This window comes from Tachyglossus aculeatus, chromosome 21 (assembly GCF_015852505.1).
Source record: "Tachyglossus aculeatus isolate mTacAcu1 chromosome 21, mTacAcu1.pri, whole genome shotgun sequence".
NCBI lineage: Eukaryota > Metazoa > Chordata > Mammalia > Monotremata > Tachyglossidae > Tachyglossus > Tachyglossus aculeatus.
Window position 1 is genome coordinate 8,135,754 of NC_052086.1, and position 112,902 is coordinate 8,248,655.

Genomic DNA, 112,902 nt, shown 5'->3' on the forward strand with positions numbered 1-112,902 from the left:
ATGGGGGAAGATTTTAAGTTTCTATAGGCACAAGAACCTTCTCCTCCTACTACTTGTCATCTTTCTCCTCCTCCTCTTCCTCATCCTCCTCCCCCGGCCCTCCGCCTGCTCCTTCTCCTCCTCCTCCTGGTCCTCCTCCTGGCCCTCCTCCACCTCCTCGTCATCCTCCTCCTTGTCCTCCTCCTCCTCTCCATCCTCCTCCCCCTTCTCCACCTCCTCCTCTTTCCCCTGCTGCTTCGTCTCCATGGTTGCGGCTGCTACTGTATCTCTCGCCGCTGTCACTGCCACGGTAGAGCTTCCTCCGCTCTCGAAAACCCAATAAATTCCCCCTTCCCCACAATGTAAGGGCAATGACAGCAGCTCTACCCAACGAAGCCTTGCAATGGAGGATGATTTATTCCAGCTCAGACAGCTGCCGTAAGTAGCACAGGCGAGACCCCGATATGCCTGGGATTTTTTTTTGTTTTTTTGAGCCATAACTGGGGGAAGGGGCTTGGGGGAAGAGGAGGGCCTTCTGTGTTTAGTATATTTCACAGAAACTCCTCCGGGAATTTGGAGTAGGCCCCAGGGAAGCAGGGCCTTTTCTTCCACTCGCAGTCCATGGCTTGTGATTCCGACCTGGGCAATTCCCAGCTTTGTCCGGATCTGATGCGGAGAGCTCCCGGTAATGATCTTTCCCCTACCGCGCTTAATCCGAGTGGGATTACTAGGTGCCCATGGCCGCGAAGGTTCTCTTTTAAGGAAGCGTTAGCTGGGTATCAATAATGTGGGTTCCCCCTAGGTCGTCCTTCATCTTAGCAATAAAATCCTCTGTGGTCTCAAACTTCAGGGCTGGGAATTTTACTAAGGTGGGCAAAGAGTGTATTTTTTCCCAAAAGGTTAGGGCGAAGAAAAGGCTTGTGAAAGCCATCCTTGTTTATGGATGGTAGGAACTCTGTGCAGAGAGCAGATTAGGGCTAGACTGTCAGCTCATTATGGGCAGGGAACGTGTCTGCTCATTCTGTTGTATTGGACTCTCCCAAGAGCTTAATACAGTGTGCTGCATGTAGTAAACAAGCAATAAATACCATTGATTGATTGATGGACTGGGTATATCAGTATTTGTGAATGAAAACTGCTTCCAAAAGAAATAGCCAAAGCCTATTGCTTGGGAGAGGGAGCGTTGTTCGGGTTTGTTCTGAGAGCCTTAACAGCTATAACCATTTGGAGGTTTCTTCTGTAAGCTCGTTGTGGGCACGGAATGGGTCTGTTTATTGTTGTATTGTCCTCCCCCATGCGATTAATACAGTGCTCTGCACACTGTAAGCGCTTGATAAATACGACTGAATGAATAAATACGATTAAATGAAAACAAATGTCTCCTTAGAAAACAGGATCCAAGAGGGATAGAATGCAACACCTAGGGACATTTAGGAAGGGAAAATATTTTTAGCAGTGTTTATTGGAATTTTTTAGGACAAGAATTGTTCCTTGGGGTATGCAAAAATACCTTACATTTAGGTTTGGTGAAAATGGTTGATTTCTGTACCTTCTTCTGAAAGGAATTATCAGTCTTTTCTTTTTTTCCCCAGCCCAGCAGCCTTTCGAAAATTGTTTTTGGAGGCACTAACAAATTCTCCAACGTGATTTCTGATGTAGGTGTGACTGGCTCACAGGCATATCTTGCATACAAAACCAGCTCCTTAAGGCTGAGCATTGGAGAATTTGTGGAACAATTCCATGGGAGCACCGTTGTCATTTTTATTTTTTTCCTAGGTTATTTAGTTCCTTTGCCTAGGGAAGGCGATGGGTTTTTTCTTTGGATGACAATGGGTTATTAATATATAAGGATGAACATATTTTGGTCAGAAGCCCAGAATTACTTTAAAAACAAGTCACATCGTGTGTTTCACAAAGCACAGCACTTGAGATCTTTAAAGGTTATTTGGGTAATTGAAAAGCTGACTCTCACTGTGGCCAAGAGGGTTCCCTGGCTTCATGAAAAGAGAAACAGCAGAGAGAACGGGGCACCCAATTAGGGATTTGTTCGGATTGAAAATAAAAGCAGCATGGCCTTGTGGATAGTGTCTGAGCTTGGAAGTCAGAAGATCCTGGGTTCTAATTCTGCCTCCCTCACTTGTCAGTTTTGGGACCTTAAGCAATTCACTTCTTTGGGCCTCGATTCCCTCATCTGTAATAATAACAATAATAATAATATTGGTATTTGTTAAGCATTTAATCAATGTCAAACACTGTGCTAAATGCTGAGGTAGATAGAAGCTAATCAGGTTGGACACAGTCCCTGTCCCGCATGGGGCTCACTTCTTTATCCCCATTTTACAGGTGAGGTAAATGAAGTACAGAGAAATTAGTGCAAAATGGGGATTAAGACTGTGAGCCCTACGTGGAGTATGGATGGTGTCCTTCCTGATTAGCTTGTATCTATTCCAGGGCTTACTACAGTGCCTGGCCCTTAGTAACTGCTTAACAAACACTATTAAAAAGCAAACAGAAGTGAACAAACACTATATCTCACATCCTCAGCTCTTCTCAAGCCAATCTACTCACTATGTCTCATTCTCAACATCCTCACTGTCAACAGTCCTCTAGACTGTAAGCTCCTTGTGGGCAGGGAACGTTTTTGTTATACTGTACTCTCCCAAGGGTTTTGTACAGTGCTCTGCACACAGTAAGTGCTCAATAAATACGAGTGATTGATTCTTGCTCACACGCTCGCTCTTAGCTGTGTCTCCCTCCCATTAATATTCAGTAGATCACTGCTCTCTCAAATCTCTTCTGAAATCAGATCTTCTCCCCAGAGGCCTTTCCTATACAATCTCTCATCTCCCTGCCATATTATCTCCGCTACTGCCACCTCGGCCCTTCAGCCCGGACTTGGGAGTCAGAAGGAGCTGGGTTCAAATCCCAACTCCAATACATGTCTGCTGCATGACCTTGGGCAAGTCACATCACGTCTCTGGGCCTCAGTTTCCTCATCTGTGAAATGAGGATTAAGATTGTGAGCCCTGTGTGAGATAAGGACTGTGCCACCCTGGTTAGCTTGGATCTACTCCAGTGCTTAGTACAGTGCCTGGCACATAGTGAGTACCTAACAAGTACCATAAAAAACATCACTTTTTGCCCCAGTGTAGCAGTTAGGTATATATCCTTGCACTTTGTTGCTTCTCTTTCAACCTGTAGTTAACTTAATGTCCGTTTCCCACTCTAGATTATAAACATCTTGAAGGTAGGGCACGTGATCATTACTTCTATTTTACTCTCTTACTCTGCGCAGAGTAAGTGTCCAATAAATGCTCTTGATTACTTGATTGATTGGTAGAACACAGTCAATTGATCAAAAGGTCCTTGATGGCAGGAAACTTGACAGGACCTTGGACAAATCACTAGCCTTTCTGTCTCAAAGAGCAGAGTTGAACAATAACCAGTCTCCCAGGGACTCAGGAGAGGATTAAGTAGATTTAAATTGCGATGAAGTCCCCAGAGAGGGAAATCCAGGGCACTTGCATGTTAAACATGTAATAATAACTAATTATCTTTCCCCAAATTTAGTTATTTCAATCCTGAAACGATTTTTTCCACGTTAGATTTTTGGAATGAATTATTCCTTCACCAGTTTATCGATCATTTAAATTTAATTAACAAGCTGAAAGGGGCAAAGGAGTCCACAGCAGAGGAGTTCACAAAGGGGTTGTTAGGAAATAGTCTTCTCTGGGGGTCTTCAGGGTGGTTTATTTTTCTTGGGGGTGTTTGGAGACAGGGCTAGCCTTAGGCAGAGGAATTGGCTGAAAGGTTTTGTGTAACCCTAAGACTCTTTTGGACTGTCATCAAAGTGTCAGTTGAGCAAAGTGGTTACACAGTCTGATCAATCAATCAGTCATATCAATTGAGCACTTACTGCATGCAGAGCACTGTTCTAAGCATTTGAGAGAGTACAAAATAACAGAGTTGGTAGACACGTTCCCTGCCCACAGTGAACTTACAGTCTACTGTGGAAGACAGAGATGACTATAAATAAATAAATTACAGATAGGGACGTAAGTGCCTTGCGGCTTGTCTGGTCTTATGCCGTTGAGTCGTCTCCGACCCATAGCGACACTGTGGGTCTCTCTCCGTGGGAGCCTGTATGCCAACTCTGTTGTATTGAACTCTCCCAAACACTTAATATACTGCTCCTCACATAGTAAGTTAAGCAGAGAAAAAGCATGGCCTAGTGGATAGAGCACGGGGCTGGGAGTCAGAAGGTCATGGGTTCTAATCCCAGCGCTACCACTTGTCCGCTGTGTGACCTTGGACAAGTCACTTCACTTCTCTGGGTCTCAGTTACCTCACCTTGTAAAATGGGGATTGAGAATGTGAGCCCCGGGTGGGACAGGGAACATGTCCAACCCGATTGGCTTGTACCCACCCCAGGGCTCAGTATAGTGCCTGGCACATCATAAATGCTTAAAAATACCACTATTATTATTATTATTATTATTAATAATAAAGCAAACAAAGGAGGTGCCTAGCTGAGGTGAATGTCACTTATGTGTTCCACAGAGTAGTCAAGTTCTGCCGTACAGGGGAGAGCTCCAGGTCTGAGGATGATACCCTCTCGGGGGAGCATGAGATCCAGATTGAAGGGGTTCGCCCAGCCCTAGAAGCGGTGGAACTGGAAGATGGGACAGCTGTCCCGAAGGACTTTGCCAAACCCACCGATGGTGAGTAAAGAGCCAGGAGGTTGCCACCGGCTCTGGATCTGGAGCCAACTGGAAGCTAATAATACTGATGATGACGGTACTCCTTCTTTCTCTCTTTTCCAGATACTTTCATGGTGGAAGATGCGGTGGAAGCCATTGGGTTTGGAAAGTTTCAGTGGAAGCTCTCCATCCTCACTGGATTAGCCTGGGCAAGTGTTTGTTCATTCAGTCACATTTATTGAGCACTTACTGTATGGAGAGCACTGTACTGAGCACTTGGGAGAGTACAGTTCAACAATAAACAGACACATTCCCTCCCCACACCGAGCTTACAGCCCATCTATCTATCTAACTGTGAATATTCAGAGAGAGTTACATCTGTGTAGTTGCCTTTTGTGTTAGAAAAACTACCGCTGAAGGTGAAATTCACCCATGTGTGTGCGTGTGAATGAGAAGGCCACAGTTCTGGTCACATGAGGCACACAAAATGGTTGACCCTTGTTATGTTGTTGTGGTTACTCTTTGCAGTGTCTGGAGCTGCTTTAGTTTTTCCCTCCTTATCTCTTGTCCCTTACCAAGTTTTTGCCTGGAGGAGGATAGCAGTGAGCCTTGTTTGTCTACCCTAGACAATTGACTGCCAGTTTTCATCGGGGAAGCAGCATTGTCTAGACTTTATTTTACTATGTCCTTAAAACAATTTTGCTGCCATCCTGGCTTTTGATGTCCCACTTTCAGCTCTCCAATCTGCAGTCGTTAAAGTATCCTGTTGCCGCTCATTCTTTTTACGTGTTCCCACCCAGGGTAGCAGTGTTGAGGGGAGCCTAGCTTAGAAACCATGTGATTTTGTACCTTTTGTGTTGCTCATAAGGAATCCTGTACCATTCCAGAATATCTCCATGTTCCAGGGAGGAGGAAGCAGCGAGGCCTAAAAGACAGAGCATAGACCTGGGAGTCAGAGGACCTGGATTCTAATCCTGACTCTGCCACTTGTTTGCTGTGTGACCGTGGGCTAGCCAGCGAACTCTGTACTTCAGTTTCATCAGCTGAAAAGTGGAGATTCAATCCCTGTTCTCCCTCCTGCTTTAGACTGTGGGCCTCTTGTGGGATGGGGACCGAGTCTGACCTGATTAACTTTATCAATTAATCAATCAATAGTATTTATTGAGCACGTACTAAAAACAATTTTAAAATAATAAGGAAATGTCTCCCTCGTACCATGAGCAGAGTCTGAGTTTTGCCTCTCTCTGGTGGCTTCACCTATGATACTAGCAGATCAGGGTCAATTTTCGTTTTTTAATCATATTAAGTGCTTACTATGTGCCAGGCACTGTACTACACACTGGAGTAGATACACGTTAATACAAGGTTGGATATAGTCCCTTTCCCACATAGGGCTCACATTCTTAATATCCATTTTACAGATGAGGTAACTAAGGCACAGAGAAGTGAAGTGACTTGCCCAGCATCACACAGCAGACAGGTGGCAGAGCCAGGATTAGATCCCAGGTCCCCTGACTTCCAGGCCCGTGGTTTATCCACTAGACCACAATGTTTCTACCTCAGGGGATCCTTTTGGGCAGGGAACATGTCTACCAAATCTGTTATATTGTCTACCAAATCTGTTATATTGTACTCTCCCAAGCCGTCTGATCACAGTAAGCACTCAGTAAATACCATTGACTTACTGATTAGGGGGACCAGAGATGTCTGTGTCTGGTCACAGACACGCTGAGAAGCAGCATGGCTCAGTGGGAAGAGCACGGGCTTTGGAGTCAGAGGTCATGGGTTCAAATCCCAGCTCCGCCAGATGTCAGCTGCGTGGCTTTGGACAAGTCACTTTACTTCTCTGTACCTCAGTTACCTCATCTATAAAAATGGGGATTAAGACTGTGAGCCCCCTGTGGGACAACCTGATCACCTTGTAACCTCCCCAGCGCTTAGAACAGTGCTTTGCACATAGTAAGTGCTTAATAAATGCCATTATTATTATTGTTACCTGGACAAGGTGTGGAAGCTGTAATGGCAGGTAATGGACGTGAAGTTTCATCCATCCTTCTCTTAGCGGGTGGACTCAGTCTTGAACCTATTTCTCTCACCTGTCTCTGCCGTAGTACTGAGGGGACAGAGGGGAATTTTGAGGCAGCCTAGGGGAAACCAGTGTCGAGCGGGTTGGTGGTTTGTTGACCACCCTCTGATTTTCTGTTTCTCTCCTTTGCAGATGGCGGATGCGATGGAAATGATGATTCTAAGTATACTAGCTCCCCAGCTCCACTGTGAGTGGAGACTCCCCAGCTGGCAGGTCGCCTTGCTCACCTCGGTAGGAAGCTTCGCTCCATCTCGTCTACCTTGCCACCGACCCCTCGCCCACGTCCTCCCCCTGGCCTGAAACCCCCTCCCTCTCCAAATACAACAGGCAGCCACTCTCCCCACCGTCCAAAACAGCAGGGCGTGGTGGCTAGAGCCCAGGCCTGGGAGTCAGAAGGACCTGAGTTCAAATCCTGGCTCCGCCACTTGTCTGCTAGGTGACCTTAGGCAAATCACTTCACTTCTCTGGGCCTCAGTTACCTCATCTGTAAAATGGGATTAAGGCTGTGAGCCCCATGCGACACAGGGACTGTGTCCAACCTGTTTAGCTTGTATTTACCCCAGCACATATGCCTGGCACATAGTAAGTACTTAAGAAATACTGTACTTAGTACACTGTACTTAGTACAGTGCTAAGCGCTTAGTACAGTGCTAAGCACTTAGTACAGTGCTCTGCACACAGTAAGCTCTCAATAAATACGATTGATGATGATGAAATACCATTCGTTAATCACAGCTGTTTACTGTATGCTCTGCACACGGTAAGTGCTCAATAAGTGATTGAGCCTTCCCCAATTAAGCCTCTCCTTTCTGCAGTCATCCATTCATATTTATTGAGCGCTTACAGTGTGCAGAGCACTGTATTAAGTGCTTGGAAAGTACAATCTGGCAACAAATAGAGACAATCCCTACCCAACAATGGGCTCACAATTTAGATTCTGCATTGTCTGTGCACTTGAACCTGTCCCCTTGAAGCAACTGGTATTCACCCCACCCTCAGCCCCTTAGCACTTAGGTATAGATCTGTAATTTATTTAATGTTTGTCTCCCCTCTAAACTGTAAACTCCTTGTGGGCACGGAATATGTCTACCATCTCTGTTAAACAGTTCTCCCCCAAGCACTTAGCCCAGTAGTGACTCTGACTGAAAACACATGCTTATCAAGAGGCATCGTGTTCCCCTAATCTCTCACCGACATCTCACAGATCCAGGCAATATCATATACTAGGAAAAAAATAAACATCTCTGCAAAATTTTCAAGAGTTCCACTCTCTTCCATGCAGCTTTTAAAGCTTCCAGAGGCATAAGACAAGGGGCCTGAACATTTTGATTTCTTGAGCTCCCTTCTTTATCTCCTTCAGAGAAATATTTTTTTCTCATCCTCCTAACGGATCTTCTCCTCCGTCCCTTCTGTCTTTCAGGTGGTGTTTGTGGGAATGATGTCAAGTTCGACTCTTTGGGGAAACATTTCTGACCAGTATGGGAGAAAAACAGTAAGGCAGCCCTCTTTCCTCTTCTCCCACTCCCTTCTGTGTCACCCTGACACCTGGATTTGCTCCTTTTATTCATCGCCCCTGCCCCCTGCCACAGGCCCCACAGCACTTATGTCAATATCTGTAATTTGTTTATTTCTATTAATGTCTTTTATCCCGTCTAGACTGTAAGCTCACTGTGGGCAGGGAACGTGTCTGTTTTTTGTTGTATTGTACTCTCCCAAGTGCTTAGTATACAGAAAGTGCTCAATAAATATGATTTGACCGACTGACATTAACTAAGCCTATAGATTCAGTATCATGTGCTCTCTACCAGCGGGAGTCTATCAGTGGTATTTACTGAGTACTTACCGTTGTGCAGAGAACAGTGTTCTGCACATAGTAAGCACTTAATAAATGCTATTATTGCTACTGTCCACCTATGATGATGATAATAACAAAGATGTGGATGGCAAGTGCTTACCATGTTGCCAAGCACTTGGGTAGAATCAAGATCATCGGGTTGGACATGATTCCTGTCCCACATGGGGCTCACAGTTAAAAAGGAGGAGCAGATACCTTATCCCCATTTTACAGTTGCGGAAACAGCCACACTGACTTGCTCAAAGTCTCACAGCAGCAGAAAGAACACGGGCCTGGGTGTCCGAGGACCTGGGTTCTAACCCCAGCTCTGCCAGTTATCTGCTCTGTGACCTTTTGCGAGTCACTTCACTTCTCTGTGTCACAGTTTCCTCATCTGTAAAATGGGGATTAGATGCTACTCCCGCCTACCTAGTCCGTGAACCCCTATGTGGGACAGGGACTGTGTCCAACCAGATTATCTTGTATCTACTCCACTGCTTAGTGGTGTCTGGCACATAGTGAGGGCTTAACAACTACCGTATTTCTAATTTATACATCTGGGCTGTGATATCAGCAACAGTTTCAGTGATATCGGTTACCTTTTTTTTAATGGTATCTGTTAAGAAGCAGCATGGCCTAGTGGATCGAACACAAGCCTGAGGGTCAGAAGGACCTGGGTTCCAATCTGACTGCCAATTTTCAAGTGTGTGACCGTAGGCAAATAACTTCACTCCTCTGTGCCTCAGTTTCCTTATCTGTAAAATGGGGATGAAGACTGTGAGCCCGATGTAGGACAGGGACTGTGTCCAACCTGATTTGGTTGTATTCTCCTCAGCACTTATTGCAGTGCCTGACACAGAGTAAGTGCTTAATAAAGTTCTCTGTCTCCCCCTTCTAGACTATGAGCCCACTGTTGGGTAGGTACTGTCTCTATATATTGCCAACTTGTACTTCCCAAGTGCTTAGTACAGTGCTCTGCACACAGTAAGCGCTCAATAAATACGATTGAATGAATGAATGAAAAATACCATTAGGAAGCACAGTTTTGCTTGGCATAATAGTCTGTCCTCTCTTCTTGCTCTGTTTCTTGACACTAAAGGGGTTAAAGATCAGCGTGTTCTGGACTCTATATTATGGGATTCTCAGTGCCTTCGCCCCAGTGTATAGCTGGATCCTGGTGCTCAGAGGCCTGGTGGGATTTGGGATCGGAGGAGTCCCTCAGTCGTAAGTAGAGAATCCCATTAAAAATTATCCTTTGCGGGTGAAGGATGTGTTAATGGGGTCATTGGCATTGGCCCAGTCTTTGTTTCCCCGAAGACGCTGGACGGAGAGATTTGAGAGCTGTAAAAGATTTCTGAAGAGGCTGTGATTTCTGTGGCGTGGATTTGTGTGAACCAAACTCTAAGTGGCTAGTCACTTCAGCATAACCTAGGGGAAAGATTAAAGGATGTGGTAAAAACAAGGCTTCAGACAGTGCTGCCTCTCAGCTGAAAACTGGGAGTCAGTGGCAGGTGACAGACCAGCATGGCGCACTCACGTCGGGAAGGGAGCCGCTTCCTTTGACCAAAAGCTTCAGAAGGACTTGGGTTCTAATTCCGCCTCGGCTACTTGTCTGCTGTGTGACCTTGGGTGAGTCATTTCACTTCTCTGGGCATCAGGTACCTCTTCTGTAAAAATGGGGATTGAGACTGTGAGCCCCACAAGGGACAGGGACTTTGTCCAACCGCATTTGCTTGTATTCACCCCAGTGCTTGTACAGTGCCTGGCTCAAAGTAAGTGCTTAACAAATACCGCAGTTATTATTATTATTATTATCATTAATACATAGAATGGAAAGAGTACAGGAAATGGGGGTCAGGAAACCCAGCTTCCAGCAGTGTGGCTCAGTGGAAAGATCCCGGGCTTGGGAGTCAGAGGTCATGGGTTCTAATTCTGAGTCCGCCACTTGTCAGCTGTGTGACTTTGGGCAAGTCACTTCACTTCTCTGTGCCTCAGTTACCTCATCTGTAAAATGGGGGTTAAGACTGTGAGCTCCATGTGGGACAACCTAATTACATTGTATTCCCCCCAGCGCTTAGCTTTGCATATAGTAAGCGCAACAAATGCCATCATTTTTTTTTCTCACCCACCTTCAAAGGCTTGTTAATACCCCATCCTCAAGAACCTCTAGTGTGTTGGCCTATCCTCCTCCACGTCAGACAGATTTTCCTTCCCGTTGTCTTTAAGGCACTCTGTCGACTGTCCCCACCCTACTCTACCTCACTGATTTCCTAATAATAATTGTGGTACTTGTTAAGCGCTTATTATGTGCCAGGGGTGTACTAAGTGCAGGGGTAGATACAAGATAATGGGGTTGGACAAAGTACCTGTCCCACATAGGACTAACAGTCTTAATCCCCATGAGGAAACAGAGGCACAGAGAAGTGAAGTGACTTGCCCAAGGTCCCACAGCAAGCAGGTGGAAGAGCTGGAATTAGAACCCAGGTCCTCCAACTCCCAGGCCCATGCTCTATCCACTATGCTATGGTGCGTCTCAGGTTCCTATTCTATGTTTCCGTTCTGGCAAAGCAGTGATGAGGTCACATGCCCTTTTCTGGAAGCACCGCTGGCTGGAAAACAAATCTCTGAGAGCGAATCATTGCAATATGACTGTTAAACAAATTTATGTTCAGATGAAGTCCGCCAAATGCTTATTGGGGCTTCAGATTTCATTGCTCATTCATCTGGCTCTTAATATGATTGTAATAATCATGGTATTTGGTACCGGATTCCTGCTAGTTGACCTCCTGGCTTCTTTCTTCTTCTCTCTCTTCTCTCCACTCTCTCTTTGCTCTCTCTTCTCTCTCTCTGTCTCTGTCTCTCCCTCTATCTCTGTCTCTCGTAACAACAATCATTTTTTCCTCAGGGATCTTTGGTTCAAGACATTCTCCTCCCTAGATGGAGACACTGGTTCTCATTTACCCAGTGCATCAAATTAAAACATCCGAAACCCTCTACTTTATCTAATTGTTCTAAATGCAGTGTCGCCTAGTGAGAAGCAGCATGGCCTAGTGGATGGAGCCCGGGCCTGGGAGTCAGAAGGACCTGGGTTCTAATGCTGGCTCTGTCATTTGTCTCCTGTGTGACCTTGGGCAAGTCACTTCACTTCTCTGGGCCTCAGTGACCTCATCTGGAAAATGGATATTAAGACTGTGAAGCCCCATGTGGAACATGGACTATTTCCAACCTGATTACCTTGTATTTATCCCAGCTTGGCACATAGTAAGCACTTAACAAATAACATAAACACTATGATCTTTTTTCCCAGCTTCTGTCTGGATTTTGTCTTTACAGACAAAAATCCCCTCCCTTGTGGTGTTGTCATGTTTAACGTTTGCAGCTGCTAGTGCTGTTTTCTCTTTTGCCTCCTCATCTCTCATTCCTTCCCAAGGCTTCTGCTCCAAAAGAGCCGCTCCTACCTTGATGTGGCATGCTATGCTGGTCTATTCTTGGCAATTTTCAGCTGGGATATGCAACACAGTCTGCGCCTTTTGTTTCCCGAGGCTTTAAAACACTCAGTCTCCTCGCCATATTTCAGCTTCCCCATTTCAGCTCTCCGTAGGGCAGTTGTTCGGGTCGCCTACCTTCTTTCGATCTCTTCTGGCATATCTGGGTTCAGCTAAGCGTAGTAACTACTGTTTAGAGGGCTGACAGGAATACCGTTCTCAACAGCCACAAACCCCAACTAAATGTCTTGCAAAGCATGTCATTGGCAAGAGATTGTGGTTGGTTCAGTGTGAATCTTCACCGTTAATCATCATCATCATCATCATCAATCGTATTTATTGAGCGCTTACTATGTGCAGAGCACTGTACTAAGTGCTTGGGAAGTACAAATTGGCAACATATAGAGACAGTCCCTACCCAACAGTGGGCTCACGGTCTAAAAGGGGGAGACAGAGAACAAAACCAAACATACTAACAAAATAAAATAAATAGAATAGATATGTACAAATAAAATAAATAAATAAATAGAGTAATAAATATGTACAAACATATATACATATATACAGGTGCTGTGGGGAAGGGAAGGAGGTAAGATGGAGGGGATGGAGAAGGGGACGAGGGGAAGAGGAAGGAAGGGGCTCAGTCTGGGAAGGCCTCCTGGAGGAGGTGAGCTCTCAGCAGGGCCTTGAAGGGAGGAAGAGAGCTAGCTTGGCGGATGGGCAGAGGGAGGGCATTCCAGGCCCGGGGGATGACGTGAGCCGGGGGTTGATGGCGGGACAGGCGAGAGCGAGGTACGGTGAGGAGATCAGCGGTGGAGGAGCGGAGGGTGCGGACTGGGCAGTAGAAGGAGAGAAGGGAGGTGAGGTAGGAGGGGGCGAGGTGATGGACAGCCTTGAAGCCCAGGGTGAGGAGTTTCTGCCTGATGCGCAGATTGATTGGTAGCCACTGGAGATTTTTGAGGAGGGGAGTGATATGCCCAGAGCGTTTCTGGACAAAGATAATCTGGGCAGCAGCATGAAGTATGGATTGAAGTGGAGAGAGACACGAGAATGGGAGATCAGAGAGAAGGCTGGTGCAGTAGTCCAGAGGGGATAGGATGAGAGCTTGAATGAGCAGGGTAGCGGTTGGGATGGAGAGGAAAGGGTGGATCTTGGCAATGTTGCGGAGCTGAGACCGGCAGGTTTGGGTGACGGCTTGGATGTGAGGGGTGAATGAGAGAGCGGAGTCGAGGATGACACCAAGGTTGCAGGCTTGTGAGACGGGAAGGATGGTAGTGCCGTCAACAGAGATGAGAAAGTCAGGGAGAGGGCAAGGTTTGGGAGGGAAGACAAGGAGTTCAGTCTTCGACATGTTGAGCTTTAGGTGGCGGGCAGACATCCAAATGGAGATGTCCTGAAGGCAGGAGGAGATGCGAGCCTGGAGAGAGGGGGAGAGAGCAGGGGCAGAGATGTAGATCTGGGTGTCATCAGTGTAGAGATGATAGTTGAAGCCGTGGGAGCGAATGAGGTCACCAAGGGAGTGCGTGTAGATCGAGGGAGTGCGTGTAGATCGAAGGGAGTGCGTGTAGATGAAAAACAAGTCAACGGACAGATGCTTCTGACAGCCCGATGCCTCACAGCTGCTCCGCTTTTAGTGGGTGCTGAGAAAATATCGATCATGAGGACGTTCGTCTTCAGTGGAACAGACATGCATATAAGCATGGGGGTTGCAAGCTGTTTGGCTCATCTTGGGACCAAGAGCCAAAGCCCCTTCCCATTTGGGATCCGGGTCAGCCTTCCCCTCCCAGGGAATCAGTCACTGGGGAGAAACAAGTAGTCCTAAGGGGCTGTTGACCTTACATAGGACCATAATGATTTTACCTTCGTTTTCCGAGGCTCCAACTCTACCAACTCCAAGAGAAGCAGCGTGGCTTAGTGGATAGGGCACTGGCCTGGGAGTGGGTTCTAATCCCGGCTCCTCCACCTATCTGCTGTGTGACCTTGGGAAAGTCACTTCCTTCTCTTTGCCTCAGTTACCTCATCTGTAAAGTGGGTATTTAGACTGTGAGACCCACGTGGGACAGGGACCCTGTCCAACCCGATTAGCTTGTATTCACCCCAAAGCTTAGTACATTGCCTGGCACACAGTAAGTGCTTAACGAATACCATTATTATTATTGTTATTATTCACTCTACAGCATTATACTCTCACAGGTGCCTAGTTCTGGGCTGTATATACAGTAAGCACTCCATAAATCCCACTGATTGACTGAGCTGTCTGAGGAATGGATGAGACTAAGAGGAAAGAGACAACTGAGAAAAAGAACGCTCTTTTCTTTAAATCGAACCTGTGTCTGCTGTAATGCCAACTTTATCACTGTACCTCGATCTTCTCTATCTTCCTGCCAACCTCTCGCTCACAACCTGCCTCTGGCCTGGAATGCCCTCCCTCGTCATATCCGGCTGTCCATCACTCTCCCCATCGTTAAGGCCTTACCGAAGACACATCTCCTTTCAGAGAGCTTCCCTGACTAATTTCCTCTTCTCCCACTCCCTTATGCATCAGCCTTGCTCTAGGATTTGCTCTGTTTACCCACCCCTCCCTCAGTCTCACAGCCCTTTGTGTCCACATCTGTAATTGATTTTTTTCTATTAATGTCGGTCTCCCCCTCTAAACAGTTATCTCGTTGTGGGCAGGAAATATGTCTGTTTATTGTTATATTGTCCTCTCCCAAGCGCCTAGTCCAGTGCTCTGCACACAGTAAGCACTCGATAAATATGATCTATTGATTGATTGATTGATGCTGTGGGGTTTCAGGCCCTGGGGGCTTTCTGTGTCTCTGCCTTCAAAGAGTACTGCTTCCTCTAACCATTTGGAAGCAGAGAGGAGGTACATGATTCCCATTTACTTTAACATAGGAAATAAAGTGAATATCCAGAATGTCCGATACCTCTGATTTTCTCGGAATGCTAATCCCCACCACTTTTTTGTCTGTATCTGTTTTCCAAAGGGTCACCTTGTATGCTGAGTTCCTCCCAATGAAAGCCAGAGGCAAGTGCATTTTGCTGATAGAGGTAAGAACTTGTTCTGAAACCCTGGGGCTAATACTAGTGATTCATCACTGACCTAGCCCCTTCATTGCCAGCTGACAGGTGATTTGGGCAAATAAGTGACAGATGATGATGAGGGAAAATCCCCGCTTCTCAGACAGGCAACTTCGCCCAGTTGAAAGAGCTCGGGGCTATTTTCTTCCCTCTCCATCCAAACTGCTTCCTCGCTGATCCAAGCACTCATTAAATCCCGTCTCAACCTCTGCATCAACCTGCTCACTGCCTTCCTGCCACTCCGGACTTCCATCCACACTTCATTCTGCTGCCAGTTCATTTTTCTGAAAAATAATTCACGCCTTCGAAACCTCCAGTGTTTGCCCATCCACTTCCTCATCAAACCAACTCCTTACCATACACTTTTAAAGCACTCAGTCAGCTCTCTCCCTCCTACTTTACTTCGCTGATTTCATACTGCAGTCCAGCCTGAACACTTTGCTCCTCTAATGCCAGCCTCCTCACTGGCTGTGCCTCAGTCTCACCTATCTCACTGCTGACCCCTTGCCCACATCCTCTCTCTGGTCTGGGATGCCCTCCCTCTTCATATGTGACAGTGGACCCTCTCCCTACCTTCAAAGCCTTGTAAACATCACACTCCTCCAAGAGGCCTTCCCAGACCAAGCCCTCATCTCCCCTATTCCCTCCCCGTTCTGCCTCACCGATGCACTTGGATTTGTATCATTTAAGCACTTGTTAGTCACCCCACCCTCACTTTTATGTACATATCCACCCTTTATATTCATGTCTGTCTCTCCCTCTAGACTGCAGGCTCCTTGTGGGCAGGGGTCATGTCTACCAACCCTGTAGTATTGTACATTCCCAAGTGCTTAGTACAGTGCCCTGAGTACAGTAAGTGCTCAATAAATACCACTGATTGATTGGTATTAGCCAGGAGTCCTGGGTTCTCATCACAGCTCTGTCCCTGGCCAGCTGGGTGGCTGTAGCCTTTTGGAGCCTCAGTTTCCTCATCTACAAAATGGGGATAAGATCTGCGTTCTCCCTCCCTCTTGGATCATGAGCCCCTTGAGGGACAGGGTCTGATCTGATTTAATCGTAGCCACGCCAAGGGTTGGGGGTAAGAGCTTAGTAGAGAAGCCTCAGAGCTTCAGAGCTTAGTAATGGAGAAACAGTGTGGTTTAGTGGATAAGAGCATGGGCCTGAAAGTCAGAAAGACCTGGGTTCCAATCCCGGCTCTGCCATATGTCTGCTGTGTGACCTTGGGCAAATCACTTCACTTCTCTGGGCCTCAGTTACCTCATCTGTAAAATGGGGATAAGAATGTGAGCCCCATGTGGGACAGGGACTGTGTCTGAGCTGATTAACTTGTATCTACCCTCGTACTTGTAACAGGGCTTGGCACATAGTAAGCATTTAACAAGTACCATAATTAATAATGATGGCATTTGTTAAGCGCTTACTATCTGCGAAGCACTGTTCTAAGCACGGATTAGTAGTAATAGTAGTAGTAGTCGTAAACCTCATGATCAGTCTCATGAAGCAAAGAGGGATTGGCTTAGGCATCTCACCCGCTATTTCCCAGAGTTTTACAGCAGCCCCCCAGAGTCCACCCAAATACCACCCAGAGGCCTCCCAGAGTCCCCCCGGAGACCACCCAGAGGCCCCTTCTGCTTTGGAATGTGTCTATGGCATGACGGAGGTCCGCGAGCCGGCAGCTTTCTCCCCCCGTTTCTGACGCATGCTTTTCTGCGGCAGGTTTTCTGGGCGATCGGCACAGTGTTTGAAGTCCTCCTGGCATTGTTCGTGATGCCCAGCCTGGGATGGCGTTGGCTGCTCCTTCTGTCCGCTGCCCCGCTGCTCTTGTTCGCCATCCTCTGTTTCGTAGGTATCCTGGGGAGCAGGTGGAACCGAGCCATTCGTATTGGTGGTTGGGCAGGGGGAGAGGCAAACGGGGGACCCTACATCACCCCAAGAGCGGAGACGAGGGCCGACACCTCCTCATCATCATCATCATCAATCGTATTTATTGAGCGCTTACTATGTGCAGAGCACTGTACTAAGCGCTTGGGAAGTACAAATTGGCAACATATAGAGACAGTCCCTACCCAACAGTGGGCTCACAGTCTAAAAGGGGGAGACAGAGAACAAACCAAACATACTAACAAAATAAAATAAATAGAATAGATATGTACAAGTAAAATAAATAAATAAATGGAGTAATAAATATGTACAAACATATATACATATATACAGGTGCTGTGGGGAAGGGAAGGAGGTAAGGTGGGGGGGATGGAGAGGGGGACGAGGGGGAGAGGAAGGAAGGGGCTCAGTCTGGGAAGGCCTCCTGGAGGAGGTGAAACCTCCGGGGAGGTTGGAGTTTCCTTCTCAGAGAGAGCCCGGACTGGGGAGTCGGAGGATCTGGGTTCTAATCCCGGCTCTGCCGCTTGTCTGCTGGGTGACCTTGGGCAAGTCACTTCACTTCTGAGCCTCAGTTCCCTCATCTGCAAAATGAGGATTCAATTCCTGTTCTCCCTCCCTCCCAGGTCCCATGTGGGACTTGATCATCTTGTACTTACCCCAGCACTTAGTACACTGCTTGGCCCATAATAAGCACTTAATAAATATTATTATTATCATTAGTATTATTATTATTAGCTCTTGACTGGCAACCTCCAAGGAGAGCGACCCATCCACTACACCATGTGGCTTCTGACTTAGGTGACTTGCCTAAAGTCACACAGCGGAAGTTCATCAGCCATCATTACTTTTTAAGAAAATGGTTGTAACTGGATATAGAACCCTAAGAGAAGCAATGTGGCCTAGTCAAAAGAGCCCAGGCCTGGGAGCCAGGCGGCCTGGGTTCTAATCCCGGCTCTGACATGTCCTTGGCTTGTGACCCTGGGCAAGGCACTGACCTCATCAGGCCTCATTTAATCTGTAAAACAGGGAATAAACCTCTTTCCTCCCTCCCCGTTAGAGAGTGGTGTCCTACCTGATTATCTTCTCCCAAGGTGCTTGGTAAACACAGATCCCTGATTGATTGATTGATTGAACTGATGGTGGGTGGCGGTTTAATGGACTCTTTTGACAGTGGCTGCCGGAGAGCGCGAGATACGATGTCCTGTCTGGAAATCAAGAGAAGGCCCTTGCCACCCTCCAGAGAATCGCGACGGAGAACGGCGCGCCGATGCCTCTGGGAAAGTTGGTCACTTCCAGGCAGGTCAGTCGCCTCAGGGGCTTGTGGAGTTGGGCCCGACAGAATTTGTTGTTTTCATTGCTACCTCTTGGAAGATTGAGTGTGACTTAATAATAACAATGATGATGTTGGCATTTGTTAAATGCTTACTATGTGCAAAGCACTGTTCTAAGCGCTGGTGGGGGGATACATGGTGATCAGATTGTCCCACATGGGGCTCACAGTCTTAATCCCCATTTTACAGATGAGGTAGCTGAGGCCCAGAGAAGTTAAGTGACTTGCCCAAGGTCACACAGCAGACATGTGGCAGAGCTGGGATTCGATCTCATGATCTCTGACTCCAAAGCCCGTGCTCTTTCCACTGAGCCACATGGACTTCAGTCCACAGTAAGGGGAAGGTCTCATTTTAGGGCCTGACAATACACCCTCTTCTATTGGAGGGAGGCCTCTGAGCCTTGGGTCTTGAAGGAGGTGGCTGAGGGATGGATCAATTCAGGAAACATGAGAAAAAGCTCACTTGGCTGCCCTGGAATTTTAGGAGGTGAAAGGGATCCTTTTTCATACTCTGAGTCATCCAAGGGTGACTGAAGGAGTTTTGTTCTAGTAGTAGTAGTACCAGGTGGTGCCTTATATTGCTATAGCATACTCTCCTAAGCGCTTAGTATAGCGCTCTGCACACAGTAAGCAGTCAATGAATACCACTGATTGCCTGACTACCTTATTAAGTGTGTATTTTATGCAAAGCACCATGCTGAAGACTGTCAAAACATGAACAGATTAGATACAATAACTGTGCCATGTCATGCCCTTGATAACTCAAGGTAATGGAATAATAATAATAATAATAATACTGTAAGCTCTTTGTGTGCAGGGAATGTCTCTTTACTGTCACTTCACTTCTCTGGGCCTCAGTTACCTTATCTGTAAAATGCAGATTAAGAGTGTGAGCCCTATGTGGGACAGGGACTGAATCCAACCTGCCTGCCTTGTATCTACCCCAGCGCTTAGAACAGTTCTCGGCACATAGTAAGCTCTTAACAAGTACCATAATTATCATTATATTGTCCTCTCCCAAGCTCTTAGTACAGTGCTCTGCACACAGTAAGCGCTCAATAAGTACGATTGAATGAATGAATGAAGTGCCTACTATGTTCCGAGACAGTGCTAAATGCTAGTTTTTTTTACAGTATTTATTAAGTGCATACTTTGTGCCAAGCACTGTACTAAGTGCTGGGGTAGATACAAGCTAACCAGGCTGGACACAGTCCATGTTCCACATAGGGCTCACAGTCTTCATCCCCATTTTACAGGTGAGGTAACTGAGGCACAGAGAAGTGAAGTGACTTGCCCAAGGTCCTATGGGAAACAAGTGGCAGAGCTGGGATTAGAACTGAAGTCCTTCTGGCTGTCAGGCCCAGGCTGTATTCACTAGGCTATGCTGCGTCTCTATTGTACATAACAATAATAATTCTCTAGTGTAGATAACAACTAACCAGATCAGACATGGGGCTCACATTCTATGAAGGGGAGAGCACAGGGATCTTATCCCCATTTTACAGGTGATGAAACTGAGTCGCAAGGAAATTAAATGACTTGCCCAAGGCCACGCTGGCAGGCAAGTGTCAGAACTGGGACTAGAACCCAGGCCGCCTGACTCCCGTCCCTGTGCTCTTTCCTGTAGGCCCCATTGCTTGTGGAGCCTAAAAAACGTCAGGTAGGCATGGGGACAAACCCATTCACCTGTTTCTCCTTATGAGCGCCATTCTTTCAACAAGTAAGCAACTTCCCCGTTGTCTCCTCTACCGTTCTATTGATCTTGCTTTGTTTTTTTTTAACAGGAAGACCGAGGCAAAATCAGGGACCTATTCACACCCCAGTTTAGATGGACAACTCTGTTGCTGTGGTTTATATGGTGAGAGATACCTCAACTATTTTTCCCCATTGTCTTTCATTGTTAAAAAATATAATTCCGATTTCAATTATTTTTAAAAGTAAAGAACCCTTAAGCCCCAGCTTTTTTGGACCCCTTTCCTTCCATGGAAGAATGGGGGCTTCTGGGAAACAACAGTGGCGGACAGACCGTCCCGTGCATAGCCAACGGGAGCAAGGTGGTTCTTTTTAAAGGACGATTCTGACAGACTGAAAGTCAAGGATGCAGAATCAAACCCATATCCACCAGGGCCTATTCTTATATGGTTCTCACCAGCTCGGAGGGCAGATGAACAACTACAGCCACGCAAGAATAGTCCCAAGAGTGTACAACGGAAATGATACCGGTGGTTGGCAGCTACCTAAGCCCCCCACCTAAGCACCCAAATGTCAATCGCTGCCATCAGTAGGACTTACGTGGAGTTTCCAGCCACGATTATTGCTCAAGTCTTCTTTGGTGTTACAAAGTAGAGTCTGTTGTGGGCTATTTCTCCCGATGTCTCACTGTGTTGTATCCAGAGGGGAGTGCATTGTGGGAGGAATGCTCCTTAATTCCCTAATGGGGAACCTCCCCAAATTGCAGAGCGAAATCCCACACGAAGAACTGGAACTGGACTTCCAGCGCTACCTGAACAATGGGGATAAGTGGAATTCACAACTAATCCAAAAATCTCCTTCATTTAGCACCCCATTTTTTTTCCATAGCCACTGACTCGTATCAAATATATCTGACTGAAATTTCACCTCGTCACTCTTTCCTTGATCATCCTCTAGCAGAAAGGCCAATGAACAGTGAAATGGCCAAAGAATCAAATAGAGAGAAGAAGCAAAGGGCCCTGGATAATCCACAAGCTAGATAAACAACCTTGGAATAACTGAAAATTGGCTGTAATCTATCAATCCATCAATGGTATTTATTGAGCACTTCCTGTGTGCAGAGCACCTCACTAAGTGCTTGGGGGAGCACAATAGAGTAAAATTTAGACAATAAGCTCTCTTTAGCCTGCAGACTGTAGATTGTAAGTTCTCTCTCTAGACACTTCTACCAACTCTGTTATAATGTACTCTCCCAAGCGCTTAGACCAGTGCTCTGCACCTAATAAGAGCTCAAAAAATACGGTTGCTTGATTGAATAAAACAGAGTTTGTAGACCCATTCCCTGCCCACGAGGAGCTTGCAGTCCAGAGGGAGAGACAGGCATTAATATAAATAAATTACAGCTGGGTTCATAAGTGCTGTGGGACTGGGAACTGGAAAATACTCGGTGAAAGATATTGGGCTGAAATTATGTCAAGAGGATTAATTCCAGTTCATGGTTCTGATTCTAACTTCCTCTAGACGGTAATAATAATAATAACAATCATGGTATTTGTTAAGCGCTTACTATGTGCTAAGCACTGTTCTGAGCACTGAGCACTGTTCTAAGTGCTTCTTAACACCAGGGATTGTGCCTCTTATCTCTGTTGTCCTTTCCCAAGTGCCTTCATATGGTGCCCTGCACATAGTAAGTGCTAAATAAATACTGCCGATCGATTGATTTCTCTTTTGTCTTCAACAGGTTTTCCAATGCGTTTTCCTACTATGGGTTGGTTTTGTTAACCACAGAGCTCTTTCAAGCTGGAGATATCTGCAGCAGTGAGTATCCGCTCTTTTGTCACCAGTGCACCAAAACTCATTCAATCATTCAGTCGAATTTATCGAGAGCTTCCTGCGTGCCGAGCACTGTGCAAAGTGCGTAGGAGAGCTTCCAGTCTAGTGGGAGGAGACAGACATTAATAGAAAGAAATAAATGACAGATCTGGACATAAGTGCTGTGGGGCTAGGAGGAGGGTTGAATAAAGGGAGTGAGTCAGGGCGACGAAGAGGGGAGTGGGAGAAGAGGAAGGGGGGGCTTCAGTTCTGATTCTGTAGGCTGTTGCCCCTAGGAATCCCTTTATCCGTGAGATTTGCAGGGTTAGATTTAGAATGGATGGAACCTCCAGTCTGGGAGGGCAGGCTAGACTCAGTCCTGACACTTCAAGCCCGAGGACCAGTGCGGAGGAGTTGATGATAGAGCTAGTGGCTTGCCCAACCCCATTTGCCCTCTCTCCTCCCTGCCTCTCGTAGTCCGGCTGGGACACGGAGGGCAACGAGCAAGTAGGTGGGCAGGGTTGCAGCACGTGGCAAAGCACATTAGTCAGTAAATAATTATAATAGCATTTGTTAAGTGCTTACTATGTGCTAGGCACTGTACTAAGCGCTGGGGTGGATACAAGCAGATCGGGCTGGACGCAGTTCCTGTCCCACATGGGACTCACAGTCTCAATTCCCATTTTACAGATGAGGCACAGAGAAGTGAAGTGACTTGCCTAAGGTCACACAGCAGATAAGAGGCGGAGCTAGGATTAGAACCCAGGTCCTTCTGACTCCCAGGTCCATGCTCTATCCACTAAGCCATACTACTTAGAGGTCATGGGTTCAGATCTCGGCTCTGCCCATTGCCAGCTGTGTGACTTTGGGCAAGTCACTTCGCTTCTCTGGGCCTCAGTTACCTCATCTGTGAAATGGGGATGAAGACTGTGAGCCCCACGGGGGACAACCTGATCACCTTGTATCCTCCCCAGCGCTTAGAACAGTGCTTTGCACATAGTAAGCACTTAACAAATACCAAAATTATTATTATTATTATTACTTCCCCAAGAGAATCAGCATTTGACAGTTGTAGGTACTGCAGAGTATCCCTAAAGAATCCTAAGTAGCACTTAGCATCTAACCTATAAATTACCAAGAACGGTTCAGCCTAAAGGAGAAGCAGTGTGGCCTAGTAGAAAGATGACAGGACTGGAAATCAAGAGACCTGGGTTCTAATCCTGGCCCTGCCACTTGCCTGCTTGGTGACTGTGGGCAAGTCACTTAATTCTCTGGACTTCTGTTTCCTCATCAGGAAAATGGGGATTAAATACTTCTTCTTCTCGCTTTGATTAAGACTGTGAGCCCCATGTGGGACATGGACTGTGTCAAACCTGATTACTCTGTATCTACGCCAGCACTTAGAACAGTGCCTAGCACAGAGTAAGGACTTAACAAATACCAATAATAATTTTTAAAACCCGCTAGGGTCAACCTATAAATGATATTTTTTGTGTGACAGGGACTGTGTCTGACCTGATCACCTTGTAAGCACTTAGTAAAGTGCTCCACCCACAGTGAACGCTCAATAAATATCACTGATAGATTGACCCCAGTGGGGTTTTTTTAATGGTATTTGTTCAGCGCTTACTATGTGCCGGGCACTGTTCTAAGCGCTGGGATAGATACAAAGTAACCAGGGTGGGCACAGTCCCTGTCCCACATGGGGCTCATAGTCTTAATCCCCGTTTTACAAATGAAGTAACTGAGACACAGAGAGGTGAAGTGACTTGCCCAAGGTCACACAGCAGACACGTGGAGGAGCCGGGTCTACTTGGGGGCCATCACAGAAGCCTTTCATAAAACTAGATTAATAATAATAATGATAGCATTTATTAAGCACTTACTATGTGCAAAGCACTGTTCTAAGCTCTGGAGAGGTTACAAGGTGATCAGGTTATCCCACAGGGGCTCACAGTCTTAATCCCCATTTTGCAGATGAGGTAACTGAGGCCCAGAGAAGTTAAGTGACTTGCCCAAAGTCACACAGCTGGGAATTGGCGGAGCTGGGATTTGAACCCATGACCTCTGACTCCAAAGCCCGGGCTCTTTCCACTGAGCCACGCTGCTATGAGATCAGAGAGTACAGTGACACTGTGAGCTCCTTGTGGGCAGGGAATGTGTCTATTTATTATTTTGTACTCTCCCAAGAGCTTAGTATTATTATTAGTAGTAGTAGTAGTAGTACAGTGTTCTGCATACAATAAGCACTCAATAAATGCAACTGACTGACTGACTGAATGAATTAATGACTTTGGCTAATGTTTTACCACTGTGTTGCAGGGGGTTGAGTGGGGGAATTGAGCGAATCATTTCTGGTGAAGGGAGGGTGAAAGTTCAGGAGAGCGGATGGAGGAAGAGGACCAAAGAGACCCTCCCCTTTATTGTCCTCTGCTGTTTCCCCTCAACCCAGTTTCCAGCCGAAAGAAGGCAGAGAAGGCCAAATGCAGCTTGGCTTGTGAGTATCTAACTGAAAAGGACTACACAGACCTGCTCTGGACCACTCTATCCGAGTTTCCTGGTAAGTGGAAGTCGGAGTTTGCCTGGCCAAGCTACGGATGGTCCCGGCCCACAGTGGCGTTCGCTAGAAAACAGCAAGCGGGGTATTTTCAACTCCACCTCTGGGACGGGCACAGGGCATGGAGTCTCCACACTTGTAAGCATCCCCACAACCTACAAGTCTTGGTGGTTGGGGAAGGGGGTGAGGGAGGGGAGCAAAAATATAAATATAAATCATATAAATCCCCCCACTTTCCCACCTGTCTGTCCTCCACTAGAAGTTGCAAGGGGGGGCTCTCTATAAAGGGAAAAGACAAGCAAGGAGGCCTGTCAGCGCTTGCCTCCTGCCACCCCAAGCTGCTGCAGCTTTTCTGACGGCAATGAAAACCTCGGGGTGACCAGGTCCAATTTGTTGGGGCACCAGAGGGGAGGTAACAGGGGCACCTATGGTTTGCCGTGGCTTCTGGCATTGGCATTACCATGAGATAAATCCTGCTTCTGTGGGAACTTCCCTTTAGTTTGGTGAGGGTGTTGATCTGTCGGGTCACTGGGCTCTGAAATACGACTTCAGCATGATACCGATCTTCACTCCAGATGCCACCTCATAAATGACCCTCATGGAGGGCTCTTTTTTTATGGCATTTGTTAAGCACGTACTACGTGCCAGGCCCTGTTCTAAGCGCTGGGGTAGATACAAGGTAATCAGGTTGGTCACAGTACCTGTCCCACTTGGGGCTCACAGTCTTAATCTCCATTTGAGAGAGATGAGGTCACTGAGGCACAGAGAAGTGAAGTGACTTGCCCAAGGTCAGACAGCAGACAAGTGGCAGAGGCAGGATTAGAACCCAGGTCCTTGTGACTCCCAAGCCCGTGCTCTATCCACTAGGTTGTGCTAAAAAGTAGCTCATGCCCTAATATTAATCATAACTGTGGCATTTGTTAAAGCGCTTACTACGTGTCAAACACTGTTCTAAGCGCTAGAGTAGATACAAGTTAATCAGATCAGACACTGTCTCTGTCCCCATATGGGGCTCACAGTCTTAGTAGGAGGGAGAACAGGTATTGAGACCCCGTTTTTTACAGATGAGGAAACTGAAGTACAGAGAAGTCAAATGACTTGCCTGAGGACACACAGCAGGCAAGTGGTGGAGCTGGAATGAGAAGTCAGGGCTCTTTCCACTAGGCTTCACTGCTCTCCTAGGATGCTGTGTGGTGATTGTGCTGAACTTGCAAATGGAAGTTGCTAGAATTGGTTCTCTGATCAGCCAGAACAGAGGTCTGTCTCCATTTGCTTTCTGGTCTCCCTGCTCCTGATGGTCACATTCAGGTGTGTGACAAGCGGCACGGGGTATAATTCGTGTTTGCCACCGGAGGCTGTACGATCCGCAGGAAATTTTCAAATTAAAATGTTATTGTTCTCCTAAAATTATCTTTTCATCCGTTCAAGCCATCAATAGTATTTTCTGGACACCTGCTCTTTTCAAAGGACTACTGAACACTTAGGAGAGTACTGCAGTGGTAGAAAACAAACACTTAGTGCAGTTTTCTGCCCACACTGGGTGCCCAGTAAATACTATTCCCAGAAATCTCTGGGAATTCCCAGAGATTCCCAGAAATGGGAGAGAATTGAAGGGGAGTGGGACAAGCCTACAGAAATCCTTACCAGGTCATTCATGGTCCAGGACTTCCATTATAAGGTCTCTGATCAATCAGTGGTACTTATTGAGCGCTTACTGCGTGCAGAACACTGTGCATAGCGCTTGGGAGAGGACAATATAGCAGAGTTGGTAGACACACTCCCTGCTCATGATGAGCTTATACCAGCATTTTGTTTTCCCCCTTTAGGTGTCCTTGTGACTTTATGGATTATTGATCGACTAGGCCGCAAGAAGACAATGGCCCTTTCCTTTTTCATCTTCTCCTTTTGTAGTCTCCTGTTGTTTATCTGTGTTGGAAGGTAGGAAATCAAAGGGGCAAAAGGAGGGGGAAACCTCAACACTTAAACTCAGATGTTAAATTGAGTTGTTAAACTCAGATTTAACAATAACTCAGTAGGCTGTTTGTTAGAATGAGCAGACTGAAGAAGAGTTTGCATTTTCTTATTCTCTGGTTAGTTTTCTGTCTTCCGGACTGAATCTGGTGGTTACACTACCCAAACATTCAGGCTTCAAGAATTTTTCCTCACGCATCTTCCTTTCTGCTATGAATTCTATCACTGTGGGGTATTTTTTTTTAAATGAGGTTGAACAAAATACAACAGATTGGCCAGCAAATAAGCCAAAATTGTGACTAAGAGCTTACTTAATCAGTAATATTTATTGAATGCCCAGTGGGTACTAAGTCTCAGGAAGAGTACAATAGAAGCCACTGAAATAGTCCCTACTCTCAAGGAGTTTGCCCCCCTTAGCACTTATGGAAGCAGCATAGCCTAGTGGATAGAGGACTGGCTTGAGAGTCAGAAGGACCTGGGTTCTAATTCTGACTCTACCAGTCTGCTGTGTGATCTTGGGCAAGTCACTTAACTTCTCTGAGTCTGTTACCTCATCTGTAAAACTGGGATGATGCGTGTGAGCCCCATGTGGGGCAGGGACTGTGTCCAACTTAGTTCATTTCCACCCAACACTTACAACAGTGCTTGACGCATAGCAAGCGCTTAACAAATACCATCATTATTACTATTATGTACATATCCATAATTTGTTTATATTAATGTCTGTCTCCCCTTCTAGACTTTAAGCTCCTTGTGGGCAAGGAAGGTGTCTGCCAACTCTGTTGTATTGGACATTCCCAAGCATTTAGTACAGTGCTCTGCACACAGTAAGTGCTTAATAAATATGATTGATTGACTTAGGAGCAAATTAGGCAGACATAGTCCCACTAAATTGAAATATTTCCCTCGACTGGGGACACCTAGAGGGCAGGGATCATTTTTTTTTATTTTTTATTTTTAATGGTATTTATTAAGCGCTTACTATGTGCAAAGCACTGTTCTAAGCGCTGGGGAGGTTACAAGGTGATCAGGTTGTCCCTCGTGGGGCTCACAGATTTAATCCCCATTTTCCAGATGAGGTAACTGAGGCACAGAGAAGTTGAGTGACTTGCCCAAAGTCACACAGCTGACAATTGGCAGAGCCGGGATTTGAACCCATGACCTCTGACTCCAAAGCCCGGGCTCTTTCCTACTGAGCTACGCTGCTTCTCTGTTTGCTAACTAAATTGTACGGTGTTCTGAACAGTGAGAGCTCAATACTGAGCACAAAGAAGTGCAGTGACTTGCCCAAAGTCACAGAGCAGGGGAACAGCAGAGATGGGATTAGAACCCTGGGCCTCTGACCCTCTGTCCTAGGGTATTTCCACTAAGCTATGCTGCTTCTCTGGGCTACAAGGCTTGGGACATGGGGAATTAATCAAGGAAGACTTCCTGGAGCAGGTGGGATTTGTAGAAGACCTTAAAAGATGGGGAGAGCCATGATCTGGATGATTGGAAGAGGATGATGTCACTACTACTACTACTACTACTACTACTACTACTACTACTAATAATAATAATAATAATAATGATACTTTCTAAGCAGTTATTATGTGCCAAGCACTGTTCTAAACCCTGGAGTAGATACCAGTTAGTCAGGTTGGATACAGCCCCTGTCCCACATGGGACAGAGAAGCAGCGTGGTTTAGAGGATAGAGCAAGGGACTCTATCAGAAGGTCATGATTTCTAATCCTGGCTCCGCGACTTGTCTGCTCTGTGAACTTGGGCAAATCACTTCACTTTTCTGGGCCTCAGTTACCTCATCTGTGAAATGGGGATTGAGGCTGTGAGCCCCATCTTGGACAGGGACTGTTTCCAGCCCAATTCACTTGTGTCCACCACAGCATTTAGTACAGTACCTGGCACATAGTAAGGGCTTAACAAATACCACAATTATTATTATTAATTATTATTTATTATTATTATTATTATTATTGATTATTATTGTTATTATGAGGATCACACCCATATCCCATGTTACTGATGAGGTAACTGAGGCCCAGAGAAGTTAAGTGACTTGCCCAAGGTCACTCAGCAGACACGCGGCAGAGCCGGGACTAGAACCCAGGTCCTTCTGACTCCCAGGCCTGTGTTCTATCCATGAAGCCTAGTTGCTTCTGACCTAACTTGTTTACAAGTAGTCAGAGTCTTTTAGACTGTGAGCCCACTGTTGGGTAGGGACTGTCCCTATATGTTGCCAACTTGTACTTCCCAAGCGCTTAGTGCAGTGCTGTGCACACAGTAAGCGCTCAGTAAATAAATACGATTGATGATGAGTAAGAGAATGACAAAGGATATAACAGCTAATAACATAAATAATTGAGTACACATAAACACATAAGAGCTGAGGATGGTATAAATACATGAATAATAATAATGGTTTTTGTTAAGCACTGTCAAGTATGTCAAGCACTGTTCTAAGCAATGGGGAAAAAGTACAAGATAATCAGATTGGATAGAGTCCCTGCCCTATATGGAGCTCACAGCCTAAAGGGGGAGAAGGAGAACAGGAAACACCTATTTTACAGCTGAGGAAACTGAGCACAAAGAAGTGAAGTGACTTGCCCAAAGTCACACAGCATGGGAACCGCAGAGATGAAATTAGAACCCTGGTCCTCTGACCCTCTGGCCTAGGGTATTTCCACTAGGCTATGCTGCTTCTCAGGGCTACATGGCTTGGGACATGGGGAATTAATCAAGGAAGAATTCCTGGAGAAGATGATTTGTAGGAGACCTTTAAAGATGGGGAAAGCCATGATCTGGAGGACTGGAAGAGGGAGATGTCAGTTTAGGCCTGCAAGAAATCAGACCCTGTTCCTTTTTAAAAAATGGTTCTTGTTAAGCGCTTACTATGTGCCAGGCCCTGCATTAAGTGCTGGGATAGACAACTTAAATCGGGTTGGACCCAGTACCTGTCCCACATGGGGCTCCCAGCCTTAATCCCCATTGTACAGATGAGGTAACTGAGGCCCAGAGAGGTGAAGCGACTTGCCCAAGACCACACAGGAAACAAGTGACAGAGCCAGGATTAGAACCAAGGTCCTTCTAACTCCCAGGTCCGGGTTCACACCATTAGGCCACGCCGCTTCTCAGTTTCTGCATCTCAGTTTCTTCATCTGCAAAATGCAGATCGTAGTACCTATAACCTAACAGTAGCTGTTCTCCCAGGGATGCTGTGAGGAGAAAGGCGGGATAAAACCATTTGGTTTTTCATGAGAAATCTACATTTGGTGGGAACTCCAGCTGCCTAAAGAGGCCCCTTCGTAAGGTGACCGTGGATCTTTGTAGTGGAGCAGAGAGGATGTTTTCCACGCCCACGGTGGGCCGATCTGCTTCCCCCCATTCCTTCTCCTCTGTCTGATAGAAATGTGAAGCTGTGGCTCCCATCGGCACCTTTCTCCTCCAGCTAACAATGCCGGAGGCGCAGTGGCCACTGTCCACATAGGACTGTCCGATCTTCAGCTGGCCCACCCCACATGGAAGTGGATGTTAAACACTCAACCCAGAGTCGCTCAGCCCAGAGTCACTCCATCGCAGCTCCAGCTGCTGGGTTCTTCAGCTCTGACGGGGCTCCAGATGCCCCTGGGAACCAGGAGGGGAAGACAATTCTGGAGCATGTGGAGGAGGGTGTAACTGATTTCCCGCCCCCCCTCCAGGAGAAACGCTCTGGAATTGCCTGAACCCCACAAAACGATGTGTGTGAAGTCATCACATCCCCCAAGGTCGCATCACATGCTTGGTGGCCTTCCAAGCTAGAAGTCGGATAGATGTGCCCTAGAGCTTTGTATCTGAGGAGCTTTTGGTTTTCCAAGGGCCTTCGTATCATTCCCCTCATTTTACCTTTACGACCCCCCTGAGATAATAGGTATTTTTATCTCCATTTTACGGATCAAAAAACTGAGGCACCGGAAGATTAAACCAGACAGCCCCAGTGTAAATTGGTGTAACTCTTTCCCCAGATATGGCACTCTCTACTGACAGCTGTTGGAGCTCTTTTTGCTCGGCATTATCGGCGACAGAGAGAGGGAAGGGACATGGTTAGAAAGGGGAAGGTGTGGGGGTGGGGGGAAGCGGCCAAGGAGGGTGGAGTTGATGCACTAATCCGCTTTTTAACCCCTCAGGAATGTTCTCACTGTATTACTCTTCGTAGCCAGAGCTTTTATTTCCGGAGGATTTCAAGCCGCTTATGTCTACACCCCTGAGGTATGGGCTGCTGGGGGGAGAGGAGAGGTTTTGGGAGCAGGGAGGGATGTTATTCATTTTATATTGGTTGTCCCAGCTTTCTGCCTGCCCCTGGGGCAGGAGTGGCTAATTATTTTGGCAACTGCCTGATATCTGGACAGTAGCAAAGGGGGTCAGGTGTGGGAGAAGCCTTGAAGTGTGAAAATCCCGTTCCAGGCAATACAGATGGATCATTTCATCACTCTGGTTCTTTAACTGGGACATTTCTTTCAGGTTTTTTTTAACGGTATTTGTTAAACAATTACTATGTGCCAGGCACTGTACTAAGTGCGGGGGTGCATACAAGCTAATCAGGTTGGACCCAGGCAATATCCCACATGTCTGTTGTATTGTACTCTCCCAAGCACTTAGTGCAGTGCTAGTGCTGTCCATACAGTAAGCGCTCAATAAATATGATTGATGAATGAATGAATATCTTCAATGACTTCAAGATATGTCATTGAAGGCATGACTCTACAAAAGTTCTGGGTACGGGTCTGAATAAGTTCATACATTCTAGAGATAACTCAGTCAATCTGTGGTATTTATTGAGCGCTTACTATGGGCAGAGCACTGTACTAAGCACTTGGGAGAGTACGGTATAGAGTTGATAGACAGTTTCCCCACCCACAACAAGTTTACAGTCTAGGAGGATGAATTTATGCTGATGGGTTTATGCGATTTAGGTGGGATTTTCAGAGGGCTTTGAGCCTGGGGAGAGCTGTGGTCTGTCAGATTCGGGGGGCAGGGTGTGCAGAAAGGCCTTCTCAAGTCAGGGAGCAGTGATGTGATGGAAGAGTTGAGAGTGGGGGGCATAGAGAAAGCTAGCAAATCAATCCATCAATCAATGATATGTACTGAGCTCTTCCTGTGTGCAGAGTAGGTAGAGGAGTTGGTGGAGGAGAGGGTTGGACTGTGGGCTTAACCTCCCTGGGCCTTGGTTTCCCCATTTGTAAAATGCATCTACCCCAGTGCTTAGTACAGTGCCCTGTGCAGAGCGAGTGTTTAACACATAACATAAAAAAAGCAACTGCTGCTTTTCACATTTGGCTCCTCCTTCTCCTATCAGGTTTATCCGACAGCCACGCGGGCCTTGGGCTTAGGCACTTGCAGTGGAATGGCCAGAGTTGGGGCGCTCATCACCCCCTTTATCGCTCAGGTAGGAAAAGACCCAGAATGAGCGCGGGGGAGGGATTTGGGGAGCAGCGGTTTAGGGGGGTGGGAGGGAGGCTGAGTGGCTACTGCCTTCTGTTCTCTGTGAACCTGTCCTGTGGAGACACGTGGGTCCGGTGATTAGGTCTCCCCCATCTTGGAGGGAGGGGAGGGAGGGGGACTCCAAGGGGCATCGTCAGGATGAATTAACAAGGGTCCTTTTAAAATGCTTACCAGGTGCTTCGCACAGGGCTAAGCACTGGAATAACTCCTTACCTTTGGCTTTAAGGAACTCCATCGCCTGTGCACTTAAATCTTATAGACTGTGAGCCCACTGTTGGGTAGGGACTGTCTGTATATGTTGCCAACTTGTACTTCCCAAGCGCTTAGTACAGTGCTCTGCACACAGTAAGCGCTCAATAAATATGACTGATTGATTGATTGATTAAATCTCACCTATGTATTTCCACCTGTGACCTTTGGACACTTGCTCGTCACCCCACTCACAATCCCGCAGCACTTATGCCTTGGCTTAGTGGAAAGAGCCCGGGTTTGGGAGTCAGAGGACGTGTGTTCTAATCCCGGCTCCGCCACTTGTCTGCTGGGTGGCCTTAGGCAAGCCACTTATCTTCTCTGGGCCTGTTATCTCATCTCTAAAATGGGGTTTAAGACTGTGAGCCCCATGTGGGACAATCTGATTACCTTGTGTCTACCCCAGTGCTTAACATAGTAAGCGCTTAACAAACTCCTTAAAAAAATGGACTGATTTGGGAGACTGGGATATTTGGGTGCAATTGCTTTGAAGATGATGGTTTTAACTTTGATTTTTAGGGCTAAAAATGGCCTCAAAGTGGTCTAGGTTTGGAAGCAACCTGCGATTTCCCCTCTCTGAGTTATGCTGACCTCTTTACCTGTCCCTAACATGAACCCTCTTGATTAGGAGAAGCAGCACGGCCTAGTGGGTAGAGCATTGGCCTGGGCATCAGAAAGTCATGGGTTCTAATTCCAGCTCCTTACCTTTTCTGTTTTATGGCCTTGGGCAAGTCACTTCACTTCTCTGTGCCTCAGTGGCCTCATCTGTAAAATGGGGATTAACACTGGGAGACCTATGCAGGACAGGGACTGTGTCCAACCTGGTTTGCTCGTATATGTCTGTTAAGTGTTTACTGTGGGCCAAACATTTTACAAAGCACTAGATGCAAGAAAATCAGGTCAGGCACAATCCCTGTCCCACTCAGGGCTCACAGACGAAGCTGAAGGGAGAGCGGATATCGAATCCCCATTTTACAGAAGAGGAATCTGAGGCATAGAGAAGGGAAGCGACTTGCCCAAGGTCCCACAGCAGGCAAGCGGCAGAGTAGAGATGAGAACCCAGGTCCTTCTGACTCCCAGGCTTCTGTTCTCTCATTCAGATTCAATATTCTTGGGAGATAAATAAGGGGAAGATGAAATTGTCAGCATTTTGCAAATGGGATTTCAAGTTTTTCATAGAAAGAAAAGAATTCTGGGCCCCAGCACTAGGGGTTGGGAGAGGTTGAGGAAATCTAAAGATTAGGAAACTCCCTGTGTGAGAAATGTGAAACCTTATGGTGTCAAAATAAGTGCCGAACAGATACAGTAGGTTGCTTGAGAAGCAGCCTGGCCTTGTGGAAAGACCATGGGTCTGAGAGTCAGAGGACCTGTGCCCTAACTCCAGCTCTGCGACCTTGGGCAGATCAATTCACTCCTCCGTCCCTCGGTCACCTCATCTATACAATGAGGATTCAGACTGGAAGCCTCTTGTGGGCCAGGGACTGTGTCCAATCCGATTATCTCAGTGTGGCTCAATGGAGAGAGCACGGGCTTTGGAGTCAGAGTTCATGGGTTCAAATCCCGGCTCTGCCAATTGCCAGCTGTGTGACTTTGGGCAAGCCACTTAACTTCTCTGTGCCTCAGTTACCTCATCTGTAAAATGGGGATTAAGACTGTGAGCCCACCTGATCACTTTGTAACCTCCCCAGCGCTTAGAACAGCGCTTTGCACATAGTAAGTGCTTAATAAATGCTATCGTTATTATTATTATCTCGTATCTACCCCTGCACTTCGTACAGTGTCCGGCACATAGTGAGCACTTAAGTTCCATAAAAAAAAAAAAAAGAAACCAAGAAAAGAGCCTTCTGTGTTCTGAAGGTGCTTAGCTAGGTCTAGTGAGACCCATTTCCTGCCCAGAGTGAGCTTACACTTTAATGGAAAAGGAGTAGGAAGATGGGAGGGAAGAGCAGACTGAAAAGGACGGATCCAGTCTAATCAGTCAGTCAGTCACTGGTATTTATTGAGCGCTTACTGTGTGCAGAGCACTGTACTAAGTGTTTGGGAGAGTACGATAGAACAATAAATGGACACATGCCCTGCCCACAACGAGTTTACAGTCTAGAGGGGGGAGACAGGCAGTACTATAAATAAATAAATTACGGATATGTACCTAAGTGCTGTGGAGCTGGGAGGGGGTTTGAATAAAGGGAGCGAGTCAGTGACAGAGAAGGGAGTTGAAGAAAAAAAAAGGGCTTAGTCAGGGAAGGCTTCTTGGAGGAGATGTACCTTCAATAAGGGTTTTGAAATGGGGGAGAGTTATTGTCTGATGGATCTTGGGCCTTCACGGCTTGTGTCTTTCTCCCATAGGTGATGCTGGAATCATCCGTCTATCTGACCCTGGTGGTCTACAGCGGCTGCTGCCTGCTGGCCGCCGTGGCTTCCTGCTTCCTGCCCATCGAGACCAAAGGCCGGGGCTTACAGGAGTCCAGCCACCGGGAGTGGGGTCAGGAGATGGTCGGAAGGGGCTGCCAAAACGTAGGCCTCACCAGATCAAACTCTGGGTCGCAGGAGTAACGGACGATGCCGGGGTGGACTGTCAGGAAGCCCAGAGAGGGAGGAGCTGTGTAAAGAAACAACAACAACAAAAAACAACAACAAAAAACCCCAAACAAGCTGACCAGGCCCCACCACTGCCAAATGTCGTGTGTCAAAGTGCGGGAGCTATTGATTGGACCTAAAGGGATTCACGTCTTTCCTCTCATTTGCTCATTTTCACGTAGAGCCCCCGGGCTCGGTGCTGGGCTTACGGTTTACGATCGGCCCCGTTTGCCGACAGGGCCAGTTGCCGAGTTGCCAGTTGAGGCTGATAGCCGACTCGCTGCTGCTGCTGTTGCTCCCACTCAGGGTGGGACCAAGATGGGATGCTTAATGGCAAGAGGAAAGTTTTATGAGCCAGAGGGACGCCCTGCCCAGCACGCTCACCCGGACGCAAGAGGGTCTTCGAATGATAAAGCCTCCTCTGTGCTCTACTGAATCATCAACCACCAAAGTCCGGCTGACCGACAACAGTTGCTTCTTAATACCCCCGGGGTGGGGAGTCAGTTTTTGTGACATTCTGTCTCCTAGAAAAAGCCCAGTGTGTTATGAGTGACATAAGAACATTTGGGCAGGAAGTATCATCTAGACAACGGGAAGGGGTTACCATATAAACTAGCGCTAGAGAGATACCCTCTAAAAACTAGGGGCAAGGAGGTATCAACTTGAAACTAGGGGCAGGCAAGTACCATCTAAACTAGTGAAATGGAGTAATACCATTGCTTGACTGACTGAGATGCTAAGAGGACCCTCAATGTGGGGGAACCCACTCCCTCATCCCTTGGCTTTTCATCAGCCATGGGAGTCGAGAATCCAGACATCGAGGAGCAAAAAGAAATGTATGACCAAAACGAAAGGACCCACCTGTTACAGTCTTATGTTTTTCAGAACGCTAATACCGGACCCACCGTCCTGTGCTGCCAACAAGGAACTCTTGGCTTATTTCCAGTATCCCCCTCCTCTGGGATGTCATAGGGATGTATGGCAGTGCCAACCATGCCACGCCACATGGGGCAATAGCAGGACAACTTACTGGACTAAGTGATTCAGGGCCAGGTCCCTTGGTCTATAGAATGGATTCACTTGCGAAGGAACAGGGAGGATCCCAATCGAATGTCTCTCGGTTGAAGGAAACGGGGGGGAAAGGGAGGAGGTGGAGTGTAGCCCCGTATCAGCTCTGTGTTGCTGTAATGTGATACCCCAAGCTATCTGTTCATCCCAACGCATCTTCACCCGTTGAAGGAAGTACTATTAGAGGAGGGAGGAACCTCTCAGTTCTCACAGAAGGCCAAAGAAGCTTCTGAATTCTGCCGGGAGCTGTCTGTGCCGAGTAAATATTGCGAGAACCTTAATGTGCTTGTCCATCTGGTATTGAAACGTGTTGATAAAAGACGGTGACTGTAGATGTTTCATCCCGTCGGCCCGACCATCACGGTTATTGTGCTGGGAAGATTGTCCGTCAGTGGGACCCAAAGCGGATCTGTCTTGTTTATTTTTTTTTTCCGTTGGTGATTTTGAACTACGTCTCTGGCCCACGTGGTGCATTTCCTGTTAGTTAAAGAGCTTCCCGGGTGGGACGGAACCACTCGGCACTGTCAAAGGGACCCTGGGATGGGCAGGGGATGGCAGTCTGCCGTCATCACCTGTGGGTGGGAAGGTGAAATCTAGCCATAAATCAAGGGTGTTTATTGAGCACTTACTAGGTGCAGAATACTGTATTAGGCGCTTACCCTGAAAGTCCAGGAGCTCCCCCTGCCCCTCCGACTCAGACCCACCGGGATTCCCAGAAGCCACAGACGTGGCCCGGAATGCAGTGGAGCAAGCATAGGGAGGCTCGTGGAGCAGCCGCTGGCAATGTCGTCACCTCCCTGAGCTTCTGCCAACTTCGCTATTTCCACGGACCCAGGAACCCCCGTGCAGGTACAGAGCTTGCCATCTCTCCTCTTGAGTTGATAAAACTGTAAACACCCTGGTGAGGCGAGTGGTTGTCTCGAAACTCAGTGTTTTATGGAAATACCGTGATGCTTTACATCTGGTGGATAAGAATCGCTTTTTTTAATAATCACTTCTTCTTGACTCAGAATTCGTTTCTAGATGGGCGAGTGAAGAGTTTCTCTTAAGAAAGGGTCTTTAGGTCATCTCTCCTTCTTTGAAAATCAGCAGGTGTTGAAGAGGCCAAAGGTGTGCCTGGAAAACGCTTCAAAATTTTTAAATTTATGAGTATGTGGAGATGTTTCATTTTTGGTCAAGTGAAAATCTAGAGCTTTTGGATTCCCGGGGGTAACTGACTCCTGGTTAGTTCAGTGCTACAAGGTGTATTAAACCGCGCTAGATGCTGAAGTTTCAGCCATCATTGTGTGGGTTTGCGCTTTGTTTTTTAAAGCACCTTAGTGGTAAAATGAACATAATAGAAATGGATGTCGGCATTGTCCCGTGCCAGATGGGAAAAAAAAAACAGTTTATGGGTCTCAGAATTGGAAGTACCAATGTGTTTTACAGTGCTGAAATAAGTGGAAATCAAGTAATGGTGGAGAAAAAGATAAAGTCCCTGTTTCTGACAAGGGAAGGTAGTGAATGCAGAGAGAAATTCAAGAATCGGTGGAGTGTGGAGCAAGCTCCCAGCTCTGCTAAAATGCTAACAGAGGAGATGGGTGGCATTACCTTCCAAAGGTTTCGTCGGACCTGTCAATCAATGACAGTTATTGAGCGCTTACTGCATGCCGAGCACTGTATTAAGCACTTGGGGGACTATAATAGGATAAAATTGGATTCCTGCTCATAAGGAGCTTATAGTCTTCAGAGGAGCTTACAGTCTTCTGTTGTAAATGGTCACTCGGGAAGGAACTTGGCTAAATATGATGAGGAAGAGGTAAGGAAATACCTACCAGAGGAACAGACGAACAAACTGAGTTGTGGGATTCCCGGATTCATTCATCTGTTAATTTCAGCTCTGAATTGGAAACGATTTCAGCCACTAATTTTCAGAGTCCTCAATGCTTGCAGCAAGAATATGGAATGTGACCTTGTGTTTGAACCTACGGATTCTCAAATGGATACATTTTCATGTTTAAATCTTCCTGAATATTGAGCTTGTTGTATTACATTCTTTGGGTTCCTGTTAACAATGTGTTATCAGACAGTTTGGTCCCCACATCACTAGATGTTTTATGTTGAATAAATGAAGAGTTTTTTTTACAAAATCCAGCTGTTTCCTCAAAAGCCTCCAGTTCCTCAAAAAACTCCAGTGGTTGCCCATCCACCTCCTCATAAAACAAAAACTCCTCACCATTGGCTTTAAAGCAGTCCACCAGTTTGCCCCCTCCTACCTCACCTCGCTTCTGCAGCCCGCACGCTTCACTCCTCTAGTGCTAACCTTCTTACTGTGCCTCTGTCTCACCGCCGACCCCTCGCCCATGTCCTACCTCGGGCCTGGAACGCCCTCCCTCCTCAAATCCGCCAGATAATTACTCTCCCCTCCTTCAAAGCCTTACTGAAGGCACATCTCTTCCAAAGGCCTCCCCTGTCTAAGCTCCACTTTTTCTCATCTCCCACTCCCTTCTGCATCGGCCTGACTTTGCTCCCTTTGTTCTTCCCCCCGTCCCAGCCCCAGAGCACTTACGTACATATCTGTCCTTTTATTTATTTGCATTGATGCCTGTCTCCCCACCTTCCCCCCCGGATTGTAAGCTCGCTATGGGCAGGGAATGTAATAATAATAATAATGGCATTTATTAAGCGCTTACTATGTCCAAAGCACTATTCTAAATGCTGGGGAGGTTACAAGGTGATCAGGTTGTCCCACTGGGGGCTCACAGTCTTAATCCCCATTTTACAGATGAGGGAACTGAGGCCCAGAGAAGTTAAGTGACTTGCCCAAAGTCACACAGCTGACAATTGGTGGAGCCGGGATTTGAACCCATGACCTCTGACTCCAAAGCCTGGGCTCTTTCCAGTGAGCCACGCTGCTTCTCTAACTATTGACTATTTATGTGATTATTGTCATAGAATGTGACTGTTTATTGTTGTACTCTCCCAAGTGCTTAGTTCAGTGCTCTGCACATAGTAAGCGCTCAGTAAATCCACTTGAATGAATGAAGTGCCAAAATGTTGGCCAAAAAGGGAAGGGGACAGTTTACCCAGGAGTTCTGTGGATTATTGTCTTGGCTGAGAATGGTCCTGTTAAAGAGATCATTTAAGAGTGAGACCAGATGTTTCATCCACTGGTGGCACTGTGATGAATTGATTAATCAGTCAATCAGTAGAATTTATTGAGCACCAGCTCTGGGCAGGGCTCTGTGCCAACCGCTTGGAAGAGTACAATAGACTTGGTAGAGACAATCTTTACCCTCAAGAAGCTTACACTCTAAGGAGAGGAAGGAAGGAGTGATAGATCAATCTATCAAGCATGTTTATTGAGAGCTTACAGTGCGCAGGGCACTGTACTAAGCGCTTGAGAGAGTACAACACAATATAACAGACACATTCCCTGCCCCCCACAAACTTACAATCTAGGGGATGTGGATTGACAGGTGGTTCCGGGTGAATTTATTCTTGAACCAGATCGGAGCAGACATAACCAGGTAAGTAGAAGAGACATTGTGTAGGTCGAGACCAGCTTCCTTGTCTTTCACAAGACTCCGTTCCCTGCGAGGGCTCAGCGAAACCCATCATTCTTATTATTACTACTCCTGCTGTGTCTCACTGAAAAAAAAAAATCAATTAGTCAATCAATGGTATTTATTGAGCATGATTGAGACTCGCTGAAGAAAAATCAGTCAGTCAATCAATGGTTACAATTTAAGCCAGGAGGGTAAAGTGAATCAGACTCTGCTGATAATGCTTCTAAAAGCATCTAGGGGCCCGTTTGCTATCGTTAACTGGGGACTGAGGGACCTAAAAGAACGTTTCATTTTTATTTTTTTTAAGTTCAGACCAGAGGGAGCATTGAGGGAGTCTGTGTTCCCAATGAAACACTTCCTCCAGCGATGGGGCCTCGGAGTGCACTTCCGTCAGGGCGAGCTGATTCCAGGTTCCGGCTTCGGAAGAGCTGGCTTTTTGGGTTTCTAGTCGATGGGGGCGACGGCCCCGAATCAGCCCGAGCTGGACCCTGGCCTTGCCCATCCCAGGTCTCTGATAATTCCTGAGCGTTTCCAATCGAAGGTCACCCAGGAGACAAGTGTCAGAGCCGGGCTTAGAACCCAGGTTCTCCCAGGGACTCCCAGGGCCGTTCTCTATCCACTAGGCCACATTGGAGGGCTGCAATGAGGGAAACTGGCATGGATTATTACTTCGGGATACCCTGCTTTATATTAACGTCTGTCTCCCCCTCTAGACTGTAAGCTCATTGTGGGCAGGGAATGTGTCTGTTATATTCTGTTGCCAGTGCTTAGTACAGTGCCCTGCACCCAGTAAGCGCTCAATAAATACGACTGACTGACTCCTCACGGCAACCAGCCAAAGGGGACATTGTGGGGCAACTGGTTGGCCCCGTGTCCTGCCCTCTGCCAGAGGCAGCCCCATCAGTGGGCCTTTATCCTCAAGTCCCAGCTCCGTCCTGCGTCTTGCTTCCCAGCACCAAGAGTCACGAGGATGAAACGACTCGGGTCGGCTACTTGATTAGTTAGGATGGGTGGATTACGCTCTCCCTGGGGGTCTAGGGTCTTTCAGAGGTGGGACGGGAAGGGCCTGGTCAGCTTCTTTTCTTCGAGGATCTGCCCGAAGAGCTTGGCGGCCTCCAGAGCACAGCCCCAGTGGCTGGTCAGTCCGTAGCCCCCATGGCCGTAGTTATGGATGATCTGAAAGAGATGACAGTGCACCGTTATTCATCCGGCCGTGTTTTTTCATCATCATCATCAATCGTATTTATTGAGCGCTTACTGTGTGCAGAGCACTGTACTAAGCGCTTGGGAAGTACAAGTTGGTAACATATAGAGACAGTCCCTACCCAGCAGTGGGCTCACAGTCCAAAAGTTTTCTGAACGCTTACAGTGTGCAAAGCACTGTACTAAGCGCTTATGTAGTGTTATGGACATTTTTGCCGATGGAGAGCAGAGCGGGCAAAGGAATGAAATTCCTTAGAGGTTTAATAATAATAATAATGGCATTTATTAAACACTATGTGCAAAGCACTGTTCTAAGCGCTGGGGAGGTTACAAGGTGATCAGGTTGTCCCACGGGGGGGCTCACAGTCTTAATCCCCATTTTACAGATGAGGTAACTTGCCCAAAGTCACACAGTTGACAATTGGCGGAGCCGGGGTTTGAACCCATGACCTCTGACTCCAAAGCCTGGGCTCTTTCCGCTGAGCCACGCTGCTTCTCAGGTTTAGCAGTGTGGTCTAGTGGCTAGCGCCCGGGCCTGGGAGTCAGAAGGGCCATTCGTCTGCTGGGTGACTTTGGGCCAGTCGCTTCACTTCTCTGGGCTCCGGTGACCTTTTCTGTAAAATGGGGGTGAAGATTGTCAGCCCCAGGTGGGACAGGGACTGTGTCTAACCCGATTTGCTTTTATCCACCCCAGCATTTAGTACGGCGCTTGACACATAGTAAGCGCTTAACAAACACCACAATTATTATTATGAGCACTTCCAACTCTCTCATTGTTTTACCTCTGCCTGGAAGGGTCCATGGTCCAGCTTCTCCCTCTCCAGCCGAATTCTGGAACGTACAGGCCGGAACCCGCTCCATTCACCCACGATCTTGGCGTCCTGGAGACAGAGAACCGCTTTCAGCGAGTCATGAGTTTTTTTCTGGGGGCTGAAGCCAAGGGAGGGCAACTATCATTCATTCATTCATTCAATTGTATTTATTGAGCGCTTACTGTGTGCAAAGCACTGTACTAAGCACTTGGGAAGTACATGTTGGCAACATATAGAGACGGTCCCTACCCAACAACGGGCTCACAGTCTAGACTGGGGGAGACGGACAACAAAGCAAAACATTCATTCATTCACTCAATTGCATTTATTGAGCACTTACTGTGTGCAGAGCACTGTACAAAGCGCTTATGAAGTACATGTTGGCAACTATCAATCGCTCAATCAATGGTATTTATTGAACATGTACTGTGTGCGGAACACTTTATCTTGTATCAACCCCGGTGCTTAGAACAGTTCTTGGCACACAGTAAGCGATTAACAAATACCACAATAATTATTATTATTATTATCATCATCATTATTACTAAACGTTTGGGAGAGTATTGTTCAACAGAGCAGGAAGATATATTCCCTGCCCACAGGGAGCTTACAGTTAGGCATTGGATAAGGAAACGTCCTGATAGAAGACTTCAGGGTGGGGTGGAGAAAAGAGGCAGCACGGCCCAATGGAAGGAGCCCAGGATTGGACCTCAGGAAACAGCGGCTCTAGTCCTGACCCTTCCACTGCTTGGCTGTGTGATTTCAGGGAAGTCGCTGAACTTCTCTGGACCGCAGCTGACTCATCTGTAAAAGGGGATAAGATCCCTACTCTCCTGCATTCTTAAATTGCGATTCCCGTGTGGACAGAGACTGTGTTCTGATTGAAGGATCTTGTATCACCCCCGCATTTAACATAGTGTCTAGCATGTAGTGAGTGTTTAATAAATACTCTAATTAAAGGGTTCTCAGCTGGGCCCATCCTGTCTTTGAGAATGACGATAACGGTATTTGTTAAGCGCTTACTGTGCGCCGGTTACTGTACTGGGATCGATACAAGATAATCAGGTCGAACACCATTTCTGTCCCACATAGGGCTCGCAGTCTTCATCCCTATTTTACAGATGAGGTAACTGAGGCCCAGAGAAGTAAAGTGACCTTGATCAGATGTCTACGGTGAGGAGCTCCGCTTGCTTTCAAGGCCCTGAAGCCCATAATCCCTCTATCTAAATGTCCTCCCGAGAGAGTGACCATGGCATCCTAACTAGACAGATATTCTAGCGATAGTATTTATTTAGTGTGACGTGTCAAGTGCTGTGCTAAGCGTTCAGATAGGACACGGCCCCTGACACACCCAGACTGAGGGAGGGAGAGCAGAGGTCTTATCCCTGTTTTGCAGATGAGGCCCGGAGAGGATAAGTGACTCGCCCAAGGTCACTCAGCAGGCCAGCAGCAAAGCAGGAACTAGAACCCAGAATCCCACGCTCTATCGACTGGGCCTCGTTGCCGCCGGTCTAAAGAGACGACGGCTCTCGGTCGGGCCGATCTCCAGGAGTCCCCCTCTCCCGGGTGGCCTCCCCCAGCCCCTAGCAGCCACGGGAGAGCCTCGGCAGGCCGTACCTGCAGAGTGGGCTCCAGCTGGCAGCAGCCGTTCCAGATGGTCTGGTGGTCCTCGGGGTTGTTGACTTCGCTCCAGTTTCCCAGCTGAAAGATCCCTCCCAGGGTCACCGTCTGGCTCCTGCAACCAGGGCCGTGATGAGCGGACCCCTCGAGCGGAGCGACGGCAGAAGCCAAACCCCGGCCTCTACACGTCGGGCGGACCACAGCCCTCCCTGGCCTCAAAGCCCTCCTCGAATCACCTCTCCTCCAGGAGGCCTTCCCTGATTCATCTCTCCCCTCCCCAGCCTGCCAGCCCACCCCCTTCCCTGACCCCCGCAGTCTGGCTCCTCACCCGGGAATAATGTAGGGGGATTTATAGATCCCGGCGTCCGGATCATGCGTGATGATGAAATGTTTCAGCCAAGGGGCGAAAACCTGGAGGAACAGGAAAGGCGTTTGTCCATTGGTTGGGGGGGGGGGGCAGGGAAGAAGTCGGGGACCACCTTCTTCTGCTCCCCTTGGCCCTCCGAGTGGCTCGGCTGCAACCTAGCAGTGCTCCCTCCCCTGTCCCGCCTTTGGTGTGTGGTCCCACCGGGTTGGGCCTGGCTGTCCCTGCCCGGATCGATGGGGTGGGTTTCCATGGTGAACCTCGAGTCTGGAGCTTCCCGAGGTTGTGACTGTGAACCCTGGCCCACGATGGCCTACCCCGCCCCGCCGTGCCCACCCATGAGCCCCCTGGCCAGGCTCTCTCACTGCTCCAAGGCCCGGGGCCGGGTCTGTGTGGCTGCTGTTGGCCGCCTCCTCAGGTCACACAGGCCCTCTTATCATTGCCAAGGCAGTCACTTGGGCTTCAGCCTCAAAGACACACACATACACACACTCACACAGAGCCCCTGGGGGCAGGGGGGGGCCCACCCTGAGTGGATGGGATAGAGAAAGCATTCCACATTCCACCCTATGAGGACACACACACAATATCGAGACACAAAATGCACACAACACACAAATGCATACATGCACGGACACTGAAACACACACACACACAAGATACATGAATCAATCAGTGGTAGTTATTGAGCGCTTACCATATACAGAGCACTGTACTAAGCGCTCGGGAAAGTACAACAGAATTAGTAGATGTGTTGCATTCACAGACACAGAAATACCTCCCCCCGACATCCACACACATCCACTCAAGCCCCCAAATGCCCACAAACACACATATATACAAACACCCATAAATACACAGCCACATACACACACATACACAGACACCCAAACACATTTGAACTAATGCACACAAAATAGAGAAGCAGCGTGGCTCAGTGGAAAGAGCCCGGGCTTTGGAGTCAGAGGTCATGGGTTCAAATCCCGGCTCCGCCACCTGTCAGCTGTGTGACTTTGGGCAAGTCACTTCACTTCTCTGTGCCTCAGTTACCTCATCTGTAAAATGGGGATTAAGACTGTGAAGCCCCCCGTGGGACAACCTGATCACCTTGTAACCTCCCCGGCGCTTAGAACAGTGCTTTGCACATAGTAAGCGCTTAATAAATGCCATTTAAAAAAAAATTTAAAAAACACACGCATACACACACACACACAAACACACACCCTTCTTCCAAAGAAAGCTTAAAAGAGGAGCCCAACCAGCGAAGCATCTGGAGCGAGATTATACACTGGCCGGTTTGGTCAGCTCCTGAAGCTTTAGTGGAAATGTTTCAGGGGGCCGGCAGGCTCTGGTTCCTTTTAGGGTCCCCGCCTCAATCTCACTGACCTTGATGATCTGGCCTCGACCTGGCTGCAGTTCTCTATCAGGCTGCAACTCCCCGGCCCACACTCCCGTGCAGTTAATGATCACGTCCGCCCCAGCTCTGGCCACCTGCCAGGAACACAGCGATCAATCCATCGATAAATCAACGGTATCTCTTGAGCGCTTACTATGTGCAGAGCACTGTACCATCCAACCGAATAGCAGGCACGTCTGCCCACAGTGACCTTAGAGTCCAGAGGGGACGACGAGCAGTAATATGAAATAGGATGTGTGACCCCTGACCCCCGTCGGACAGACCCCCCTCCTCCCCGGTCCCATTTTTAGACTGTGAGCCCACTGTTGGGAAGGGACTGTCTCTATATGTTGCCAATTTGTACTTCCCAAGTGCTTAGTACAGTGCTCTGCACATAGTAAGCACTCAATAAATACGATTGATGATTATAGAGAGCCAGGAGCCACAGCCCAAGCCCGCTCCTCCTCGGATCATTTATGGATGCATTCCTGGAAAATGGTAAAGAGGAATGGACAGAAGTGGGAAACTATCAAGAGACCTCTAGGTGCATTAGCTTTACTGGATTGGAGAGTTCCAGAAGACAGCAACAGAGTACGTGGAAGAATTAAAACAGGAAGGAAAGGAAATAAAGTGAACACTCTGACACACATGATGAAAAGAAAGAATAATAAGTATAAGTATGATATTTCTAAAGAGCTCAGAATCTTGGAGCCCTTTCCCCAGGCTAGGCAAATATGTCTCCAGTTTTTGTATAGGGATTTTTTTTTTTCCACAGCTCTTTCCTGTGCATCGAATATCTCATTTACTCCTCTCAGTCTTTCAGAGGGATGGGAAGAGACGGGTATCAGATGAGTAAACTAAGCTGCAGAGGAGTTAGGTGACTTGGCCAAGGTCACACTTGATGACAAACTTCAGGCTTTTTCTATTAAGCTGTGATATTGCAACACGCCACAGGCCATCCACTCAGGGCAGACCCCAGGCCTCCGTGCCTCAGTAGACACCAGCGGGCTGGGTCAGCTTCTCCGCTGCTATCCCGGGCCTGACCCCACCCAATCCCTCACCTCTTCAAAGGACTTGATTTTCTTCAGGAAAAACTTGACTCCTCGCCGGGTTAACCTATGGGAATACAGAGTTAGTGTCGGTAGGACTGAGATTTCTGTCCTGGGGAAGTCAGTGTGGCCTAGTGGAGAGAGCATCGGCCTGGGAGCCAGAGGACCTGGGTTCTAATCCCTGCTCTTCCGATTCCTTGCTGGGAGACCTTGGGCCAGTCACTTCATTTCTACGTGTCTCAGTTTTCTCAACTGCGAAACGGGGATACCTGCGGGACATGGCCCCATGTGGGACAGGGTCTGTATCCAACATAATTAATGTGTAACTACTCTAGTTTAGAACACTGATTGACACATAGTAAGGGCTTAATAAATAGCATTGAAAAAGAGATCCCAACAGCCAGGCTTGGTCCCGGCTGGAGTTGGGTTTTGAGTTCTCTCCATCTCCGGTGGTGGTGTTAGGGGAAGGGGAGATCTCCAAGGGCTGGGTCTTGGCCAGAAGCTGAGATAATAATAATGATCATTATGGTATTTGTTAAGCCCGTACTACTGCGCTGGGCACTGTACTAAGCGTTGGGGTGGATACAAGTAGATCGGGTTGGAAACAGTCCCTGTCTACTAGCTCTATTGTTCACCTCTCTGGGCTTCAGTTATCTCATCTGAAAAATGGGGATTAAGACCGTGAGCCCCATGTGGGACATGGACTGTGCCCACCCTGCAAAGCTTATATCTACCTTAGTGCTTAGTACAGTGTCTGGCACATAGTAAATACTTAGCAAATAAGAAATAACAAGTACCATAGGTGAACACAAGACTTAATTTTCAGTGTTACCTTTCACATCCTATTTGGCAAAGAATCACCCTCATGCCAACAGACTGAAAATCTGCCACAATCTAAGTGAAACACAGGCCTTCATCTAATAATAATAATGGCATTTATTAAGCGCTTACTATGTGCAAAGCACGTTCTAAGCACTGGGGAGGTCACAAGGTGATCAGGTTGTCCCATGGGGGGCTCACAGTCTTCATCCCCATTTTACAGATGAGGTCACTGAGGCTCAGAGAAGTTAAGTGACTTGCCTAGAGTCACACAGCTGACATGTGGCGGAGCTGGGATTTGAACCCCTGACCTCTGACTCAAAAGCCCGGGCTCCTCCCACTGAGCCACACTGCTTCGCTAATGCTAAATTGAAATGGGCTAGAATTGTTCTATTCAGCTGAGCCCCAAAAGCACACTTCCAAGGAAGCAGCATGGCAAGTGGGTTAGATCTTGGGCCTGGGAATCAGAGGACCTTGAGTTCTAATCCCGGTTCCGCCACTTGTCTGCTATGTGACCTTGGGCAAATCACTTCGCTTTTTTGTGCCTCAGTTCCCGCATCTGTAAATGGGGATTAAGACTGTGAGTCCCATGTGGGACAGGGTCTGTGTCCAACCTGATTAGCTTGTACCTATTTTGGTGCTTAAAACAGTGCCTAGCACATAGTAAGTGCTTAATGAATAGTATTTTTTTTTTTTTAAAAAAAGAAGGGGCAGAAGAATGCTATAGGAGGGGATGGCAGAGCCATGGTTTCGAAACTTTGTTCTCCCTTAGAACAACTGTGACAGCACCGGGACTCAGTAGAGGGGGGAAATAGTCCAGTGGGGAAAGGCTTTGGAATGAAAATGGGCAGGCGGGATCACGCCATGGCCATTCCGCTCTCGAGAGTCTTAGGTCTCAGTCCTCGGTTGGAGCCATTAGTTTTCCCTGGGTCCCTTCCCGCCCATCTCCCCCATTCCCCCCGCCCCCGAGCTGCAAACAGTCCCAGGCTCAGACTCCCCAACAGCGTACGCCGGCCCCAAGGGGTGACAGAGAAAGAAGAGACGTGGATACTCACTGTTTGGTGAGCCAGGGCAGGTAGTTCTTCCCTTCTAGGATCAAGGCCGTGTTGAACCACCCATAGCTAGGCGAATAATAATAATTGTGGCATTTGTTAAGCGCTTACGATGTGCCGGGCACTGGACTAAGCACTGTGGTGGATACAAGCAAATCGGGTTGGACACAGTCCCTGTCTCACGTGGGGCTCGCCGTCTCAATCAATCAATCAATCGTATTTATTGAGCACTTACTGTGTGCAGACCACTGTACTAAGTGCTTGGGAAGTACAAGTTGGCAACATATAGAGACAGTCCCTACCCAACAGTGGGCTCACAGTCTAGAAGGGGGAGACAGAGAACAAAACCAAACACATTAACAAAATAAAATAAATAGAATAGATATGTACAAGTAAAATAAATAAATAGAGTAATAAATATGTACAAACATATATACATATATACAGGTGCTGTGGGGAAGGGAAGGAGGTAAGACGTGGGGGGATGGAGGGGGGGCGAGGGGGAGAGGAAGGAGGGGGCTCAGTCTGGGAAGGCCTCTGGGAAGGTGTGATGGCGGGCGGGTCAAACCCCATTTTAAAGATGAGATAACAGGCCCCAGAGAAGTGAAGTGACTTGGCCACAGTCACACAAAGGACGAGTGGCTGAGCCAGGATTAGAACCCACGACGTTCCGACTCCCAGGCCTGGCTAGAGGCCACTATCCATGCTGCTTCTCCAAGAATGGGAGAGCAGCATTAGACCGTCTGTCTGCTAGGCCCAAAACCAGGTCTCTCTGTCTGCGGTGCTTGGGGGTTGTGTACCAAGCCTGTCATTGTGTCCATTTCTTCCACTAGACGGAAAGCTTCTGGAGAGCAGGGATCATGTCTACTACTTCTGTTGTTCTCTCCCAAGGGCTCGGTACAGTGCTCTGACCTCAGTAGGCATTCAATATCAATCCATCGATCGATCGATTGTTTTTATTGAGCGCTTGCTGTGCGCAGAGCACTTGGGGGGGTATGACATAACAGACTGGTAGACACATTCCCCGCCATAACGAGCTTACAGTCTAGAGGGGGAGACAGAGATTAATATAAATAAATAAATTATGGATGGGGACATAAGTGCTTTGAGTCTGAAGGAGGGGTGAATTAAGGGAGCATGTATGGCCTTGGGCAAGTCATTTCACTTCTCTGTGCCTCTGTTATCTCATCTATAAAATGGAGTTTAAAACTGTGAGCCCTATTTGGAACAGGGACTGTGTCCAACCTGATTATTTTGTATCTACCCCAGCTCTTAGAACAGTGACAGGCACATAGTGAGCATTTAACAAATGCCATTAAAAAAATAAAATTAGGGAGCACTTTCTCCTCTGTTTTCCTTCCCGCCAGAAATTGGGAAAGATTCTTCTGACAATCTTGCTGGGGGTGTAACAACTGCACTTATCACCTCAAAAACCAGCTGTTGGGGGAGGTGGTGGGAATAATAATAAGAAGAAGAAGACTTCTGTAAACTCATTGTGGGCAGGAAACATGTCTACCGATTCTGTTGTATTTTACTCTCCCAAGTGCTTAGTACAGTGCTTAGAATACATTAAACACTTAATAAAGGCCATTGATTGGTGTTTGTTAAGTACTGACTATGTGCCTAATACTGTGGTAGATGTAAGATAGTCAGGCCAGACCTGGTCCCTGTCCCACAAGGGCTAAAGGGGAGGGAGAACAGGTTTGGGATCCCCATTTTACAATTGAGGAAACTGAGGCCCAGAGAAGTGAAATGGCTTGCCCAAGGCAAGGATAGTGACGGAGCTGGAATTAGAACCCAGGACCTCTGGCTCCCAAGATGAGCTCTTTCCAATGGGCCAGGGGTGCTCTGAAAGTTTTGCTGGGGTGGATAATTTTAGGTACAAATCCCTAAATGTAAAGTTGCAGGAGCCCAAGAAACACAGTCCAGTCCAGTCCAGTCAGTCCAGTTCAGTAGAATATTCATTCATTCATTCAATCATATTTATTAAGCACTTACTGTGTGCAGAGCACTGTACTAAGCACTTGGGAAGTACAAGTCGGCAACATACAGAGATGGTCCCTACCCAACAACAGGCTCACAGTCTAGAAGGGGGAGACAGATAACAAAACAAAACATGTAGACAGGTGTCAAAATCATCAGAACAAATAGAATTAAAGCTATATGCACATCATTAACAAAACAGAATAGTAAATATGTACTATGTATATATATGTAATGTGTAATATGTACTATATGTAAATATGTACTATGTAGTATGGTAATAGTATTGATTAAGCACTTACTGTGTGCAGAGCATTCTACTAAACTCTGGAAGAGAATACACAGATGGGAATTAGACTCAGTCCCCATCCTGTGGGGAACTTGCTGTGTGCAGGAATGTGTCTGTTGTTAGATTGTACTCTCCCAAGCGCTTATTACAGTGCTTTGCCTACAGTAAGCACTCAATAAATATGATTGAATGAATAAATGAATGAACTCACAATCTAAGATTTTTAGTGGAGTCTGGGAGTTACAGTAACATCACACTGAAGCTGACTAAAGCCCCTCAAGACTGTAAGTTTGTTGAGGGCAGGGAATGTATCTACCAACACTGCTGTATTCTCCCAAGCACTTAGTACAGTGCTCTGCACACAGTAAGTGATTGATTGATTTCCTAACTCTTAGTTTCTGTCCTGATTCTACCTGATCCAATTTATGTTAGAGCAGAACAGACTACTGTACAGGAAAGAACTTTTTTTTTTTTTAGGAATTTGTTAAGAGCTTACTATGTGCCAGGCGCTGTAGTAACTGCTGGGGTAGATACAAGCTAATTGGATTGGACACAATCCCTGTCCCACATAGGGTTTACAGTCTTAAATCCCCATTTGAAGATGAGGTAACTAAGGCACAGAGAAATGAAGTGATTTGTCCAAGGTCAAATGGCAAGCAAGTGGCAGTGCCAGGGTTTGAACCAAGGTCCTCTGACTCCCAAGCTCGTTCTCTTTCTACTAAGTCACACTGCTTCTCTTTCCCTGATTCTTCCAATGCTTCCCTCAAGCCATATGAGAGGCCTTCCCTGACTAAGCTCCCATTTCCTCTTCTCCCACTCATTTCTGCATCACCCTTTCACTTGGATTTGCTCCCTTTATTCAATCTTCCATCAGCCCCCCAGAACTTAAGCCCATATTTATAATTTATCGATATTAATGTCTCTCTCCCCCTCTAGACCCTAAGCTCGTTGTGGGCAGGGATCGTGTCTCCCAAGTCAGTTATACTGTTCACTCCCAAGGGCTAAGCACTGTGCTCTGCCCACCGTAAGTGCTCAATAAATGCTACTGGTGTAAAAAGAAGATGTGTTGTAACGGAACGGGGCTCACCTGTATCCCGGGAACAGCTCAAGTTCTTTAGGCGTCAGGTTCCGAAATCCCAGAACAGCATCCTTCCAAGAGGGATCCTACGGAGGGGGTAGGCATCGATTTGGGGCTCCTTGGTGGTCAGACCCAAGACCTTCCGTTTGGGATCGATCACTCAATCAATCGGTGGTATTTATTGAGTTCTTAGTGTGTACAGAGCGCTGTACTAAGTGCTTGGAAGAGTATAATACAGTGGAGTTAGGAGACACGTTCACTGCCCGTAATGAGAAGGGCTCCAGAAGAATAGGAGGCAGAGTTTTCCACAAAGGAGAATTCATGCCACTCTTATATTTTAGTCAGTGGAATCAGCTGCTAACAATAGAGTGATATTACCCAAAGGGATAATGATAATAATAAAATAACAATGATAATAATAATAGTGGCATTTGTTAGGCACTTACTATGTGCCAAGCACCATTCTAAAGTCGAGGATAGATACATCATCAGGTCCCACGTCGGGGTTAGGGTCTAAGAAGGAGAGAGAACAGGAATTGAATCCCATTTTGCTGAAGAGGGAACTGAGGCCCAGAGAAGTGAAGTGATTCACCCAAGGTCACTCAGCAGGTAAGTGGCAGAGCCAGGGTTAGAAACCAGGTCCTCTAACGCCCAGGCCCGGGCTGTTTCAGCTAGGCCACGCTGCTTCCCATCTATGCTTTTATCTTATTAAATCGCTCCCGTTTAGAAGGATAAACCGAGGCCCAGCTCACCAAGCAGATTGGCGTTCCACAGAGGCTGATGTGGGTCAGAGTGGAGATTGGGGATGAGGCTAGGTTGGACCAACTACCCGGCCAAGATGATCAAATCAGGTCATCTAATCACATTCTGAGAACCGGGGAGATTCCGAACCTCATCTCCATTTTACAGGTGAGAAACAGAGGCCCAGGGAGGTTAAGCGACTTGCCCAGAGTCACACAGCAGGCCAGTGGCAGAGCAGGGATTAGAACTCGGGTCTTCTGACTGCCAGGGCTGGGCTTCTTTCACTAGGCCAGGCTGCCTTTGGCCCGAAGAAGAAGAGTCCAGAATAGGAGCTGGGTAACCTGGTAAACTCCCTGTGGTCAGGGAATGAGTCTGTTATATTGTTCTATTGTACTCTCCTAAGCACTAAGTACAGTGCTCTGCATACAGTAAGTGCTCAATAATCACCATTGACAGACTGAGTGACATCAGCTCCTTGTCCTAACTGCTTTGGAAGAAGCTCATCCATGGGCAGAAAAGCTGAATTGGGAAGCAGTGTGGCCTAGGGGAAAGAGCACAGGAGACAGAGGTCAAGGGTTCCAGTTCTGCCTCCACCACTTGTCCGCTGTGTGACTTTGGGCAAGCCACTTCACTTCTTTGTGCCTCAGTTACCTCATCTGTAAAATGGGGATTAAGACTGTGAGGTCCATGTGGGACAGCCTGCTTACCTTGTAGCTACCCCAGCGCTTAGAATAGTGCTTGGCACATGGTAAGCGTTTAACAAACACCATAATAATAATTAATAATCATCATGGCTGTTATTAAGCATATACTATGTGCCAAAGTACTATGCTAAATGCTAGGGACCTCTCTCTGCCTTGGAAATACACAGTGGTACTTTTAAAATTATATTTATGGTACTTGTTAAGTGTTTCCTATGTGGCAGTTGCTGTTTTAAGGACTTGGCTAGATACAAGTAAAGCAAGTCAGACAGTCCCATCTGTAAAATGAGAATTTGATACCTGTTCACCACCTTACCTAGACTGTGAGCTTCATGTGGGACAGAGACTGTGTCCAACCTGATTATCTTGTATCTACCTCAGTGCTTAGTACAACGCTTGGCACATAGTAAGCGCTTAACAAATTCCATTTTTTATTATCAGTAATAATATAATAATAATTATTACTAATATACTGGGGGATACATTTTCCCCTATCAATCAATCAATCATCGGTATTTATTGAGTACTTTCTGTGTGCCAAGCGCAGTACTAAGTTCTTGGAAGAGTAGAGTTCAACAGAGTTGGTAGACATGTTCCCTGCCCACAAAGAACTTACAGTCTAGATGGGGAGACAGACATCAATAGAAAGAAATAAATTATTGATATGGAGATAAGTACCATGGGGTTGAGGGTGAGGGGAATATCAGGTCCTAAAAAGGTACAGATCTAAGGGTAATAAGCGATGCAGAAGGGAGAGGGAGTAGGGGAAATTAGGACAATCGGAGAAGACTCATCGTGGGCAGGGAATGTGTCTGTTTATTGTTATATTGAACTCTCCCAAGGACTTAGTACAGTGCTCTGCACATAGTAAGCACTCAATAATTTCGACTGAATGAATGAATGGAAAGCCTCTAATTCCTACTTCCCCCACTTTCTCCAACTTTCCCCCCAAATTTCTCCTTGCTCTGTAGGAAAAGGCACCTCTTCACACCATAGCCAACAATTCCAGTGGGAAGAAGCCTCCTCTCAGCGCACCCCCCAACACGACTCTCCCTATTCCTGTGGTCCCATCAGCCACTCCCTAGATTCCTCCTTTACTCACCGGGACAGGGTCCGAGAACAGATTGTAGCCGGAGAGAAGGAAGAGGCCCATTTTCTCCGCCTCCGGGGATGAGAGGTGGCTCAGAAGGTAATCGAACGTCTGTCTGTTCCAGGCCCTGCAATGCCATGATGGAAAACCTACTTTGCCACCTTTCTCTGCCTCTGCCTCGACTGGCTGCTTCCCCTTCCAGTGGGCATTGGGGAAGCTTTGTTCTCAGGCTCTCGAGATCCAGGGCGCTTTCTTTAGACTGTGAGCTCGTTGTGGGCAGGAATGTGCGTCCTTGTTATATTGTATTCTCCCAAGCTCTTAGCACGGTGTTTTGCACACAGGAAGCACTCAGTAAATACGACTGAATGAATTAATTCCCTCCTCAAATCCGACAATGACTCTCCCAACCCTTCAAAGCCTTATTGAAAGCACATCTCCTCCAAGAGGTCTTCTCTGACTAAGCCCTGCTTTCCTCTTCTCCCATTCCCTTCTGTGTCGCCCTGACTTGCTCCCTTTCTTCATTCCCCCCACCAGACCCACAGCATCTATGCCCATATCTGTAATTCATTTATTTCGATTAATTTCTTACCTCCCCCTTTAGACTGTATATTCATTGTAAGGAGGGAATTTATCTGTTGCATTGCTATATTTTACTCTCCTATGCTTTGCACACAGTAAGCTCTCAATAAATAAGATGGAATGAATTCAGCTACCTTTTAGCCCCTTGCCCCTGAGTCAGGCTTTGCAACATTCCCTGGCCCACTGCTGCCTGGACCTCCAGGGGTCTTAGCCTGACCCCCTCACCCCCGCCAGATTTTGGGGCCAAGGAGATGCTTGACTTGCCCTCAGCTCCAGCGAGAGATACGACACACATCATGAACCCCTTAAGGGCCTGGGACAGGATCCAATCGTCTTTTTCTTTCCCCGCACTTACTACGCTGCTCAGCACAAAGTAAGCGCTCAGTAGATGGGAAACAGCATGGCCTAGCGGAAACTGCCCGGGCCTGGGCGTCAGAGGACCTGGATTCTAATTCTGGCTCTGCCACTTACCTGCTGAGTGACCTTGGGTGAATCACTTCACTTCTCTGGGCCTCAGTTCCCTCACCTGCAAAATGGGATTCAATTCCTGTTCTCTCTCCTACTTAGACCGTGACCCCCAACATGGGACCTGATGATGTATCTATCCTCGTCTTTAGAATGGTGCTTGGCACATAGGAAGTGCCTAACAAATGCCACTATTATTATTATCATTATTATCCCTTTAGGTAATATCACTCTATTGTTAGCAGATGATTCCAAGGCAGAGGCCACAGAGCTGGGCTGGGAACTGTCACAAGAATGGAAATCAGCTATCAGTCAATTAATCGTGCACAAAGCATTGTAGTAATAATGATAATAACACTAATAATAGTGGTATTTGTCCAGGCACTGGACTAAGTGCTCTATGGCGGAGCCAGGAATGGAATCCGTGACCCTCTGACTCCCAAGGCCAAGTACTATCCACTATGTCCTGAGCGCTTATTGTGGACAAAGCACTGAACTAAGCTCTGCTATTCAGAGTCTGGGCCCTTGGACAGAAATAACCGAGAGGACCGTGAGTTGACTGAGCTACTTTTTTTATGGTATTTACTAAGCACCTATTACGTGCCAGGTACTGTACTAAGCGCTGGGGTAGTTTCCCCCTTCTAGACTGTGAACCCGTTGTTGGGTAGGGACCGCTTCTATATGTTGCCGACTTGTACTTCCCAAGCGCTCTGCACACAGTAAGCGCTCAATAAATACGACTGAATAAATGAATGAATGAATACAAGCTAATCAGGTTGGACACAGCCCTTGTCCGATATGGGGCTCACAGTCATAATCCCCATTTTTACAGATGAAGCAACTGGGGCTCAGAGAAGTGAAGTGACTTGCCCAAAGTCACACAGCAGATGAGTGGCGGAGCCGGGATGAGAACGCAAATCCTTCTGATTCTCAGATCCGGACTCTTTCCACTAGGCCATAGTACTTTTCCTTGTGGGCAGGGAATGTGCCCTGTGCACGTGAGTCACTATCCCAAGTGCTTAGCCCAAAGCACTGCACTCTTTAGGTGCTCAGTAAATACCATTACCGCTGCGGTGGATCTGTGTCCTGTTAGAACACCAGATCCGGGGAGCGCCCAGTGAATCATCATCATCATCAATCGTATTTATTGAGCGCTTACTATGTGCAGAGCACCGTACTAAGCGCTTGGGAAATACAAATTGGCAACACATAGAGACAGTCCCTACCCAACAGTGGGCTCACAGTCTAAAAGGTGAATACGGCTGACCGCCCAGCCCGCTGCTGTTTATGGTTCATATCGTCCTCTCCCAAGCACTCAGTACAGTGCTCTGCATACGGTAAGCGCTCAATAAATACGATTGACTGAGTGACTGAGCCTCTGTGGCTCTCAGGGGGCCCAGGGGGAGAGGGGACCCCATCCATAGCACCCCCAGGACGGACGCGGGTCGCTTCCTTACGTCTCCTGCGCGTTGCCGTGGTCGTAGGGGTAAGGCTGCCACAGGCCCGCCGCCCCGTCGCTGGTGGTCAGGGGGGTGAAGCGGTCCGCATAGACCTCGATCTGCAGAGCCGGCACGGAGGCGTGGAAGCGTTGGTGGACGGCCAGAGCGGCGGACAGCCCGATGACCCCGGCCCCGATCACGGCCACGCGCATCTCGACAGCTGCGGAGGGAGACGGGGAGATCAGTGTCTTGTGGCCTAGTGGAAAGAGCACAGGCTTGGGAACCAGAGGACATGGGTTCTTATCCCTGCTCCGCCACTTGTCTGCTGTGTGACCTTGGGCAAGCCACTTTACTTTCCCCTTTTAGACTGTGAGCCCACTGTTGGGTAGGGACTGTCTCTATATGTTGCCAATTTGTACTTCCCAAGCGCTTAGTACAGTGCTCTGCACATAGTAAGCGCTCAATAAATACGATTGATGATGATGATGAGGTCGGCGAAGGGAAGGGGAAATCCAATCAGTCAACAGCGAGGGGTTGGCGGGGGCCGCGGGTGAGATCGTCGGCTCCGGGGGCCTGGCGCCCGCCTGCTAAGGAGACGAGGGGGACGGTGACCATGGGAGGGAAGGAAAGGAAGCAGACCCTCTGAGGAAAAAGCCGTGCTGCCTAGTGGATAAAGCCTGGGAGTCAGAAGGACCTGGGTTCTAATCCTCACTCTGCCACTTTTCATTCAGTCGTATTTATTGAGCGCTTACTGTGTGCACAGCACTGTACTAAGCGCTTGGAAAGTAGAAGCTGGCAACATATAGAGAAGCAGTGTGGCTCAGTGGAAAGAGCATGGGCTTTGGAGTCAGAGGTCGTGGGTTCGAATCCCGGCTCCACCACATGTCTGCTTTGTGAACTTAGGCAAGTCACTTAACTTCTCTGAGACTCAGTTCCCACATCTGTAAAATGGTGATTAAGACTGTGAGCCCCCCGTGGGACAACCTGATCACCTTGTATCCCCCCAGCGCTTAGAACAGTGCTTTGCACACAGTAAGCGCTTAACAAATGCCATCATTATTATTATTATTATATAGAGACGGTCCCTACCCAACAACGGGCTCACAGTCTAGAAGACTGCCACTTGTCTGTTGGATATCCTTGGACAAGTCACTTCACTTCTCTGGGCCTCGGTTCCCTCATCTGTAAAATGGGGATTGAGACTGTGAGCCCCATGTGGGACAGGGACTGTGTCCAACCTAATCAGCTTGAATCTACCCCAGTGCTTAGAACAGTACCTGGCACTTAGTAAGCACTTAAATACCATTGAAAAAAAAGACAACAACAACTCTGTTGTATTATCCTCTCCCAGTTGCTTAGTAAAGTGCTCTGCACACAGTAAGCGCTCAGTAAGTACCATTGATTGATACTTAGATACTCACTTTAAGTGTCGTCTCTGCCGCTCTTTCTCCAGATGAAAGGAGAAAATGCGGACAGTTGAAACAACTGAAGCGGGAAAATCAAGTGCTCAAAAAATGCCATTGATGGTGATGATGAAGATGATGATAGTAGCAGTGGCAGCAGCAGTAGGAGTAGAGGTAGTAGTAGCAGGAGCATTTATTGAGCACCCAGCTGGTGCAGTGCACTCTATTAGGTGCTTCCAAAATACAGAATAATCAAGTGGAGTCGTTCGCCGCCCTCAGCGATGTTACATTTTAACACAGAAACAGAAATAGGGCAGGGAACTTTTCTGCCAACTGTGTGGGAGTGTACAGTCCCAAGAGGTTAGTACAGTGCTCTGCAGAAAGTTAGCACTCCATTCATTCATTCATTTATTCAATTGGATTTATTGAGTGCTTACTGTATGCAAAACACTGTATTTAACGCTTGGGAGAGTACAATATAACAATAAACAGACACATTCTCTGCCCACACAAGCTTACAGTCAATAATAATTAATAATTATTATTATGGTGTTTGTTACAGGCTTACTTTGTGCCCGGCACTGTACTAAACACTGGGGTGGATACAAGCAAAGCTGATTGGACACAGTCCCTGTCCCATGTGGGGCTCACGGTCTCAATCCCCATTTTACAGATGAGGTAACTGAGGCACAGAGAAGTGAAGTGTCTTGCCCAAGGTCACACAACAGAGAAGAGGAGTAGAACCCATGAATTTCTGACTCCTAGGCCCAAGCTCTATCCACTAGGCTTTGCTGCTTCCCACTGATTGAACACCATTAATTGATGGCAATATTTATTGAATGCCCCCTGGGTGCAGGGCAATCTACCAGGCACTTGGAAAGTACAGAATAATGATGTGAAATGTTTTCGGTCCACAAGGAGCTTCCACTCAAACTGGGGAGATAGACATTAAAATATTTACAACTAGAATGTTCCAGATAAATAAATATTTTTACATATATATGTATGTATAAACGTATGTATGTATTTTTGTATGTGTCTGCTCAATTTCTCTCTATATATGCTGAGGAGCGTGTAATGAAATTCATAAACTCCTTGTCTCGCTCTGAAGTCCCCTGTTTGTGCTGCAGGAAGACCATCCAGAAACGAAAGCTGAATTCTAACAGCGGAGCTCTCTGAGCCGGGAAATATCCAAATTCAACTTTCACTCCTCTTTTCTCCAAACTCTCCTCCCATGACCTGAAGATCCTGGCATCTTCGGGGGTGGTCCTTCTGAATGACTGTTCTATGGCAGGACATTCTCAAATTGGCCTTCAGAAAATCAAAGGGAAAAGTACTAAGCTGTTGGCCAAGAACACTGGAAACATTGGAAACATCAAAGATTTCCACGGCCAAGAGGGGACTGGAAAAAACAAATGCAGGAAGCATCTTATTGTACTTTTTTATGGTATTTGTTAAGCACTTACTCTGTGCCAGGCACTGTACTAAGTGCTGGTAGATAATACTAATTGTGGATCAGACCTTTGTCTGCCCTGTGACCTTGGGCAAGTCCCTTCACTTTTCTGTGCCTCAGGTACCTCTCTGTAAAATGGGGATTAAGACTGTGAGCTCCATGTGGGACATGGGCTGTGTCCAACTTATTAGGTTGTACTCATCCAAGTGCTCGGTACAGTCCCGGTATATTGTCAGCACTTAAAAAAAAAACACAAAAAGAAATAAAAGAACAGAGCCCTGATGTTCAGGTTAGGGGAAAGGTCTTAATCCCCATTTTACAGGTGAAAGAACTGCGGCCCAGAGAATAATAATTATGGTATTTGTTAAGCGTTGCCTATGTGCCAGGCACTGTAGTAAGCGCTGGAGTGGATACAAGCAAATCGGGTTGGACACAGTCCCCGTCCCACTTAGGGATCACAGTCTTAATCCCCATTTTACAGATGAGGTAAATGAGGCCCAGAGAAGTGAAGTGACTTGGCCAAGGTCACACAGCAGACAAGTGGCAGAGCCAGGATTAGGGTCCAGGACCTTCTGACTCCCACCAAGTGACTCGCCTAAAGTCACCTAGCAGATAAGTGGCGGAGTCAGGATTAGAACCTAGGTCCTTCTGACTCCCAGTCCTGAGCTCTTTTCACTAGGCCGCTTCTCTAAGTAGGCATGGAATCCAGAATGAAAAACCAAACCGGGCCCTGACGACCAAGAGGAAACCATCGCACACCTCAGGTTGTGAGGCGAACACTGTTGCCTGACCAGAGATCGAGACGATGCCAAGGTCCCTGGACCGGTGCACTCTGAGCTCTCTGTGAGATGTTTGACAGAATTGTCTTTCACCTTCGCGACTTTGGGGGTCGTCTTTGCTTTGGGCCCGTGAGGGCCTTGGTGGTGTGAGGACACTGGGGAAAGTCTTTATTCTGGGAGCCCTAACCGCACTGCTGTCCGATCTCCTGAAAAGTCACGCAATCTAATGGAAAGAGCACTGAACTGGGAACCAAGGAAGCTGGGTTCAAATTCCGGCTCTGCCACTTTTTTTTTATGGTACCTGTTAAGCGCTTATTATGTGCCAAGCACTATTCCAAGCCCTGGTTGATGGGGTTGGACACAGTCCCTGCCCCACATGGGGCTCAATCTTAATCCCCATCTTACAGTTGAGGTAACTGAGGCTCAGAGAAGTGAAGCGACTTTCCCAAAGCCAGAGGACCTGAGCTCTAAATCCCGCTCTGCCAAGCCCTGGTAGATGGGGTTGGACACCGTCCCTGTCCCACATGGGGCTCAATCTTAATCCCCATCTTACAGTTGAGGTAACTGAGGCCCAGAGAAGTGAAGCGACTTTCCCAAAGCCAGAGGACATGAGCTCTAAATCCCGCTCTGCCACTTGCCCGCTGTGCGACCTCGGGAAAGTCACTTCGCTTCTCCGGGCCTCCTTTATCCTCATCTGCGAAATGGGGTTGCGATACCTGCCCTCCCTCCTAGACTGCAGGCCAGGGACTGGGTCTAACCTAACTACCTGGCGTCTACCCCAGTGCTTAGGATGGCAGTTGGCACATTGCAAGCGCTTAACCGACACCACACCCGGAGAAAATTGGTCGAACCTAAGCGGAGCAAATCACCACCACTCACCTGGACTTCCCGGATAAAAACAGTTCGAGTTGTGCCCCAAAAGCCAGCTTCCTTCCAGCCCAGGTGAGTTCCAGGATTCGGGACGAGGTCGCCGCAGACTGCTTTGCTCTCCTCTCTGGGGTGCGGAGTGTGTGGACAAAGTCTCCCAGTGACCAGAGTGAACCGTCCGGTCAAAGTCAGCCTCTGAGCTCCGGGGTGGAGATTAGCTCTTTCTCCTAACTGCGTAGTGGTTTTGGAACCCAGCCCAGCCCCGGAGATCTCCCTCCCTCTCTCTCTCTCTCTCTCTCTTGCTCCCCGGAAAAGCCACATGAACTCTGGCTCAAGAGGAGCCAATTGGCAGTGACTGGCCAGCCGGCCACCCGCGATCCGCCGCCCCGGGCTCTGCCCGCCTGCCTCCGCAGGTAGGAGGGCATGGTCTCTGTGGGCTGAAGGTTTTGTGGCCAACCGGGCAGCGTGAGCTAAAGGGAAGAGCACGGGACTGGGGTCAAAAGAATGCCGCACCCCTGGCCGATGTGATCCCGGGCAAGTCGCCGAACCCCTCTAGGCCTCGGTTTCCACATCGGCAAAATGGGTACAAGTCACCCGTGCTCCCTCCCTCTTAAACTGGGAGCCCCTGAGTGGGATTACCTAGTATCCTACTGCAGAACTGAGCCTATAGTAAGATCTTAAAAACTATTATTACTATAATAATAATAACATGAGGAGCAGCATGGCCTAGTGGATAGAGCACCGGCCTGGGTGACAGAAGGATCTGTGTTAATAATCATCATCATCATCAATCGTATTTATTGAGAGCTTACTATGTGCAGAGCACTGTACTAAGCGCTTGGGAAGTACAAATTGGCAACATATAGAGACAGTCCCTACCCAGCAGTGGGCTCACAGTCTAAAAGGCTAATAATAACAATTACGGTAATCGTTGAGCGTTTACTATGTGTCGAGCGCTGTTCTAAGCGCTGATACAAGTTAATCGGGTTGGACACAGTCCCAGTTCCACACTGGGCTCACAGTCTTAAAAGGCGTTTTGCAGATGAGGTCACTGAGGTCCAGAGAAGTGAAGTGACTTGGCCAAGGTCACCAGGCAGGTAAGTGGCAGAGCCGGGATTAGAAACAAGTCCTTCCGACTCCCAGGCTTGGGCTCTATCTATCCACTAGACCACCCTGCTTCTCACTTGTTGCTGGGGTTTGTTGGACGCTGGGCATACATCAATGGCGAGGGGGAAGGAATCTAATGCAGTCAAGTGCAACTCCCGCCACGATGGCGGTGGAATTGCAATGCGTGATGCCCACAATTATTGATTCATTTTATTGAGAGAGGCAGCATGGCCTACTGGCTAGAGCTGGGGCCAGTGAGTCAGAAGGGCATGGGTTCAAATCCCGGCACCGCCACTCGTCTGCTGCGTGACCTTGGGCAAATCGCCTCATTTCTCTGGGCCTCAGTTCCCTCATCTGGGGGATTAAGACTGTGAGCTCCGTGTGGGACAGGGACTGTGTCCAACCCAATTATCTTGTATCTACCCCAATACTTAGACCAGTGCCTGACACGTAGTAAGAGCTTAACAATAACATTATTATTATTATTATTAGAGCATCTGCATATATGTGTTCATCTTGAGAGGCTGCCTTTCAGCCCACTGGTTTCTCAGAAGCCCCAAACTGTGAGGCAAGCAGATAGCCCCAGCCTAAATGGGCCACTGCCTGGACCATTTTTATCACATTATTACATTTATTATAAAGAAGCAGCATGGTCTAGTGGAAAGGGCACAGCCCTGAGAGTCAGAGGACCTGTGTTCTAATGCTGACTCCGCTACGTGTCTGCTGGGTGACCTTAGGCAAATCACTTAACTTCTTTTCTCTGCATAAGTTACCTCATCTGTCAAATGGGGATTGAGGCTATGAGCCCCACATGGGACAGGGATTGTGTCCAACCTGATTTGCTTGTATTCCCCCTAGCACATCGTACAATGCTTAGCATATAATAAGCACTTAACAAATACTACAATTATTATTATTATTGACACATAGTAAATGCTTAACAAATACCACAATTATTATTACTATTAGTAAGAGTAGTAGTATAATAGTAGTAGTAGTATGCCTGGAACTCTCCTGTCTGGACCATACTAGGCCCATGTGAACCCCACGTGAGGCAACCCGATAATCTTATATCTACTCCAGTGTTTAGAACAGTGCTTGGCACATAGTAAGTGCTCAACAAATGCCATTATTGCTATAATTATTAGATTCAAGATGCCCCCAGCTCTAAGTTTTCCTCCCTTCAAAGCCCTACTGAGAGCTCACCCTCTCCAGGAGGCCTTCCCAGACTGAGTCCCCTTTTTACTCTCCTCCTCTCCATCCCCCCCGCCCTCCCTCCTTCCCCTCCGCACAGCACCTGTATATATGTTTGTACAGATTTATTACTCTATTTATTTTACTTGTACATACTTACTATTCTATTTATTTTGTTAATGATGTGCATCTAGCTTTATTTCTATTTATTCTGATGACTTGACACCTGTCCACATGTTTTGTTTTGTTGCCTGTCTCCCCCTTCTAGACTGTGAGCCCGTTGTTGGGTAGGGATCGTCTCTATATGTTGCCGACTTGTACTTCCCAAGCGCTTAGTACAGTGCTCTGCACACAGTAAGCGCTCAATAAATACAATTGAATGAATGAATGAATGAATAAGGCCAAAATCCGATTATGCCAAACTTTCCCTGACATTGCTACTGACCACTCTAAGTCTGGAGCAAACCATCCCCCCTCAACCCCTCGAGTAGAGGTCCTCCTTCGGGGTCAAGGATTCTCCAGTCTGCTGAGCCCTCGCTGGGGAAAGAATCCACCCCGTCTTGCCACATACTGAGATGGAGTTTGGCCCCTAGTCTTGTGTCAACAACCTTCATCCAACCCTCCCCCTGCTCTCCTGACAACCGTGGAGAAGGATCTGCAGGCTTCAGAGAAGCAGCGTGGCTCAGTGGAAAGAGCCCGGGCTTGGGAGTCAGAGGTCATGGGTTCAAATCCCAGCTCCACCACCTGTCTGCTGTGTGACTTTGGGCAAGTCACTTCACTTCTCTGAGCCTCAGTTACTTCATCTGTAAAATGGGGATTAAGACTGTGAGCCCCACGTGGGACAATCTGATCACCTTGTATCCCCCCCAGTGCTTTGCACATAGTTAGCACTTAACAAATGCCATTATTATTATTATTATTCACTCCAACGGCATCACCGTTTTCCTTCAGAGGTCTCCGGGCCCTCTCTAAGTAACAGAGATGGTGGAGTGGGGCAGCCTCCTGTGAGGCCTGGCCTGCTGACTCTTAGACACCAAAGGACTCTCAGGTTCCCTGCTCTCACTGGTCTTGGGCTACTAGAAAGCACCTCTGGACCCAGTTTTAATAATAATAATGATTGAGGTATTTGTTAAGCACTTACTTCGTACCAGGCACTGGAATAGATACAAGATAATCGCTTAGTACAGTGCCAAGCGCTTAGTACAGTGCTCTGCGGCTAGTAAGCACTCAATAAATACGATTGATCGATGGATAATCGGGTCAGACACAGTCCCTATCCCACACAGGGCACATACAGTCTAAGGGGGAGGAAGAATGAGCAACGCTCACATCCGCCAAGCTGGCTCTCTTCCTCCCTTCAAAGCCCTAATGAGGTCTCACCTCCTCCAGGAGGCCTTCCCAGACTGAACCCCCGTTTTCCTCTCCTCCTCCCCTCCCTCTGTCCTACCCCCTTCCCCTCCCCACAAACCCTTGTGTCTACTTGTACCTATTTATTCCTCTATTTATTTTATTAATGATGCGTAGATAGCTGGCTCAGTGGAAAGAGCCCGGGCTTTGGAGTCAGAGGTCATGGGTTCAAATCCCAGCTCCGCCAACTATCAGCTGTGTGACTTTGGGCAAGTCACTTCGCTTCTCTGGGCCTCAGTTACCTCATCTGTAAAATGGGGACGAAGACTGTGAGCCCCACGGGGGACAACCTGATCACCTTGTAACCTCCCCAGCGCTTAGAACAGTGCTTTGCACATAGTAAGTGCTTAATAAATGCTATCATTATTATTATTATTATTAATTCTGCTGGTATTGACACCTACTTGTTTGGCTTTGTTGTCTGCCTCCCCCCCTCTAGACCGTGAGCCCGTTTTTGGGAAGGGACTGTCCCTCTCTGTTGCCTAATTGTACTTTCCCAGGCGCTCAGTACAGTGCTCTGCCCACAGTAAGCGCTCAATCAACGGGACGGAATGAATGAATGAATAAATGAATGAATGTTCTCTCCTCAGGCGGCGCGCAATAGCCGCCGCGGCCGACAGGCGGCGCCCCTCTGCGGCGCCTGCGCACAGCGCCTCGTTCACGCGCGCGCCTCGTTCACGCGCGCGCCTCGTTCACGCGCGCGCCTCGTTCACGCGCGCGCCTCGTTCACGCGCGCGCCTCCTCCAGGAGGCCTTCCCATACTGAACCCCCTTTTTCCTCTCCTCCTCCCCTCCCTCTGTCCTACCCCCTTCCCCTCCCCACAGCCCTTGTGTCTACTTGTACCTATTTATTCCTCTATTTATTTTATTAATGATGCGTAGATAGCTATAATTCTATTTATTCTGCTGGTATTGACACCTACTTGTTTGGCTTTGTTGTCTGTCTCCCCCCTACTAGACCGTGAGCACGTTGTTGGGAAGGGACCGTCTCTCTCTGTTGCCTAATTGTACTTTCCCAAGCGCTCAGTACAGTGTTCTGCCCACAGTAAGCGCTCAATCAACGCGACGGAATGAATGAATGAACAAATGAATGAATGTTCTCTCCTCAGGCGGCGCGCACTAGCCGCCGAGGCCGACAGGGGGCGCCCCTCTGCGGCGCCTGCGCACAGCGCCTCGTTCACGCGCGCGCCTCGTTCACGCGCGCGCTCCTCCCCGTGACGCGGCGCCGCGCTCACCTCCTCCAGGAGGCCTTCCCAGACTGATCCCCCTTTTTCCTCTTCCCCTCCCCACAAACCCTTGTGTCTACTTGTACCTATTTATTCCTCTATTTATTTTATTAATGATGCGTAGATAGCTATAATTCTATTTATTCTGCGGGTATTGACACCTACTTGTTTGACTTAGTTGTCTGCCTCCCCCCTTCTAGACCGTGAGCCCGTTGTTGGGTAGGGACCGTCTCTCTCTGTTGCCTAATTGTACTTTCCCAAGCGCTCAGTACAGTGCTCTGCCCACAGTAAGCGCTCAATCAACGCGACGGAATGAATGAATGAATAAATGAATGAATGTTCTCTCCTCAGGCGGCGCGCAATAGCCGCCGCGGCCGACAGGGGGCGCCCCTCTGCGGCGCCTGCGCACAGCGCCTCGTTCACGCGCGCGCCTCGTTCACGCGCTCACCTCCTCCAGGAGGCCTTCCCAGACTGATCCCCCTTTTTCCTCTTCCCCTCCCCACAAACCCCTGTGTCTACTTTTACCTATTTATTCCTCTATTTATTTTATTAATGATGCGTAGATAGCTATAATTCTATACATTCTGCTGGTATTGACACCTACTTGTTTGGCTTTGTTGTCTGCCTCCCCCCTTCTAGACCGTGAGCCCGTTGTAAGGAAGGGACCGTCTCTCGTTGCCTAATTGCACTTTCCCAGGCGCTCAGTCCAGTGCTCTGCCCACAGTAAGCGCTCAATCAACGGGACGGAATGAATGGATGAATGAATAAATGAATGAATGTTCTCTCCTCAGGCGGCGCCCCTCAGCTGCGCCTGCGCACAGCGGCCCGCCGCGCGCGCCTCCTCCCCGTGACGCGGCCCCGCCCCCGAGCACGCGCTCGCTCCCGCGGCGTGCGTGGCCCTGTGCGCGCGCGCTCCCGCCCTCCCCCGGCGCGGCCCCGCCCCCCGCGCGCGGCCCCGCCCCCGGCCTGGCGGGCTGAGGGAGTCGCGGCGCGAGCGAGTCCGGCCTCCCGCTCGGGACCCCCCTGACCCTCGACCTCTGACCCTTGACCCCCCCGCCATGGCCCTGGTGACCCTCCAGCGCTCCCCCACCCCCAGCGCCGCCTCTTCGGCCAGCACCGGCGAGGTAAGCCCGACCCCCGGCCGTCACTCACCGATTCCGGGATGCCCATGTTTTCTTTTAATAATAATAATAATAATGATGGCGTTTATTAAGCGCTTACTATGTGCAAAGCGCTGTTCCACAGTGATCAGGTGGTTTTGTCGTCCGTCCCCCCCTTCTGAACCGTGAGCCCGTTGTCGGGTCGGGGCCGTCTCTAGATGTTGCCCGACTTGGACTTCCCAAGCGCCCAGCACAGTGCTTTGCAATCAATCAATCAATCAATCGTATTTATTGAGCGCTTACTATGTGCAGAGCACTGTACTAAGCGCTTGCACACACTAAGCGTTCAATAAATGCGATTGAATGAAGGAATCCGGCTTGCTCTTTGCGCGGGCACCACTGACCCCAGGCTGCCCATTGCCCGGCCCGTTGCACCCACCCCGGCCTGGCCCCAGTCTGCGGGCACCACCCGCTCTGCACGGACCCCTGGGCACCACTGACCCCGGGCTGCCCATTGCCCCGCCCGGCCCCAGGTAACAGGGCTGTGGAGATCCGGTCTGCTCGTTGCCCGGGCACCACTGACCCCAGGCTGCCCATTGCCCGGCCTGGCCCCAGGCTGCAGGGCTGCGGGGATCCTGTCTGCTCCTTGCCCGGGCACCACTGACCCCGAGCTGCCCAGTGCCCGGCCCGATCCCAGGCTACAGGGCTGCGGGGATCCTGTCTGCTCCTTGCCCGGGCACCACTGACCCCGGGCTGCCCATTGCCCGGCCCGGCCTGGCCGCAGGCTGCAGGGCTGCGGGGATCCGGTCTGCTCGTTGCCCGGGCACCACTGACCCCGGGCTGCCCAGTGCCCGGCCCGGTCCCAGGCTGCAGGGCTGCGGGGATCCTGTCTGCTCCTTGCCCGGGCACCACTGACCCCGAGCTGCCCATTGCCCGGCCCGGCCTGGCCGCAGGCTGCAGGGCTGCGGGGATCCGGTCTGCTCGTTGCCCGGGCACCACTGACCCCGGGCTGCCCAGTGCCCGGCCTGGTCCCAGGCTACAGGGCTGCGGGGATCCTGTCTGCTCCTTGCCCGGGCACCACTGACCCCGGGCTGCCCATTGCCCGGCCCGGCCTGGCCCTAGGCTGCAGGGCTGCGGGGATCCGGTCTGCTCGTTGCCCGGGCACCACTGACCCCGGGCTGCCCAGTGCCCGGCCCGATCTGGCTCCAGGCCACAGGGCTGCGGGGATCCTGTCTGCTCCTTGCCCGGGCACCACCGACCCCGGGCTGCCCAGTGCCCGGCCCGGCCTGACCCCAGGCAGCAGGGCTGCGGGGATCCGGTCTGTTCGTTGCCCGGGCACCACTGACCCCGGGCTGCCCAGTGCCCGGCCCGGCTCAGCCTGGCCCCAGGCTATAGGGCTGCGGGGATCTGGTCTGCTCTTTGCCCGGGCACCACTGACCCTGGGCTGCCCAGTGCCCAGCCCGGCCTGGCCCCAGGCTACAGGGCTATGGGGACCCGGTCAGCTCTTTTCCCGGGCAGCACTGACCCCGGCCTGACCCAGCCTGCGGGGACCTCGGGCTGCCCATTGCCCGGACCAGACCCGCCGGTCTGCCAGGACCCAGGGGTCGGCAGTGACCCCGGTCTGCAACACTGACCCCGAGGATGCACGGACCCCCGGGGCTACCATGACCCCAGCCTGCTCCTTCCCCGGCCCGGACCCGGCCTGCAGCACTTACCCTGGCCTGACCTCAGCCTTCGGAGACTCAGGTCTGCACCGACCCCAGGGCAGCACTGACCCTGGGCTGCAGGGATCTGGTCTTTGCTGACCTCAGCCTGCAAGTACTCGGACCTTGGGCTGACCCAGGCTGAAGGGATCTGGTCTGCACGGACCCTGCATTGACCCCAGGGTGTAGGGACCCCGGGCCAATCCCAGCCCCCAAGGACTCCCGTCTGTGCCTTTCCTGGGCTGCAGGATGAACCCCCACCCCCCCAGCAGCACAGATCCAGGGCTGACCCTTGTCTGATTATTCCTGGGCCGGACCCAGGCTGCAGAAACCCCGGTCAGCACGGATCCATGGTCTAGTGGCTAGAGCTCAGGCCTGGGAGTGAGAAGGACCTGGATTCTAATCTTGGCTTTTCCACTTGTTTGCTGTATCATATCAACACTTCACTTCTCTGGGCCTCAGTGACCTCATTCATTCAATCGTATTGAGCACTTACTGTGTGCAGAGCACTGTACTAAGTGCTTGGGAAGTACAAGTCGGCAGCATGTAGAGACGGTCCCTACCCAACAACGGGCTCACAGTCTAGACCTCATCTGTCAAATGGGGGTGAAGACCGTGAGCCCCAGGCGGAACATGGACTTCTGTGTCCAGCTTGATTAGCTTGTATCTCCCCCAGCGTTTAGAGCAGTGCTAGGCACATAGCAAGCTCTTAACAAATACCATTAAAAAAAAGAGAAGGACCCCTTATGAGCAGGGGCTGAGATGGAGATCCAGTGGTGGTTGGGCAGTCCTGGGTTCCTCCCCAAAGAGTCACCTTCCTCATCCCTCTCGGGGGGGTCCTGTGGGTGCTAGTGGGTGAGAGCTTTGGGGTGGAAACGCTCCTCCTGTGCGAGACCACAGAAGCCGATCATCATCAATCGTATTTATTGAGCGCTTACTATGTGCAGAGCACTGTAAGGAAGGGAGAGGAAGGAAGCCGATGTTTGTGGAGGAAGGGGCTGGAGGGAAATGCATCTCCAGGGGGCCAGGAAATAGGCCCTACATCATCCCTTAGTGCTCAGCATTACGGGAAAAGTGGGCTTGTTCCCCGGATGGCCGTTTGAAAGATTCAGGGAAAATGTTAGAATGAAAGATCTATCTCTTTCTCAAACACACATACTCTCTCTGAACACGGCAATTTGAAAGATTCAGGGAAAACGTAAGAATGAACGATCTCACACACACTCTCTAAACATGGCAGTTTGAAAGATTCAGGGAAAATGTAAGAATGAAAGGTCACATATACACACTCTGAACATGGCAATTTGAAAGATTCAGGGAAAAATGTAAGAATGAACCATCTCACACACACTATCTAAACATGGCAGTTTGAAAGATTCAGGGAAAATGTAAGAATGAAAGGTCACACATACACACTCTGAACATGGCAATTTGAAAGATTCAGGGCAAATGTGAGAATGAAAGATCACACAAACACACTGAACACCTGTTTACATATTCTGTGCCTGCCTGTTGAAGACGATCATATGGTATTGTATCCGTGGGAATTTTAAAATTTGTATTCCTATGTAATCCTGTGTGTTCTTAGGATGTTGGTACCTGGGTTCAATATACACATAAAGAGCTGTTTAATGATTCATTTTCCTCTAGGTGTTTTGAAGTGAAAAACAAACCATAAAAACCCCTCTCAAGTTCATTTTGGTTTCACTCTATCGATTCTGGTGGAGAGATTTTCATGTGTTTCTACAAATAAGGATATACCGCAGTGGTTCTTGCCTCATCTCTGGCTAAGAGCTTTAGAGTAGGTTGTTACTCCCACCATTTTCTCCTCAGAATACATCTGGTTAAGAGGCTGGTCCCCGAGTAGTCGGACATTATTATACTTATTGTTTATTGAGTGTCTATTCAGTGGTAGGCACCGTTTGGACCACAGATTCAGACAAATGTACAGTGCCTTGGATTCCCCTTCTGAATTTAACAGGCAGAATACCATCAGAGAGTGATCCAGCTGGCCGGAGGTGGGTTAATGTTACACCAGAGTCAGAAGTGGGCAGTGCTAGATTGGACCACCCAATGCCTAAACTGGTTCAAGCTGGCGGTCCCAGAAGATGGGCATTTGGAGGAACTTCATTCAGTAGTATTTATGGAGTGCCTACAGTGTGCAAAACACCATACTAAGTGCTAGCACTGAAATGGAGGGAAAGGCCTTTATCCACTACAGTGGGACGCCATTTCAGGGACACAGACTATATTTTAGACGACTTGTCTTCCTACATAACAAACTGACGGACAATAACTTTAATTAGCAACCGTTGGATCATCCACCTCAGCGTCAAACAGAAACTCCTTTCCGTTGGTTTTAAAACACTCAATCGCCTTGCCCCCATCTGATCTCGCTAATTTCCCACTGAAGCCCAGTCTGCTCACCTCACTCCCTTAACACCAACCTACTCACTGCACCTCAGTCTCATCTATCTTGGGTCACACAGCAGGCAAGTGGTGGAGAAAGGATTAGAACCCAAACCCCTGGCGCCTCCCGACCCCCAGGTACCCCAATTCATGGGTAGTGAAATTGCTGTTGAACACAATTGTTTTGTCAGGTCTGTGTCATAGACCAGCTTCTGGAGCTCCTCCCTGCATTGGCCTTTTTATTTCTCTTTTCCCATTATTCTCTTTCACCGGCTTCTGTTACGTTTTCTGTCCGGGATCAACCTGGCTGTCTCTCCCAGCCATCACTGCTTTCCAAGTTTCCCTTCCACGCTCAGTCAGTGCTTGTGTGTAATATGCAAAACTTGCCAGGTTCCATTGGAGCTGAGTTGTTGTTTCTTTTCTGTTGTTGTTTTTGTTTCTCTCATTTTGGTTTTAAAGGTAATAGATGAAGAACCAAACCTACCGAGCATGAATGGGCATTCATTTTACGGTGAAAACCCTGACCTTTTTGCTTTTAAAAAACATCCTTTTCTGTGATTTTCTTGCATGAACCAACAGTTTAGAACATTTCATATTACATTCACATTTAATGATTTTAAGTTAAGAACAATAATAATAGTTGTGGCATTTGTTAAGTGCATACTATGTGCCAGGTACTGTACTAAGCACTGGGGTGGATACAAGCCAATTGGGTTGGGCACAGTCCCTGACCCAGTAGCTCAATGTCGATCCCCGTTTTACAGATGAGGTAACTGAGGCCCAGAGAAGTGAAGTGACTTGCCCAAGGTCATACAGCAGACTTCGAACCCATGACCGTCAGACTCCCAGGCCCACGTTCTATGCACTATAATAATAATAATGTCATTTGTTAAGTGCTTACTATATGCAAAGCACTGTTCTAAGCGCTGGGAGATATAAGGTGATCAGGTTGTCCCATGTGGGGCTCACAGTCTTAATCCCCATTTTACAGATGAGGTAACTGAGGCACAGAGAAGTGAAGTGGCTTGCCCAAGGTCTCACAGCTGACAAGTGGCAGAGCGGGGATATGCCATGCTGCAACGACAAGGTCTTAAAAACTAGTGACAGGCTGTCTACTTCTGGCGGTCCTATTCTCAAAATGTCATTCATGGAATAGTGAAGGTTATCTTTTTATTCATCAGCTTTCCTGTTTCCAAACCCATTCCTGGGGCATGGATGTGGAAACGAATCAACTTCAAACTTAATGACGAAAGGAAAGGGACAGTTGATTGAAATACGTCAGTAGCATCTCTCAGCTCCAGTAATAATACTTTTGCCACTGATACCCAATGTTGGATTTGAAGCGGCATTCAAAGAGTACACATGTCGGAACCTGAAATTCCTTCATGGAAGTTACCAGTGCTTAGAACAGTGCTCTGCACATAGTAAGCGCTTAATAAATGCCATTATTACTATTATTATTATTATTAAAAAGGACAGGAGACCAGCCAGGTGAATTTAGATCTGATCAGGAGTAAATTCTTTAGCTCATTTTGTGACGATCCTCACATTCTTTCATCACATGAGCCCCAGGCTGAAAAGTATTCTAGTGTGAAAGTGGATGCTCAGATTTATCTTGTTGGGTAAATTTTTTTTTAAATACAGGAAGCGCTATTTAAAAGCCTAGCAACATTGGTTTTCTTGAGCATAGGTGGGGGTGTACAATAATGTCATAAAACTTTGTCTTTTTCCCTAGTTGGAGGTTGGCAGTGATGAAGATCGCAAGTTAAACCTCAGGTGAGCAAAGAAACTAAATCCATGTTCAACTTCTCTTCAGATCTCAAAGTGCTTATATTTTACTGCCTAATTCAGGATTTTTGTAAATGCATTCATTTCTGCGGAAGGCGTTTGACAGATTTGAAGTACCTGTATTAAGTGAGAAGACTTTTAAAAAAATTACAGAATTATTAGCTCCAAGGTAGTTTTCAGTCTGCATAAGAAATTTACACGTGCAACACATTTTTTAAAAGAAACCCTCCCACAAAGCATAACTATCAGTGGTTAGGTTTGTTAAATAATGCCAAGGATAAGATTAGCTTTTCACCAATTAAGCTTCTTCCTGTTTTGGAGGAGTCTTACAATTAGAAGTTAAGATGCTCTCTTATGTGGTTTTGGGCGTTGAAAGAGTTTTGTCTCTTGTGAAATAATGAACAGAATTTTAGCAGTACTCAGTGAAGAGACGAAGTCTGTTTCATCATGTGAGGAAAATTAATTGGAGGAAGAAATGGGTGCTCAGAGATCTGGTTAGGGTTCTGTTGAGGAGAGCAGGAAAAATATTAGTTAGTTCTATAAAAACATTGTTTTTATAGACTTGGGTCATCATTCAATCAATCAATCTTATTTATTGAGTGCTTAATAATAATAATGGTATTTGTTAAGCATTTACTATGTACCAAATACTGTTCTAAGAGCTGGGTTACATAAAGATTATCTGGTTGGACACAGTCCCTGTCCCACATGGGGCTCACAGTCCTTATCTGCATTTTACAGATGAAATAACTGAGGCCCAGAGAAGTCAAGTGACTTGCCCTAGGTCATACAGCAGACAAGTGGTGGAGCTGGGATTAGAACCCAGTTCCTTCTGACTTCCAAGCCTGTGCTCTGTTCACTAGGCTAAGCTCGTAGAGCAGTGTACTAAGCACTTGGGAGATCACAATATAACCGAGTAGATAGGCACATTTCTTGCTCACAACAAGTTTACAGGCAAGAGGGGAAGACAGATATTAATATAAATACATTATGGATATGTACCTAAGTGTTGTGGGGCTGAGGGGGGGGTGAATAACGGATGTAAATCCAAGTGCACAGGGGTCATTCTGGGATTCAATGGTATGGAATCAGAGAGATTTGTTTCACATTTCCGGGGCCATACTGAGATGGAGGAGCCCTTTCTGGGACTCTCATGAATTGGAATTTCTTTTTTCATCAGTTTCTGGGCCTTAAAGCCTCTCGAGCCCCCAGCTGACCAAGAACTGTCAGACACGGCTGAATCCTCACAGTGGCAAGACTTCCAAGTGGGGGCAGTAAGGGACTGGGTTTCAGAATGTTGCTGGACAATTTTAGCTGTTTTCGCTTTTTCTCTCTTAATTGGTTGGAAAGAAAATTGAAAATCTGTTTATTTAGGAATTCACCGATCTTTGCGGGAAGAGCAGAGAATGGTGACTCCTCCCTGCCAGTCCCAGAGAAGCTTTGAGAACAGGTTAGACTGCCGCTCTTTAGGCACTGAGATGGAGCAGAGCCTAGAAGAAAGAGCACAGTCCTGGGAATCAGAGGAAATAATAATAATAGTAATGGTCGTTGTTAAGTGCTGACTCTATGCCAAGCACTGTATACACTCTGGGGTGTATACAAAATTATTAGGTCCCACTTGGGGCTCACAGAGTAAGTAGGGGGAAAGCAGGTGTTGAATCCCCATTTTGGTGGAACTGAGGCACAGAAAAGTGAAATGTCTTGCCTGAGATCACCCAGCAGATAAGTGTTGGAGTTTGGGATTAGAACCCAGGTCTAGACACAGTCCCTGTCCCACGTGGGGCTCACAGTCCTTATCTGCATTTTACAGATGAAGTAACTGAGGCAGAGAGAAGTCAAGTGACTTCACAGTCACTTAACTGTGCCTCTGTTTCCTCTTCTGTAAAATGGGGCTTAAATACCTGTATTCCCTCATTCATTCATCCAGTCATATTTTTTGCATGCTTACTATGTGCACAGCACTGTACTAAGCGTTTGGGAGAGTACAATACAACAATAAACAGACACATTCCCTGCCCACAACAAACTTACAGTCCTAGACTGAGAGTTTAACTTGTTTCTACCCTGGTGTGCTTGGCACACAGTAAGTAGTTAACAATTACCACAATAATAATAATAATAATAATGGTTGTAACTATTATTATTTAAAATGGTTGGGAATCCCTCAGGCCATCTTGCAGCCTTGACCCATCCCTGCCTTAGCTTGCAAAACCCAGGAGAGAGAATCATGGCACTCTGCTTTCCATGGTCTCTTGGGAAAAGCACTTGTTTTGTTTATTCTTAATTAATCCTAATTACTGATTTTTAATTATCTTAGAAGCCTAACAGTGGTGATTTCTAAATCGAACCATGAAATGTTTCTGATGGAAAAAAATCCCTCTTTCTCCCTGCTCCAGCTTAAGAGGAAGAATCTTTGCCAAGAAGCAGCAAAAATGCCAACAAGTAGCTTGGTAATTCCCAGAGATGGTGTCTTTTTCATTTTATTGTGAGTAATTGGGAAAGTTGGCTTCTTCAGTCTTATGGAGTGAATCCTGAAATGTAATCAGTTCCTTAATCACCAGCTTCCACATAGCCAATCAATCAGTTGGATCCACTGAGTATTTACACTATGCCGAGCATTTTGTTTTTGATGGTATTTAAGTGTTTACTATGTGCCAGGCACAGTACTAAGTGCTGGGGTAGATCGAAATTAATCAGGTTGGTCACAGTCCAAGTCCCACATGAGGCTCCCAGTCTTAATTCCCATTTTACAGATGAAGTTATTGAGGCACAGAGAAGTGAGGTGACATGTCCGAGGTCACATAACAGAAAAATGGCAGAGCTGGGATTAAAACCCAGGTCCTTTTGGGTCCCAGGCCCAAGCTCTATCCACTAGGCTTTTAATCTGAGGGCAGCGTGGGCTCACCAGGGCCTCTCTTGTGGACTTTAGTCTGATGGCACTGTACCGAGGCCTCTTCTGAGGATTTTAATCCGAGGGCAGTGTGTTGTGCTCCCCGAGGCCACTCCTGAAGACAAGTTTGAGGGCAATGTATTGGGCTTTCTGAAACCCATCTTGAGGACTTTAGTCTGAAGGCAGTGTGTTGGACTCTCTGAGGCCTCTTCTGAGGTCTTTACTCTGAAGTCAGTGTTGGGCTCCCTGAGACCTCCCCTGAGGACTTTAGACTGAGGGTAGTTTGAGTTCTTCAAGGCCTCTCCTGAGGACTTTAGTCTGAGGGCACTGTACTGAGGCCTCTCCTGAGGGCTTTAGTCTTTGGGCAGTGTGTTGGGCTTCCCCAAGGCCTCTCCTGAAGACTTTAGTCTGAGGGCAAGTGTGTTGGGCTCTCTGAAACCTGTCCTGAGGACTTTAATCTGAGGGCACTGTACTGAGGCCTCTCCTGAGGACTTTAGTCTGAGGACAGTGTGTTGAGCTTCCCAAGGCCTCTCCTGAGAACTTCAATCTGTCGACTGTTTGAGCTCCTGAGGACTTTAGTCCAAGAGCAGTGTGTTGAGTTCCCCATGACTTCTGAGGGTAAGGAAGAAGAGGGAGAGAGAGAGAGAGGGTGAGGAGGCTCAGTAGCAGCAGGAATATTTAGTGAGCACCCAATGGGTGACGAGTGCTGGAAGTGCTTGAGTAAACTCTACGGACACACTAGATCTGTTCCTAATCAATCGGTGTTAATTTATTGAGCTTTTACTCTGTGCAGAGAATGGTATGAAGTACTTGGGAGAGTACAGTAGCATAGGTAGACTTGAACCCAGCTCTCAAGGAGCTTACAGAATAGTGAGAAGGAGTTCAAGCTGTAATGGGGGAGCCTGGTTTAAAAAGATTTGTGAAGGGTGGGCTCGAATAAGGTAAGAGAAGAAGGATATACTCTTCTGGGAGCAAGCTAGGGAGGAGAGAGGAAGAAATGAGATGAGCAGCAAGAGGGTTGAGGGAAGAGTTACGGGAATCCAATTTTGATGATCAAAGCCCCTTTTTCAAATCCTTTTTTTATAATTGTATTTATTAAGCGCTTAATGTATGCCAGGAACTGTGCTAAGCTCTGGGATAGATATAAGGTAAGTGGGTGGAAACAGTCCCCACATGGGGCTCACTGTCTTAATCCCCATTTTCCAGAGGAGGTACCTGAGGCCCAGAGAAGTGAAATTACTTGCCCAAGATCACACAGCAGACAAGTGGCAGAGCCAGGATTAGAACCCAGATCCTTTTCAAAATATTGGGCTGCTGGACACCCTTCTCTAGATTGTAAGCCTGTTCTGGACAGGGATCATTTCTACCGACTCTGTTGTACGCTCCTAAGCATTTAGTGCAGTGCTCTGCACCCAGTTGGTGCTCAATGCATGCCATTAAGTGATTGATTCTGTCTGGCTCAGTAAGTTTATTTTCCTGACCTCAAGAATAAGAGATCTGTGCTGTCAGTGCATCCAGTGTGGAGGGACATTCTGACCTGACCCCCAAGGGCCTGGTTGAGCTTTGATATCACAATTATCACAATCCACCCTTCTTCTTGCGGAAGCAGCACGGGCCCAGGAGTCAGAAGGACCTGGTTTCTAATCCCTGCTCCACCACTTGCCTGCTGTGTGACCTTGGTCAAGTCACTTTCACTTCTCTGGGCCTCAGTTCCCTCATCTGTAAAACGAGGATTGAGACTGTGAACCCCATGAGGAACACGGACCATGTCCATCCTGATTAGCTTGTATCTGCGCCAGGGCTTAGAACAGTGCCTGGCACATAGTAAGCGTTTAACAAATGCCATAAAAATGATCATTATTATTATTATCGTTGTATTTGTTAAGTGCTTACTATGTGTCAAGCATCGTTCCAAGCGCTGCGGTAGATACAAAATCATCTAAGGTCTCCGGAGGTCTGCAGAACTCGGCTAAAGCCCATCCTTAGTTGACTTGCTTCTGCCAGAAAAACTTTCCCTCCATGGGAAAACTGTGGGAACAAGTTGCCTCCGCCTCTTTGTATGAAGCAGAGCCTGGGATTTGGGCTCTCTGATTATTTTGCAGAATCCAAAATGCTTTAGGACATTCCTGTTGTCTGAGAGCAGCCCACGCTCTGCAGCCAAACAATACATGCCAAAGTGGCCTAAACATTTCTGTGGAATCTTCTTGGTACTTCTCGCTTATGATCCCCTTCCTGCTCAGACACTGTCCACCAGGACGCAGTTCTCCTGGTCCTTGCAGTTTGGGATTTTAGGCAAATTCAGGGACAGCGGCTGTCGTCTGGGGTCACACAGCAGGCAAGTGGCCAAACTGGGATTGGAACCCAGATCTTCTGACTACCAAACCCGTGCTCTCTCCATTAGGCCACACTGCTTTTTAGGTGGGCAGTGATTCTTAGAGATTGTGGTTAGTTTTCCCTGAAATTCCCTTTCTAAATTTGGAATGCATTCTCAAGGAGAGTTTCGGGAAAGGTGTCAAGAAGCAGCATGGCCTAGTGGACAGAGCACGGGCTTGGGAGTCTGAAGGACCTGGGTTCTAATCCCAGCTCTGCCACTTGTCCGCTGTGTGATCTTGGGCAAGACACTTCACTTCCCTGTGCCTCAGTTACTCATCTGTCAAATGGGAATTGAGACTGTGAGCCCCATGTGGGACATGGACAGTGTCTAACCTGATTAGCTTGCATCCACCTCAATGCTCAGGAGAGTGCCTGGCACATAGTAAGCGCTTAACAGATATCATTTAAAAGAAGGAAAGAAAATCGGACTTTACAGATGAGGGAACGGAGGCACAGAGAAGTGAACTGACTTGCCCAAGGCCACACAGCGGACAAGTGACGGAGTTGGGTGGGATTAGAACCCAAGTCCTTCTAACTCCCGGGCCCGGGCTGTATCCACTAGGCCACGCTGCTTCTCTGAGAAGAACTTTTCTCCCTTCTAGTTGAAAGTATTCCTAGGGTTGTGGGTGGGAGAATTCTTCGGCCGGTGGCCAGCAAGAGGCAGGGGGAGATAGAGGCTGATGAAAGAATCAAGCTCTCCTCTTTTCAGTCATGACAAGTGGTCACAAGCAGGAGCCCGTGGACCTTTCTGTGTGTGGGAATTGAGTCATCGGCCTGCAGTCGGATCGCTTGTGAGAGCTCTGCTGTGGGGAATGTGGTTCAGACTGGCAAGCAGCAAACAGCGCCGAGTTTTCCCAAAAGGTCATTAGCTAATAGCATCGCTGCCACCCATGAGTCAGCCTGCTGGAGACTGAGCTGAACTAGAGGAAGTTATCTCATTTCATTCGCTAGGCTGCCCAAATCCATATGCCTGCCCAGCCCACCCCGAAGTCGAGAAGAATTTTACAATCATAAAGTTCTCTTGGAATCTCTACTATTAATTGTGGCAGCCCCCCTGTCCAAACGCAGCAAAGGGAAAAAGCAAAATCCATCCCGTGTATGATATTTACCCACTGGGACCCAAATTATTTGGGTTTTTTTTCTTTTTAAATAGGAAGACCGGATTGTTTTTTTTATTTTCTGGTATGCATTGCATTGTTTTTAGAGGCTGAAAAAAAAAAGAACGGAGGAGGAAAGTGATTAGAGGAGCCTCAGCTGCTTCACCCCCCCCCCAACTCAGTTCCCCCCACTGTCGCCCCGTTTGAATGGCCTCTTTCATCAGGAAACGCTTGAACAAGTGCCTTTACAAGCCAAGATAGAGGGGAAGACACAGTGTTCTGTAAGGCATTTGCCTCTTGGGGTAGCCTCATCAAACAAGAGACTTCTCTGCTCTCATGGAATGACAGGCAACCTTTCTTGCTTGCATTTTTCGGCTGGGGGGAAAGGAGGAAGAAGAGTGTAGAAGATAAAGGATGTGAATTTTGGGAGTTATGAATCTCCTGGATTTTACTGCCTTCTGCATCTCTCTTGAACCAGCACAATCCTTCTGTTATTCAGAGAATTCCAGTTCAAATTAGTATGTATGTGCCTCTTAATTTATCTTCTACCCCAGTACTTTTTCCCCGGGGGCTCTTGTGACTGATTGACTTCTGAGGTTGGGGGTTTTTTGAGTAGCAGCGGATGGGGCTTTTCCATTTTCTTCTTGCGATTGTCTCTGCTGAAACTTAAATCCCATGCATTTTTGGAGAGGGCGGTGAGTGGTGTAGGGGAACTTGCGTATGTTGCTTTTATGAAAGCATTCTTCAGAGGAGAAAAACTTGCCTCTCTCACCCTCTCCCCGTCCTGCTTTTTTCCCTTCTCAAGACAAGCTTAAAGTGAATTAAGAGCCTTCTCGTTTTGGGGGGTTTGGTGGATCAATCAGATTTTGTGCCACATTAACAGAGAAACAGTTACCGCTCTATCATAGGAAGCCTACTCTTCCTATAGCACACCACAGAAGTCTTGGGTTTATTTTTTGGAGGTTTTTTGACGGGGGGTGGTGGTGGTGGTGGTGGTTGGTCGGAGGCGGGGGGAGGTGTGTGTGTGTGTGTGTGTGTTTTAATGGAATTATTTTGTTAAGAAAAACTTCTGGGCGGTTCCTAAATGCATTTCTTACGGGACTTCATCAAAAGGATGCTTTGAAATGCTGATGAATTGGCTTACTGTGCTTCACCATATTGGAAGCTTCATAAAGGGAATCGGATGAAGACCCAGTAGTAAATATCAATAGGGTCACGTGTCCAGATGTCTCTGAAGAAACGGGGCCTTGATTGGGATCCGGGGCGGAATCCGGGACGGGGCGATGAAGACCATTTTCGTTCTTGCGTTCAGTGGGTTCTCTGATGGGGCCATCTGTGTTTCTTCCATGCACGTGAGCCACGGTAATCATATCATCTCGGGTGGCTTTTTGCCCTTTTTACTCCTAGACTCCCAAGATGGTTGGAGAGGTCTCCCAGGCTTTCGATAATGGGGCTTTCCAACATGCCTTTGTTAGGAAATTTAGCCCTTACAGTAAAAGAGGTCTCTCGATTGTTTGGCAGACAGGGACAGAGAGTTCGAGGATGCCGGCTAATAGAATCCCACTTACTCTGGGTGGGAAGAGAAAGAGTCTGATTCTTATCCATCTGATACTGAAACAGGGCTTGAATCAATCATGAGAGAAAGTGGTCGTATTCTTTTGCCTTTTTTTTTTTTTTGGAAGGGAAATGGAAAAGAAATCAAGGGGATCTGGGAAAAAACCTTCTAAGGCAGAGGACACTGTAAATGTTTTTTTGTTTGGTGGTCTCTGGTGTGTTACAAGCCTCTTTCAATCCCCCTGAACAAAGTACAGTAATGTTGACTCAAAGACCTTTTCCTCTGACACTTTGAGTATAAACTGATTGTTGGACCTGAGATGTCTTGTGCCTTGATTCAGAAGCAGGGTTGCCTGGTGGAAAGAGCACAGGATGGGAGCCAGGAGGCCTGAGTTCTAATCCCAGCTCTGCCACTTACCCGCTGCTGGATGACCGTGGACAAGTCATTCATTCATTCATTCATTCATTCATTCAGTCGTATTTATTGAGCGCTTACTGTGTGTAGAGCACTGTACAAAGCGCTTGGGAAGTTCAAGTCGGCAAGAGATAGAGATAGTCCCTACCCAACAGTGGGCTCACAGTCTAGAAGTGGGAGACAGACAACAAAACAAAACAAGTCACTTAACATCTGGGCCTCAGTTTCCTCATCTCTAATTTTGAATTTTGCCCCACACCTGGTTGTGATAGTATTAAATGCACTGTTCTAAGCATTAGGAAAGGGTGCCCACATGAGGATTAGACACCAACCCTGCCCTGGAGGTGCCAACAATTAGAGAAAAGGCCAAGAGTCCAGCAGTCAGGAGAAAAAGGAAGAAAAGCAAAGGGCTAAAATAATCTCAAAGTCAAAATCAAGGGTATTTATTGAGCGTTTAATGTGTGTAGAGCACTGTACTAAACACTTGTGAGAGTACAATGCAGCAGAGTTGGTTGAGACGTTCCCTGCCCATTCTGAGCTTACAGTATTCACCATCATTATTATCCAGCACTTAGAACAGTGCTTTGCACATAGTAAGCGCTTAACAAATGCCATCATTATTATTATTATTCAAAGGGTTGTCTGATATTTTTTTATTCAGTCATAAAGTAACAAGCCTTAGGATTGAGGACTGTCACTGAAAGCTAAACTGATGCCAACACTTTGCTACAGTAATAATAATTGTGGTATTTGTTAGACTTAAGCTCATTGTGGGCAAGGAATGTGCTTGTTTTAGTGTCTCCCCTAAGCGCTTAGTACAGTGCTCTGCACACAGCACTCAAGAAATATTGATGGATTAAGTACTTACTCTGTGCCAAGAGCTGGGGTCGATACAAAATAATCGGGTCAGGCACAGTCTCTGTCTAACTTGTCCCTCTAGACTGTAAGTTTGTTGTGGGTGGGAAATGTGTCTGTTCATTATTATATTGTACTTTCCCCAGCGCTTAGTACAGTGCTCTGCACTCAGTAAGCACTCAATAAATTCAATTGAATGAGTGAATATGGGACTCACAGACTAAATAGGAGGGAGAACAAATATTAATCTTCATTTTTGGATGAGGAAACTGAAGGGAAGTGATTTGCCTGAGGTCACCCAGCAGGCAGTGGGGGAGCAGGGATTAGAACCCAGGTCCTCTGACTCCCAGGCACTTGCTGTCTGTCACAGTTATCCCCGAAGCTGAGGCATGCCTTGAGATCTCCTGTGGGCAGAGTGGTATTTCTGGCCTTCATGAGCACAACCAGTTTCCTAAAATGAGGGAGATTGAGTTAATTGGTTGTATTTTTGAATGGTTACCATGTGCAGAGCAGCTGTTCTAACTGTTCTAAGTGCTTGGGAGAGCACAATCCAACAGAGGCCATAAGCCGCTTCTTCCGTCACCCTACCTCTAAAGAAGCACTCGTCAGTGACGGACATTCCCTGAAACTCCCTCAGTGTTACAGCCAAACTGTACTGTGAAGCCAAGGGTTATGGCAGAACTGTGTGAAAAGTTTGCCATTGGGGAAATATTTGGGATATCTGCCTTTCCTTTACAGGTTCTCCGTGGCAGTGGATCCTGGCGACTTTCTCCGACGTCGAGGCTAATTCTGTGTTTGGCTTTTTGTGTCTTCCAGTTTGAGTGAGAGCTTCTTCATGGTGAAAGGAGCCGCTCTCTTTTTACAGCAAGGCAACAGTCCCCAAGGTCATCGAGGCCTTCAGCATCCTCACAAACCCGCAGGTGATTGGCTGTCTTAGAGAGCAGTGTTTCTATGTTTGTCACTCTTTAATGCCTCATCTCCACCCCCACCCTGCAACATCCCCAAAATCTTCCCTCCATTTCACTTCCTGCACTGGGTGGAAGTCTCCTTCTTGTGTCCAACTCCATCCCAGCAGTAACAGAAAGGATGGTTTGATGTGGGAATAAAGGCTGCAAAAAGACCGTGTTTTGTTCCCTTAAGAGAAGCAGCATGGCCTAATGGAAAGAGCACAGGCTCGGGAGTCAGAGGACCTGGGTTCTAATTTCTAATTGTCACAGGCATACCCGAAGCTGAGGCATGCCTTTGAGATCTCTTGTGGGCAGAGTGGTATTTCTGGCCTTTATGAGCACAACCAGTTTCCTAAAATGAGGGAGGTTGAGTTAATCGGTTGTATTTTTGAATGGTTACCGTGTGCAGAGCAACTGTTCTAAGCGCTTGGGAGAGCACAATCCAATAGAGGCCAAAAGCCACTTCTTCCATCACCCTACCTCCAAAGAAGCGCTCGTCAGTGACGGACATTCCCTGGGCAAGTCACTTCTCTTCCTTTTTGCCTCAAGTACCTTAGAAGTAAAATGGGGATTAAGATTGTGAGCCCTACTTGAGACGGGGACCGTGTCTGATCTGATTATCTTGTCTCTATCCCAGCACTTAGTATACTGCCTGGCACATAGTAAACCCATAACAAACACCCAAATTATTATTATTATTAAGAGACTGTAGAAAACGCTAACTTTTTTTGCTTTGAGAAAGGCAACTTTATAGTATATAAACTGATGTCTGTGATCTTTGTTGGTAAAACTAGATGGTGCAATCACCTCTGGTATACACAAGCGTGCTTTATTCAGAGGACTGTTCTTTAAAGCTTTAGTCAGACAAAAGCAGAAATGGCAACAGGCGCTGCAAACAACAAACACGACAGCGCAACAAAAGACTTTGTGTGTCCGTATGTGTGTGTCTAAGTGTACACACACGCTTGGGCAGGTTTGGTTGGACTGTGGATCCCCTGTTGGGTTTTTCGGCCACCCCTGCACCCATGGTGAACTTTCCCATCAGTGACCTCTTCTCTCCCACATCTGAAGGACAATTCTGTATTCACTGGCATGCCACTGTAGCTCTAAATTCAGGGGAGACCTTTAAGGAAAAGTCTGCTTGGGGCGTGAATCCGGGAAGGCCTCAAGATTTTGCCAAAGCGAGGGCTGAGACGGAGCGGTCTCTCTCCTGGGGAAACGGCACTTGAAATGCGGACGAGAACAGAAGAAACCATCGGAAGGTTGGTCAGTGACTTGCTCACCCTCCGGCCTTTGAATGAAAGAATACAGGATGAGGCCGGAGCGGGAAGGGGGTTCATGCGTGGCGAGCGTGGGGGGTGCCCAGAAAGGTTCAGTCCATCGTCGGAGTTATTTTCAGCTGAGAATCATGTGGCGACAGCACAGTATAGTACCGAGTGCTGGGTTTCAGTAAACACTTGAGCGCACAAAGACAGTGTGTGAAAGCCAGACTGAGGCCTCTCGATATGTGTCTGTCAGCAAATTAATAGATCAGCAAACGCCCCAAGGCAAAGATCTGATCATCGGGACAAATGCCTCTTTTAGTATGGTGTCTGTCAGGCAGAGGTTTTTATATTTACTTTCCAATCAGTCAGCTAATCAATGGTATTTATTGAGCACTTACTTTGTGCAGAGCATTGGATTAAGGAAGGGCCTCTTGGAGGTGATGCACCTTCAATAAGACTTCGAAGCAGGGAAAGTGATTATTGGATGGGAGGAGGGAAGGTATTCCAGGACAGAGGCAGGACGTGGGGTAGGGGTCGGCGGCCAGATAGATGAGATGGAGGCAGAGAGAGGAGGTTAGCATTTTTCTTGTGGTACCCAATGAAGCGGATTAAAACATACCATGGCTCAGTGGAAAGAGCATGGGCTTTGGAATCCGAGGTCATGGGTTCAAATCCTGGCTCTGCCAATTGTCAGCTGTGTGACTTTGGGCAAGTCACTTCACTTCTCTGGGCCTCAGTTACCTCATGTGTAAAATGGGGATTAAGACTGTGAGCCCCCCCGTGGGACGACCTGATCACCTTGTAACCTCCCCAGCACTTAGAACAGTGCTTTGCACATAGTAAGCACTTAATAAATGCCATCATTATTATTATTATACACGAGTCTTCCAGGAGACTATAGTGTTCTGCAGGCAAATGCCAGGGCCCCAGCGGTAACACCACGTGCAGGGGTGAGAGAGTGTGAGTGGCCTTGGGCAAGCCACTAGCACTATTATCAGTTCCTCCGGGCAGGGGCTCGGGCCTGAAGCCTTGGTTCCTGGACCGAGCTTCATCCTTCATTTATCCATCATCCATTATTGAACGTCTCCACCTACGAACCAGGATAATAAGCGGCCCCGTGAAAGAGTCCGAGGCCGGGGCTCCGGGGGACCAAGGTTTGAGTCTCGGCTCTGCCATCGGCCGACTCTGTGACATCAGGCTTGTCACTTACCTCTCCGGGCCTCGGTTTCTTCATCTGTAAAATGGGGACGGGAGAGGTCACGTCCCCTGTGAGGATCAAGGACAAGTATCCAATCTCACATCTCTTTCACATCTGAGTGAGGCAGGGGGAAAGCGGGAATAACAGTGGTCAGCTCTTTGGAAAATAATAATAATGATGACGATGGTATGTGTTGAGCGCTTTACTGTGTGTCCACTGGGCTTGACACAAGCTAATCAGGTTGGACACAGGCCACGTCCCTCACGGGGCTTACAGTTTTAATCCCCATTTCACAGATGAGATAACTGAGGCCCAGAGAAGTGAAGTGATTTGCCCAAGGTCACACAGCAGACAAGTGGCAGAGCTGGGATTAGAATGAGGTCCTTCCGACTCCCAACCCTGTACCTTGTCCACTAGGCCACACTGCTGTGAAGTGGTTTTGTGGGCTGGTTTCTGAAATATGTAAGCATCAGCCATATTAGAGAAGCAGAACAGCCCAGTGGCAAGATCCTGGGCCTCGGCGTCAAGAGACCTGGGTTTTAATCCTGGCTCTGCCACTTGTCTGTTGTGTGAACTTGGGCGAGTCACTTGACTTCTTTGTGCCTCAGTTTTCTCATCTGTAAAATGGAGTTTTTCATTGTCCATCCTCCCTCCCGTTTAGGCCGCTCCATAGCTTCCATCCCACAGACTCACAAAGTCAGGTTGTCACAAAGACTCGGAAGACAGTTCACCTTCCTAACCGCACAGAGGGAGTGTTTTCATTTTTTTCTCTACAAAGACATTCAGTCCTTGTCTCCCCACTCCTCCAGAATCTCCAGTGGTTGCCCGTCCACCTCTGCATCAAACAGAAAACTCCTTGTCATTGGCTTTAAATCACTCAATCTCCTTGCCCCCTCCTGCCTTGCCTCCCTGATTTCCTCCTTCCTCACCTCCCTGATTTTCTACTACCACCCAGCCCACACACTTTGCTCCTCCAGTGCCAACTTCCTCACTCTACCTCCCATCTCTTCCATCTCACTGCCAACCTCTCATCCATATCCTGCCTCTGGTCTAGAATGCCCTTCCTCTTCATATCCACCAGACCACCACCGTCCCCCGCTTCAAAGCTCAGTTGAAGGCCCATCTCCTCCAAGAGGCCTTCCCTGACTAAACCCTCGCTTCCTCTTCTCCCAATCCCTTCTATGTCAACTTCACACTTGGATTTTCACCCTTTTTTCACCCCTCCCTCAGCCCCTCCGCACTTATGCCCATATCTGTCATTCATTTATTATTCTGCTGCCTGTCTTTCCCTCTAGACTTTAAGCTCGTTGCGGGCAGGGAACGTGCCTATTCAGATCTGTTAGGTTGTCCTCTCCCAAGTGCTTAGTACAGTGCTCTGCACCCAGTAAGCACTCAATAATATGATTGCTTTTTTTTTTAACTTTTTTCTTCTTGATTTCAAACAGGTGACCTGCCTCAGCATCTTCAAGTAATGATCAATCTTCTGCGCTGCGAGGACAGAATCAAACTGGTAATTCAGGCAGAATTCATTAAAGAGAGGGGCCAGTTGGACATAATTCTGCCTGTGGGCTCGGGTGCCTTATGGAGCTGAATTGTCGGTGAGCACTTTTTCAGGCAGGGGAGAGTCCCGGGACTGAAGCGGGAAACAGAAGCAGCGTGGCCTAATGGATAGAGCCTGGGCCTGGGAGTCTGAAGGACCTGGGTTCTAATCCCGGCTCCGCCACTTGTCTGCAGTGTGATCTTGGGCATGTCAGTTCACTTCTTGGGCCTCAGTGACCTCATCTGTAAAATGGGGGTTAAGCCTGTGAGCCCCACGGCGGACAGGGACTGCACTCAACCTTATTCGCTTGTATCTACCCCAGGGCTTAGTAGAATACCTGGCACATAGTAAGCGCTTAACAAATACCATAAAAAAAAAAGAACAGCTCACAGTAGCCAAGGTGGGAGCCCAGTTCATTACAGGCTAAGGCACAAATCATCATCATCAATCGTATTTATTGAGCGCTTACTATGTGCAGAGCACTGTACTAAGCGCTTGGGAAGTACAAATTGGCAACATCTATGAAATTGGCAACACAAATGAAGAGGCAGCTTACCAAGCTCCTCAACAGAATCCATCAATGACACTTAGAGTGCTTTCCTTGAGCAGTGCACTGTACTAAGCGCTTGGGAGAGTATAGAATTCCCCAGCACTGCTCCTTTGCCTTCTTTAAATGATAGTAATAATAATTATTATTAATACTACTACTACCACTAATGATAATAATTATGGTACTTAAGGGCTTAACTATAAGCCAGACCCTGTACTAAGCACTTTGGGGGGCTACAGACTTTACCAATACTGTCGCTTTGCCTTCTTTGAATGATAGTGATTCAGTACATTAATCATTTTTATTCTATTTTTGTTTCTTATGGTATCTGTTCAGCGCTTACTATGTGCCAGGCACTGTACTAAGGGCTTGGGAGAGTACAGAATTTACCAGTACTGCCGCTTCACCTTGCCTTATTTAAATGATAGTGCTCCACGCCATCAGTCAGTTTTATTCTTTTATTTTATGGGATTTATTAACCACTTACTATGTGGCAGCCACCTAGTGCTGGGGTAGATATAAACTAATCAGGTTGGATACAATCCACGTCCCACGTGGGGCTTGCCGTCGTAATCCCCATTTTACAGATGAGGTGACTGAGGCCCAGAGAAGCTTAAGTGACTTGTCCAAGGTCACAAAGCAAAGAAGTGGCAGAGCCGGGATTAGAGTCTAGGTCCTTCTGATTCCCAGGCCCGGGCTCTACCCCCTAGGCCACTCTGCTTTTCTGATGAATTCCCGGTATTTATTGAATGCCTCCTGTGAACAGAGCACTCTACCAAGTGCTGGAGCATACAGTCAAATTACGCTTCAATCTACGGGGGAAGACAGATGCTAAAATAGATGCTTTGGGTTCCATCTCTCCACTAGATAATCAGAACCGGATGGGAAGGAAACAGGGAGGGTGAAAATGAGTTCCGTTTCTGTGTTTTCCGTCTCTCCACCTCCCGAGCGTTGTTGAAGGTGGTGGATTCCCCAGGGGCCAGAGGAGGGAGAGGGTCCATCACGAGCCCGTCCGCTGAAAGCTCCCGCTTTGGCTCTGTTCCAGGCAGTGCGTTTGGAAAGCGCCTGGGCAGACCGCGTCCGCTACATGGTGGTGGTGTACAGCAGTGGACGGCAGGACACTGAAGAGAATGTCTTGCTGGGAGTGGATTTCTCCAGCAAGGAGTGGTATGTCTCCTGGAGGGATTGGATTCGTCTTCTGTTGGGGCGAGGGGGGATGTGACGAAGGAAGTTATGACAAAATAAGATCGCTCTTTGGCTCCTTTTTCGTAATGGCATTTATTCAGCGATTACTGTGTGTTGAGCGCCGTTCTAAGCACTGGGGCAGATGCAAGTTAGGTGGGTCAGAAACAGTCCCTGTCCCATGTGGGGCTCATAGCTATTCATTCATTCTGTCATTCGTATTTATTGAGCGCTTACTGGGTACAAAGCACTTTACTAGTGCTTGGGGGAGTACAGTATAACAATAAACAGACACATTCCCTGCTCACAACGAGCTAATTGCTGCTGGAGAAGCAGCATGACTTAGTAGATAGAGCACCAGCCTGGAAGTCAGAAGGACCTGGGTTCTAATCCCGGCTGCACCACGTGTCTGCCCGTGTGACCTTGGGCATGTCAGTTCACTTTTCTGGGCCTCAGTGACCTCATCTGTAAAGTGGGGATTGAGACTACGAGCCCGAAAGGGGCTCATGAATTTCATGTCATGAATTTCTTTTCCCTGGTTCCTCAGAGTGGTGACTCCTCTCTCAAAGGATCTCTAGTTGGGTGGTCTTAGGGAAGCACATTGGGGTAGTGACTAGAACTCGGGCCTGGGATTCAGAAGGTCAGGGGTTCTAAACCCACCTCTTCCACTTATCAGCTGTGTGACCTTGGGTAAGTCACTTGACTTCTGTGAGCCTCAGTTACCTCATCTGTAAAATGGGGATTAAGACTGTGAGCCCTCTTTGGGACAGGGACTATGTCCAACCCAATTTGCTTGACTCCACCCCAGCGCTTAGTAAACCCATGTTCTACTGCCTGGCCCATCACCGGCCTGTCGGGTGATCTTGCCCAAGTCACTTCACTTCTCTGGGCCTCAGCTTTTCCATCTGTAAAATGGGGATAAAACTTATACTTCCCTCTGACTGTGAGCCGTATGTGGCCCAGGGACTGTGTCCTATCCGATTATCTTGCATCTACCCCACTGCGCAGCACATAGTAAGCTCATAATAAATTGCTTATATTTATTATTATTATTATTATTATCATTTTATTACTGATTTTTTGATAGCCTAGACAGGGCCATCACCTCCTTGGGGAACCCCGTATCCAAGCGTTGTATCCAAGCATTAATAAGTTGGCATTGGGGAGGACGGGTGGCGTGTGAGCAGTTAGGTAACGCCTCTCCATCTCCTCATCTGACCATCCCCAACCCCAGGCTGGACTTTTCCTCCATCCCTGAGGGCCCAGGCAATCTTTGAGGAACACCTGGTAGCCTTTCCCTAATAGATGTCCAGAGCGAGATGGGGCTTGGAGGCACAAGTGTTCCGCGTGCGGTGGTGAAAGCAAGAGGAGAGGGTGGGCATGGGGAGAGCAGGCCGGAAGGCGACCCTGGAGACAGAGTAATTCTGGCAAGTCTGGAAGAAGCTTCTAGACTGTGAGCTCATTGTGGCAGGGAATGTGTCTGTTATATTGTTGGGTCATTCTCTCCTAAGCGCTTAGTAAAGTGCTCTGCACACAGTAAGCCGACCTCACTGCTAACCTTTTGGCCACATCCTGCGTCTGTCCTGGAATGCCTTCCCTCCTCATATCCGGCAGACAGTTACTCTCCAAGAGGCCTTCCCTGACCAGGCCCTCCTTTCCTCCTTTCCTCTTCTCTCACTCCCTTCTGCGTCACCCTGACTTGTTCCCTTTATTCATTCCCCCCACCCGCAGCACTTAATGTCTGTATCTGTAATGTATTTTTTATTTATTCATATTAATGTCCATCTCCCCCTCTAGACTGCAAGCTCACTGTGGGCAGGAAATGTGTCTTTGTATTGTTGTACTGTACTCTCCCAAGCGCTAAGTACAGTGCCATGCCCACAGTAAGTGCTCAATAAACACAATTAAATGAAGTAAGCATTCAGTAATTGTGATTGATCGATGGATTGAGCAATGGATTGAAGTCCCTTTCTCTTTCTTGACAGTAAGAGCTGTACCATCGGGATGGTGCTGCGATTGTGGAGCGACACAAAGATTCATCTTGATGGAGATGGGTGAGGAGCAGTACATGTTTTTCCTCCTCTTTTTCTTTAAATTCTCAGTCTGATTTATTATCATTATTACATTGCCACATCGTAAGTGCTTATTAAATACCATAATTATCATTATTATTATTATTATTATTATTCAGATGGGACCTAGAACCTGTCCCACATGGGGCTCACAGTCTAAGCTGGGAGGAAGAACAGGAATCGAATCCCCATTTTACAGATGACAGAACTGAGGGCTCAGAGTAGTAAAGCAACTTGCCCAGGGTCACCGAGCAGGCAAGTGGCAGAGTCAGGATTAGAACCCAGGCCCCCGATTCCCAACCCGTGTTCTTTTCACTAGGCTACACTGCCTCTATGCTATTGAGGCACTGCTTCTTTCTGCCCCCAGTGGGATTTCCAATTTAAGAATTAGTGTATTTTCTTTCTCCTTCTTAGTGGATTCAGTGTGAGCACAGCAGGAAGAATGCACATTTTCAAGCCAGTGTCTGTCCAAGCCATGTGGTAGGTAAAGCTTCATTTTGGTTTCTCCCCCCCACTCCTCCAATTTGCTAGTTGACAACAGAAATCAAAATTTCCTGTATAATGGTCTCAATCACGTGGGAGGGGGTGGTGCACGTGTGTGGGCTACACGTGCCTAATGTAGGTCTCCCATTGATAAGATTCAATCTGTAAAGTTCGAGATGAGAATATAATAGTTGTAGTGTTAGCTTACACTTACTATGTGTCAAGCACTGTACTTAGTGCTGGGGTAGGTACAAGATAATCAGATCCCACTTGGGGCTCACAGTCTGAGTAGGAGGAAGAACAGGAGAACTGAGGCACAGAGAAGTGAAGCGACTTGCCTAAGGTAACGCAGCAGATAAGTGGCAGAGCTGGGATTAGAACCCAGGTCCTCTGACTCCCAGCTTCCCCTAACTTATTTTTACATCTGTCTCCCTAGCTAGGTTATAAAATCCATGAAGGCAGGAATCGTGTCTACTAACTCCGTTGTACTCTCTCACGCTCTTAGTTCAGTGCTGCTCACACTGTGAGCACTTAATAAATACTACCGGCTTATTGACCGCTCAAATAAGTTAAGGCGTGGCACAAGGTCCACCTGGGCTGTTGCTCCACGCCGACGCTTAGAACAGTGCATGGCACATCACGTAATAAGTGCTCAATAAGTACCATTATTATTGTTATTATTATTATGTTAGATACTCTGCCTAAGATGCCATAGCAGAGACAAGAGCCATCTGTAATGTATTCATATTGATGTCTGTCTCCCCCTCTAGACTGAAAGCTTGTTGTGGGCAGGGAACGTATCTGTTTATTGTCTATTGCACTCTCCCAAGCCCTTGGTACAGTGGTGTGCACACAGTAAGCGCTCGATAAATACTGTTGATTGAACGAGTGAACAAATGAAAGTCCACGTTGTCGAGGAAAGGCTAAGGGGGCTCGGGGGAGCAGCCATCCGTCCCCCGGTGTCTCTTCTGGGGACCTGGTGTCCATCCCCAGTGTGTCCCCTCTCAGAGCTGCTTCACGGGCTTCTGGGTCACGAGGATGCGGGCCCCCGGATCGGACATCACACCTCGGAGGGCAGCGGGGGGCACTCGCAGGCTGAAGGGTTGCCGCCCCGAGCCTCCCGAGGGCAGCCAGAGCCACCCGCTGGTTCCGGAGATGCCGGGTGTCCCCACGACCTGATCCCGGCCCCTGGCACCGGGCCTCCTGGCAGGTCTGCCCTTCAGGTCCTGCACAAGGCTTGCGAGGTAGCCCGGAGGCACAACTACTTCCCCGGAGGGCTGGCGCTGATCTGGGCCACCTACTACGAGAGCTGTGTTGGCTCCGACCAGAGCTGCATCAACGAGTGGAACGCCATGCCCGACCTCGAGTCCACGCGCCCCGACTCCCCCGCCCTCTTCGTCGACAAGTAGGTGCCGAGCCTACCACCTGCTTTCCTTCCCTTCCGTCCCCTTCCCTTTCCCCTTTCCCTTCCCCTTCTCTTCCCTTGGAGCCAGATTGCATGGGGTCTCAGGGCTCTCCCTGAGCCCGGCCTGACCGGACTGCTTCCCTCTCTGACTTTCTTTTTTTTTTGCCTAACTCTAAGACCCACGGAAGGAGAGAGAACCGAACGCCTCATCAAAGCCAAACTCCGCAGCATCATGATGAGCCAGGACTTAGAGAATGTGACTTCGAAAGAGGCAAGTGTCTCATTGGATTTTTTTCTTCCTTTTCCCCTCTTGTCATCTGGGTCCTGTTGAGACCCCAAGCCTTCACCGACCAGAAACAAAGTAGTTGGGGGAGAGGGAGTTGGGTGTGTGTGTGAGAGAGAGAGAGAAAGAAAGAATGAGAGAGAGATGAAAATTCTAAGCCCCAGAGAACGTTGAGTAGAGACTTCTAGTAGCAGCCGCAGAGGCATTAAGGCTGGTGGCGGAGGGAGCGATAAAACGAGATTCGCGGCTGGGAATTCCTCACCTCAGAGTGGGCAGGGAACTTGGACGGCAGGCTTGCGCACGAGAGATTTGCTCTAACTTTGCTACTTAGTTTCATTTTGGCAGGTTTCTTCATCGGCCTTTTGGATTTCCAAAGATAGCTACAGGTTTTGTGTACTAATTAATCTGCTTTAAGTAGAAATACCTCAGGTGTGGAGATTGCACGTAGAGCTAAATCCCAAATGTCATCTGTGCCGTTAAATAGAAAGGTTCCCCAGGAATCAGGGGTATGGGGCAACCAGAATGTTAGTATTTATTGAACGCCTACTTGGGCCACTGCACTGTACTAAGTGCTGGGGGGATAGCAGAATTAAAAAGCAACACATTTCCTGCCCATAAAGAGCTTACAGTCCACTGGTGGAGACACCCATAAAAATACCTGCAAGATTAATCTTTGAGTCACGGGGGCTGGGCAGCTGTAGTCTATAAATTCAGGGCCTCAACAATCTCCAGTGGTTGCCTATCAACCTTTGTACCAAACAAAATCTCCTCACTTTTGGCTTCAAAGCTCTTCATCACCTTGCCCCTTCTTACCTTACCTCCCTTCTCTCCTTATCCATCCCAACCCGCACACTCCGCTCCTCTGGTGCCACTGACCTTCTCACTGTGTCTCGATCTCGCCTGTCCCGCCGTCGACCCCTGGCCCACGTCCTACCCCTGGCCTGGAACACACAGTCCCTCCCCAAATCCGCCAAACAAGCACTCTTCCCCTTTTCAAAGCCCTACTGAAGGTGCACCTCCTCGAAGAGGCCTTCCCAGACTAAGCCTCTTCTTCCTCAGCTCCCCCTCTCTTCTGCGACACCTCGACTGGCTTCCTTTGCTAGTCCTTCCCTCTCCCCACCCCATAACACTTATGTATAGATCTATAATTCTGTGTATATCGATGCCCGTTTAATTGTTTTGATGACTGTCCCCCCAACCTCAAGACTGTAGTCCCGTTGTGGGCAGGGATTGTCTCTCTTTAATTGCTGTACTATACTTTCCAAGTGCTTAGTGCAGTGCTCTACACGTAGTAAGCGCTCAGTAAATACGATTGAATAAATGAATGAATAAATTGTCCTCATCTTTGTCCTCCTTCAGATCCGGAATGAATTGGAGAAGCAGATGAATTGCAATTTAAAGGAATTCAAAGAATTCATAGACAATGAAATGCTGCTTATTCTGGGACAGATGGACAAGCCCTCACTTATCTTTGATCACCTTTACCTGGTAAGAGGGAGCACTTCACGTCACTTGTTCGGCTCAAGATCCATAAGCCCCAGAGGGTGGCGGGATGAGGGTGGGCAGAGCAGGCGAGGGGGACTGATGACTTGAAAGGAATGGGAATGAAGGGAATTCTTGTTGGCTCCTTCTGGCCACCGGCCGGCGAGGTTGCCCTCTAGCCAGAATGACTCAATCAGTCGTGTGTATTGGGTGCTTACCGTGGGCAGAGCACTTTACTGAGTGCTCAGGAGAGGAAAGTATAAAATATTACAGATACGTTCCTTGCCCGTAACGAGCTTACGGTCTAGAGGGACTCCTCGACTATGGAACCATCACCGCTGTGTTCTCAGACTTACAACCCTTCCTGGTCCCGGGCAGGGCCAGGACGAGGACTAGAGAAGCAGTGTGGCTTAGTGGATAGAGCAGACGCTGGGATTCAGAAGGACCTGGGTTCTAATCCTGGCTCTGCCACGTGTCTGCCGTGTGACTTCAGGCAAGTCATTTCAGTTTTCTGGGCCTGTTACCTCATCTGTTAAATGGGGATTAAGAGTGTCAGCCCTATGTGGGACAGGGACTGTGTCCAACCTAATTAACTTGTATCTACCCCAGAGCTTATAACAATGCTTGGCACATAGTAAGCAATTAAGAAGTATCATGATTATTATTAGGGCCATATTACCATCCTCCGCCAAGACTAGAGACAAGCCCGCCTCATGGGATGGACTGTCCCACATTCCCAAACAACGTGTAATCTACAGCCTGTAGCGCAAGCTGGACGTATTTGATAATAATTGTGGCAGTCGTTAAGTGCTTATTATGTACCACGCACTGTAATAAGCGTAGGGTAGGTACAAGGCGATTAGGTCCCACCTGAGTCTCACGGTCTAAGTAGGAGGGAGAACAGGGATTGAAGCCCCATTTTGCAGATGAGGGAACTGAGGCACAGAGAAGTGAAGTGACTTGCCCAAACTCTTACAGCAGGCCAGTGGAGCTGGCAGGATTAGAACGTAGGTCCTCTGATTCCCAGGCCCGGGCTCTTTCCGCTAGGCCAAGGATCTGTAACACACTTCAATCAAGGAACTGTTTTAAACCATTGATCGGCTTCTTCAAAGGTCAGCCTGTCCGGGGCTCAGAAGGACGGCAGCCTAAATAAATGCTTCGGTTTTGATCCCCTCGCTTAGAGGGTAAATCGTAGGTAATTAATTAATGAATAGAGGCTAATTAGGGGGGTGAAGAGTGAATGTAAACAGCGGGGACTCGGCAATCTCCCTCCACTGGAGGGCACTTAAAGCAAAGGGAAGTTTCCAGCCATCTCCGAGGTGGGATGGCTTTGAGGGATGGTTTGGTGTTTTGCGAAGTGTCACTTTTTCCATGAGAGATACTGAAGGAATTTTAGTGTTTGAGCCTGTTTTTCCCTCGCAAGCAAGTCAAACTTGGGTCGGTTTAGCCTCTGCTAGCTACTGCGAACCCCTTAGTGAATTCAAATGGATTAGGTCCGCCTATGTTCTAGAACCAAGAAGAGCATTAATGTATACTTTCTTTGGCATCTTCTGAGCCACAAGGTGGTTTATATTTGATGATGATAATAATTGTGGTATTTGTTAGGTGCTTATTATGTACCAAGTGAGATACGGGGTGATCAAGTCTGGCATCATCTGGCCCTAATGGGGCTCACAGTCTTGGAGAGAGAAAACGGATGTTTAATCTCCATTTTGTAAATGAGGAAACCGAGGCACAGAGAAGTTCTGTGACTTTCCCAAGGTCACACAGCAGGCAAGTGACTGAGGGAGAAGTAGAACCCCAGTCTCATGAATCCCAAACCCATGCTCTTTCCACCAGGCTCGTCCGTCAGTCAGTGGTATCTATTGAGCGCTTACTGTGTGCAGAGCACTGTGCTAAGCACTGGGGAGAGTACAATATAAAAATAAACAGACACATTCCCTTCCCACAATGAGCCATGCTGCTTTTTATGGGAACAAAGAGTCTTAGAGAATTTGATTAGTTTTCCCTGGAATTTCCTTTCTAGAGTTGGAATGCTTTCTTAGGTAGAATTTCGGGAAGGCAGATGGAAGGACCCGATAGATAGGATCCCATCCACATCCCTAGTGGATGAAGCTCGGGACTGGGAGTCAGGAGGACTTGGGTTCTAATCCTGACTCTGCCACTTGTCTGCTTTGTGACCTTGGCCAAGTCACTTAACTTCTCTGTGCCTCAGTTACCTCATCTGTAAAACGGTGATTAAGAGTGTGAGCCCCAGGTGGGATAGGGAATGTGTCCAACCTGATCAGTTTGTGTCAACCCCAATGCTTAGAACAGTGCTCCAGTGCTCTATCCACTAAGCCATGCTACTTCTCTATGTACAGATGTACTGATGAATAAATCAAAAAATCAATAAGGCAGTGACTCACTATATCAAAATATCCACCCGTGCCTAAATGTTGGAGGCAAGAAGAAAATTCACGAGCGCTCGGCGTAGCTGTTCGATTGAAACGACCAGGATATGAGGATTTAATCAGGGAGGGCTTCCTGGTGGAGGTGGGGTTTCGGGAGAGCTGCAGTCCAGTGGATTTGAAGGGAGAGGGAGGACTGGGCTGGAGGTAACTGGCTGTCCTTCCATCTGTCCGTCCGGAGTTCAGGAGTCGGTGTTGGACCTTATCGGGAGTTGTGTTTGTCATCTGTTTCCTAGGGTTCTGAGTGGAACGCTTCTAACCTGGAGGAGCTGCAAGGTTCGGGGTGAGTTTGGTCCGCGGCGTCCGTTGGCCTTGGCTTTGCTCTGCCATCGATAGCTAGGCCGAATAATCGTAGCGGTGGTATCTCGTTACACGCTTACTATGTGCCAAGCACTGTACTAATCACTGGGGAAGATAGGAGAGCATCAGGCCCCACCTGAGGATCAGTCTAAATAGTAGTAATAATAGTAATCGTGGGATCTGTAAAGCGCTTGCTATGTGCCAAGCTCTGTTCTAGACTGTGAGCCCACCGTTGGGCAGGGACCGTCTCTGTATGTTGCCGACTTGTACTTCCCAAGTGCTTAGTACAGTGCTCTGCACACAGTAAGCGCTCAATAAATACGATTGAATGAATGAATGTTCTACGCACTGAGGTAGATACAAGAGATGAGATCCCAGGTGGGGCTTGCAGTCGAAGTAATAATAGTCATAATAGTGGTATTTAAGCGTTTACTATGTGCCAAGCATTGTTCTAAGGGCTGGGGTAGTTTCATAATCATTAGTCCCACATGGAGCTCGCAGTCCAAGTAATAATAATAATTGTGGTATTAAGCGCTTACTGTGTGCCAGACATTGTTCTGAGCGCTGAAGAAAATACAAGGTCATCAAGTCCCACGAGGGGCTCACAGTGTAAATAGGATGGAGAACAGGGATTGAATCCCAATATTTCAGAGAGGGAACTGGGGCACCGAGAAGTTAAGTGACTTGTCCCCTCTAGGCTGTAAGCTGGTTGTGGGCTGGGAATGTGTCTGTTATATTGATATGTTGTATTCTCCCAAGCGCTTAGTATAGTGCTCTCCACACAATAGGCACTCCATAAATATGATTGATTTATTGGCCAAGGTCCCACAGCAGATAAGTAGTCGAGCCGGGATTAGAACCCATGTCCTCTGTCTCCCAGTCCCGTGCTCTTTCCACTAGACCACAGTGCATCTTTAATCATCAATCATCATCATCATCAATCGTATTTATTGAGCGCTTACTATGTGCAGAGCACTGTACTAAGCGCTTGGGAAGTACAAATTGGCAACATATAGAGACAGTCCCTACCCAACAGTGGGCTCACAGTCTAAAAGTAATCGTAATATAATAGTCTAATCATAATATAATAATCATAATGATAGTAGTCATGTCTATTCAGTGCTTTCTACGTGTCCAGCACAGTTCTAAGTGCTGGGTAAATGCCTAGCGATCAGATGGGACGCAGTCCCTGTCCCAAATGGGGCTCATCATCTAAGTAGGAGGGAGGACTAGTATTGAATCCCCATTTTCCAGATGAGGAAACCGAGACCGCCCCAAAGAAGTGAAGTGACTTGCCCGAGGTTCCCCCAGCAGGCAAGCAGCAGTGCCGCGATCACAGCCCCGGACCTCCGACTCCCAGGACCGGCCTTTTACCACTAGGTCATCCTCCATTCCCACCTTCTAGCTGTCTGCCTTGAATTGTATTTTTTTGCAGCACAAAGATCTCTCACTGTTGGAAGAAACAATTTGCATTAGTTTAAACAGATACGCTCCAAAATAACCTGACCTGAATAATTCATGAGGTTTACTCTCCTCGAAGGGTATTTTTGTGAGGGGGGCGGTGGGTGTGGGAGAAAATTTTGAAAACGAGCCAGAAGACCCAAAAGCCTCTCGGCACGGAGTGAAATTGCTTCATACCCTTTCCCTGCCCCTCTCCTCACGGTAGAGAAGCAGCGCAGCCTAGTTTGTATCTACCCCAGCACTTAAAACAGTGTTTGGCACACAGTAACAAGTACCATAATTAATATTATGGATTATTATTATTATTCCAAAGTCTGTGTTTGGGAACAGCGGTTTGGCCGTTTGGTACGCAAAACAGTTAGACATCTCTCCCTATTCCAGCCTCTTGTGTCAGACAGTTGACATCCGTTCACTTCGCCTTAGTGGAATGGTTTCGTGGTGCCTGGCACTAGATCTACAAGTTGGGTTTTTTTTGTGTTCTGTCATTACAGTGTTGACTACATCTTAAATGTAACTAGGGAAATAGATAACTTTTTTCCCGGCTTGTTTGCGTATCATAATATCAGAGTCTACGACGAAGAGACCACAGATCTCCTTGCCCACTGGAATGAAGCGTATCATTTCATCAATAAGGCCAAGTAAGTGATCCAGAAGCAAGGTGCATTATACAGTCAGACAGAAGCAGTGTGGGATAGGGATGATGATGGTATCTGTTAAGCGCTTTCTGTGTGCCAAGCACTTTTCTAAGCACGTGGGGAAATAGAAAGTAATCACGTTGTCCCACGTGGGGCTCATTGTCTTAATCCCCATTTTTACAGATGAGGTAACTGAGGCACAGAGAAGTGAAGTGACTTGCCGAAGGTCGTACAGCAGACAAGTGGCAGAGCCGGGACTAGAACCCAGGTCTTCTGACTCACAGGCCTGGGCTCTACCCACAAGGATACATATTTTTTTTTTTTTTTGTTTCCATTAGTTTATTTTAAATTGGGAATGGGAGACCTCGGTATAAAGAATTTGGCTTAGGTAGCTTGCAGAATTGGAGTAGGAAATTCAGCCACATCATTATCCGTAACACTATTTACTTAGCAGCTACTTTGTAGAGGCTGCTGCGATTATTCAGCCAATCAGCACTATACTAAGCGCTTGGGAGAGCCCAATGCAGTGAACTTGGTAGATGCGATCCCTGCCCTCAAGGAGTTTCCAATCCTGTGGCTTGCCCTCGGCAGGGTCCAGGTGTTTTACCGCCACCGACTTTGAGGTGGTATCTCAAATTACTAATTTTACTCAATTTTACCCAATTAATTTTACTCAATTTTACTCAATTAATTTTACTCAATCTCAATATTACTCTATTTATTTATTTATTTATTTATTTATTTGACTTGTACATATCTATCCTATTTATTTTATTTTGTTGGTATGTTTGGTTTTGTTCTCTGTCCCCCCCTTTTAGACTGTGAGCCCACTGTTGGGTAGGGACTGTCTCTATGTGTTGCCAATGTGTACTTCCCAAGCGCTTAGTACAGTGCTCTGCACATAGTAAGCGCTCAATAAATACGATTGATGATGATGATGATGATGATCTACCCACCATATCTATCAGGACCAGCCTAGCCCCCAACTTTGTTGTGTAGAGAAGCAGTGTGGTCTAGTGGATAGAGCAGGGGCCTGAGAGTCAGAAGGACCTGGGTTCTAATCCCGGTTCTGCCGCACGTCTCCCGTGTGACCTTTGGCAAGTCACTTCAGTTCTCTGGGCTTCAGTGACCTCATCTGGAAAATGGGGATTAAGACTGTAAGTCCTGTGTGGGATAGGGACTGTGTCCAACCTGATTAACTTGTATCTACCTCAGCGCTTAGGACAGTGTTTTGCACATAGTAAGCGCTTAGTAAATGCCGTCATTATCATTATTAATTAGAAGTAGTAGTATGAGTGTCAATTTTTGCAGCACTCGGAGGAGCACAATAGAAGCAAGGGATACAGTCTCAAACTCCCCATTCCTTGCTCTCCTTCTTCCCTCTCCTTCTTTTTTCTCTTCTTTTTTTTTTCCTCACCTCTCCGTATTGCAGACTCAATTCTGGCCTGAGCCGCGTCATAGCCCCACCCCGTTTTAAGATTTCAAAAAGTCCACGGAGCAGCCGTGCGCATCCGCGCGTAAACCCAACGTTTGCCGTTGGGTTGCGGCCTCCGCGGGGGGCGGAGGGAGGGGGCGGATGCGACCAAGACCCTCGAGAGAAGGAAGAGACTCTCTAATCCCGCTCGTCCCCGGTGGCAGGAAGAACCACTCCAAGTGCCTGGTGCATTGCAAGATGGGCGTCAGCCGGTCGGCGTCCACCGTGATCGCCTACGCCATGAAGGAGTTCGGCTGGCCCCTGGAGAGGGCCTACAGCCACGTCAAGGAGAAGCGCGGCATCGCCAGGCCCAACGCGGGCTTCATGCGGCAGCTTTCCGAGTACGAGGGCATCCTGGACGCCAGGTCGGTGCCTTTGGGGGCTGGGCTGGGTCTCCGGTCATCGGGTCCCCCGAGCTGGCCGGGCCGGCCTCCTGTCATCCCAACAGTGCAGAGCTCTGTACTAAGCGCTTGGGAGAACACAGTACAACAATAAACACTTAAGCCCCGCGAGTCAGCCGGACTAGGAGGGTTCACAGGGCTCAGCGGGCCGGCCTCTGGTCATCCCTTCGGTCAGTCGTATTTATTCAGCGCTGACTGTGTGCAGAGCACTGTACTAAGCGCTTGGGCAAGTAGCTTCACTTCTCTGGGCCTCAGTTACCTCATCTGTAAAATGGGGATGAAGACTGTGAGCCCCATAGGGGACAGGGACCGTGTCCAACCTGTCCCCTGTGGGGCTCACACTCTTAATCCCCATTTTTGCGAATGAGGCGGCGAGGGCCCAGAGAAGGGAAGTGACTTGCCCAAGATCACACAGCAGACAAGTGGCAGAGCTGGGATTAGAACCCAAGTCCTGCTGACTTCCTGGTGTGGGTGCTGATCTGTCTTGCTGTCCCTCTGACCCTGTCTCTCTGTCTCTCCTTTGTCCAGCAAACAGCGTCACAACAAGCTGTGGCAGCAGCAGGCCCACAGCCACCTCCCCACAGCGGGCCGGTTCCACCCCTCCGGGCCCGGCGACTTTCTGCTGGACAGCCTGGACGTTGACCTGGAGAGCTCCCTGGTGGGCTTGGGGGACCCCCAGGCCCCCAGAGGACGCCCCTTTCCCCCCTGCTTCCGCCGCCTCTCTGACCCCGGCGCCTGCAATGCGCTCTTCCATCTGGACGACCTGGAGAGAGATGCCCTCCTGGAGGAGGACGAGGAGGAGGAGGACGGGGCGGGACGGACCGCCTTGGTCTCAGAGCCCGCCGGTCCCCGGCTAGAGGACTCCGGCGAGGAGGAAGGGGAGAAGGGGGTCCCCACGGCCTTCGGAGAGGAGATGGAGAGAGACGAGGTCCCCGGGCCGCTGGGAGAGGCTAGCCGCCCCAACCTGGAGAACCTGAACAACAACAACAGCAAGAGGAGCTGCCCCGATGACTTTGAGGTGGGCGGAGCGTGGGCGGCCGGGAGGAGACCATTTTCGGAGCCGTCTCCCCCGCCCCCTGACGTGAGGGGCTCTGCCCCCGAAACCTGCACGCAGAGGCGCAGCTCGTGGGCCAGTGGGGAAGATGGTCAGCACCGAGAACGCCTCCACCCAACCCGGCCCCGTCGCCCGTCCCGATGTAATGAGAGTATTTGTTAAGTGCTGACTAGGTGTCAGGCATAGCCTAGTGGCAAGAGCCTGGGCTTGGGAGTCAGAGGACCTGGCTTCTAATCCCATCTCTGCCACCTGTCTGCCGTATGACCTTAGGCAAGTCAGTTCACTTCTCTGGGCCTCAGTCCCCTCAACTGTAAAATAGGGATGAAGACTGTGAGCCCCATGTGGGAGAGGGACTGTGTCCAACTGATTACCCTGATTATCCACCCCAGTGCTTGAAACAGTGCTTGGCACGTAATAAGCACTTAACAAATGCCATAATAATCATTATTATTATTATCATTATTTCATTCATTCATTCAATCGTATTTATTGAGCGCTTACTGCGTGCAGGGCACTGTACTAAGCGCTTGGGAAGTACAAGTTGGGAACATATGGAGACGGTCCCTACCCAGCGGTGAGCTCACAGTCTAGAAGGGGGAGACAGAGAACAAAACATATTAACAAAATAAAATAAATAGAATAAACATGTACAATTAAAATAAATAAATAAATAGAGTAATAGTAGTAGTATCAGTAGTAGTAGTAATTATTATTACTACTAAGTGCTGGGGTTTGTACAGGGTCATCAGGTCTCACGTAGGGCTCACAGTCTTCATCCCCATTTTACAGTTGAGGGGACTGAGGCCCAGAGAGAAGCAAAACGATTCACTCGAGGTCACCCAGCAGACAAGTGGCTGAGCTGGGACTAGAACCCAGGTCCTCTGACACCCAGGCCCGGGCTCTCTCCATTAGGCCACACTACTTCATCAACCCTAATCTATCCCATCCCCGTTTTATAGGTAAGGAGACGGGCCCAGAGAGAGGAAGTGGATCCCCTTGCAGGCCATTGGCAGAGCTGAAGGATGAGCTAGGTCTCCTATAATAATAATAATAGTAATAATGCAGACAACACTACTAATAACTATGGCATTGCTGGGGTAGATAGAGTGTAATCAGATTGGTCAAGTCCCTGTCCCACATGGGGCTTGCATTCTTAATCCCCATTTTAGAGATGAGGTAACTGAGGCACAGAGAAATGAAGGGATTTGCCCAAGATCACACAGCAGACAAGTGGCAGAGCTGGCATTAGAACCCACGGTCTCTGACTCCTGAGCTCGTGCTCTTGCCACTAGGCCATGCTGACTTCCATTCATTCATTCAATTGTATTTATTGAGTGCTTACTGTGTGCAGAGCACTGTACTAAGCGCTTGGGAAGTACATGTTGACTTCCTCCGTCCCCAACCCCCCTCAGTCTTGTGGCCTTTCCACTAGGCCACACTGCAAAAACACAATCCCCACGTTGTAGGAGAACTGGGTATTTTGAACCCCGGTACCCCAGGCGGGGAGTGGGGCGAGGAGGGAGGAGAGAAGGATCATAGCAAGTAAATGTCCTTCCCCTGCAAACCAGTTTCATTTGTTTCTGTCCTGCCGACCTAAGAGCGATACAAAGTGTAAAGTGCCAGGAAATCCTGCTGGAATTAGTCCATGGGTCTGGCTTGGGATTGTTTTGTTTGTTTTGTTTTTAGTGATGTTTTTTAAGCGCTTATTATGTGCCAGGAAATTGTACTAAGCCCTGGGGTAGATACAAGGTAATCAGTTGGACGCAGTCCATGTCCCACATGGAGCTCACAGTCTCAATCCCCATTTCGCAGATGAGGTAACTGAGGCCCAGAGAAGTGAAGCGACTTGCCCAAGGTCGCACAGCAGACAAGTGGTGGAATCGGGATTAGAACCCAGGTCTCCTGACTCCCAGGCCTGTGCCCGCTGAGGCTTGCAGAGGACAAAACGGGATTTGAATTTTCTGGGTTTGCTGGGAGCTCAGGCCCCCCCGCCCATAGCCCAAAGTCTACAATAATAATAATAATTATAATTATGGTATTAAGCACTTTGTACCAGGCACTGCACTAAGCAGTGGGGTGGAAACAAGTAAATGGGATTGGACCCAGTCCCTGTCCCACCTAGGGCTCATAGGCCTAATCCCCATTTTCCAGATGAGGTGACTGAGCCCCAGAGAAGTGGAGTGCTTGCCCAAGGTCACACAGAGGACAAGTGGCGAAGCCGGGTTTGAAAGAATCCTTGGTTCATCAACACTGATTTTTCTGTGGGCTGCGGGAAGGGGACAGAGGGCGATTTAGCCCTCAAACCTCTGGTTCCCGTGTCACCTGACTGCCCCTGCATCAGACCTAGGTTTTCCTGGTTTTCTTTACTGACCTGGTTGACTGTATCTGGAAGGCATCTCATAGCTGGGACAAAGGAAGGGAAAAAAGCAGCCGGGTCCGTCTTAGGAATCTCACACCCTGCTCGGAAGGTGTTCCCGACCAGCTTTACGGGCTCAGGTGGGGCAAGATGGGGCTGTGGACTTTGAGTTCAGTTCAGAAGACAAGCGGCATTGGCCCAGTGGAAGAAACACGGGCCTGGGACTCAGAGGACTTGAGTTCCAGTTCCGGCTCTGCTACTTGCCTGCCGTGTGACCTTGGTTAAGTCACTTAACTTCTCTGGGCCTCAAGTTTCTCATTGGACAGATGGGGATTGAATACTTGTTCTCCTTCCTTTTCAGACTGGGAGCCCCATGTGAGATGGGATTATATGCGACCTGATTATCTGAATCTACCCACAGTGTGCTCAGGGTACCACGCTTGGCACTTCATATGTGCTTAACAAATGCCACAGTGATAATAATAATTGGGACGAAAGAGTCCTGTCTCATTCATTTTGGCTTCCTAAAATCAAAAATCAGGATGGTTTTAATGGGAAGCAATTCAGAGTGATTCGACCCTTGGCTCCAGCCATGAAAAATGTCAAGCCTCTTTACAAGAGTTAGATCTGACAGTAGTAGTGGTAATGGTGTTTATTGAGCACCCACTGGAGACAATACACTGTACTAGATGCTTGGGAACATTTAACAGTAGTAGTAATGATATTTACTGAGCTCTTGGTGCAAATGTACGGTGTTAAGTGCTTGGGACAGTTCAATAATAGTCGTAGCAGTAATGGTATTTATTAAGCACCCTCTGGGTGCGAGGCAGTGAAGTAAGCGCTTGGGAAAGGATAACAGAAGCCCGAGACGTGTTCCCCGCCCACAAGGAGCTGACACTCATTCATTCATTCAGTCAGTCAGTCGTATTTATTGAGGGCTTACTGTGTGCAGAGCACTGTAGTAAGCGCTTGGAACGTACAAGTTGGCAACATATAGAGACGGTCCCTACCCAACAGTGGGCTCACAGTCTAGAAGGGGGAGACAGACGACAAAACAAAACATATTAACAGAATAAAATAAATAGAATAAATATGTACAAGTAAAATAGAGTAATAAATACATACAAACATATAGACATATATACAGGTGCTGTGGGGAAGGGAAGGAGGTAAGGCGGGGGGGATGGAGAGGGGGAGTAGAGGAAGAGGAAGGAAGGGGCTCAGTCTGGGAAGGCCTCCTGGAGGAGGTGAGCTCTCAGTAGGGCCTTGAAGGGAGGAAGAGAGCTAGCTTGGCGGATGTGGGGAGCGAGGGCATTCCAGGCCAGGGGGATGACGTGGGCCGGGGGTCGACGGCGGGACAGGCGAAAACGAGGCACGGTGAGATTAGCGGCAGAGGAGCGGGCTGGGCTGGAGAACGAGAGAAGGGAGGTGAGGTAGGAGGGGGCGAGGTGAGGGACAGCCTTAAAGCCGAGGGTGAGGAGTTTCTGCCTGAAACTCGGAAAGGAAAGGGGAGGCAGACATAAACTTGGTACACGGTTAGAGAGTTGACCAAGCCAGCCATCTGCTCAGAGAACCTAGCAGAAGTCAGGAGCTGCAGTCAAGTACCATCTCAGTTGGAAAGGGAAGCAGGGAATGCTTGTCTTCCTGGTCAGGTGAAAGAGATTAGGAAAAGTTTGGCCTGGGCAGTTGCCCTCCTGTTTCTGTACAGTTTAGCTCAAGCCCCAATGATCATGGGAAACTTGGCCTTGCTGTTAGGTGTGGCTTACAGAAGCGCCCTTCTATATTGTTGTCCTTGAGCAGGCCCTTGAGGGTTTGGGTTCCCTGTTGGTGAGGGAGCGGGGGCTTCCTCTCCTCATTAAGCCCCCCGGTCTCGGCCCCGTCTTGCCCCCCGTCCCCTAATCCCTTACTGGTTTGTTCTCTTATCTCAGAATGACGCCATATTTGGGATCCTGAGCAAAGTGAGGCCTTCCTACCAGTCCTGCGCCGACTGCATGTACTCTTCGGCCCGGACGACCTCCGAGGCCTTCGGGGAACCGCGGGAGAGCTTCGGGGCTCCCGCCATCTGTACCCAGCCACCCCTCCTGCCCCATCTCCCCCCGGCCCCGCCGAGCCGGGACCTCGGCCTCCGGGGCCCGCGGACTCTGGCCCGCCTGAACGCGAGCCCCCCATCCCCGGGACCTGATCCCGGTCGCTGGGAACCTCCAGAGAGGATCGAGGAGACGCCCAAGGGACCCCGGAGACTCCTGCCCAAGATCCTGCCTCTGGAGAAGAACTCTCAGCCGGCCAAGGGCCCACCCGGCCTGGAAGCGGCCTGGGAGGAGCCGCCGCCCCCCAAGAAGGATGTCAGACTGCCCAGAGACCCCCGGGTCCAGCTCTTCAGTCAGGAGCTGGCCAAGTCCAACTCCACCAGTTACCTGATGCAGCACCAGGAGTCCCTCATCCAGCTGCAGAAGGCAGGCCTCGTGCGCAAGCATACCAAAGAGCTGGAGCGCCTCAAAGGGACGCCGGCCGAGGCCGCGGCCCCCAGCGTGCCGGACCAGGGTTGCCCCTGGCCCCCGGGACTGGCCGGCACCCCCCCCGCAGGACGGGTCGCCTCAGAAACTCAACGCCCCGGCACGGGCAGATCTCTCGGGCAGCTTGACGAGAGACTTCCTGAAGACCATCTGCTCCACTCCGCCCTCCTCCTCCCGCAGCTCCAACCTGACCCGGAGCTCCAGCAGCGACAGCATCCACAGCGTGCATGGGAAGCCGGGTCTGGTGAAGCAACGGACCCAGGAGATCGAGACCCGCCTGCGGCTGGCCGGCCTGACGGTCTCCTCCCCGCTGAAGCGTTCCCACTCCCTGGCCAAGCTCGGGAGCCTCGACTTCTCCTCGGAGGACCTGGCCGGGGAAGCCGACGCGGCCGGCGGCCGGCGGGGCGAACCTTCCCTGTTGCCCGAGCCGCGACCCCTGGTCGGCCCGGCCTCGGGTCCGGTAAGCCCCCTGGGGAACCTCGAGAGCGCCCCGTGGCCCGGAAAGAGTTGACCCACATTTTCGTCTTCCTGGGCGTCACGGTTTTGCCCATCTCTCCCTCCCTTCCCTCTCCTCCTCTCCCATTCGCTTTGCACCCTTATCGGCACCCCAAACTCCAGCTTTATCCTCCAACAGAGCAATTACTTTTTGGGTTTTTGTTTTTCCTCCATCACGTGAAGGCCCCGAGGAGGGAAAGTAACGCACACAAGAATCACGAGGAAGCGCTGGTCGTTTGCATGGTCATGGGGATCTGGGAGCTGCCTATTGTTAATACAGAACACTCACCCCCACCCAGACTGTTTGCCAATAATGTAAGAAAATAAACATGCACATATGTGTGCATGTACATATGTATGCACATCAAAGAAACTCGGTTCCCGCTCCACCACGTGCACAGTAACAGTAGCAAAATCCAAGCATGAGATTTCCAACTTATCCAAACCCTTGTGGAAAAACTCTTGGAAAACAACGTCAATTCTACCTCTGTTATTGCTGAATTTTTTTTTTAACTGCGTTCATAATCGAGGCTGAATCCAGAGAGGAACGTTACATTGGCAAAGGCCTTCTCAAGTGTTATCCGTCTGGACCCAAAAGAGTATTAAGTTAGAATCTTTACTGCACTGAGTAAGACTAGTGAAGTCAAGTGAAGCCGTTTGGAATCGTCTCTAACAACCGCATCACACGGTACCGGGCGGATGGTGGAGTGTTTTTCCCTCCGTCGGTGAGGCGTTGGGTTTGGAACGGGGAAAAAGCCCGCCTTCTGACGTTTCGGCGAGTAACGATCGGACGATCGTGTTTCTGCCGTAAAATCTGTAACGTTGCTTGGCCCGAGACTGTGGGTGGTTCCTAATGGAGGCCTGGGATTTCGGCCACGGATCCCGACGCCGTCCTCTTTCAGATGTGGGGAGCCGGGGGCGAGGGGTGGGTGGGAGACTAGAGGGTCGAATGTAAGTTCCCCATGCTCCCTAATTCTGCAGTTTACAGCAGAAAACCCAGGCAGTAGTAGCTTCATGGAGGGAAGAGAGAGTTGCCCAGGTGCTCCGGATGTGTTTGTAGTTGGGCATTCACCCTCTGCAAGGAGAGGATTATTTTCTTCTCTTCTGTCTGCGTGCCAGGCTTGGGTTGTGGGAGCCATAGAGTTAGGGGAAGAGACCCAGAGAGCAGAGGGGAGCGGTGAGAGGAGACAGCTGAGAGGAATTCCCTCTGGAAACTGGGGTCATTCTGGTAGGATAAAGGAAATCCATCTGGACTCATCATGCCAAATAGTACAAGTAACCTTAAAAAAAAAATTTGCTTTTCCAAAGGATTCAAAGAGTTCGACTGTAAAAATGGAATGCCGTTAGCAGCCCTGCCGGAAAAAACATGGGGTTTAAAAGAGAACATCTCTCCTCACCACCCCGAGGTAAAGTTTGCTCCCCCGTTTGTTGTTCCCCACGACCTATCACCTTCTGAGCAGACCTTATGTAGTACTGAAAAGCAATATGGGGAAGACCCTGATCCTAATTTTTTCTAGAATTACTTCTCGTCTGCTACTGGCTTCTTGCTAGATCAACAAAAGTTCTGAAGCAAACTTCCATTGTTGAGGGGTTTTGGTTTTCTGACAACTGTCAGTCGATCATTTATTGAGCACTCACTCTGTGCAGAGCACTGTACTAAGCCCTTGGGAGAGTATAGTACAGCAGAGTTGGAAGACATGTTCCCTGCTCACAAGGAGCTTAAAGTCTAGAGGTTATTGGAAGTTTTCCCTTAAAGGCAATTATGGATCATTTTCTGAAAAACCTGGTGATGGGTAGATGGGAGGGGGATTCCAGCCCAAGAAAGGGAGAATTTTTTTTTTTAAAGGGCGGGGATGGTTGTTCAATACTTTTTCTTTTTCCCCCAAAGTAGATTTCATTTGGCAGGCGTTTTGGGGGTCAAAAATGATCTTTTAAAATTAGTGATAGACTTGTTAGTTCAAATGTGCTTGTGTTGCACACACATGAGTGAGCGCTAGTTGCTTTTGCAAACTTTAATTTTGAGAGCCATGAATCCACAAACGCTTTTAAAGAGAGAAAGAGATTGCTAATGGAAGTTTACTTTCTGCAAATGCCTCAGGACTTTTTCACATGAGCACTGCAAGGGACCCTGACACTGAAGTGTTCCCACAGACGTTCTAGATGGGGGCAAGGATCGCAGATTAGGCTCTTGATCTGTAGTCAAGGCAGAATACAGAAAGGAGGCAATTGCTGGCGTAATTTAAGGCACAGAAAACCATCAGGGTTATGACAGCTATAGGGAAGCAGACCATGTGTCTCAGTTTCCTGGATCATTGGTTCCATCCTGTATCGCTTTGATGGGCGTAAGAGAGAGGTCACAGATTTCCGGTCGGACTGATGACAGAATTTTACATAGGCCCCTTAGCCTATAACAGCCTTGCAACTTATGTTCTGCTTCTACTAGCCAGCCAAATTCCTGTGCCACCTTGGAGAATAGAGAAAATTTCGCCATTCATTTTGGATTTGGGGGTGAAAAAATACATTTTAAAGTTATGCTGTTTGCTGACAGACATCTTGAAAAGCACAATTAACCTGAGTACGGCTTGAGGTTGTAAAACGTCAGTAATTCGGGTGAATTTTATTTTCACGGAAATGTGTCTTTTGTACCTATGTCCAAAAGGAATCCTGACCACGTCAGTTTGTACTCTGTGACTTCCCATAGCATTTTATCCTGGGTCCCTCCTAAAAACTCCCTCAGTTTTCATCTGGAATCAAGTATTAATATGATATGCCTGCTATTAAACGGTAAGTGCATTTGTAAGGTGAAAGCTACTGCATTTGTCATTTAGATGTTGTGTTTTTCTAAAATTTGTGATTGTATTGAAAACGCGTGTATGGGCGGAAGCCGAAGAAGGAAAACACGTCAGATTAGAGTGAACCGTACCACTCTTGTTTGGCAAGTGCAGATTTCCAGGACGAGTTTTTTCCTTTATTATTATTGTTATTTTTAAAAATCCATGCCATCCCTCAGAGCTTAACTGGCTCGCAGTTGGAATGTTCCTGGGCTATTCATCTTCCCCAGAGAGAAGAGTTTTAACATCCTCACATCCCTTCTGGACCCCAGGCCTTATGATGAGCACAGGAATCCAGCCTGGGACCTGGCTAGAATCTAAATGGGACGTAGCTTCTAGCCACCTCATTATACAGAGTACTCATGGAAGCGTGTGTAAATTCCTGCACCCACGTAATTTCTTCATTACCATCTGCTTGATAAACAGTTCCTCTTTCCTCTCCCCCCTCATCCTTTGGCCAAGCCCCCTTTTGCCTTGACAAGCCCTAGGTCAGTCATTCAACCAACCAAGCGCTTAATAAATGCCATTATTATTATTATTATTATTGAGCACTTACTGTGTACAGAGCACTGAACCAAGTGCTTGGGAGAGCACAGTACTATGGAGTTTATCACCTAGTGTGGTCACTGTAAGGAGAAACGGCAGATTCTGCAGTAGAGAAACAACTGCAGGTAGAGTCCTTCTCTTTCATTCATTCATTGTCATATTTATTGAGCACTTACTGTGTTCAGAGCACTTTACTAAGCTCTTGGGAAGTTCAAATCGGCAACATACAGAGACGGTCTTCCTCCTCCTCCTCCCCTTCCCCCAATCCACACACACCCGGAAACAGTTGTTTATTTCCATGCTGCCTGGGTTTGAGAAACGAGACCAATGCATGTTTTTGCCTTGGGGTCGTGCTGTGAAGCACAAACTATATGCAGTCGATTGAACGTATGTCACGCCTCCGATTGGCAGAAGAGGCAGAGAGGAGCATCCGATGTCTTAAAGTCCGTCATGTCAGACTAGATTTCGTTGATTTTTTTATAGATTGAGAGGCCTCCCCCTGTGGCAAAGCTTTCCCCGGTTGGAGAACGTGAAACAGTTCAGAAAACGTGCAGTTCTGTCCCTCTCCTCAGATCAGGCCCATTTTCCTGTTTATCTCATGCATACCACAGTGTTGATTATCCCCAATAACCAGCTTTTCATTCTCCGTCTTCCCTTCAGCGTTGTGTTTTGTGCTTGCGTCTCTAAATACGGTCTCCATAGAGAGTTGAAAATAGGTAGCTTGAGCCGAATGATTTCATTGCTCTTTGGAATCCCACCCCACACACGTGCTCTAATGCCCTGGGAGCAGAGATAATTCGTGACTCAAGGATCTAAAGCTACTCAGCGGTACCACCGGTGGGTAAGAGAAGATGGATTTTTCTTTTCGAAAGCCCCAGCTTCCGCCATGCCAATTTCTAAGGGAGTCGAAAGGCAGAGGACGGTCAGCTTGCGAGCGTCTCGGCTCGGCTACGCAACAATTGGGCCTTCCTTCCCTCCCCTTACATACTGTAATCACCATCGTTGACAATTGAGTGCCTTAATGATAGTTTACAAATACTGTGTATTTACACTAAGCTGTTGAACACTGCTGATCGTGCTGTTCTGATGCTTCCGTGTTCGCCATTGCACTCATTCTGCTCCTCCGTGGCCCTTCATAGGGGGTCTCGGTGGGCTATTCAAGGTCGTGACCCCAGTTCGCCTCTCCCCAGGGGTGAGCTGACGTTTCTGTCAGGGTGGTGGCAAGCAGCGGGGGGACTGATCACCGGGCCCCGCTAGAATTTCCTGTTGAAGGGGTTAGCGTCTTCCGGCGTGGAAGTCATTGAGCTGCTACAAGTCAGTTTTAGCAGCGAGACTAGACAGTGCAGGTGGGCCCCATTTTATGATTTGTTGTTCTTACTATTATTATTATTTCTTCTCCGGAGAGTTTACTGCTTGGACCCTTCCTCCTTTCTTTAAGGGCTCTTCCCCAAGTGCTTCAGCCTGCAGAGAGATTCCAAGTTGGTGGCCAGTTCCATTTTAGGCTTTCGTGAAGGAGCCTAGCGTTTACGAAGGAGAATAGTCAGTAGGTGACCCGGGGCATAGTCGTACTCATGCTTTCTTTTGCCATTGTTTTTTATTCATTTTATATATATATAAATATATATATTTAAACAGCCGTATCTTTTGTACTGTAAATGTGCAGTAGGAGATGCATAATGCACTTTTTTTTAACTTTTGTTGGTGTGTATTGAACATACTATGTGTGCTTCTTGTGAGGAAAATAAAGTTTTTTCTTTACAGGTTACTCGGCATCTCTTAAATTGTCTGTCTCAGTGCAGTCGATAATGTCAATAATTGTGGGGCTTGTTGAGGGTTTACTTGGGCCAAGTTTTGGGGGAGAGCCAAGATAATCAGGCATAGTCAGGGAATCCTATGGATTGAGCGCTTATTGTGTCCAGAGTACTGTACTAAGTGTTTGGCAGAGGCCAGTAAAACCATGAGCAATGCCCACAACAAGCTTCCGGTCTAGAGGATGAGCTTACAATACCTGCCTTTTTGAGGCACAGAGGTTTGGGTTTTTTGTTTGTTTTCTTTGGTACTTGTTAAACACTGTGTGGCCAGCACTGAACTAAGAACTGGAGTAGACACATGCCAGTCAGATTGGACACAGTCCATATCCCAAGTGGGGCTCACCGTCTTAAATCCCCATTTTACAGGTGAGTAAACTGAGGCACAGAGACGTGAAGTGACTTCTCCAAGTTCACAAAGCAGACAAGTGACGGAGCCTCAGTTCTTCTAAACCCCAACCCTGGGCACTTTCTAAGCCCCATCTGAGACAGGTACTGTGGTCAACCTGAGTAGCTCGTATCTACCCCAGTGCTTAGTACAGT

General features: G+C 48.2%; 3 protein-coding genes across 5 annotated transcripts; 2 read left to right on the forward strand and 1 right to left on the reverse strand.

The window, feature by feature from the left end:
* Window positions 1-225: 225 nt before the first annotated feature.
* Window positions 226-37,910, forward strand: LOC119941927 (SV2 related protein). Its single transcript, XM_038762482.1, has 16 exons — window positions 226-417; window positions 4,540-4,700; window positions 4,803-4,888; window positions 6,898-6,996; window positions 8,186-8,257; window positions 9,699-9,823; window positions 15,075-15,138; window positions 16,885-17,010; window positions 18,221-18,349; window positions 20,164-20,237; window positions 21,813-21,889; window positions 24,336-24,443; window positions 26,267-26,378; window positions 30,573-30,654; window positions 31,742-31,831; window positions 34,483-37,910. Exons 1-16 carry the CDS (start codon window positions 383-385, stop codon window positions 34,687-34,689), a joined length of 1,647 nt encoding a protein of 548 aa, XP_038618410.1. The 5' UTR covers window positions 226-382; the 3' UTR covers window positions 34,690-37,910.
* A 1,523-nt stretch (window positions 37,911-39,433) lies between these two features.
* On the reverse strand, window positions 39,434-60,606 carry DAO (D-amino acid oxidase). 3 transcript variants are annotated; one of them, XM_038762486.1, is made up of 12 exons: window positions 60,524-60,548; window positions 59,068-59,103; window positions 56,028-56,229; window positions 53,539-53,653; window positions 51,004-51,080; window positions 47,648-47,713; window positions 45,786-45,840; window positions 44,715-44,819; window positions 43,293-43,375; window positions 42,962-43,079; window positions 41,315-41,413; window positions 39,434-40,505 (listed from the first exon to the last, which is right to left on the reverse strand). In XM_038762486.1, exons 3-12 carry the CDS (start codon window positions 56,219-56,221, stop codon window positions 40,374-40,376), a joined length of 1,044 nt encoding a protein of 347 aa, XP_038618414.1. In that variant the 5' UTR covers window positions 56,222-56,229; window positions 59,068-59,103; window positions 60,524-60,548; the 3' UTR covers window positions 39,434-40,373. The 3 variants fall into 3 exon arrangements, with proteins under 3 accessions (XP_038618414.1, XP_038618413.1, XP_038618412.1); XM_038762485.1 differs by lacking the exon at window positions 59,068-59,103 and having other exon boundaries at window positions 56,028-56,265; window positions 60,524-60,606; XM_038762484.1 differs by lacking the exon at window positions 59,068-59,103 and having other exon boundaries at window positions 60,524-60,605.
* Window positions 60,607-66,502: 5,896 nt separating this feature from the next.
* On the forward strand, window positions 66,503-107,282 carry SSH1 (slingshot protein phosphatase 1). Its single transcript, XM_038762688.1, is given in 16 exon segments — window positions 66,503-66,568; window positions 72,392-72,432; window positions 82,445-82,548; window positions 86,484-86,548; window positions 88,174-88,295; window positions 90,296-90,364; window positions 90,797-90,862; window positions 92,076-92,270; window positions 92,448-92,541; window positions 93,913-94,041; window positions 96,722-96,768; window positions 98,738-98,884; window positions 100,520-100,720; window positions 101,285-101,774; window positions 106,095-106,739; window positions 106,741-107,282. Coding segments are annotated over 16 exon segments (2,931 nt in total). The 3' UTR covers window positions 107,191-107,282.
* Window positions 107,283-112,902: the final 5,620 nt, after the last annotated feature.

Coding starts and splice junctions, on each gene's coding strand:
- LOC119941927 (XM_038762482.1), top strand. CDS start 383: ATGGAGGATGATTTATTCCAGCTCAGACAGCTGCC. Junction 6,997..8,185: donor AGGTCGCCTTGCTCACCTCG/GTAGGAAGCTTC, acceptor TCTGTCTTTCAG/GTGGTGTTTGTGGGAATGAT. Junction 15,139..16,884: donor AGTGCATTTTGCTGATAGAG/GTAAGAACTTGT, acceptor TTTCTGCGGCAG/GTTTTCTGGGCGATCGGCAC.
- DAO (XM_038762485.1), bottom strand. CDS start 56,221: ATGCGCGTGGCCGTGATCGGGGCCGGGGTCATCGGGCTGTCCGCCGCT. Junction 53,654..56,027: donor CACGGCAACGCGCAGGAGAC/GTAAGGAAGCGA, acceptor ATGGCATTGCAG/GGCCTGGAACAGACAGACGT. Junction 44,820..45,785: donor AAATCAAGTCCTTTGAAGAG/GTGAGGGATTGG, acceptor TGTTCCTGGCAG/GTGGCCAGAGCTGGGGCGGA.